Source organism: Diuraphis noxia, unplaced genomic scaffold (genome assembly GCF_037042655.1).
Source record: "Diuraphis noxia isolate RWA-SAM2 unplaced genomic scaffold, SU_Dnox_SAM2 contig0001, whole genome shotgun sequence".
NCBI classification, from domain to species: domain Eukaryota; kingdom Metazoa; phylum Arthropoda; class Insecta; order Hemiptera; family Aphididae; genus Diuraphis; species Diuraphis noxia.
In genome coordinates, this window is record NW_028301711.1 from 59,832,500 (window position 1) to 59,976,678 (window position 144,179).

At 26.7% G+C, this 144,179-nt stretch overlaps 10 protein-coding genes, 2 long non-coding RNA genes and 1 pseudogene across 20 annotated transcripts; 8 read left to right on the top strand and 5 right to left on the bottom strand.

Moving 5' to 3' along the window:
- The first annotated feature begins 7,205 nt into the window (after positions 1-7,205).
- Positions 7,206-31,860, top strand: Ptp99A (Protein tyrosine phosphatase 99A). Of its 2 annotated transcripts, none has more exons than XM_089220629.1 (14): positions 7,206-7,813; positions 9,317-9,502; positions 16,717-17,006; positions 17,085-17,347; positions 17,471-17,775; positions 21,072-21,286; positions 22,745-22,870; positions 22,932-23,098; positions 23,185-23,473; positions 23,545-23,716; positions 24,272-24,402; positions 24,466-24,737; positions 25,213-25,348; positions 25,411-31,860. In XM_089220629.1, the coding sequence occupies exons 1-14, from the start codon at positions 7,702-7,704 to the stop codon at positions 25,597-25,599; spliced, it is 2,853 nt and encodes a 950-aa protein (XP_089076755.1). In that variant the 5' UTR covers positions 7,206-7,701; the 3' UTR covers positions 25,600-31,860. The 2 variants fall into 2 exon arrangements, with proteins under 2 accessions (XP_089076755.1, XP_089076761.1); XM_089220635.1 differs by having other exon boundaries at positions 7,207-7,813; positions 17,489-17,775.
- A 124-nt stretch (positions 31,861-31,984) lies between these two features.
- LOC149061071 (uncharacterized) lies at positions 31,985-38,599 on the top strand. The gene is made up of 2 exons (XR_016190458.1): positions 31,985-33,772; positions 37,657-38,599. It is a non-coding gene; the product is annotated as an uncharacterized LOC149061071 (long non-coding RNA).
- A 1,210-nt stretch (positions 38,600-39,809) lies between these two features.
- On the bottom strand, positions 39,810-59,487 carry aru (arouser). Of its 3 annotated transcripts, none has more exons than XM_089215871.1 (15): positions 59,130-59,487; positions 58,432-58,694; positions 48,739-48,825; positions 48,604-48,671; positions 48,279-48,517; positions 48,051-48,191; positions 45,921-46,098; positions 45,605-45,770; positions 45,418-45,538; positions 45,097-45,332; positions 44,834-44,999; positions 44,568-44,752; positions 43,352-43,649; positions 41,849-42,031; positions 39,810-41,472 (listed from the first exon to the last, which is right to left on the bottom strand). In XM_089215871.1, exons 3-15 carry the CDS (start codon positions 48,789-48,791, stop codon positions 41,329-41,331), a joined length of 2,178 nt encoding a protein of 725 aa, XP_089071997.1. In that variant the 5' UTR covers positions 48,792-48,825; positions 58,432-58,694; positions 59,130-59,487; the 3' UTR covers positions 39,810-41,328. The 3 variants fall into 3 exon arrangements, with proteins under 3 accessions (XP_089071997.1, XP_015370152.2, XP_089071996.1); XM_015514666.2 differs by having other exon boundaries at positions 59,126-59,487; XM_089215870.1 differs by having other exon boundaries at positions 58,921-59,487.
- Positions 59,488-63,831: 4,344 nt separating this feature from the next.
- eIF2D (eukaryotic translation initiation factor 2D) lies at positions 63,832-69,942 on the bottom strand. The gene is made up of 7 exons (XM_015514653.2): positions 69,768-69,942; positions 69,496-69,682; positions 68,431-69,423; positions 68,264-68,353; positions 66,579-66,786; positions 66,331-66,502; positions 63,832-64,526 (listed from the first exon to the last, which is right to left on the bottom strand). The coding sequence occupies exons 2-7, from the start codon at positions 69,549-69,551 to the stop codon at positions 64,459-64,461; spliced, it is 1,587 nt and encodes a 528-aa protein (XP_015370139.1). The 5' UTR covers positions 69,552-69,682; positions 69,768-69,942; the 3' UTR covers positions 63,832-64,458.
- A 220-nt stretch (positions 69,943-70,162) lies between these two features.
- On the top strand, positions 70,163-86,729 carry LOC107166120 (uncharacterized). 2 transcript variants are annotated; one of them, XM_015514659.2, is made up of 15 exons: positions 70,163-70,521; positions 78,587-78,772; positions 78,861-79,073; positions 79,182-79,986; positions 80,056-80,172; positions 80,277-80,403; positions 80,544-80,914; positions 80,977-81,197; positions 81,260-81,382; positions 81,451-83,619; positions 83,837-84,079; positions 84,167-84,347; positions 84,717-84,901; positions 85,053-85,190; positions 86,389-86,729. In XM_015514659.2, exons 1-15 carry the CDS (start codon positions 70,507-70,509, stop codon positions 86,593-86,595), a joined length of 5,301 nt encoding a protein of 1,766 aa, XP_015370145.2. In that variant the 5' UTR covers positions 70,163-70,506; the 3' UTR covers positions 86,596-86,729. The 2 variants fall into 2 exon arrangements, with proteins under 2 accessions (XP_015370145.2, XP_015370146.2); XM_015514660.2 differs by having other exon boundaries at positions 70,164-70,521; positions 83,954-84,079.
- A 4,619-nt stretch (positions 86,730-91,348) lies between these two features.
- LOC107166113 (profilin-like) lies at positions 91,349-94,977 on the top strand. The gene is made up of 4 exons (XM_015514652.2): positions 91,349-91,747; positions 93,112-93,283; positions 94,136-94,239; positions 94,649-94,977. The coding sequence occupies exons 1-3, from the start codon at positions 91,634-91,636 to the stop codon at positions 94,231-94,233; spliced, it is 384 nt and encodes a 127-aa protein (XP_015370138.1). The 5' UTR covers positions 91,349-91,633; the 3' UTR covers positions 94,234-94,239; positions 94,649-94,977.
- Positions 94,978-98,125: 3,148 nt separating this feature from the next.
- LOC107166121 (uncharacterized) lies at positions 98,126-103,913 on the bottom strand. Of its 4 annotated transcripts, none has more exons than XM_015514663.2 (4): positions 103,538-103,913; positions 100,879-101,586; positions 100,710-100,822; positions 98,126-98,703 (listed from the first exon to the last, which is right to left on the bottom strand). In XM_015514663.2, the coding sequence occupies exons 2-4, from the start codon at positions 101,473-101,475 to the stop codon at positions 98,499-98,501; spliced, it is 915 nt and encodes a 304-aa protein (XP_015370149.1). In that variant the 5' UTR covers positions 101,476-101,586; positions 103,538-103,913; the 3' UTR covers positions 98,126-98,498. The 4 variants fall into 4 exon arrangements, with proteins under 4 accessions (XP_015370149.1, XP_015370147.1, XP_089074183.1 ...); XM_015514661.2 differs by lacking the exon at positions 103,538-103,913 and adding an exon at positions 103,291-103,511; XM_089218057.1 differs by lacking the exon at positions 103,538-103,913 and adding an exon at positions 102,966-103,511.
- A 2,679-nt stretch (positions 103,914-106,592) lies between these two features.
- Positions 106,593-109,123, top strand: LOC149061072 (uncharacterized). The gene is made up of 2 exons (XM_089216016.1): positions 106,593-106,867; positions 108,284-109,123. Exons 1-2 carry the CDS (start codon positions 106,741-106,743, stop codon positions 109,006-109,008), a joined length of 852 nt encoding a protein of 283 aa, XP_089072142.1. The 5' UTR covers positions 106,593-106,740; the 3' UTR covers positions 109,009-109,123.
- A 3,032-nt stretch (positions 109,124-112,155) lies between these two features.
- Positions 112,156-117,417, top strand: LOC107166122 (TIM double twin CX3C motif protein-like). Of its 2 annotated transcripts, none has more exons than XM_015514665.2 (5): positions 112,156-112,343; positions 114,292-114,385; positions 115,166-115,306; positions 116,271-116,354; positions 117,141-117,417. In XM_015514665.2, exons 2-5 carry the CDS (start codon positions 114,302-114,304, stop codon positions 117,261-117,263), a joined length of 432 nt encoding a protein of 143 aa, XP_015370151.1. In that variant the 5' UTR covers positions 112,156-112,343; positions 114,292-114,301; the 3' UTR covers positions 117,264-117,417. The 2 variants fall into 2 exon arrangements, with proteins under 2 accessions (XP_015370151.1, XP_015370150.1); XM_015514664.2 differs by having other exon boundaries at positions 112,157-112,343; positions 114,289-114,385.
- Positions 117,418-119,034: 1,617 nt separating this feature from the next.
- Positions 119,035-125,186, bottom strand: LOC107166115 (alpha1,4-N-acetylgalactosaminyltransferase 1-like). Its single transcript, XM_089218056.1, has 4 exons — positions 124,908-125,186; positions 121,810-122,557; positions 121,539-121,749; positions 119,035-119,478 (listed from the first exon to the last, which is right to left on the bottom strand). The coding sequence occupies exons 2-4, from the start codon at positions 122,385-122,387 to the stop codon at positions 119,209-119,211; spliced, it is 1,059 nt and encodes a 352-aa protein (XP_089074182.1). The 5' UTR covers positions 122,388-122,557; positions 124,908-125,186; the 3' UTR covers positions 119,035-119,208.
- On the top strand, positions 123,299-124,184 carry LOC149061073 (uncharacterized; annotated as a pseudogene).
- A 320-nt stretch (positions 125,187-125,506) lies between the features above and the next one.
- On the bottom strand, positions 125,507-129,846 carry LOC107166118 (uncharacterized). Its single transcript, XR_016189934.1, has 4 exons — positions 126,674-129,846; positions 126,326-126,509; positions 126,089-126,258; positions 125,507-126,015 (listed from the first exon to the last, which is right to left on the bottom strand). It is a non-coding gene; the product is annotated as an uncharacterized LOC107166118 (long non-coding RNA).
- An 8,285-nt stretch (positions 129,847-138,131) lies between these two features.
- Positions 138,132-143,530, top strand: l(2)37Cb (DEAH-box helicase 16 lethal (2) 37Cb). The gene is made up of 12 exons (XM_015514651.2): positions 138,132-138,359; positions 139,810-139,993; positions 140,065-140,383; positions 140,446-140,562; positions 140,629-140,808; positions 140,868-141,159; positions 141,229-141,515; positions 141,590-141,730; positions 141,790-142,008; positions 142,467-142,597; positions 142,746-143,070; positions 143,150-143,530. Exons 1-12 carry the CDS (start codon positions 138,251-138,253, stop codon positions 143,459-143,461), a joined length of 2,616 nt encoding a protein of 871 aa, XP_015370137.1. The 5' UTR covers positions 138,132-138,250; the 3' UTR covers positions 143,462-143,530.
- Positions 143,531-144,179: the final 649 nt, after the last annotated feature.

Genomic DNA, 144,179 nt, shown 5'->3' on the forward strand with positions numbered 1-144,179 from the left:
TCCTAATTAAGTTATAGTTTTCTACCATTGATTATAATTTACAAATTTTATAGTACCCATTTAAAATCAATGGCTGTACTGCCTGTACTGAAGAATTTTTAATGAATAATATAACATAAAATATATATGTTATGTTATACATACTTAAAGTAACAGTGCCGTTAACAGGAATTTAATATGGGGGGTATATTAATATAATAAATACATTAATATGCTTTCCTTGTACCTAGTAAGGGGGATTTGAATTCCCTACCTCTTTAGGTTCTTTATATCTACAGCCCTGTATAGTAATGTAGACTGCAGAAATCAGACAAGCTTTTCCCGCAGAGAATCGTTTTACGTCAATACATCATATATGCTTAGACTTATATCATTGACTATTGAGTGCAAATTTATCACATCCATTACAGTAACCTACAATACACAAAATACATTAATTGGCACCAGTAGGCCGGGTCGTCCCATATTAGCCATATTCACACATAAGTACCTACAAAAAAATATGATTTTATTATGGTTAATAAACTTATCGTATACTATTATGTTATTATATCAAATATTATACAATTTTTCAAGGTTAAAAATCCAAAATAGTCAACGAGAACATGATATAAATAATTATAACATAAAAATGTGCGTGCTGCCGAACACATAAAATAATATTATTCATGCCGTGGTTACCGAAATACTTTCAACGTTAGTTTATAGTAGGTAGTATAGTATTATAATACTTATACACCGACTGGATGATATTTAGATGTCTATGTATAGTGATATGTGTATGTGTAAGTAAATCAGCAGTGATCGGGATCGCCGGGCAATTATTGTTGTGATATATGTACCTAATATGGATATATTATGATAGTGAGTAGTGACATGTGAGCACGATTAATGATAGTATATTATCATCGATAGCCGTGCTAGTACGAATGTATATAATATATTGAAATAATTTTATTAGTGAGCAACATAAATAAATTAGAAAAAATAGTAACTACATATTATGTTTTTATATTACAAAATGAATAAATAAATAATAGGTAGGTATTTCGTAGATTTATAAATGATTAATTTAATACAGCTATTTGGCTATTACACATTATAATAAATTATTATAAACAAATCAATAATCGTATGGTGCTTGGTTTGTATCGTAGATTGGAAAAATACTCAGATGGTTCGCTAAAAAAAATAAACTCTATTAAACTTTAAATAAACACTGTAAAATAGTAAATTTACATCACAGTGATTCATGTATTATAGGAATAATATAAAGAAAGAAATAGTGAAAATTCACCCAACTTCAGTAATATCATTTTAAATGCAGCAATATTAGTGAATACGATATCATAAAAATACACTGTGACTTACGACTACAATGTAATAAAAAATAACACGGCCATATACCTAATAAAAATATCACCTATGATAATAAATAATAATAATACAAAAATAAAAATAAAAAAGAGTATAGGTACTCCTTGGGTGGACTTGAAATGGTACATACTAAATAGGTATATATACGGTTCACTCTGGTGAAACTCACCAGAGCTACCACTAGTTCTGCATAAGTTTAATAATTTTAGATTCTGAGCGGAGCGATGAATGTATTGATTTTACCATGATGTGTGTTTTAATTTTTTTGTGTCTGTCATCACGTTTTGGGGCAGTAAAAATGCTTCGATTTTTGACTCAGTACCTCGTTCGATCAGAAAGTGAATCTAGTTGGTACTTTGGGGGGTCAAAAGTAAAAAATTCTTAATACTTTTCTAAGTAATCGAGAAAAACAAACTAAAATTAAGGGAAAAACGGGAAATTTTACGCACACTCATTTTTCGACAAAATCGATTTTGGTTTTTGATGTAACTTTAAAATGAATGACCATACATGAAATTTTCACCGAATTTTTATGTAAGTATATTCTATCCACCATGCAATTTTCAAAAAATTTCGACTTAAGTTGAACTATTCATAGGTATTTGAAATTTTCGATCATTTATTTGTCAGCAGAAAAGCTTGAAAATTTAATACAAGGCTCTTAACATATTGTTACAATAGCAGTTGAAAAATAAAATAAATTCATAGTCACAATTTTTTTTTATAAGCATTCAAAGTTTGAATTTTGACAAAATACGTAAAAATCACGAAAATTCACAAATTATTTTAAGCTAGAAATTCATAAAAAATTTTCTTTTTAAATCTAAGATTTCAAAATTTAATACAAGATTCCTTACAAGTTTTTCAATCTTTATCACAAATAAAAATTCCAACGGAAATTCAAATTAAATTTTTATGAGCATTTGAAATTTAAATTTTTACAACATTGGATTTTCACTTTTAGCGATTTCCATATTTTGGTGTAACTCTAAAACAAATGACCGAAGATACTTAAAATTTTCACTGAATGTTTATATAGGCATTTTATATATTTGATAAAATTTTAAAAATATTTAGATTTGTTTTGAGCTGTTTACTGACATTTTAATTTTTCAATTTTTTTAGTTTTTTTTTCTATAAATATCGATAAAAATTTATTTGTTCGGTAGAAAAGCTTGAGAATTTAATACAAGGCTTATAACACATTGTTACAATAGCAGTAAAAAATATTAAAAATTCGTAGGCACGATTTTTTTTTATAAGCATTTAAAGTTCAAATTTTGACTAAATACGTAAAAATTACGGCAATGTTCAAATTATCTTAGATAGAAATTCATAAAAATTTTCCTTTTTAATTCTAAGATTTGGAAATTTAATACAAGGCTCCTTATATATTTTTACAATAGCAGTTGCAAAATAAAAGGAATACATAGTCACAATTTTTATTTATAAGCATTTAAAGTTCAAATTTTGACAACATATTATGTAAATATCACGAAAATTCGTAAATTATTGTATGCTAGAAATTCATAAAAAATTTTCCTTTTATATCTAAGATTTCAAAATTTAATACAAGGCTCATAATATATTTTTACAATAGCAATTGAAAAATAAAAGAAATTTATAGTCACCATTTTGTTTTATAAGCATTTAAAGTTCTAATTTTGACTAAATACGTAAAAATTACGGCAATGTTCAAATCATCTTAGATAGAAATTCATAAAAGTTTTTCTTTTTAATTCTAAGATTTGGAAATTTAATACAAGGCTCCTAACATATTTTTACAATAGCAGTTGCAAAATAAAAGAATTATATAGTCAGAATTTTTTTTTAAGCATTCAAAGTTTGAGTGTTGACAACATATTATGTAAAATTCACAAATTATTTTAAGCTAGAAATTCATAAAAAATTTTCTTTTTAAATCTAAGATTTGAAAATTTAAATCAAGATTCCTTACAAGTTTGACAATCTTTATCACAAATAAAAAGTCCACCGGAAATTCAAATTAAATTTTTATGAGCATTTGAAATTTTAATTTTTAAAACATTGGATTTTCGCTGGATTTCACATTTAGCGATTTTCTTATTTTGGTGTAACTCTAAAAGTCTAAAACAAATGATCGCAAATACTTGACATTTTTACTGAATGTTTATATAGGCATTTTCCATATTTGATAAAATTTTCAAAATATTTAGATTTGTTTTGAGCTGTTTACTGACATTTTAATTTTTCAACTTTTTTAGTTTTTTTTTCTATAAATATCGATAAAAATTTATTTGTTCGGTAGAAAAGCTTGAAAATTTAATACAAGGCTTCTAACACATTTTAACTAAGAAGTTGAAAAATAAAATAAATTCATAGTCACAATTTTTTTTTACAAGCATTCAAAGTTTGAATTTTGACAACATAAGTAAAAATCACGAAAATCACGAAAATTCGCAAATTATTTTAAACTAGAAATTCATAAAAAAAATTCTTTTTAAATCTAAGATTTGAAATTTTTTAATAATCTATAATATATCCTAGACAGATATATCGTCTTCGCTCAGAATCGTTTTTCGTATCAATGATATAATATCATTGGATTCAAATTTAACATCCACGACTTACCCGACTTTTTTTTGTATGATTCAAACTTTGAAGCCCAGAAGAGGACTTTCCCAATATAGCATAATATTATACATTATATTAAGGCTTAGGAAATCAGTTTTGATTTGTTGGTAAAAATTAAGCCTTTTAAGCCCTCCTTAAAACAAATATATAATAAAAATATTGTCCGGAAATTCCATGCAATAGTGTTATACGGTTATACCACTTTAATAAAAATTTATAATAGGTATTTTCTTAGCAATAATGATAAATATTTTCACCGAAAAAAATTCTTTTTCCTTGATGAGCTTTCAAAACAACAACTAATTTTTATTATTTTAATATATTTTATAAAAAAAATCGAAGAGCTTGCTTATGCTGCATAGTCGGCTGAGATTTAACTAATTCAACAAATCATTAAATATACAAAAAAAAAAAAAAACATTTCTAAGCAATAGGAGACATACAATTTGAATAATAAACGCTTACCAAATAAAAATGTAAACCTACATAATATATTTAAGATATTTTTAAATTGGTATAAGAACAACATAAATAATACCTAGTTACAACTTTAAAGTAGGTACATAGCGTAAATTAAAAATGCTTATAAAGTTAATACTTATAAATTATAAGTCACTTAAAAATATAATTATCGTAAATATCTTCATACAAACACAGATAATTTTCTTACCACCAAGTTTCATAATAGGTCGATTAACTCTAATTTTTTAATTAATGAGGTTAAACGTGATCTTCCGAGCGAAAATTTTTCATGTTACGCACTTGTAAGACAGAAACAAAAAGAAAAAAAACAAAATAGGTACATATTATACTAGCGTCATCCTCTTAAATAAATGCAATACACACGTCACACATACACAATAATCATTTCGATAAATTTGAAATGTGATAAAATTTGTGGTATACATATATTATAGAATATGGCACCAATAATGGTCTTCAAAATTTTTGACTTACGACTCTCTGTTTTTGTGAAAACTTTGTTGGTCATGGAAAAAGAAAAAAAATTTGAAAAAGTCTTTAGCTGCAAGTTTTCCGTAACTTTCTGCGCATTATTGTGTCCAAAACACTTCTAAAAAAGTTTCAATAAACGTTCATTTAAGTTTGGGATCACTAGTATATATTCAATGAATTGATTATTATTTAAAAAAATTAGACTTTTCGTGGCCCAAATTAGGGTCGTGATCCATTGATGAAAAAAGCTAACTACAGATAGTTAATATGACATGATTACTTTTAGAAAACACTTAACAGTAATAATAATATATAACAGAAAAGTTTAAACGAAAACATTTTGTTGTTATTTTTTACGTTTCCAGTTAAACTATTGAATATTTTGGTTATGTATACCTAGTACTTACCTATATGTATTATGTAATGTGCACAATTAAATGCACATTAAAAATGTAATAAACTCAAAAATGTTTAGTGGTAAGTTTTGAGACAATGTTGTTTGTAGCTGCTTCCAAAATGATCATAATTTTACATCAATTTGATGTTCTTTTTGAATTTTTACTTTTAGTAGTTTTCATTATTCTATTTAATCAAGTTTTTACTCGTTTTTGCTTTTTTTAAATTAAAAACAGATAATTTAATTAGTCTGAATTAAAAAAAATTATAAATTACTGGGACAGGTACGTATATAATATTGTTTTTATGCCATCACGTCTTTTACTAACGTTAAAAATTAATAAGCTGTAAAATCTATAACTTTAATATTATATTTGTGTATAAGTGTGGAAATAAAAATTATTTTTATTATTATAACGAAATAATACCATCATTATCAAAGGATATAAAAAAAACTATTCCCAAAAACTAATTTTCGAGAAATATATAGTGTTAACCCGAGAATCTCTCTGTACCTATAGGTACAGAGTAATTAGAACTCAGTAATTTCCTCTTATAAACATGCAATATAAAATTAAGTTGGTTATCAAAATGTATAGAAACAAAATATAATTTAACACGATAGCCTCAAATACTTTTTTGAACTCCCTTTTAAGAGTTGTTTGAGGGGTATATTTTAGAAAAACGAATGAGCGTGCTTACTTTTTAAGCATTAATCACGTCAAGATATTGTAATTTATGAATTTAAGTACTTTTTAATTTCAATTCAATCCCTTTATCCATAGTACATTGCACCCATATACAATATGGTATATTTGCCAATGTTCGCTATGTTATGCAATTGACAATAATATTGTCGGTGCTCAATCACGTATCCAGATAATATGGATAAATGCATTAACTCTATAATGTTCTAAATTATCAATGACTATGTTTATTCATATTTATCAAACTATTTAAGTTAAATATGAAAAAATGTTACTGGGTAACTTGATATCTCCATAAATAACCAGATAGGTACGCATAGCACACACATAGTGCCCACGCCATATACACTGGAATTTAGATCCCTAATTTTAATTACCAGTTTAAAAATGTATTATAAAATAGGTACATAATATTTTAGCATAATATGTAGATAATGAATTTCTAAGCACACAAGAATTATGTTCATTAGATATAATTCTTAATAAGCTTATAGTGATGTAGTGTAGTATTGTAGTAAGATTTCGAAGAGACTAAAATAACTTGATTAAAAAATAAAAATGTATTTCATGAATTATTTCTAAATTCAATCGTCAAGTAATGTAAAAATGAAAGATAATTCCACTATATTTTTACAAATTTGATATTATACAAAAAACCGATATTCTTCGTGAATGTTTGATTTATGGATAACATCTATTATACATGAATTACTATTCAAAGGCGAAGAGGAGAAACCCTTAAAACAATCGAAGCCTACCATAATAGTACTATATTATTATGTATACACTTCGACTTCGCGTGGTAACTAGTGAGCCTGTTCTGGTCACACTGTTGAACGCCCTTGTTCATAGGAATAAAAAGAAAGAAAATGTTGTCTGAACTCTGCCGAGTCTGAGCGTGCCCGCTATTGCAAATTATGCGTCTCGTCCTGTCTAGCGTGAGCTCAACCATGGCTGAAATTCGCTTAACTTTACATCGGCGAGCAGCATTATGTATAATATATATATATATATATTCTAATATATTATTTGCCATTTCTCGTGCGCATGCGTGCGATAGTGTAAAATCACCGTTGCCCCCGCCGCGCCGGCGCAGTACCCACGATCCGCGGCATCGTCGGCGATGGCGTTGATACTTGATAAACTGATAAGGTATCGTAAACACTGCGGCAGTGCAGTGGTGTACGACGGTGTCCATAACTATTATTAATAATAATTTATAAATCATAATATTACATGAACAGTGTTCAATAGTTTAAGATTAATTATTGTAATATTTGTCTATGATAATAAGGTTCTACGTTCGCCAGCGATTACGACTGTACGGCCGTCAATCGTAAACAGCGATAGGTAATAGTTATAAGCGCGCGTCGCCCGATTTCCTTGATGCATCATATTGCCGGTCCGTCGTTGTCGTCGTCGTCGTTTGCGCTGCGCGGACCGCGTCGTCGTGTGCCGTACGACTATTGCAATAGGAATTAGGAATAATGACGTGCTCGCCCGCGCCGCGCCGTCAGTCGGTCGCTAATCGGCGGATGCGATGAACGCGCCATCGTTATCGAAATCAGAAAGGCATTAGGCAGTGCAACAACGACGGTACGCCACGCTGCGTCGTGAACGCCCGCACATATCGTACAAACACACCGTCCGGGAGATGTGGATAGCAACATGGTGTCTGGGCTTCGTCTTGTTCTCGTGTCCCAATTGCCTGTACGTTTGCATCGGACGCGCAGCCGCCCAGAACAAAAGCAGCTGCGACTCTCAGAGTAAGTCCGCCACCTAGTGCAGTACAGAGGTGTCTGTCGTCATTACGCTCTCCTAAATTATGGTATTAGCGATCTTGGATCCCGGTCCTCGTCTTGCCCCCCCTTCCATAGTTAACATGGTACTTTGTTAGGCCTGCATCTAAAGGACGTGTATCTTTGCACACGGTTCATACGTTTGCAGATTATACACCGACACTGACTCGTTTTATTAAATTTGCCAGCCACACACTCATTTGTGTAGTTAGAATTGTAGAATTGTAGTAGAATTTTTAAAAATGTACTCTGATATATTGCATTAAATTAAAAGTGGATCCACGTAATTTACCAAAGTTTAACAAAACGACTAATTTATTTTCATACCTATTTTACTGGAATATTATATTGTGCTTTATTTTATCAATTATACTACTAAAAACCTCATAATTATAAGTTATTTACATTAAACTTTTTATCTAACTAAAACCATAGTAAAATATTTTGATATAGCTATCTTACTGGCAAAATACCTACCAATATCTTTTTAAATTATGTTTTTTGAATCTTTTTAAATCCTGTACCATCCTATCCTATTCTACTATTTCTTTTAGTTAACTTTAAGTGTGATTACAGGCTCTCTCTCATTAGTACAACCGTGTATCGTAATATTATATCTAAAATAAGGATAAATTTATTCAGTCATAAAAATATTTTCTTCTGTATTTAAAGATAGATTACAATTGCAAACTATTTTTGTATTTTCATGATTCAAACCAATTAAAAACTTTTATCTTGAAAACATTTGCATGAATTAGATACATGAGAAAAGTAAGCAGTTTATTATTAAAAAATAAAATATACTATAGATATTCATATTTAATAATAATCATAGGCGCAAATAAGGAGAACTGGGGTGGGGGGCTAAGCCTCTACACTTTGCATAGGCCCCCCCAAAAAATCTAAATGTAGACTTAATTTTCATTGGTAAGTCTTGTATCTGCCCGATTGCTCAGAGAACCATTACAAATATGAATGAGTAGGTAGTAGGTAACCAACTAGATATTCAATCATTTAAATTTTGATTAGTTTTGCATAGATGTATTTTCAATTATTTATCAAGTTTAATACCAATGATAGTTTTCAGATTCAAAAATTTGTATTTGATTATGAATTTATATCTAATTTTAGATATTGTTATCACATTGAGTCAAATTTATATCTATTACCTATAAAATACTTTGAATTTAAAAATAAATGTTTTTACTTAAAAATACAAAATTCTTATCATTATAATATGAATACTATTACATTTAATAATACTTTTTACCTTTTGTCCTTTCTTTTATAATTAGTATTAATTATCCCAATTATGATTTCATCAATTGAAATGTTTTTAATTTCATTTACAAGGCTTTTAAAATTGGGTACAAAAATGTTGTATTTGTAATTTTTAATTTAAAATTTAATAGGTATGTGAATATTAATGAAATAGTTTATCTTTAATTTTAATTGTATTTATTGTTACAGTAACCAAAAGCAAACCACAAAATTTAACTGTTGCTAATGTAACCAGTCGATCCATAACAATAACATGGCTCGCACCAAAAGATGGCGAGGATGGAATCACCAATTATACTCTTTATTATTCAGACGACAATAACACATACGCAAAATTATTGGCAAATACACACATATATACTATTATAGATCTCAGTAAGTATTTAACTATTTTTATAATATTTTAAACAGACTACTCTTTTTTTTATAATTGAAAATGTTCATTTTATATTTTACTAAAATATAATTAATTAGTTGAAATTACTCCTTGTAGAACAATGATTAATCCTCAGCATCTTATGTTATTCAATTCAAAGTCATCTTTCATTCATTTTTATACCCCAATTTTTTGTCCAATTGGGGTATAAAAATTACTTAAATCTTCTATTACCTATACTATAATATTGTATTTCTTAATTATTTAAAATTATAGTTGTATTATATTGTAATTAATCTAAATTAATAATCAAAAAAATTAAAACTAAAAAAATTTGAGATTTTAAATTTTTATTAAAATCAAATTTTTTTTTAAAAACAGGCAACTGTATAGTTACATCTTTTATCATAAAATAAATTCAAGCTGACAATGTATGAATTAATATTTCAAATAATTAATTTTATTTTGACGTATATTTTTTTTACTGTGCTAAGGTTTTAAAATATTTTATACAATATTTGGTATTTATCTGTTATCCCGACTTTGAGTTTCTATTACTTCGACTTCTATCCCAATGCAATGACAAACGCTGATTACTATTCCGTTATTATTTAGTGTTTACTGTTAGTTGAAATTATAATTGATCTTTAGAGATTACCAAAAAATGTGATAGAAATAAAAGTATAAGGGGGAAAGACACTATTTATTGGAGTCCTTTCTTGGCGGACTAACTTAGAAAAAATAATCCATTTGATAATTTGTTGAAAAATATTTCTAAAAATTAGTCACCAAAAATAGATTTTATTTATTTTTTGAACATTATTGATCATTATTACTTAACTTTCTTCTTTTAGGTTAATTATAATATTATAATATTTAGGTTAATTAACCTAACCTAACCGAGGTTGTTTGATATTAAAACCTGTATAATTTTTTAAATAGTTTGTTGATAATAATTTTATGTTTATGTTAACATGGTGGTAGTCAAGATAATGATACCCAATATTCCAATATTTCTAAATTATCTAATGTTAAATCTAAATTTGCATATCTTTCTTATTTCTAATTGTTTATAGTAATAAATTGAGAAGCAAATGTAAGAAATGACAAGGTTTTTAACTAATAAATCATGAAAATGTTTGGGTAATTTCATTAAAATTTATAAACGGTGTAACAAAATGTAATATAATAATATAAGCTCTAAATATTCTAATATATTTTTTTGAATGGATTGATTATAGAAAATGTACACTTTTTATACTTTACTTCACAATTTATACAATAGATTTCATTGTTATATATATATTATATAAGATTTTACAATATTATTTAAATTGTTATAGCATACAATTTAGCAGATATTAATTGTTTAATGATTTTAACTGGATAAATGATTCTTTTAAATTTAAATTAATATTCAAAAGAGTATTGCCATTTTTTACTGTGACATTGAATTTTATTGGTTAATATATGTATTGGTACATTTTATTTTATTTTTTAATTGTTTCTTTGACAAATCGAAATTCAAAAGAACAATCGCAATTCATAATAATTGTTTGCAGTTCAAATTGTTTTTAATGATTTTACTTAAAACAATTTTAGTTATTTAACAAATAATAGATAATTCAAGACACTACCTATATTAGAAATTTGAAACATTTCATTATTACTAGTATTATATAGGTATTTAATAATTAAAATTAAATGAAACTTAAAAATATTAATTCCAACTTTTAATGGTTTATAGGTAGTTAACATTTTCTAATTTGCTTAGTAACTTAATTATTTTAAAATTTATATTTGATTTTTGGTATAGTTTAATAATTTAATTCAAGGTTTCTCATTAATTTAAAAATATCTCATTTACGAGGGTAAAATATTCTTTTTATGTATTTTGATATTTGAATTTCTATCAAATTGAATATTAATATATCAAGAAATAACAGTGTTTGTTCTCAAATAGAAAATACATAAAAAATATAATTTTACAGAAATACATAACTCTACCTAGATCTGATTCATTAATTCACATATAACAGTACAGTAAACTACTTAATAACATACTACATTTGAAACCTACCATACAACAGAAGTAAAGTTCCTTACTTTTTAGGTCTCAAATCTGTTATTTTTTCGTGTTATATTATTAAAATTATGTCTATATTTTTTTTTGGTGATATTTCTAAAGATTGTTCGGGAAATTCAAATATGACACCTATAACCCTAGATTACACGTATAAAAAGTATTCACGAGGTTCCACACACACAGTGTTTTTGAGCGTGTATTGAAATATTTCAATTAAAAATCATTGTCCATTCTAATGAAAAAATAGTATAATGTAAAAAAACTATATTGAAAATATAGTGAGACTAAAACAAAAAATTGCCTGGTAAAAATAAAATGTAATAATACTTACATTTATCAATGTTTTATCCGTATGTGTAGTGTATTATACTCGTAGTTACACACAGTATGGCGAACCAATGTCAACTAGCAACAATCTTGCCAGTCACAATGAAAATAAATATTCATTTACGTTTTATGGATAGAAAATAATGTCTTATCGGTGATTAGAGAGTTTAAAAAAACCCCATATTTGAGTTTTCATAAAATTAAATTGTTTATTAATGTCACATCATAGCACGCACACGGTCTTTTAGATCGTATATTGATAGGTAGTGAACTTTGAACCCTTCTATAGTACAGGCATAAAATCGTAAACAATCAGGAGTTGTATCTAATCTTAGTTTATTATCTAATTTAAAGGTTAATATTTCGTATTTTTGAAACAATGAACAAAATTCTTAAAGTCTGGTCTTTTTGACCGTGAAGCGTGTGCTGTACGGTTAAAGTTCAACCTATCATTACTTTTTACATAGGTAAAGAAATGGCATATTATAACCTAACAGTTTTCGGATTGTTCAGATTATAAAAAAAAAAGTATGATAAAAAATAAATCCTTCTAAGTCATTAATGCAATCGTAAAACCAATGGAACCTTCATTTTGTTCATTATTAGTGTATATGAAAAATTTTGATGTGATCACAGTTTAAAATTTGAATGGTTCTTATCATATTAAGTAAACTTATGTTATATTAATCAGTAGAACTGATGACTTTTTTAGTGCAAGCTCTTAACATTTAAGATGTGTAGTAATTAAACTTTAATATTTATAGAATCATGAATTTGATATGATATGTATCAGATTTATTTTTATCAATTAAATTTCAAAATCTTTTAGCCTCTCACACATTCTGAAATTTTTGAATCCTTCAATCGTAGACATTTGTGCAACACTATTCCCAATTTATGATCTTGGCAGATTTGACAATCCTAGATATTTTTCAAAATTGCAATTCTCTTTAGATATTTTTTAAATACCTTTTTATTTCAGAAATTAACTAGTTTCGTTTTTATAATGTGATGAGTAGGGTTCGGAAGTTATAGGACCAAAAAAGGGCAAAAAATTATAAAAAATGTGAAATATGTATTTATTTATTGAAAGTGTATAATATACACGAAAATAAATTATAAAAATGTATATTTAAAAAATTGTATTATTTAAAACTCCAACTGGCGTTAAAAATGTATATTTAAAAAATTGTATTATTTAAAACTCCAACTGGCGTTTAAGATTCTATTGAACTGAAAAAATGTAACATTATTTAAAAGAAATTAGTTAAGAATGAAAAAAATAATTTTTATAGAAAATATTAAATGCGCATACAAATATGCAAAAATCAATGAAAATGACGAAATATGCACTTTTCTCTAAAATAATCGAAATATGCAAAATATGCATTTTAGATTCTGAACGAAGTGATAGTGACAGAAGAAATAATGCTTCGATTTCAAACTTTGGGGGTGGTTTCCGATGTAAAATTGAAGATCCTTGGTGCATTATAGAGGTGAAAAGTAAATATTTTCCAACAGTTTTCAAAAAAATCGAGAAAAACAAAAAAAAAATGACAGAAAAACTGGAATTTTTACGCAAAACCAGTTTTCGACCAAATTGATTTTTTTATATGGTTGTAATTCAAAAACTAATCACTGTAAATACTTAAAATTTTCACCAAATGTTTATGTTAGTGTTATATATATACAGTTTAATTTTCAAAAAGTGTTGACTTTTTTGAGTTATTTATAGACCACTGAAATTTTCAATTTTTTTGACAATTTTTTTTTTTGAAGTGTCGGTAAACAAATGTTGGACGACCAAAAAACTTGAAAATTTAATACAAGGTTGCTTATAAGTTGTTCTTATTGTAGCTAAAAAAAATTAAAAATCGTTAGCCACAATTTTTTTTTATACGCGTGTATAGTTCAAATTTTTACGAAATATGTCGAAAACGCGAAAATTTGTAAGTAATTTTGAAGTTTAAAAATCATAAAAATTTTTCTGTTTATAACTAAGGATTAAAAATATAACACTAAGTTTTCCATAAGTTTTCCTTCAAATAACTATAGAGAAAACTCGAAGCGTCGTTATAGGAAAAATTTTAAGTGCGTTTGAATTTTAAATTTTTTCGAAATAGCGTAACGATAACGATATATCCTCAAACGATTTTAAACATTTGTTATTATTCAAAAAGTATAAGTCGTAGATACTTGAACATTTTACCAGTTATTTAGATTGGCATTTTCTTTACATGATTTAATTTTCTTTTTTTTTTGAGGTATTTATAGACAACTGAAATTTTCATATTTTCTGAAAAAATTTTTTTGAAGTGTTGATAAAATATTTTGGCCGAATCAAAATACTTGAAAATTTAATACAAAGTTCCTCATAAGTTATTCATATAGTGATTAAAAAAATACAAAAATACATAGGCACGATTTTTTTTTATTAGGATTTGAATTTCAAATATTGACTTAATACGTAAAAATTACGGCAATTTTAATATTATCTTAGATCAAAATTCATAAAAGTTTTTCTTTTTAATTCTAAGATTTGAGAATTTAATACAAGGCTCATAATATATTTTTACAATAGCAGTTGAAAAATAAAAGAAATATATAGCCACAATTTTTTTTTACATGCATTCAAAGTTTAATTTTGACAACATACGTAAAAATCACGAAAATTCGTAAATTATTTTTCCTAGAAATTCATAAAAAATTTTCCTTTTATACCTAAGATTTGAAAATTTAATACAAGATTCCTTACAAATTTGTCAATCTTTATCACAAAAAAAATGTCAACCAGAAATTTTTATTAGCATTGGAATTTCAAATATCGACAAAAATTCGTTAAAACCATGAATATTTGCGAATTATTTTGTAGTTCAAAATTCATAATATTGTTTGTATTTTTATCTAAGGTTATAAAATTCAACACTAAATTTTCCATAAGTTTTGCTCCAAATAGCTATAGAGAAAATTTGAAGCGTCATTATAGGAAAAATGTTTTGAGCGTTTGAGTTTTAAATTTTTATGAAATCGCATAATGATAACAATTTATCCTCAAACCAGGTATATGTATATCTATGATAATATAAGGTATTATGAATTATGATAACTACACTAATTGATTAACCATGCCATATGCAAAATGCGTCTTAATTGAAAAATCAAATATTTGTTTCAAAATAGAATATATGACAATATTTAAATATAATATATCCTAGACTGACAAATCATCTCCGTTCAGAATCGTTTTTCATATACAATGATACCTATCATTGCATTCAAATTTAATCCCATCCATTACAGTAACCTACTGTACAGCAGAGCGACATCCACGACTTACCCGCTTTTTTAATTTTCAATTTTTAAACTCAACATTGTATAGCTCAGATTTCTAGCTGGATCTGCTATAATTCAACAGCATACCAAACAATATGCAACTCCTATAATTTCCGAACCCTAGTGTTGAGCTAAACAAGTAAAATTCAATATTTTTGCTACAAAGTTTGTATTGAATTACTATTTTCTAAGGAAATTTCATAATATTAAATATTTGTGTTACAATATTTTGAAAAAAAATTTGATCTATATATTATGTCATTGTTAAAATGATTCATAGGAATATTTACCATTACATAAAACAACTTTGATGAATGAAATGCTATACATTTTTATTATTTTCAATTTTTAAGAATACCTTTTTTTGTTTATTTCTTTAGAATTATTGCTATTTATGGAATTTCTTGTCATCTGATACTATGATGTTATATTTATATTTTACATCATAAAATTAATCCATTGGTTGAAAATTAATTTTAGATAAATTTAAAAAAAAAAAAATATTTTAACTGTCATATTTTTTTACTTTTGGTAAATTTAAATAACAGAATATTCAACAAAATAAGAACTTAACAATGGTTAAAAAATGTAAGCTATTATCTTCCATTTAAGAACACATTTTAATTTACAGGTACTTCGATAAACTTTCAATTTATTTGCCTTGAAAATACATTATTATAATATGTCCATCAATGATAAAAATGCATATTCATTTAGGTTCTGATGATTAGAGGTAGTTTTAAAGATAACATTAATATTTTTTGTCTTCTCAAGCTTTTATTGATTTTAACTGTAAAGATATATAAAAATATTATGATAAATTTATAGATAATAAAAAATAAAAGTTGAAATATTGTTTATTCATTAACTGGGAAATTAAATGAAAACATTTGTATCCAAGAATTATTTTTCTATCAATTCTTCTGCCCACCACAAAAAATAACATTTACGTATAAATTTGAACTATTTATTACAATAACCAATTTATTATGACAATAGTTTTTTAATTAGCACTTATTTGTTAATTATTAATAAACACATTTCTCAATCAAACTATTTGACATATTGTTAGTTTAATTGAATTATTTGTTTTTGTGGTTATTTTCTAGAATATATTTGATAATTTTCTGGAAGTATTTAATTTTTTTAAATTTAATTGTTTGTAGACTTTGATTATATAATAGGACCAATTATAGTAAAGTTGGTTTTTTATTTATTACAGATTTGATTCTCAAAATTAGATGCTATATTCCTAAATATTTGAACATACATTATCTATTATGTACCTATCTAACTAGGTTATTTTTAAAACAAAAATATTATTATAATTATTGCATTAAAACAAATTTTTGATGATACATTTTAGTATTGTAAATTGTTACTTATTTATGTTATTATTTATTATTAAAATAAAATGTTTAATCTCAATTTTCTGTTTTTAAACACTTTTTTTACTTAAATTTGCAGTACCTTTTACTAAGTACCAAGTACACGTTGTAGCCAAATGTGAACAATTTATAAAAAGTGAATCTTCAGATACAATAATTCAATATACTGATGTTGATGGTCCAGGTCCACCAATTATTACAAATGCTACATGTGTACCAGGAACTAATGGTACATCTATTTTTTTACAATGGACTACACCTCAACTGTTTTATAAATCAGTGGATGAATATATAATTTATGTTTCCGATACTTCAGATATTGTTAAGAATTTCAACATTTCATTACCGAAAGACAGTATCAATTCAAATGTATGTAAATTATGGGTTTTCAGATTTCATCTTAACATAATATTTGATTTAATTTATTATAAAATTATTATTTTTTAGCATAATCAGTATATTGTTCAAAACTTAACAAGCAATACCATTTATGAATTAAAAATAAATGGAGCAACAAATAGTTTCCTAGGTGATAATTTAATTGAAGGTCAAGCTTCAGAACCTCGTTCAGTCTACTTACATAAAGATTGTGATAATGATAATACTTCAAAAAATAATCATAATTTAATTGAAAACACAAAATCCCTTTTAATTGGCTTATGTTGCGTTTTGGGATTACTCTTCATAGTAGCTGTTGTTTTATTTTGGCAGTAAGTATTTGTTTGTTTATTAACATAAATATAATATTTTACACATTCATTTTTTTTCACCATAGCTAACAATATGTGTGATTCTTTACATGTAACACATAAAATAAATGTTTTGTACTATAGATGCCATCCTGTGTGTAGGGTATACTTTCATGCTGCTTATTATTATCTGGAGGATCCACCATTTGTGTCACATACTGTACCAACATTACCAAATTCTGATTGGTGGAAGCACAAACAAGAATCTCATGTTGTAACAGTGGATGGTTTTGCTAGGCATGTTGCTAATTTACATGTTGATGGGGATATTGGTTTTAGCAAAGAATATGAAATTATTCAAGAGGAGTCTATGAATTTTGATTTTTCAACTGAATCATCACAACTACCAGAAAATAAATCAAAAAACCGATACCTCAACATAGTTCCTTGTAAGCAAATAAATTAAAGTAAATTATGCTACTGTAATCTACTCATATATTTGGAATGAGAGTCTAAAACAATGTTCAAAGTGTATTTGATAACAGAGTGCTTAGTTTTGTCTAATTCCTAAGATGATTGCCTCTCTGATATAATACTCTGATATTATATATGTTACAGATAATGTTGACATAAGCCATAAACTTTAGCTAGAGTAGTTATGTATCCTTAGTTTAAATATAACCCAGCTAATATTAATACAGTGAAGATATTACATTTTTAGTTCCATATAATTCTGTTACCTCTTTATACTATAATGTAACCGTAATCTAATTGCATTAGTGCTTTTTTATTTAATTGAGAAGACAATAAACCCCTCTGAAAGAGTAAGATAAATCTTATTAATTTATCTTAGTGGTATACGGGTTAAATTTATGGATGGGCACTTTATAGATTTAATCTTAATTGAGTAGAATTTTTAACATTTTCAAGATTTTAATTATTAAACATTAAGCTACCAGCTTTGGTGCACTCATTAATTAATAAGTGAACCTTGTTTTATTTATAGCACTCGTAGCTTAAAATTAAGTACACCTTAATGTGTAGTTATAAAAATAAGGTTTTTTAGGTAAAAGTCAGTTGCATGCCTATGTATTTGTTGAAAGCTGACCATAAAATTTAATGTAGTCTTCTGTATTCCTTTCATGTGCTCCACTAGTTTACAATGAGAAATTCAGGTATCCACCATTGTAGATTAGAAATGGTATTCTAATATTATTGCTTCTTTTGTATTAAATATTCTTATATTGTTATGTATGAAATAATAATTAAATAGGCATCTCATTAAAATATGTACTTCAAAAGTTTAATTTAAAACACGTTTGTACGTTCAAAGAATATGGGTTACAGAGTAATTTTATTGTAAAAACTTATGATCAAAATTGTAGAGGAGATTCATCTCCTGTTCCGTAAGAAGCCCTATATAGTGAGTATAAGGCTAATAACGCTATCTCTTGAACATTGTTGTCTACACGTTTTCGTATATTTGAGACCTTAATTTGGATTGTTATATTTATAGAATATATTAATTGTTTTAGTCAGACATCTTTTTCCCCCGAGATCAGTTCATATCCAGTAATTTGAATTAACTTACGCTTTTAACAATACAAATTGTAAAAAATAATGTATTTATGGTATTATTATTATAGTTTTTACAAAATTATTTAGAATCCATTGGCTAATATTCAACAAAATGCATGGTAGTTTATCAAGGGTATGACATTCTATCTTCCTGTAATAAATAAATGAGTTACCTAATTACCTTGAGCCTCTGACCGGGTGTTGGCCATAATTTGATAAAAAATGTAATAATTATGAGGACGTCATAACGACATATTATATTGTTTCAGTCTTACACACATAGGGCATTGTAAATTTTCATTCACCAGTTTTAATAGAGTGCTATCAGTTTTTATAATTGAGTGTCTCATCAAACTTTTAGATAAAAACATGATTTGTGTTCTCTCGTTATTTTTACGCGATACTATTTTAATTTTAAGTGAATTATGAGAATACATAATATTAATATTTGAAAATACTTTTAATTCGTTTAAAAATGAAAACATCCAAAAAACTAACAAGAAAACACAGATAATGTTCTTATCTAAAAGTTTGATAATAGGTTAGTTCGCTCTAATTTTAAAATTAACCAGTACTCTATTGAAACTAATGAACGATGAACGTAAATTATTTACCTTGTTGACACAACATGCAGATATGATGCCCTCTTAATATTAAATTCTGAGTGAAGCAAATGAATGTATTGTATTTACAATGATATGCATTTTTTTCTGTCATAAATATTGGAGATAGTAAAAATATTACGATTTTTGTTTCAGTATCTTTTCAAATAATAAAGTGAATCTTTTTGGTAATTTTATATTATTAAAATTAAAATTCCTAGTGGTTTTCATAGTCAGGGAAAAAAACAAAAAAAAAAAATGGTTATTTTTACGCAAACCAAATTTTATTTTTAAAACTACCAAAATTCAACAAAGCATAGAGAAGAACTTTATTTGTTTAAATAATAGAAACGCACAAAACAGGAAAAAATTTCAGTATGCCTTGTCAAATTTTGGAAATTCTGTGATAAATTCAGAGGAAATAAAGTTGTTTCGCATAGAATAGTGTTTGCTATAATGTACGTTTTTAAGAAGACATTATACACGCATATGTTGTCCAAAATATTATTAACATAATATAGTTCATAGGCACAAATAGTGTTTGAAATCTGAGGGGGCTGAAGCTGTAGCTCAGATCAGGATACTGAATACTCTTATGATGCGTTTAAATTAAATAATGTGTATCATGTAGTTATTTTTGGGGGGCTATAGCAATTCTTAGGGAGGGCTAAGCCCCCCTGGCCCCCCTATTTGCGCCTATGCATAAGTTTGATACTATAGTTGTTATTTAATCAATTTGGGTTTTAGCTATAATTTTGCTAATTATTCTTTGATAAAAAGATGAATTAAAATGATTTTAAAGCAACAAACAAAATAAATAAATATCATTGTAAATACTACTATACAAATAGATTCTTAATAAAAAAATGCACAAACTCATATGCGGAGCCTCCATTGGTATGTTAGTAACTTTGTGGCCAGGTCTCCACTATTATATCATACTATAGAGCAGCAGTCTCCACTACACGGTCTGTACTAAAATAAAATTGTATATTCTAAAATTCGAAATAGATAGTTCAAGAAAAACGTTTGTGTTATACATGAACTTTTTCTACAATACCCTTTTCTTACAAAATATCTTGTCTCGTTTTATTATTATTATTATTATTTTTACTATTCTTCACTAAATTCAGTGAAAATGTAAGCATGAAGTACTATTATTGAACAGTTTTTCTAATCAATCCAACCAAGCTCCCTTATGCATTCTTTCATCTATTGTGCTTATTGTAAAAATATTTTATACAGATCATACAAATTAAAATAAATATGACATTAATAAAAATGCAAGTGGCCCCCAAGTGATTTTCAAAAATTATATTTGGCCTTTTCGAAAATCCTAGTGAGGACTGCTGCTCTTAGAGTGTGGTTTCTTATTTATTCTTTGCTAATAATGACATTTGGCTATCATTACATTATCCATAACCATAATGTATATAGAATGGATTGTAATTAAAAATCAATTAATACAAAATATATACTAATTTAATCAACTTTTGTTTATTTTTTATAGGTTTTATTTAAAATTGTGTAATCAATGATTCGTTTGATAATATTTTAATTTACAGACGATCATAGCAGAGTTAAACTCCACGTTAATAATATTCCAGGAAGTCATTCTGACTATATAAACGCTAACTATATTGATGGTTTTGAAAAAGCTAATGCATACATTGGTACACAAGGACCATTACCATCAACAATTATTGATTTTTGGCAAATGGTGTGGGAACAACATGTTCATGTTATTGTGATGATAACAAATTTAGTGGAACGTGGCCGGGTAATATATTTGAAGAATCAGTATAATTAAAATTGATCATAAAATAAATTTAAAAATTAAATTTTTTTAATTTTAAAACTGAATTTATTATCTTACAATTTATTCTGTATAATCTAATAGTGTTTCGTGTTAAAAGTTAATTTAAAATATTGTGGTAGAGATAAGTAGGAAACTGGAACCTCATATTTGATTCATACTTTTAAAGATATTATGTGATTATTTCACTTTACTTTAAATATCAGTTTTAAGTATAATAATATTTTTAGGTTAACAATTTAGTTTGTTAACCAATCATCTCACAATAATTTCAACTTCAAAGCATACTTAGAAATAAGCCCCCTTTTTAATAATTTGTAACCAAAGTCTTACCCACCATTAATGTTTTAATTTTTGGAGTTCAGCCTGTGACTGCTATTATTATTTATAATTTTATAATGATTTGATTCAAGGATAAAAATGTTATTTAGGTTGTAAATTGTCAATCAAATCAATAAATTAGTTGAATATTTTTATTATTTTTTCTTCTTCATAAAGAAGTTTAATAATAATTTCAGCTACTTGTAGCCTAATGACGGAGAATGCATTAACATCAAAATCTACTACTAAAACTACATAATAATTATAGCTTTACCTCTTTCTTCAGAAATTCTACTATATTTTGATCATTGTATAGAATATGTGCTAAAGATAATTTCTACATTGAGAAGTATATTCTGTATACAATCAAGGCCGCCCGCAGAAATTTTTCTCGGTGGGGAGGGGGGGGGGGTGTGGGGGGCAGCAAAAAATAATACACTTACCATAAATTCTGTTTTTTATATAAATTAGGTAATATCTTAATTAGCAGGGGTCGTTGCCCTCCCTCCCTGCTGGCGACCTTGTATACAATAAAGCTTGGTTCTCCACATCAGTGGTGTGGCGATCTTTATTAAGTTATGAAGCACACTTACCAAGCACACATGACCAAATATAATATTATTAGATCACGGTGCTATACTTAGTTAGACTAGTGGTTATGCAATTAAGTTTATATTTATCTTAACATCATATAGTATAAGTGTATTGTTTATAATAATTTATAGTCTACTATGTTCAATACTGTAATTATCTATTATAAACATTTTAAAAATAATGATTGTCAAAAAAGAAAAAACATTAATTAACCTTAAAATTTAATTTTATTTGGTGCCTTGAGTGTATTAATATTATATCCAAATACTTGTTGGTTTTGGAATTATCTGTGAAGATTTGTAGATTAGAAAGTGAAAAATTCAAATTGTCTCTAAATACATTTTTATGTTTAATTTTCATCATTTTTTTTTTTTTGTATAATCTGCTTGATTCTGTTGTATATAATGCAATTTTAAGTACAAAAAAATTATGAAACACAAAATTAATTATAGAAAATAGTGCAAAAATGTTTATTAGACTTACTGTTTATTTTTTTTTTTTTAATAGAGGAAGTGTGATTTATACTGGCCAAATGAAGGTATTGAAACATATGGTTTCATTCAGGTTAAACTATTAAAAGAAGAACTTATGGCTATGTATACTGTTCGTACATTTCAAGTGCATCATACACGAGTAATATTATTTTATTATATATTTTCGAAATAAAAGAAGTTTAAGAAAAATATTTTTTTAGGCTAAAAAGAAAAAAAACATGCCATTAGGTAGAACTATATATCAATATCATTATACTAATTGGCCTGATCATGGAACGCCCGATCATCCTTTGCCAATTTTAAGTTTTGTGAATAAATCAGCTGGTGCTAATCCTGCTGATGCTGGTCCTATTGTTGTTCATTGCAGGTATGTTAATAAATTTATGTGTTTATAATTTAGTTTAAAGTTTAAAAAAAAACTGATAAATCATGTTAATTAAATTTATTTTTTAGTGCTGGCGTCGGTAGAACTGGTACATATATTGTATTAGACACTATGCTAAAACAAATTAAAAGTGAAAAAGAAGTGAATATATTTGATTTCTTAAAGCACATTAGACAGCAAAGAAATTTTTTAGTTCAAACTGAAGAACAGTATATATTTATCCATGACGCTCTATTAGAAGCAATAAATTGTATGTATTCTAGCATTAATAAAAAAACCCTAAAAAGTTATCTTCAAACAGACATAGCCGATTGTAAAATTGCATCATTTGCCTCAGATTTTGAAAAACATTATAAGGTTTGAATAACTAGAAATATTTTAGAAAATAATTTTTTTTTATGATTATTTATATTTTATTTATCTTGCAGATGATAACATCATTTGTCCCACAAGAATATTTGTTACTTTCTGCAAATAAACCATTTAATCAAAGTAAAAATAGATCTCAAGAATTTATTCCCGTTGAAAATTCTCGAGTGCACTTAACACCAAAACCTGGAATTGAAGGAAGTGATTACATTAATGCATCTTGGATAATTGGTAACTAATTTATATTCCACTAAAATAATTATATATTAAATAAATTTGTTGACTTAGATCAGAATTGCCATGATAAATTCACATAAATATTAAGAATTTGAAATTATATTCATTTTTTACTTCGTGGGTACAAACCTTAAATTAAATTTAAATTTAAATCAATGAGTAAAACACACTCTTAGGGATAAATCATAACTAGAAGTTGGTAGAACTCATAATTTATTTAAGCCATTTTTTATGATTCACACTATAATATTAGAGTATATGTGAAATCTCTTTATGGATAAGCAATTGGATCTCTAGGAACTAAGTAGTCTAGGAAAAGATACCATCATTCTTCAAACCGGGCAAAGCAGAAACCTACAGATGCCCAAACAAAATTTTAAATTGACGACCTATTCATCAACCTGACTAGACCAATTGGGCTTACTATTGGTCAATAGTCAAAACTCCTCATATGGAAAAAACGATACTAGTTTCAACTTCAATTATGATCATGACAAATTTTTCTAGTATATAATTATACAACTTAAATATTATATTTTATATTTTCAGGGTTTAAACGACTAGGAGAATTCATTGTTACACAGCATCCTCTAGAAAATACAGTTTTAGATTTTTGGCAAATGCTCTGGGACCACAATGCACAGACTGTAGTAATATTAACTGATATGAGTGAAGACACGGTTTGTTGTATTTACTTTAATGGTTTAAAACTAATTAAAATATGAATTTTTATTATAATATAGGACTCACTTATTAAATTTTGGCCTATGGACTCTGACACAACATTAGATAGTGATAATTTTAAAGTTAAAAGTGTTCAAGAAGACAAAATAGGAGATGATTATGAAACAAGAGATCTTGTCATTCAATCTGTACAAGATGATTTTATGCTTCCAGTTAGATTAATTCACAGTAAATATTCTGTGAGAGAATTATCCTCATTGATTAAATTATTAGAAATTGTACAAATGTGGCATTTAGAATACCAAAATGGTCCAATTGTTGTAGTAGATAAGTGAGTATTTGTTCATATGATATATAAAATAATAGTAATGTAAATACAATAAAAATTGTAGATACATGATTATATTTTATTATTTAGTTGTTTGATAATTTATTAAATAGCATACATATTGATAAAAATATTAATAAAGGTAGCTTCATTTAATATTACTCTAAAACATAGTTTTATAATTTGTATGTAAATAAGGCTTACAATATAAAGTGTCATAAAAATTATCTATACTGCAGTCTATTATTCAATTAATTTATACCTAACTGATTGACTTACAATATACTTGAAATTAATAAGCTTTAAATAAAAATAAAACCATAATGTTAACCTTAAATGTTTAGAGATCCATTAATTGTTAAGTATACATTTTTACAGATAAAGATCAGCTTTAATTTTTTTAATTGTTTTAATTTTAAATATTTACTAAAAAACTATAAATATTAACTTGCTTATTTTAAATATCACTTTATTGTAGATATGGTGGAACAGAAGCAGCAATATTTTGTTGTTTAACAACTATAGGTAAGCAACTGCAACATGAAAATGTAGTTGATATTGCATTGTATGCTAAACTTTACCATAATCAAAGACCCGGCATTTGGAAGGATATAGTAAGTTAAACTATCAAAAAACATAATATGTATGTGTACTATTTATTATTTATTTTGAATAGGAAAATTACTTATTATTATATCGGGCTTTGGAACTCATGTCTGGAGGAAGCTGCTTTAATGTATTGCCATCAACATCAATTACTAGTATAAATAATGTGGCTAATGGTAGTCATAGTTCACTCACTTTACCAAATGGAAATGCTCTTTCGCCAAATAAACAAAATGGAGTATTAATTTCTCAATCATAGAAATTCATAAACTCGTATGTAGTTTAAAAGTAGCTGTTAAGTAGTTTGACTAATTACTCAATTACTGTTTTGGTACATTAAACAAGTCTATTAGTATCTTCAATTTTTTAGAAATTGTATGTTTAAATTACTTAGTAAATTTAAATCACTATAAATTAACCTTCTATTAATTTATCAGAATTTAAAATAGAAATATTGGTAATATAAAAAAAAAAATAACATATATTAACAATTATGATTAGTGATAGTAAAAATTAATTATCATCAACATTTTTCTAGTTTTACATTTTGGAAAATAACCAACTATTTTTAGTTTATAATTGCAATATATTTAAATAAGGTACTTAATTACTGATTTGCCGGTATAATATTTGCAATCTTTATTTATACTAGCTACGCTAAAAATATTAATATGAAAGACTAGTATAGTACTTAGAAAATTATAGAATTTAATGCAAGATACCTAAAAAACATTTCATAAATATCTTCTTCATTAAAAATGCTGATCACATCCCCATCATCGAAATTTTTTTTGTGTTGATTAAATTTATCTTGAGATGAGTAAGGTATTTTTCCATTTAAATCTTTTAAATAAAAAAAATACCTTTTTACTTCCATTATTATCACTGTTTTAAAATTATAAAGACAATTGGATTTGTATACAAGATTTCTATCAATTAAAGCAGTTTTATACATTTGATGGATAAAATCATTTTTTTTTTTTTATGTAGTTCTTTATTACAATATTAATATCATTCTAACTATTTACTCATTAATACATCATAATATTATTTTATTATTTTTCAACACTAATGAATAATGATCCAAAACCATTACTGTAACAAATTTACTACATTCAAATAAAAATCATCATGGGAAAAATATTTAAAAAAAATAGTTCTATTAATTAATTGTTAAGTTTGAATCATGTTTGTTCAATGCTAGGAGTATAAAATTACCAACCCAACAAACAAATCCCTTTTTTTTAGTATGGCAAAATTATACTATTAGCTCATGATCAAGTTTAATATAATGGTATAGTCTATTATATTATATTATTATTAGTATTAGTAATATGTGTGGATGTTTATAAATTATTTTTTTTTTATGTTTTTGTTTGGCTTAACCAGATTTGGCTGTACATCTGTACAGACTAATATAATATGTTCAAACAAATTTCATCTCAATTTACTGTATAGAAAAATACTTCTGTGGCGGCCTTTTACATAAATTGGTAAAAATTTTTTAGTTTACTAGGTATTCCATTTAACTTTAGAGACACTCATAATTCAAAACTAAATAGTTATTCAAAATATTTATTTTGCATCTTTATTGAAGAAAAATTACTATTTTTTATTGTTTAATAACAAAAATTTTTTTAAATTGTTTTACTTTTTTAAAGATAAGGTTCAATTTTAATTTCTTAGTCAAATTCTAGAGCATGATATTTGTTAGAGTATACCTGTAATTACCACAAGTGACTAATTATGTTTAATTAATCAATTTGATTAAATCATTTTTATATTTTATAAATTGGACTATTAATTCAATATTACAAGTGCAATTTCATAACCTTATACACAATGTTTTCTCTCAGTTTTACTAGTCATCATTCCATTGTCTTAATTAATTACATAATTTGAGTTTGCTTGATGTTTTTTTTTTAAGTATGTTATTATTAATTGGATTTTAATAATGTGTGTTTAAATAATATGTCTATTCTAAATATTTATTATTATTGTGTACCCCATGTCTGATGTCTATTAACAATTTAAATGTATTATTTTTCCGATGTAAATATTTCAAGTTATTTTATAACGTTATTTTAAACTAGACATATAAATATTCTTGGTATTAAAAGAAATATTGTTTAATAGAAATGAAAATTTTTTAAAACATTTACTAGGTAATTCAATTTTAACATTTTTTTTTTCCCGTTATAAAAGTCTGTTATTATTACTTAAATGTATAAATTTATAATAAAACATTATTTTATCATTTTATACAGTTATGTTAAGATTATTAGTTATATTGGATATTTTAACTAAGGTTTTATTTATTTGAAAGTTATGTAATTTAAGATAAAACTATTTTCAAATAATTTTTAATGTTATCCATCTTGGGTAATATTCAAATTTTTTCTAAATATTTTAAACTTTTTACAATTTAACCCCATCTAATAGTATAGTATTAAACATAATAATTTGAATAATAACCGATAAAGGCCGCCATAAATATTTATAATTTTTTACATTCAGCTATTGCATTTTAACTTTCTACCATATTCTAACTTTTTATAATATAGTTTTTATACCATAATTAATATTAACACAATACAAATTTTTTAAATAAGTATTTTTTATTCTCAATTTTATATTTTGATCCTACATAATCTTATTATCATAAGATACCAACACATTTTTCTTAGCTATTTTTAAATATTTGACATGAGATGATTTTATCCAATTACTTTTTTTAATATACATCTAATGTAACATAAAACAAACCTTGACCTAACCAATTTTTGTTGTTAATAATCGTATTTTTTATCAGTTAGTATATCAGTGTTATTGTACATAATGCATTGCAATAATGAAAACTAAAAGAATACTATCCAATTATTTATGCTTTTAAATCTAATTTATTGTTATATTATTTTGTAATTGGTAACAATGATATTTGTTCCGAATTGTTTTAGAAATGTTTTAGAATTATTGAATAGTTACCTTTTTTTCTTTTAGTTTGCCTAATAAATAATAGTTAATAAAATAGTCATAAACTTTAAACATAGTTTTTTTTTATCAGATACTTCAACAATTTCCCTTTATTAAATGATAGTCCTAATAAATTCGTTTTAAACAAAATATACTCTTAAATGTTTCAAAAAAGTGATAAAATCTATTAAAATAATTATTTCTGTGTGATGATACTTAATTTTTAACATCATTAATAAAAAAAATCACTCATTGTTTCAAATAATTTTTTTTTCTTTTTAATTTTCAGTTAAATTACACATTTTTTACCAATTAATTTAATAATCATTTGGTGAAATTTAAAATTTTCCAAAATGTTAGGATTAATAAGCTTATTTTAAATTGTTCCCCTTGCTGAAAAATGTATCCTTTAAACACTTTGCAGAAAATTTAAGTCTTATTTTCAAAATTTGAATTGATTTAAGTACATTTTTTGTCCAGTCAAAGAAATATAGTTACTTTTTAAGATATGTAACATTATTTTTTTTTACCATGTTAATTAACATATAAATTTATATTAATTAAATTAACAGTTAATTAATAATGATCATTAGTTTATGTAATTAAAAATAGTAAGTATTAAGTTATTCTGCTTGCTATATCAATCATGATTTTTTAAGTTAAAAAACATACTTCTTATGTCAATGATGATGTATTTATTGTAATTACAGTTTATTTATATTTTTAGTTTTATTATTACAGTTTAAAATTATAAATTTAGAATCCCTATATTATTCAAAATTTATGAAATTAAAATACAAATCTGAAATTGTAGTGCCATAATTAAAAGCGTTCGTATAATATACTTTTAGTCATGTCAATTTAAAATGCTAAAGATAAAACAATTATTTATTTAAATTATTTGTGATGAACGTAATCTAAACAATAATAAATAATGAAGTATCGAGATAAACACTATGGCAACATTTTAACACACTTAATTGATCCTTAAAGCTTTTGTAATATACTTTTAATTATTGCACAATCTAGATTTAGTTTTATGCTGCACTATATTTATACACCTATTTATGTCAAATGCTACTGATTTATTATATAACCTCTTAGAATTATGATGACATTATACATTAACGTGTATTTTAGTTTAATACTAGTCAATAATTAAAAAAATGTAGTTGACAATTGTATTAGATGTTTTATATGTTAATAAATATTTACTAAGACTGTTTTATACCATGTATTAAAACAATTCATTTAATTTGATATTGGTAGATAAAAATGCATGATCAACATACATTTGGTTTATGACACACACAGTAGAAATTAATTAATACATTTTCTAAGTAAGAGATAGAAGACTGGTGACACTGAGATTGGCCGCAAATATTAAAAATTTAAAAGTTTTTCTCAAGTAAATAGATCATTTAAAAAAAAAAATTTAAATCAATTAAACCTTATCAAATTAAAGTGAAATAAAATTATACCCAAGAATTAATTATAGGTTTATTATACAATTTAGATGTTTATGATAATGATCTTAATATATAGAATTTGTGAGGGAAATATATATATTCATTATTTATGTTATAGAAGTCTTAACGTAAATGATTCTATTTCTTTTTAGAATGTATCAATGTATGACATTCTTGCTTTAGATAAAAATATTTATGTATGTATAGATTTTTCCAGAATATTCGGTAACCTTTAATTTGTACAAACTTCCAAACTACACTTCACAAATTTATGTCAATCTGTATAACTTAATTTTAATGTCACTACCTATTTTTAATTGTCTCCTGACGGTCCATTGTATAAATTTACCATTATGTTTAATGTCTTTATTTACTAGTCTTATATGTATGGCCTAATTTATATTTATTATTATTATTTTCCTATTGAAGTGATTTGAAATATTCTTCAAGTTCCATAAATTTAATTTATACTTATTTTAGAGTAAGTAAATATATTTAAATATAACAGTGCCTTTCATTTTTATTATTTATTGATTTCTTGGCACTTACAATTCTAAACAATTTTGTCTCTAAATTGCTGCAGGTGTATATAACTAATATAATTACAACTACATGTTTTCACATTTTATAGAGTACTCTATGTTTTGGCTAAACATTTATTAAATGGTTGATTTTTAAGTTAACTGTTTAATAAAACTATTTATTGAACTGTATATTTATATTTGGAGTTTTGTAAGTTGAAATTTTTTAAATAATGATTGGCAAATCATTGAGTAAGCAACATTAAAATGTTAATTTTGCTCAATAAAATTTTGTATTTTTTTATATTTTCTATCCTCAACCTACACTTTTTCAGTAAATTGTGCCAAAATTTAATTATTATAAGACAGTATTTTCTGTCTTATAAAAAACAAATTTTGTTTTAATGTTTTGAAGTCTGATTAAATAGTATAGATGTAGTTATGTAGATGCTATTTATGAATGATATTATTTTTGGTAATTTTTTTGACTATTTCAATTGTAAAAAATTAATAAAGTATTACCGTCTTATTTATTGTAATTATTTTCCACTCCAAGTTCAAGGAAGATAACATAAATTTTTACAAAAACTATTTAAACTATTAAAATTCAATTCAATGTCCCTTGAAAAAAATATTATTTTCTACGGAGTAAAATGCTTAATATCTATTGTTTATTTATTAGTTACCTAATTATTGTACACACATTTTAGTTACTAAAATACTTGAATTTTGTTCATTCTAATTATTGACAAAAAAATTAGTATGTATAGAAAACTAGTCAAAATTTTAAAAGATTCATTGTTTTCTATTGGTTTTTAATTTATTTTTGTTGTAAACTTTGTTTAAATTACCGAACAGTAAAATATGATCTTAATTCTTTTAATTTTTGTATATATAGTTTTGATTAAATACATTGTATTATTATAATTATTAAAATTACGATCAAATATATTTATTAACTGTATAAACCAAATTATTATCATATAAAATGGCATCACTTACTGTTAATTTAGCAAGATATATAACATCAAAATGATAAAATTTTATAAAGAAATATTTGACCTGTTGATTTAAGTCTTTGATTCATTTTTTATAATTATTGGTGCACACACACACACACTCACACACATACATACATACATATGCAAATGTAAATATAATGGAATGAATGTTTGAAGAAATTTACATTGGTATGATTAATAATAATTACATGCCATAGTACTTATTAAAAATACATAAACCAATATTTTTACTGTAAAAATAATATACTTACTTGCATGACTTTTATACAAACATTTGATTTAATATTTATGTTATTTAACTGGATGCATATTTGAATAAAGTTATTATTATTATATGTACTTGTGAAGTTTTAATAACTATAGACAATATAATATAATAATTTAATACTTTAATATACTGTAGAATAGTTTAAATAAAATATGTAATTCATTTGTATACAATACATTTCTAAGTTACATTGTATATTGTAATAACAAATTTATTTTATTCACGCAATAACAAATGAAAAAATAAATTTTATATTTATACGCCTTATTTTTTGTTAATGAATTAATTTTGAATACACAATATTCTATGTATTGGCTCATATAGGGGGGACGGGCAGTATGGTTTTCGCTCTGTACAGTGTATGTAAACCAGTACTAATCACCAGCGGTGGATTTTAGAGGTAAGATTCAGAAAGGTCTGGGACTCATGTTTTATTTATATAGTTATGATGTAAAACTTATTAGAAAAGAAATTTAAAAAAAAATTAAAATATTTTATTAACAAATTGTTTAAATAAAAATAGGTTTCTGAAGCATATTTATTTTGATACATTATAAATAAATACTTTATACTTTTCATTTATAAGTCAATCAAATAGGTGTAACATCTTATCTTAAAATCAATTAAACTGACATGATATTACGTCAATAATAATATAAAATTTCTTTTATTAACCATTTTGAAAAGTGATTTTTTTAAATATGTGTTTAATACTATTTTTTAAATTGTTGGCTTAACAAAAAAATATCAAACACATTTATTAAGTGATTCAATTTTCAAATATTTTTTTCCAGTTATAAAAGTGTTATTATAACTGATATTTATGAATTTAAAACAAAACACTATTTTATCATTTTGTACACATCTGTTCCATAAGAGAATTACTTGATCTCTTTCTATATATCACATCCGAGGACAATTATTGTAAGAATTACAAACTTGTCCAACTCGTTGAATAATACTGGTGGGGGGGGGGGGGATTTGCAATTCATGATGAAACCAGTCAGTGGTCTATGGGGGAGCGTATATAAACCTGGAATTTATAAATCTGGACCATAAATATCTGCAAAATACAAACCTGGACCATACATAATATATATTAAATATCAGGAATGTAGAATTCTGGACTTATATAATACCACATATGTGGAATTGACAAACTTATTTTGGGGCTAAGCATTTTACTAAGTATTTCATATTTAGCATTTATATTATATGATATTACACGTATAGGTACTGTTTATACTAGTTATACTACAATAATCATTATAAGTATCATATTACGATCGGTGGGGACTGTTCATCGGTTATTACTTATTAGTGAGTAGAACTATAATGTACGTCATTACGATTTATAATTTTAACAATAAATGTCTATATAACACGTTTATGTTATAATTTGTATTAATAATACGTAACAAATTGGCGATGAAGAAAATAATAATCTAATCGTAATCACTATAGTGCATTAGAAGTTTCAAGTGTTGTATTCATACTAATAAAAAATGGCAACTCCTAAGACAGAATCCATAACGAACTTCAATCAAGTTATTGGGCCACCGGGAACCTTTAAAACAGGTATGGATATTACAATTTTAAAGTCAAAATTTACTAATTTTTTTGCAATAAATTGAAAACAATATTCAAAAAAGAGCAATACTCTCAATGAGAAAATTCACAAAATACTTTTTAGTTTATATGTTCTTAGCATGCCTAACGATCAACGATGTTGAGTATGGCACTTTAATGAAAAGTTTGAACAAATATTAATGAATCGGTGTGCCAATGGGGTGCTCGTGCTTCAAATCTTGCTTCAAAATTTGGGTTTTCGTCGGAACTAACAACAATCATTCGAGACATATCTGCTGTCGGTATGGGTTCAGGACCAATCCAAGATCGTCTGTTAGAAGAAGATGTCTCAAAAATTGGAGTTACATATTCAAATCTAATCGAAATCGTGACAGCCAAAGAAGCTGCAATAAATGACGAGTGGCTGGAAAAAGAAGAATACGCAGACTTGAAGTAGGTACCAAAAAAAAAAATAATGGACATAGTGCCAAGCAGGAATTCAACACATACAAGGAATCAAAAATCAAATGCGGGATTCGTGGCCGTTCTAATCACTTTCAAAAAGACTGCAGATACAAGGACTTCGAATGCAACAATTGCGGTGAAAAAGGTAATTTATCCACCGTATGTAAAGATTCCCCCTCAAAATATCCCACGTTAAAAATATCCCCGTCACAAATATCCTAGGTTAGCTAACCAGGGGCGGCCTTTAAAAAAAAAAGTTTACGAGAAGATGGACAGACGATTAAAAGAAGTGATTCCTAACATCCTAACTATTAACATGTTTCTATACTTATTGTTTAAAAGGTATTGTGTATAGTTTTTCATTAAAAAAAATCTTTATTATGTATGCCATCAATTGCCATGTGTATTATGTTATTTATTTATGTATAATTTTTTTATTTAAAAAATGTTAATTTTAATACAATACGATAATATACATATAAAAGTTTAAATTGCCAAAAAACGATAAAAATGTAATTAAAATTTATAAAAAAATATAAATATGAATTAAGGGATAACATTATTGGGGATATTTTGTATATAGGATATTTTTAACGTGGGACATTTTGAACGAGGGATATTTTGAGGGTGCACCTTATGTAAAACGGGTACGAAAGAAAAGAAGAATAACAAAATACAAAATCAATTTTTGTATGATAACAATGATGATGACGAAACAGTTAATTATGATATTTCCAATACTTTTTTTCCATAAATGATCAAAATTGAAAATTCTTAAAATAAAGCGGTGAAAACGTTTACAGTAAATTTAATCGTAAAAAACCATAATGTAAGCTTCAAAATTGATACCACTTCACAACACAGCGTAATTTCAAAAATATTATACCGTCAACTTTTAGGTAGTCATATCAAATTAAAATAAAATGAAATTTAGCTATCTGGTAACGTTGGCAACGATATTAAACCGATGGGGAAAATATTTATCGATTCGGTGTACCGAAATAAAAAATTTACAATGTGCCTTTATGTTATCATTGGGGGTCTTCCACTTATAGGTCAAAATGATATAAAAAATATAAAATGTTTACCTTGTTCATTATTGAAAATTACGGAAGTGTAAAGTGTCGAATAATAATATAAAAAAATATAACAATGTTTTTAAAAATGAAATAGGCACTTTTAATTAAATATCAAAGCTAATGCGGTACCTAAATTTTACAAGCATATGGTATAGGAATATACATTCCTTTACCATTTAAGGGAAAAGTTTAAACCGAAATTGAGCGCTTAATCAAAAGCAACATTCTACCTAGTTGATTACCACAGTGAATGGGCAACTCCATTAAAACCAATAGTAAAACCAGACGGCATGGTTAGAATTTATGGTGATTTTAAAATAACAATAAATCCGGTATTAGAAGGGACTGAATACCCTCTTCCAAAAATAGAACATTTATATGCAAATGTTAGTGGTTCAAAATATTTATATCAAAAATGGATTTAAAAGACGAATACCAACATATGGTTATTAAAGAATCTGATCGCAAATATACCACTATTAACACACATAAAGTTTTATTTTGCTCTACACGTAACCCTTTTGGAATAAAGTCGTCAGCAGGGGAGTTTCAAAAAGCTATGGAAACTTCCACAGCAGGTCTTGAAGGCATAGGTATATTCCAAGATGACATTATTGTTGCAGGTTCCACTATTACAGAGCACAATGCTCGTTTAGACAAATTACTAAATGTATTGTCAAATGCCGGTTTAAGAGTAAAAATGAATAAGTGCAAATTTATACAAAAGTCAATTGAATATTTGGGTCACAGTTTAGATGAAAATGGTTTACACAAACTAACAAAACACACAGATGATATAAACAATACCATTGTCCCAGAAAATAAAACATTGCTAAAATCATTTTTAGGTTTAGTTACGTATTATATATAAAATGTATTCAAATTTCTAAACGCTGCAAATATTTTAAAATCATTGTACACTCTTTTACGTAACGGCAGTGAATGGAATTGGTCACCAGAATGTGACCAAGCATTCAATAGAGTCAAACAAATTTTAATTTCGAAACCCGTATTGGGACACCATTATGATCATATAATATTCCGATTAAACTCGTTGAAGGCGCAGTTCTTTCCCACTTGTACCTAGATCGTACAGAAAAACCTATAACATATGCATCAAGAGTTCTATCTGAGTCAGAATGTAAATTTCCACAAATTGAAAAAGAAGCTTTGGCAATTATTTACGGTGTTACGAAATTTTATGACTATTTTAATGACTAAATTTATATGGTATGCATTTTCTATTAGAAACCGACCATAAACCGTTAATATAATATAATATGTTTGGTGATAAGAAAGGTATTCCAATTTACGCGACTATGGGCCAGTTGTACCGTCTCTGATTAAAGTTAACCGGTGTTTAATCGGCCGAATTTGCACGGTTAAATCCATAAGGTATATATATATATATATATATACTCTATGGTTAAATCACAGAATAAATACAATATGTTATCAGCTGATTAAGCGCACAGACTTCTATACTTACTAGATAAGTAACTCTTATAATATTTACATTGTTATCAGTGAAGCTCGCACGGGGATGACCGCCATCTTTTCGATTAGCAAAACATTGGTTGGCATAATATACAAAATGTATAAGGAATAAATGCAATTATAAATTTTTTTAAAGGTAATATATAACAATAATGACAAAATGATATATATTAAATAATTTTTTTTTGTTACAAACAACAAGTCTAGAAATACAATACAACATCAATTAATATTTACCATAAATACATATATAATATTGCATACTATTTGCCAACCGAGAAAATGGCGGAACCCGGCTTCAACTAATGCACGGAGTTACTTATCTAGTTATTATAGAAGTCTGTGATTAAGCGTAATCGAAGTTTAACCACAGAATAACCAGAAGAGACACTTTTTCAGTTTAACATGGGTTCTTATGGGGTACAGATGTGCAACACCTGGTGGAATATCAGTGCTGCCGGTAGCAGGATAATTCTCATTATTCTTTGTTTCTAGCGCGGCTGTTACTCCCCGAACAGAGGCAATTACCTTTAGCCTAATAAGTAATAAAGTCGTAAATTGCAATATACATGGATATACTGATATTCCACCAAATTGAATAGTATATTCCCAATTTTTGAGTGCTCAGCGAGTGTCCATTCTGGTTATTCTGTGGTTTAACCGTAGACGGTACAACTGGCCCTAATAGGTTACAACGATGGACCTATGGTTTATCATCATTCGATTTCGACGTAAAATATGTGAAATCCGAAGATAATACAGCCGAATTTTTATCACAAATAAAAGGTTCAAAATTAAAAATTGAAAATCATAATGAAGAATGTATTAGTCTTAATTTTATTCACAAACAATCATCTGTACATTAACAATACTTTGGGGTATAAGTGAATTTAACAATTTTGTAAATAAGTGTTTGACATTAATTTTAGGATTTCAGGAATTAATTTAGCTGTTGCAATTAGCAAGTGTTTGCTCTATGTGATTGAAGAGCAGTAATAATGTCTGAGTAACCTGTAGTAATATCTTGTAGTAATCTAAATGAATGTTACATTCAGTGATAATAGTCAATCGAACTAAACTCAAAAGTAAATGTTCTAGTTGGGTTTTCGTAGTATATTGTTATATCCATGACAAAATAGATTTTGCCATGGTTATATCTTAGACTGCGTATAGAATAGCCAAGAATTTGAATGTGGGAGTTTCAATTTTCTAATGAATTTAACTACAGAGTTGCGATAAAGTGCTATACAATTTGGATAACGCTAAATCTCGTTGTGAAACATCCTAGATCCAAGAAATTTATTAACTTCATGTCCGAATCTGTAACTTTTACTTTGCATAAAAATTTATAATAAAGTCCTGCGGGGTTGAAATTCTGCCGGTGCCAACTTGATGAACATTATTGAAACCATTCTATGAATGATACTAATGATTATCCATCGATATTTTACAGAAAATTGAAAATGAACAGTTCAACAATAATCATTAAGTACCTGCTTGGCATCTCGATTCTCAAAATTAACAAAAGTTAACGGAATGTCAGAAACTTCTACCCGGAGATGTAACCACAATTACACATTTCAACAACTGGGTTTCCGGAAAAACCAAAAAGCATCTAGCATAATCTAGCAATTCAATAGTAATATTTTGATATAACTATCGAGCTAATTGGACAATGTGCCGATGCTGAGTCATGTTGGCACCGGCATATTAGAATTTTGATTGACACTTAAACGAGATACTAGCATATTCTGAAAATTAGCTAGAAAAATCTAGCAAATTCCTAGTAATTTTTTGATATTATAATTACAGTCCTAGTGTATTGTCCCCGTGTCAACTTGATCGACATGTTTCAATTGGTTCTGATGAATTTTTTTCTTTATTATTACATTTTTACTGGTAGGATCAACTTCTAAAACTTCGAAAAGACCTAACCATTTTGGAGTTAGTTTATTAATTGAGGTTTTGTCTTGTAACAGAACTTTTTGATCTACTTTAAATATTCGATGATTAGCATTTTTATCTTATTGAGCTTTTGATTTATGTTTAGCTTCAATCAAATGCTTTTTAGCTATTGCATGTGATTCTTTCAATTATTTCATGATTTCAAACTGATAATCCTCATAATTATATCGAGGTTCTAGTTGTTTTGATAAAGATGAACGTATGGTAACTGGATTTGCGTATACCAATTCGTAAGGTTGGAATTTAGTAGCAGAATGGTGGCAGAACATTGCGTAGGTACGGAATTTTTGTACCCCAATTCAATGGATCTTTGTTAGTAAAATTGCGCAGATATTCACCTAAAGTACGATGACTTTTCTCTAGAGAATCGTTACTCTGAAGATGATATCTTTGAAGACTTTTATATTTTAACAAATTAGTCATTTATTATTATGTACAACAAACAATTTTATTTAAAAAATAAAGAACAAACACTTCACTGAATTAGGCCTGGTGATTTTTAATATTTTTTTTAACATGTAGTATGTAAGTATGTTACAATATAACCTATATATTTGTTATATATCTGTATAAAGCGGAGCATGTGCAATGTCACAGTGTTACCACAACAAAGACTTTACTAAAAAAATTAAATTACAAACCTCTGCGATAGAACATGCAAGCATACAAACTGCGTTACAAAATGGTGTACCACCGTATTAGCTTTCTGGTTTTCTATAAGGACTGCCCAATCGAATTTCGTTAGGTTATCTAATAGTATTAGGACAAATGAATTCTCTTTATGAGATCTTGGTAAATGTCCCACTACATCCAAAAATATCTTCTCGAAGGGTCGGCTAGAAGTAGTTGTGATCACTATGGGATCTTTCAATGGTTTATTCCCTATTTTATTTTTTTGACATATTATAAGAAACTTCTTAATAAAATCTTGGATTTGTTTCCTCGGTTTCTTCCAGTGACACTGATCGTATAATCTGTTAAAAGTTCTAGTCACTCGTTGTGATGATTTCCTAGGGGAGTGTCATGAAATTAATCGCAATTTCTCATTTTCGGTTAATTCTTCCTTAGAGTAAACACTTACATAGATAATAGTGCTTTTAAAAATGTAACGAAATATTTTGCGGATTTCCTCCCATTTAAGTCTATCCAGTCCACAACCTATTCTAGGGCAAGCAATTTTAGAATATTATTATAATATTATGAACTGGGTATTGATTCAATATTTTAAATTACAATAGATACTCGTACTTTAGAATACAAAAAAAATTAATCGATAAATAAAAAATATCACAATGATAAAAATATTAGTTGTTTTCCATTCAAAGCTATGTGTAAGAAGTTATAAAGGTATTAAACAATTTGTTTGTGTAAAGAGTAAAATTGCAAATATCAAAAAAATTGGTGTCATATATTTATAAAAAAATTCTGGTATATATGACTTTGTTTACATACTAAATTAGATCCTTAAAAAGTTGATTATATAAGAGACAAGAACATTGATTCATATAAGTTTTAGGTGTAAAGTAATACCTAAAATAAAATAGTATCCTATTTATTGTCTTACTAATATACATGTGAAGAATACCGAATAATAGACAAGTAATGTAGATTTGAAACAAGTTAAAGAAATCTAACAAATAATAAGAAGACCATGATATTTATTACTTCATTAGGCATACAAGTTATATTAATCTCTTTGGTATTTAAAAAAAAAACAATATTGAATTATTTTCATTAGTGATTGGTTCAATAAAATGTAAATTACAAAATAAATATACGAATATTATTTTCATGCAATATAAAAAATTATTAATTTTCTAATTTAACATTATTTTTGTTAAAATTATAACCTACAGATATAATAATATACCTATATAATATATAGTTATTGGAGTTAATATATTTAAAAACATAATATAATATTGAAGTTAAAAAATAATGTAATAAGTATTTATTATATATAATATATGAATGTATAACAAAAATAAAATATTTGAATTTGTTCTAATAACAATATAATGTTTATAATTCACTAATATAAAGTTAAGTAGGTACAATTGGATACTGAAATAATATTTGAGTTTATTTATTTATTTTGTACATTTTATTGGTTATTAAGTGAACAAATTTAATTCTTTGTAGGCATATTAATAATAAAATTATTTTGCTAACATATTAATGCCTACATTTAATATTTACCCTAATAAGTTATTAGTAATAACTATCATTATTTACTTAGTTATAATAATGTAATCTAATTAATTTACATTAACAACTTAATTGGATTTAAAATTGTACTTAAATGTATACTAAAGAAGTACTTAAAATACCCAAAACTAAATGACAAATATAAATGTAAAACATTTTTCACAAATAAATGAAGAAAAATTAATTTTATAGAATACAATAAATTTATTAAAATATAATTTTACTTTTAAATAATTTAATGTTTTTCAACCAACTTTTTTAATTGACTTTGAAATAAAATTATGAAAAACAAATTATTTAAATATATGGTTATGATAATTTTAATAATTGAATAGTAATATTTTTTCATAAATTATCTAAAAAATATACTTTATCGACTAAATTAAAAAAAAATGTGTTATTTACATAATATTTTTTTTGAAAATAATAATAAAAATATGTATATAATAATTTTTACAGTTTCAAAAATACAATATTATTTTCTAATTACAATATAATACAATTACTCAATATATTTAGCACATATTTTTTGAATATAGCCAAGATTAAAAAAACAACCTAACTCTAAAATACATTCTCATAGTTTAGAACATAAAACATTGGTAGATAGGTATATATAAACAAATGTTTCATTTCAACCAAAAATAACCGATGAGTTGAATAATAATTTTTCTTTGTTTTAAATACTCTTAATGAATATTTATTAATTATATTATATTCAAGAATAGTTGAATAGAATGAAACACAACAAAATTAATTAAAAACATAAACTCAACAATTTTAAAACCATCAAAATGTCTTACACAACTAGAACATGCATTATGAATTATTATAATGATATATTCACACAAAAAATTGATAATATATATATATATATAAAATGCTCTTTAAAAATAATGATAAAAATGATTGTCAATTAAGGTTTATCGGAGAGTATTTATTAATATTTTTACTAAAAATAACGGAATTCTCCTTTTTTACCAATTCGTTCTTTTCTTACCCAATCAGCGGGTGCTGGAATTGGTGCTGCTACAGAAGGATTTCTAGATGGATCAGAACTCAAGCTTTGATCAACAAACTCACTTTTTATAGACTCCTGTAAAGAAATAAGTATTAAATAGTTACAACAAACCACAAAGAATTATTTTAAATAGTAGAATTCCTAACTTAGGAAACTTTGAAGCTTAACATACAAATATTTCAAAAACTAATAAAATCAGGAAATTTTAATGTAGGTACTGAATTAATATAATGTTGGTGGTATGCAATCAAAACAAACTTATAAAAAGTTATTGATATACTAATTCAAAAACTAGGTATCCTGGTACCCATATCTATTATATGATGGGGTACCTCGGGAGTCTAAGCAAGTTTATATATTATATTAGTAATTTATCATAAACAGACATGTAACTTATACACATTACATACAATGTTAATCATAATATTAATGAGTAATTAATGTTACTCACTTGGGTGTAATTTTGTGATTGTGAAGTTGATCTTTTATCATACCCTTTAGCGTACACTGGATTCGTAAATATATCGCTTGAGTCCAGCATTGGATTAAATGGCGTAACAATGGTGTGAGGTACATGAGCCACCTGCGAACGGTTATTTCGAGCTTTCCACCATTTTCTACTATCATCCAAAATCTAAAGTCAATGATAGGATAATAATTATATAAATATTTAATACAGTGGATGAAATTAAATTGTTTTAAATAGAAAATGTATTTTTAACTAATACCTATTTAAAATCTTAAGACTTAAGGTTTGTACAAAATATTAAAATATACGCATTTAAAAAAAATCAGTCGGGCTACACTGAATACCTAATACCTACTCATAAAATAAACCAAATGTGTATAGGTAAAAATATAAAAAAACATTAATTTCTGTGTCATGGAACCAGCAGTTCTTAAACTGTGATACACGGAGCCCCAGGGCTCTGTGAGAATAATAGTGTGTCCTGTAGGAAAATCTTAATTAAATTAAAATGAATAATACTTGATTTATCACGTTTAGTTTAAAATAATACCCGTTAATAACTCACATATTTTGATTCGTAGTCAAAGACGATATTAGATGTGAGTTGGTTGAAGGTTATATAGCTTTTATCGTTTATGTATCATACGATTATATTATACAGAAACAAATTAATGGGAATATAATTTATGTACTATAATTCAAGAGTTATGCATATTTGATGAGCATTTCTATATTTTAGGGCTCCATAGAATTTGTTTAGCTACTTAAGGGATCCACGCACAAAAAAGTTTGAAGGACTACTGTCGTTCAATATAGTACTTTAAAATCCTGTTTTTCATACTTGTACGACTTTTTTTGAGTTAATGATATGAAACAAACTTTATGACACATGAATTATTGTCTTCTAAAACTAAAACGTTAATAAATTTATAAATTTGATTTCATAAAGGTCCATAAACATGGCTATTATAGCCTGGATACATTTTTGTGCAAAACCATTTTTCTACATAATTAATCAAAAATGTAATATTTGAAAATAATGTTATACATTTCATACAGATACGTGTTACTATAAAGACGAAAAAATTAGGAAATATGTTAAATTCTATAAAAATTCTATAAATATTATTATTATTATTATTATAATTCAAATACTTAAATAAATTAATTCACATATACCTACTTTATTATTCATCTAATTTTATGATATCCATAAAATATACAATGTATAATAAAAAATATGTAAAAAAATACTAGGTGCCGGGTGCCTAGATATTCATACTATAAAATGCTTTGTTTAAATTGTATGACTTTTTTTATTAAATGTTGAAAATAATTTATATTTTAGTTATTAGATAAACACAAAAACTTAAACCATTAGCATTTTAAATAGGTATCTATCTTTATTTCCACTGAAAAATATTGTCAAAATATACTCGACTCAATATTTAAATATTAATAATTTAATTATTATAGTTGACTTACTTCTAACAATTCACCACGTACAACAGATAGTTCTTTGTCATTATTTGCCGTTCTCGGATAGGTTACTTGAACTATTTTTACACCTCGAGCTCGCATGTCTTCCAACCATCTAGCTTGAGCTCTTTCAAATCTTTCACTTCCCGGTCCACTTGCATTATTACGCTCAATCGAATCAGCAGAAATGTCACTGCGTGCCGCCATATTATCTGCACGTTCTTTATCCATTCTTGGTGGACTATGAAGCGATAATGTGTTAAAATCAGGTTCTGATTCACCTTCCAAACTATGTGAATCATCTCTGAAAAAAAATGTTGATCTCAATAGTGATAAATTAAGAGCATTTATTCAGGCCTTTTTTTTTTTAATTTTTGAATCGATACTGGGGGTGGAACCGACGTTAGTCATTACACCCCCCAGTCACCATCATTTACTGAAGAAAATTACAATAACGTCAAGGGAAATTACACATTTTTTTTTTTTTTGGGGGGGGGGGGGGGGAATACAACAAAGGTGAGAGGCCCCTACTTCTCTCATTTATTCAGGCCTAAAAGCCATCATGTTATTAACCACTTATAAACAAATTTTCAAATTATTTTTAGGTGCTGATGAGGCACAATTATTTAAAAAAATTTTTTGGGGTACCCACCTACCATTTTTAAGTATTTCGATTTCTTATATTTTACATGTTAATTATTAAAAATATTATTTCTTTTAGGAAATGGAGGATGTAACATTCATATTTTTCTTTATTAATCTGAGTGATTATTTTATATACTCTCCTGCTTTCAACTCTAAGTTTGTACTTTATTTTAAAGTGATTTAAATATATTATATAACTGTAAATTAATATGTATATACGTAATAAAAATTATCTGCTTTACATCATATATTTCCAACATATCGAGTTTCTTAAAAAAATTGATAGCAATAATTATTGCATATTGAGAATAGCCAAATTTAAGAAACAGCCTTGCAGCATAAAGGAAACATTTTTTGTGATTTGTTATACATCCAACATGTAGTTTGGTTGGATGGGGATCTATAAAATATTTTGTGCCAAAGCTCATCCACCTAGCCTCTACCCAGTTGTGTTAATGCAACCCCAGAAAAACCTTTCTAATTTCCCAAATACTTCCCTACTACTTGACGCAAACTACTAATAATTAAAAATTATTTAACAACTCAAATTTCTCTTTAAATTGACAATCAAACTTACCTATCATCTGGTCCAAATTGTTCTTGATGATGGCCAGAATAGTTGCCACCAGTATTATATGTGTACTGTGGTCTAATTCCCATCATAGCTGACTGTTCGTGTTCATATTCAAAATAGTCACTGCTATCATCACCTACACCGTGTTCTCGATCACGATGGTGATACAAAGTGTCTCGCAACTCTCCCTAGAACAGATCATGAATTGGATAGAAATAATAAATTAATATATTTAAATACATTTTTTTAGAATTTTGTTAAATGTTTACCTCTGGATTTGAATTTTTAATTTCGTCTCTTGATTTCTTTGAATCAATTGCACCAGTAGTTGGAACATTAGTTAAATGATCATCAGAAACTGGAATCGGATACTCTGGTGACCACCCATCCATAAAAATTGGATGGTAAGGAGCTGCATAGCCTTTCCATTGCTCTCTATCAAAAGTTATTTTTATAATTACTTATAATATAGTAAAATATTTGAAAAATACCGCTATAAAATAGAATAAATAATTCAAAATATTAAGAATACCTTGGTATAAGCCAAGCATCGCCTAAAGAATGCCATAATTCTGTTTCTTTACTGGTTACACAGTTCATCAAGAGATTAATTGCGTCTCTTGTGAGTAAAGGTGATACAACTCTAGATGGAATGTTTGGTTTATATTGAGTGTCATGAGAAGCATCAACGATCAATGCCAATGGAGTAAATAAGAAATGTACAAGTTCTGGAGCATTTGGGTCATGGATGTGAGCTTTTAATTTAGCCTGAAAGGTAACAGTTATAATTGTAGATTTCTAAAAATATTAAGCACAAGATTTTTTTTTGTCTTTATTATAATCATGTATTTACCAAAAGATTGAATGACAGTTTGAATTTTTGAAAGATATCAATGAATTCAATTTCTGGAGGTGGTTTAGCTCGCATTGTAAGCATTCCGTCACCTATGTCCTTCTTTTTTGATTTGCGATTCCTTTATATAAATAGCACTATGATTACAAAATAACAAAATAGAGATAAATAATAATCATGAAATTACCTTCTCCGGCGTTCCAGTTCTCGGGATGCAGCAGCTGCATGTTGTAACCTTGCAATGAATTTTTCGATATCATCAAAGCAGTGATTCAGTACTATAACATCTCTCTCATATTTTTCACTAGATGTGGAACTTGTTTCATCATCAACTCTAGTGATATTATCTGAATCTAAAATATAAAATAAATATATCTCAAATTATTGTACCTAAATAATGTCATTAGTTGGTACTAGACATTGATTGAATATTTAACATTTAATAGTAATGTATAAAATACTATAATTGATAAAGTTGTATAAACATTAAGAAAAAAACTAACGATGAGCAACAGCATTAAAAACAGACACTTGTTCTCGCACACTGACTCCATTTGGTGGTGGATTTGGTGGTGGTGTTGGAGGAGGTGGTGGTACATGTCTTGATTTTCTATTAATCCCTTTTCCCGACCTCAGCAGCTTTAGGTCATCAACTAATTCTTGAGCTGGTACGCTTTGGCTCTAAAACATACCATGGTCAAAAAACTAAAAACTAGGTAACTTAATATTCTATAATATGATCAATCTATTATATACCCAAAAACATAGTAAAAGTATATTATACAGATTAAATATGAATAGTATTAAATCTGAATCAGTCATTATCTTAAGAATATTTTAAATTTTTATTTTTATCATTGCAATTTCTACTACTAGTATAGTATGTCTATTAATTTATTTTCAACCAAACATTCAAATATTTAATAATTGTCCAATCAAAACCATAGACATATTTGTAATGACTAATAAGAAATGACCTATTGGCCTATTTTAAGAATGCCAGCTTAAGTATATATATTCTGGTATTGTAGTGCTTGAAAATAATGATTTGTGAAAGTTCATATTTTTAATTTTTAACATTTTTGAGAAAATATATTTTTTAATAAAAAAAATATAGTATAACTGAAATGATGTCTCTTTTTGTCTTTAATTTTTTTTTTTATATAAAGGTGAAACATGATTCAAATGATTTTATAATTTATCTATTTTTATTTTAGCTTCAGAAACATTGTTGTGTATTTCGTAAAGATATTTATTGAACAATGTAATTGTTTCGGTGATAAAAATTTACAGTTATAATCTTTAATTTATACTGTTCTTACAGATGCTATCATAATTAACATTGAACTTTAATGTATTTATTTTAGGACCAATCTTTGCTTAGAAAAAAATATTTACTAAAAAATAAGCAATCTAATTTAAACCCATCTAGTATCTCTCTTTAAATCTTAAATTAAAAATAAACATGAAAAAAAAACTGTGTTATAACTTAAGTAAAACTATCCTAAATTACACGTCATATTTTCAAATTTGAATTATAAATGAACAATTTGGTAGAACCTAATAGACAATAGTTGCTGCAAGAATAAATACCATATATTTATATTGTTATTTTTGATATAGGTAAGGAAAATGGCTAATTACTATTGGTTATTTAAAATACAAATAATTGTAATTGAAGATTAACTAGTATTCTTTTTGTGGAATTGTAAAATAAATAAGTTTCATGAGGACAAAAAACTGTGTTTATATAGTTTTCAGATTTTTTTGTCACAGGATTAAATACTTGAGTGGAACCTAGTTTTAAATTTTCAATCCTTGTTATAAAAGTTAAAGGTCTTATACATTTTTAACGACAAAATAATTTATAAATTTTATCAAAATTCGAACTTTCAATGGTTATTAAAAAATATTGTAACTATTATGTATTTTTAATATTTTTTAACTACTATTATAACAATAAATTAAAGTCCTTGTATTACATTTTGAAGCTATTTTATCAAACGAATGAAATTTTATAGAAGAAAAAACAAAAAAAATTGAAAATTGAAAATGTCTATAAATACGAGTAACTTTAAAATATTTGAAAAATTTATCAAGCATGTAAAATGCCAATATCAAAATTCAGTAAAAAATGCATGTATTTACGGTAATACGTTTTAAAGTTGCACCAATATCTAAGATCAATTTTCTAAAAATTGGATTTTACATAAAATTCCCGTTTTCTGTAATTTTTTTTTTCCTAACGTTTTTGAAAACTACTGGAAATATGATCTCTCCCAATGCATTTACTGGATACAATTTCCAATCGGAAAACCTATTGAAGTTGAAAATTGAAGTATTACTTCGACAATTTATCGTATGAAAAGGCAAAAAATAAAAACACACATTGTAAAATCAATATATTCATCATTTCGCTCAGAATCTAAAAAAAAAAAAATGTTAGGTATATTATTCATGAAGTGCAATAGTTTATAAATTTATGTAGAAAAATAAGAATACAACATTTTGATTAGAAATTTAGAACATAAGTTATTTCATTTGTCAACTATTTATACTCTGTAATATTCTGTCCTATAGAATTGCTAAATAACATGTAAAATATATTAAACCCATAATTTCTTTTCTCTTACTTGAAATATATGCATCTCCGATCGTGAATCAACTTGACCAACTACAAATACTAGAATATTGTTATAAATTTCCATTGGATCGTTACTTGTAAAAGCAGTAGGTTCTTTTACTAATGAAATCGGAAATCGTTCCATAACAGCCTAAACCAAAAAAATAGTGTGATTTATTTAAAAACATAATTCGACATCGATGTGTTATAACTTAATAGTTATTAATTTATTACTTACACCCGTTTCAAAATCCATTATCAACACCCAAGATTGATCGAGACGCAGTTGCATTTTTTGTGACCAAATACCGTTTGATTTTTCTAAGTGCAATAGTCTCCTCATTCCATCTGCTGGGTATACTATACCCGTACTTTTTGAAACCGTAAATGTGGCCAAATGTTCAATCACATAAGTTGGGGCTGAATTATTTTCATCACCGTTCCGTTCTTCGACAGCAATACTTTGTTGACCTCCATCTTAGAAATTTAAACAAAAATAATAAATTTAAGTAATCTAAGTACTATATTTTTAAATAACTATAGGTAGTATGATCGTTTATTACCTGTTGAGTATCCATTTGAATTTACGCTGTTTCGATGATACGGCATTATTGGTTTTTCGTTTAGATCTCTGTAATTCAAAATATGTTCAATTTTGACATTTGTTAGAAATAAATAGTACCTATTATAAAATATACCTTTTGCTACTATTTCCTGGTTGTTGCATCGACATATCTTTCAATCCAGGCATTTCTTAAGGTGATAAATTGAGGCAACATCTAAGCCTAATACAAAAACATGCATATTAATTATGTATTTATATGATTGATTACGATACAACTAATACTTTTTAGATTAATATATTTAAATTAATCATAATAATATTCATACACCATGTTATGAAAATTAAATGTTAATTTTTATAGTTTTATAAACATGTCTAATGTCTATAGGTTAAAATATTTTTACAATTGATTTGATACATAAATACACTGGTAAAATATTATTATTCAGTAGTAAAATCTGTATAAATGAAAACTGAATTCAGTGGAAACCTGTCTTATGTGGGAAAATGTTACAATACCGGTAAGCCTAATATTATATATTTTTAAATATATAGACACCATAGATACATGGTGCCCTGAATAAAATGGATCATGGAACCAGCATTTTGTAATTCATGTATCAATTCAACTATTATAAAGGATCAAGTATAATATAACAAAATGTGGAAGTTAGTCTTTATTATCAGAAAATAATTCGTCTTTGGAATGGTTTAAAAGTATTAAAACAAAAATTTCACTACTTCTATACTATTGTTATATGGGCTAAAGCACGTTAAATCGATCGTGTCAGTCATACACCGAAAGATTAATGTTTAAAGATTCAAAAGGATGATCGAAGTTTTAAAAATTGATAAAAAAAAATTTTAATGAATGTATAATGAAAGATAAAATTAAAATCAACGATTGAAGGATATGAACCTAAAATGTTTTTAATGATTATGAAACGAGTTTATTTAATTTGTTTAAAAATGTCTCCTTTTCTTTTTCAATCTATAGAAATCTCCGAATCTACCCATATAAATTCATATATTATACCTATATAAATCAATCTAAACTTTGTTTTTTTTTTAAATTTCGGAAGTAGGTACATATTTGATTATAATCAATAATAAGTAATAACTGCAGATGACATATTAACATGTACGATATACCTATGGTGTAATCGTACACGAATATCGGAACGTATACATCTGTTTTATACCTACCTAATATATATTTTGTTATCACTATGCATTTATACTAAACAAAAACTAACAAAACCATTATTTATTTATTTTAGATTTTTTAAATTAGCTAAGTAATTAGATTAGTAATTCCAGAGTAGGAAATACTAAGTAATTGATATTATAATTATCTCCAGTATAATGCCGATTACTTTCAACAAATAGTTATACCAAAAATACAATCTTAAAGTTTTTAATTGTTTTCTTTAGTACCTATATTGAAAGATATTAAATCTATTTACCATACCATGCAGTAATATTTTTCTTATCAGCTATTCAGTAGAATTTATGTAAGTGAACAATGTTCAATAAACGAATAATCAATAATAAAATTATTATTTTACCGAAAAATATAAAGTATAAGACTGATATAGTTTAGTTAAAAAATAATCATTTAAATGTTCAACTATATGGAAGAAGAAAAATATCAGTTTAACGATATTATAATATTCAAGTATATTTTATATAAAATTATAAATAATAAAAAACAAACATACACCTAAATTCATTAGGTAGTACAGTGAATGGGTATAAATATGTATATATTTACGTAATAACGTTAAATTATATGAACAAACTAGTAACTATCGCTCTTTTGTACTCTTGTCATAGGTACGTTTCGAGTGTACCTCTTCATTGAATAGATTTCTATAATAGATGTACCTGTATATTTCAGTAACTGCAACTCCAATAATAATATCTACTATAGAAGGTATCTAATTCTTTCACTTTGTTTGACATTGTAGCACTCACAGGTTTAACTATTTAGGGGCAAACGTTTATAAATTTAATGTTTAAAAAATTTTAATCCACAGTATAGCCGTATCGGTCTTTCATTAATAAAATCGTTCATATTTTTTCTTCAAATGCATATATAGGTATTTACTATTTAGTATTCCAACGTTTTTATATTATACCTACCTATCGTAATCGTATTCGTATATCTAAGAGAATGTGTGTAATTGGCATGCCGTTTACTATCGCCACCCATCCGGAATGTAGCTATGCTTGACACGGTTCAATTCTAGACCTGGAATTACATATTATAATATCTGCAGTCTGCAGTAAGTATATAACCAGTTGGACGCTGTGCTATGCAGGTTATATGTCTGCATACCTATACATATACATCTAGTTTATGATAATATTTTGAAATGCTATTTTCTTTCAAAATCTCATTGACATAAAATATGTAATAATATCTTTTCTGTTAATATTTTACGATGTATGAAGCTTTTAAAAAAAATACAAATTACAATAATGAACCCCAAATATAATATAAATAATAAATTATGATTAATAATAATAATTATTAGGCATGTGATGATTGTGATGACATATTTTCAACTAGTGCAAATGCAATACCTGCCTAATTATATTATTTTATAATTAACAATTGAAAAAAAACTATAATAATACATAGGTATACATAGCTATATGATTTGATTCTATTATTATAAGTAAAATACTTCAATACAAATATCAAAATAATATATATCATAAATGCGGTGATTTAAATTATATTGGTTTAATCATAAATAAAACGACTAACGACATGTAACAATTATTATTAACAATTATTTGTATTCTAACGTCATTCTAGGCATGCAGTTGTTTCGAGTTGATGAAATTTACTGAATACGAAAAAAAAACAGATGCTAATAAATTTTCTTCACGGATTTTCTTGCATTCGTCACGTACAGATTTAAAACAGACATGCAACTGAATATTGATTGATAAAATATAAAATAACGGTAGTCGCAGTGTTCTGTTAAGTGGTAAAAACATGGTGTTATGCTTATGAATAAAAATGTTAAAGATATGCAACGAATGTTACTAAAGAATCGTAGTATTAGTACCTATATAGTAATATTATAGGTTCTCTATATATAGGTAAGTTCGTATAGGTTAGGTTAAGTACTTCAAGAGCCAAGAGGTGAGTCAACACTATATAAAAACAGGCTCGTGTATTTTAAACCAATATAAGTATGTACAATTACATCACGTTAAATATTATTTTTTTAAATACCATAATATATTATACTGTATATTAATGGGAATATAGGTATCGTACATGTACATCCATAATATAGGTATTAGTACATATATCGATATATTTATAACGCACTCGTAAAATAGAGATAACATAAGAAGAATATGAGGACAAATTCTTTATTCTATCTATCAAAACTGTTTTCTACGTAAAATCATAAAATTAAGTTACGTTTATGAAAACATTATAAATTATGTTTATTTTTTTCATTACACTACTACAACAGGCCTGTTGTTCTTTTTTCGCTAATGGCGTTTTTATTTTCAATAACCATCATTATACCTATAACCTATTATACATATAACATATAGCACTGTAGCAAGTTTTAAAATATTAACGTGATTCCAATGAAAATAATTAATGTGTAAAGTTTTCATCGGTACCGTACCCAATACATTATATTGCAAGTATGCAGTGTTGTAGCATTAAAATATTATTTTCTGAATAAGTTGCCAACGAATTCCTGAGCGATCGTATCAAATCAGAAATCATTATCATTTCATAACATTTAATCGACAATGTTCCTTATTACTACGACCAACTTCCTTTAGTTTAAAGTTACGGAAATTAATAAGATTCGAATACATACTGGAATATTTACTTGTGGAAGATAATCATATACCTAACTATTAATTGTAAGTACCTATGTTATAATGGGTCATTGTATTGATAGGTACAGACGGTACAGTCGTACAGAATATAGAATCTAACAGCGAGGTGTGACTTGTGAGTACTATTATATGACTATATTAAAATATGTAAGTTGGATCTTACAAATATTCGAATTTACTAACGTTTGTGGTTTTTACATGTGATTTGTATCCAGTTTTCTATATTTTAATATTTACGTATTATTTTTTAAATTTTAACAAGTGTAGTATAAATGTTTAATAACATAACTATCTAAATAGCTTATATCTAATGTTTTAGCCGTCAGTATTCGATTAATATGAAATTAATTGAAAGTTGTAAACGAACACTGAATGGACGACATTGACAAGGATGATGGAGGATTAGAGACTAGAGTGTCATAAAGAGAAATCGATATCGTAAAAGTGATTCTTATCGACATTTATTTAATTTATTTACGAGCTAACATTTTGGTTTTTAATTTTTTTGTAGAATAACATAAATTAACAATTAATAATAATATATTAAATACTGTTTTATACGTTTTGAAAAACTAACTTTCATTTTAAATTACATTTAATCGATTGGTGGTTGATGCCTAAATTTATTTTAATGTTGTAGATTATGATTGATATTATTAAAATAAGTAATTATAGTTATGATAGTTATAAGTAAAGACAGTATAGAGTATTTCAAAATATTGGAAAATATTAAGTTAGTATTAAGTACCTACTTTATAATTTGTATCTTTTATTATTTTAGATTTTCAATAAAAATTATTCATCATGTTGTAGTATTTCATAAATAAATGCAAATGTTTTGCGTTTATTTTCTTCTCGCAATAATCAATTATTATTACTATTATTATTATTTAGGTATTTTAAAAACATATATTGTTAAAAATTATTTTAAAATTATTCAATTGAAACATTAAACAACTCATTATTTTATATTTTATTATGTACCTATACCTAAATGGATATATTTTTAATTAAAATTAAATTATTTGTGTTTTCGCTTTTGATACATTTACATTTATTTATAAATTACAAATAAATTATGATTTCATTATTAGTAATTATCTGTCGTATATTCTAAAATCAAAATTACTTTTTTAAATAATATACAACAATAATTTCTAAAAATAATTTAATAAATCTTAAACTAGAAAAACTACGAATATAGGTAGGTACTATAGGTATACTTATGAGTTATGACTTGATTATTGATTAGTACGAAATATAGAGAGTGAGTTACGTATAAATGTGGTTACTTAAAACTTTTGGTCGATTTAGTTTTACTACCTGGTTTTACATCAATAGGTTTTATATTAGTTATTTCGGAATACGAGTAAAATACCAGTGTAAAGAGGACGCTACACTTATATTTGTTATCTCCGTCTTACAAATGTGTAACATGGCAAATTTACACTTGGCAGATCATGTTTAATTCTGTTAGTTTAAAAATTAGAGTAAATTTACTTATTATGAAACTTGATGGTAAGAACTTTATATATGTGGGTTTTTTACGATAACTTAGTTTTTAAGTGAGTTATGAGCATTTTTAATTTATCCTTTTTTATATACGCATAACTTACTATAAAATTGAACTATTGTGAAAAACCCACATACAAACAAGATAATGTTTCTTACATTATCAGCTTATCTCATATTTATAACATCAAATTTCATATTAGGTCGATTCACTCTAAATTTTAAATTAACGGAGCAAAACGTGATCTGTTGAGCACAAATTTGTTATGTTATGCACTTGTAAAATGGAGACAACAAATGTTTGTGTAGCGTCCTCTTAAAAATTTGTATATAGATATGGTTATCAAATTAAAAAAAGATTAAATTCAGCTAATACATTTTTATATTAATACGTTTTTTATCGTTATTTATTTATAGCCTATACTATAGGCCCTATAGGAATCACTTTTTAATCGGTATAATCAGTCCCATAGTCTTATGTGTATAATTATTGTGAATCAACTTATAAAGAATCATTGAAATTAAGGGAAATGGTAGCTTCACAAATAATATTATATTATATCACTAGCTTAAGTTTGTTTAAAAAATAATGTATACATAGTAAATAGAAATTATTTTCTCAAATATGAATATAAAATTGTTCACAATATATTAATAATGAATGTTAATGATACTATTCCCTACGTTGTTTTTAATAAAGATAAATAATTTTTTCTTTATCTATTTATTAAATATCTTACCTAATGATTCAATAATACTAAACTGTGTTATAGTTGGTACTTGGTTGTAGGAGCAACATGCGATTATAGTAATAATAGTACTTAACGGTAGTGAACGTGGGGAAGAGTAGGGTAAGCAAGTTTCTAGAAAATAAACTAAATTTAAAAACAAAAGAAATACAAATTAATATAAATAACAAAATAAAAATAAATTATAAATCAATAACAGGTATCAATCATGGGAATATTGGATAACTTTATATTAGCGAAAAAAATTTCTAATCTATTTTGAAACTTGGTTTTATTAGGTACCAATATAAAATTATAAACGTTGAACTAAAATTATTATTATAAGTATAATAACTTCTTTTTATTTTTCGCAATAATCGTGATGATAATTAGAGAGGGATAATTTGACCATTGAAGTATGGCTAAGCCCCTCCCTCCAAATTGCGAGTATGTTTTTGATTTAAATACGATTCCATAAATCATAATGAAATGCCGTAAGATACTGAATCCAATTTCATTATTTTCAATTCTCATCCTTTAATAAATAATCATACTATAATTCATATTATATAAATTAAATTTTTTGTCTTGATATTATCATTTGTAGCAATTATTACTTCCTAACACGAAATGTCTAAATGCCTTGCGTCTACTTTACATATTTTCGTAAACTATATAGAACTTGGCTTGACTCGCTACCGCGTGTCTAGATATAAATGCGAGGCCTGAGAATTTGCAGGAGTCGCATATTTCTCTATATTAATTAATTTTTAGCAGACTAATCTAGAAATCCAAGCTATACAATAAAGTGTTTAAAAATTAATAAAAAGTATTTTCCATGTTTAGTCAATTTTAGGGAAAGAGTGTATATTTCTTAATTTTTCTACCTATTCAATATATTCTAAAAATAAATTGGTATTTTTTTTTCTTGAGCTACGCATTTTAATAATACTATTGAATGTAAAACTCAATATTATTTATTGTGCATATTTTAATCTTTATTACGCTAATACTCCGAAGTACTGTCTTTTCGAATATATTTTATTGATTCAATAAAACATCAAAATGGCAAACAGTTTTCCGAGATATTTTAAATATTATAAATTTACTTCTCCTTATCCTACATTTTTTTTAGAGCAAATTCAATGTAATAATATAAAATTTATTTATTTTTTTGGGAATTTTGAATTTTGATGAAATTTTTTTAACATTTTTTAATTTGTACATCTATATTTTAAAAAATTGATGTGCTTATTTACTTGCATATTTTTCCTTTTTAACTAACATAGTAAAATAGTTTGATAATTTAATTATAAACAATTATAAAAAGTTAAAAATTAAAGTTATTGTCTTACCCACGTATAAATGTCACTGTTTTTTTGTTCATATAGTTAATTCAATCGACCCATTAATTCAACATACCAAGTCGAACCTTATTATAGCCCATAAAGTGCATGAACGAAATAAAAATCAATGACATCACATATAATATTATATGGCTGCTCTTCACGCTATTTACATATATATAATAGGTACGGCATGGTAAAGGTAAACATTTCAATTTTATCCTCGACATACTGCGATATAATAATATGATAATGAACACATACAGTATATAAACCCTTCAGCCGAGTAGATTTATTTATCTACATCCGAGGACTATTTGAACCGATTAGTAGGTATATATATATATATATATATATATATATATATAGTACTTATACATTTATATACGTATACTTAAATATATTATAATATGCAGATATGTAACATATTAAAAAATGGTATTTAAAATAATTGATATTTTGTGACCCAATGACACGATATATTATTGTATATGAATAATTCCTACAAAAATGGTCTTCATACAATCATACTATATAACTAATATAAATATTAATATTAAATAGTATATAGTGCCAAAAACAGATGAGATACCTATGAGAAAATGTTCATATAGGGCATAGATTATTCTACTTATGTATATTTAATATATTTTACTAATATTTTAGAATTTTTGGTATTTAAATAGTTTATATCAGTACCTTCTTACTAGAAGAATTTGTGAAAATAATAGTTATGATTGAAGCACCTCCTATATTGGCTATATACACACAGAGGGTAATATATATTTAAATTATTTTACATATATATATATATATATATATATATATATAGCTATACTATCGAACAATAAATATTTAATATAGTGACATATTAATAAAATTATTATTTATTAATATTAATATACTGCCGCATGGAATGAGTAAATAACAACATAATAATGGATACCGAAGGTCATCAAAATGCCACACCTATATGTGCGCGGACCGTTTTGACATTCCAGAACGTTTTTCACCACCACATAATGCATACCTATCTATATAATATGTAATATACATCGCAACCTGAATGCGTGAATACAATATTACATTGTACAACCAAATGGTATACAAAAAATGTAGCTATACATATATTTAGTATAGTATTAATTAGTGATAACAATTATATGTGTTTTAACTTATAGGTATACCTACGATTAGATATTTACTACGCAATCCGTGCAGCCATTAGGTCCTACGTCACGTTTTCGCATAAATAATCGCGTTGTGTACGTTTAATATATAATGTATAATGTATATATTATAATTGATTCTTTGTCTATATGTAAGTATATATTATTATATATACTATATTGCGTAATGCGTATACACACAAATCAATATTGATTATTCTAAACAGACAAAAACGGATTATTATTTATTAGCTTGCACATAGATCGGTCAAGTAACTATTATGACTTATTACTTTATTAGTAAATAATATAGGTGCATATTAAATCTGGGACACAATAATATATATAATGTTCAACCTTTTGAACCAGAATCAAATAAGCCAAATTGTTGGAATTTCGAAGCAACGTCGATCAGACACGCGTATATGAAATAATAATAATAACACCGTTGAAGTCTCCGAGCAAGTTTTCGCGATCAACAGCACGGAAAACGAACATGCATAGCATACTCGTATGGACATATTTATTATTGTAATAATATAAAATTAGTATGATGTTTTTGAATATTCTCGGCGTTGTGGGCAATATAAGTGACTGGCGATTTCGAATTGGCTTGAGGTGGTTTTCATCACGTAAATGTTACCAATAATATCTAAAGGTAATAATTTAATATAGGTACCTACTAGATAAATAATAATAGTTGGGGTTATACCAGTTGTGTCATAGGCACGTATAATCTCAGAAAATATTGATATAAAATACATGATCGTGTACTGACATACTCCAGTGAAAGGAACACTGGCCACTGCTGCTATAATATTGTAGATGCAGAAATAATCTATATAGTACAGCTGACGTAGTCTATTGAGACGGATTACTACCTAGCTATAGGTCTTTCCGACTGTCCATGCAATGATATACTTGTAAATGATTTTATCGATAGTAGATACATGGTGTAAGCTATAAATAAGATTTTCGTCAAAGAAATAACACAAACGTCAAATAAATTGTAATACGTTGGAATGCGTTTGCAGTTATTAAATTATAATGTTATACACACACATTTACTCGATTCGCGTACATTTGCCTACGACGTTTGACTTATATAAAAAATATAAAAACCCATACAACCATTATATCATATATTACTGATGATTTCGACGGAATAGCGAGTTTTACGTACCTCGATAGCAACAACCAGCAGCGGTGACGAGACGAACATATGTGATTAGATCGACTTATCTTTGAATTTGGATCAACAGATCGGCTGCGAAAAGACTAACGCACCTCGCAAACTGTTACGATTATGTATAATGTTTTTTTTTTTTTTTTTTGTCCACTGGTGTAGTACAGTGCCAATCTGTTGTCGTCGTTACGCCGTTGACGCCGATGATGATGTGCGATGATCCTCTTAGGTCTTTTCGGTCCAAGAAATTTCCACAACGACTGCGGAACACAATTTGCAACACTATTATTTAGTATACGATTTGTGGCGAGGAAATTCGAGATTTTATTATATATCATCTATCGTCTGTCCTCCTCGGGCAGACGGACGACACGGATGGGTGTGTGTGTGAGGGAGAGAGATGGACAATGATGGCGATAGAGAACGAGGGAGAGAGAGCGCGCGCGCTGACGTATTGTTTATAATAGGTAAGTAAATAATACCTACCTTGTTGACTACCTATACCATAATATAATAGGTACACGATCAATAATATAATATATTACACCGACAACATTCGTTCGTTGACGACGAATAATAATAACAATAATCGATAAATGTATACTACGCGCCGCGAGTCGGAATAATAATAATAGCACGGATCTCTCGTATTCGTGTGTGATACTGGTAGGTGTGTAAAAATTATTGTTACCTGCCTACAAATGATCGACGACGAAGACGATAGTAATAATATTATGGCCAATATGAACGTACTGCAGGTGGCGTAGGTACAACGCGAGAGATTCCGACGGATTCGGTGACTGTACTGACACGGGAAAAGAGAAACACGCACGGCGGCGGAGAAAACACAAAAACACAAAAACGCGAAACGCGAAACGTCGATGGTTGGCGGGTGCGTGCGCGTGTGTGCGTTGTTGCAGCGGTTGTGAAAGCCGCTCGCGACCGTCGTCGTTGGAGTGAGCTTGGTGTATAATATTATACGATAGACGTCCTGTACGACTCCTCCGAGTCGACGTCGACTACGACGATGATGACGACGACGACGACGACGATGATGATGATGATGAATAATAATAATACGTACCAACAGCAATGCGCGATACGCGACCGGCGAGAACAGGTGCCCGCGTCCGCCTTCTCTATTAGGTATATACCTGCAGCGTTGTTGTCGTAACACGCTCGACTCTGGTTACTGGTTAGCACCTATCTACCTGGCGGTGAGTGGCCGCGTTACGATACAATATATATGTTGCATTTTTGTGGTATTTGGTATATATATATGTATACGTATAAAGGTATCTCAACCAGGCACCTGCAGCAGCTGCAGCTGACTCTATAGTAATATCCGCAACCACACCAGCCGACCTACAGTACATATATTTTTTTATTATTGTTATTATTTATTAATTCCAAGTTTTGCTAGAGTGATAGCTAGTAGGTACAACCGCCGCAGTAAAAAAGCGACGTGTGTGACAGGTATACACAAAGCATATGGTACATAGTAATTAATAATTATTATTACCTACCGTAATAATACACAATTATATGGGAAAATCCGGCAAATGGACATATTTTGGACATTTGGATTTGGACTGCAGTCAATAAATATACAAAATATATAAGTTCTGCCATCTGCTATACGGTAGTCGAGTGTACCTAGTAATTTGAAGTATCTATACGGCTAATCGTTTTTAAGTTAACTACACGGCTACACTAAAAACATAAAATTGATATCGTCAAAAACTGGTTTTGCGTAAAATTTCCCGTTTTTTCTTAATTTTACTTTTTTGATTTTTTGTCAAAAAATGATGGTAATTAAAATGAAAAAATCTGAATTTGTGATGTATAGGAAAATACTAAAAATTAGTTGGTACTGGGTAGGTAGTATGACAGGATCCGGTGTAATGTGCCCTAACACTAAAATTATATTTTGATGTTCAAAATGTTTAGCCATGACTAGTGACTACCTATTCTATTTTTAGTTTGTCTCTTAAGAGAACATGTACCCGTATGCAGAGCTGGATTAATGAATTAATGGCGCTGGAATAATTTATTTTATTCAAAGTATTTTTTATAATAATATATTCCAGTTGATATTTATTAGTTAAATAAGAAAAATATATTTTCTCAGACACCAAATTTACATTGGGTACATAGTTAATTTATTAAAAATACAATTTAGTTAAATGTTAAAATATAAAATATATAGTAAATTAGCAATAATACAAAACTACAAACAAAAGTCAAAAATGATTATTTAAAATATAATTTTCTAGATTTACTTGATGCAAAATCATCTAAAACGTCATCAAATGAAAGTATTACATTTGGCATTTTCAATTGACATAATTGTTAATGCGTTAAACCTATCTTCAATCTGTGTAGATCTTAGTCGATTTTTAATTAGAGCTAACTTTGAGAATGAACGTTCTGCTTCACAATTTGTCAACGGTATTATCAGGTATAATCTGAGTGCAATACATACCTACATTTGGAAAAACATCAATAAATTGTCATTTACGTAGAAGTTTTGCTATAGCACCACAACTGTCAATATCTGAAAAAACTATTTTGACATAATGATTAAAATGTGATATATATCTAATTCAATAACATGTAGGTTATTGTCACAGACAATTATTTCAAATGATTAATATGATTGTATTTTTAAATAAATATTGTTAAAATCATATTTTTCTAAATACCTATATATCATCTATAAGTGTAGAAAAGCTGCAGGCACATATTATTTTTTTGGGGGTGCCTTCTTTTTGGGGGACCCTGGGCTATAGCTCGCTCTTAGTCCTCTCTCTATGTCAGAGTGTGTTGTCTCTGTCTTACAAGCGCTTAACATTGCAATTTTTACGTTCAGCAATTCACGTGTAGCTCCGTTAGTTTAAAATTCAGAGTTAATTGACCTCTAATAAAATTTAAAGGTAAAATTATTATCTAGACAATCGCGTAGGTTTTTTATTATATTTTAATTTTAAAGCGAGTTTTGGATATTCTTAGATGTAAAAACTATTTACAATTTTAAAATACCTACTCATAATTTATGATTCATAAACACTGCCTAAAACAAACATACAGGGAAAATGAAAATTTCAGTGAGTTTTGTAGAACACTGGATGGGTTGGAATTTTTCTCTTAGAAATAATGTCTCATTTTATGAGTATAATACCAAACCATATGCCATTGATTTAGTTAATACTTTGATAAAACTTATGTTTATGGGTCTTTTAGACAGATAGGTGTTCCAGAAGATACTAGATAGGGTTTTAGAAATTTTCTTACCACTATTTCCTCTTGATTAAACTAATGGAAGACTCTTGATTTGACTTCAACAGAGAGTTATCATAATCACTGAAGGTTGGAATAACCGTTTTTTGATACCGATCGACTAAATACATTCAAATATTTTTGTTTTGATGATCAAAATGAAGTTAGAAATTGCTACAGATGAAACTAAGTTAACACTGCAATAAAGTCTATATTTATTGAGAATTAAAAGAATATTGCCGCGCTTCGAAAAAAAAAATAAAATAAAGAAAAATCTCTGTTTGGAAATCAAAAAATAAAATAAAAACTTTCCAGAATTTTGAACTGCAATAGCACATACTATATTTTATTTATCTGTTTTTGATTTATTTATTTGATGATTACCTATCATTTTATTTTGCGTATTGTTACTTGACATTTGATTTTAACATTTTAATTTTATTGCAGTAGCACCAAATAAGACTTATTGATTTATTTTATTTATATGTTATTTATTTACATCAATATAATAATAAATTAATATACAAATACATTTATTACTATAGAATATTTTTGGTAAGTACCAGTGCGACAACTATAAACTCTTGGGCACTTAAGCAGTTAGGCCCGCGTCATAGGCGCAACTAGGGTCAATTGGGTCAAATATTTAGATGGGCTAAGCCCCCTAGCCACCCTAATTGGGCCTATGGCCCGCGTACAAGGATTTATTTTAAGACCACAAATTAATATTATTATTTTAAAAATATAATATGGAATAATAAGTTACTTTATTAGTTATTAATTTTCGTAACTAACCTGTCAGATCAATATCGACAGTAATTTTTGTGTATATGTAGAAAAGTGGGGGGGGACACTCCAACAGGACCAAAATTGGTTTTTGTGATCATACCTATTTATTTAATTTATTTAGTCATGACTCATGATTCACGAGTCTATGATAGACAGTAGACGGTAGGTACCATGATACTATGATAACAATAAACGAATAAATAAGTAAATAAAATCCCTAGTTCCTAACTTATACCTATATTGAATATATCATTATAATATTAGGTATATTGTGTTTTAATTATTTAATTATAGAATGTAACTAATTAATTTATAAACAAGGGTTTTTCTTCATTGTACATACATTACATAACTTTTTCAGTTTATTATAAGTATTTAAAATAAATTTGTTTTTAAATTATTAACTAAATACTAAACATAAATACTAAGGCACATTGTCTTCTCAAAAAAATAAATAGAAATGAAACATTAATTTTCACGTTGGGTTCGAGCACTGGTTGGCCTTCCTCCTCATATAATTCAAAGTTAAATATTGTACATAAATTATAAAATTTAGTTATTGTGCTATCAAACAATCAAACACAGATTGTAAATAAATAATTCTACAAATAAAAAATAAAACTTTAAGGTTTAAACATTTAGAGTTAAATCAGAAGCCTGCTTAGGAATTTTGAGGGGGGAGCAGGGTTCAAAGTTTCACCAGGGTAAATTATCTGTTTTAAAATTGAGAAATACAATAATTATATGTAAATACGTACATGAGGAAGGAGGTTAAACAGCTTACCACCTTGAGCTCGTCCCTGAGTTAAATATTGTAAGATCCGTTCATCGTCGTTCCCCATTATAATATTAATTGCTATTATCTGCTGTTTGGTGATACAAAATTAATGGTTTCTGATAATTTTAGATAATTCATATAAATTATATGATGTAATTACTAATTATGTTTAAATGTTAAAGGGATATAAGATTTTTTTTTTAATAAGTAATATTCTTAGTTTAGGTTGATTAAAATGTTTTTTTTTAAAGAATCAGTAATTGAATTTAACTCAGAAATTTTTTTTTAATTTTAACCTCTACCTATTCAATCCCATAAAGTACCAAATAGATACAATTTTCCATCAGCAGTCACCAAAAAATTGAAGGTAGAAATATTACTAGTTCTATAAAAGGTGGTGAGTGATGTTTAAGTATTGAATAAACTTATTAACTACATAATATTATGAATATAATGCACATTAATAGTATGGTTTACATATGTAAGACATAAGTAGTAAGTATACATTACTTACAAAAAGATCTAACAATTCTTGACAAATTTTACAACAATTTAATAAAATAACTTTATTACAACAAACCTAGAAATTAAATATTACAGTACGTAAGAAACACGTTTTTATGTGTTCATAAAGTTATCCTCATATTGATTTGGTTAGTTCCATTTTCTTAATGTGGTACATTAGTTTTTAGAGTGATTTTTAAAAAATAGATTAATTATAAATAATAGTCATATTAAGAAAAATAAACTAAAATCAGAAAAAAAATAAAGAACCTAATACTTCTAGAATTGTTTTTTTTCATTGGTTAAGTTTAGTGATAGGAGAAACAACAGTCATGATAGTTAATAATTTGTATGAAAAGTAATTTTTTATGTTTTACACTTAATATACAGTAACTGATGGTTTGTATAAATGTAATTAGAATTATAATAATACAATATGTAACTTATATTCTTAGTATATGTTATTGAGTAATAAGCATAAAAAAATTACTAAAAATGTTATGACTTCATAAAAATAAAACGAGATCATAATAAGAATAAAATCATTTAGTAAGAAAATAAATTAAATCTAGTGATTAATAAATTATTTCATAGTTTCAAAAGTAGAAACTAAATGAATATGAAAACAATTTTTTTGTATGGTTAATTTTTTATTTCTGTTTAAAAGAAAATAGTTATTTTTTCTGTTTCTTGATATAAGTTTCATGCCCTCTTATAAATTTAACAGGAATTTTATATTGATCTGAAACAAAAATATACACACTTAATTAAAAACAATAACTCCGTTTATCAAACAAAAAATAATAAAATAGCTATCAGATCAACCACATATGACAGTTAGGGATGTTTTACATTTGCATAACATGTAACTTACATATGTTATATATATATTTATTTATAGTAATAATAATGTAACACTTTCTATAAAATCAAAATTTGACACATATGGGGCAATATTTTTGTTTAAATTTTTCTAGAACTTTGCAAATATCAACTAAAAGACCTCAACAATTAAGTTCAAATTTTTAACATTTTAAGTGCAAAGAAAATATTATATACTATTTTTTTTATTTAAAGGAAACTTTGTTTACAAGTAGTTTCAACACTTATGAATTATTAGATTAGATTTGAGATTAGATGATTGACAACTGTAGTTAATAAAAGTAATAAAGGGTTAATTGTGGCTTAAAAGTCCTCGAGAAATTCGGAGATTAAACTTTCAGGTGTTGGAGATGAAGTGTTGGCACTTGGCAGTAACATTGGCGTATGAACGTTCTTGTTTCTGGTTGGAGCTGGAGATTGATTTGATTATAAACGGTATGGTGTGATTGATCAAAAGCGTCGTCCTCGGAGAGTGAAGCATAACGATTTGGCGTGATGAATACTTTACTTCGGTTACCGCTAGATTTTGTTGGTGGAGATGATGATTAAGATAAATTGCGTTTCTAGGTATTCCGAGACATGTTTTGAATAACAATAATAAGTTAAGCTCCATTAGTGTAATGTGCAACAGATAACGGACAAACGAAAACGATGTCTGTTCATGTTCGGTGATAGACGTGAACTGATATTTAATCTTTATAGTAAATTGCCATTACAGTATGCTATGAATGGCTCAAACTAAAACTATTTGAAATGATAAATCAGAAAAATATAACAACTGTGTACTAAACACTAGGTCTATAACTATTGAGAGGACATTTTTTTAAAAATATTTGTTCTATAAAAATAATAATGTTTGTTCTATACCTATTATCAATAATAATAAAAATGGAATTTTGAACAATTATTAAAATACAATTTTATTTTCTAGTAAAATAAATGTATTCTAGTACACAGAAATATAATATCTTATTCTGAACATAGTCAGAAGCACTCAATGGGTTTTTAGCTAGTTAGTATAGAGATGTAAAATTAATGGTTAACATTGGAACAGCAAGAAGAATGTTTATTTTATTATATAATATATTTCAATGTTTTGTAAACCGTAATATGTAATTAATAAAAAATAGGAGATTATCAGCTATTTAAGTGAAAAATTTAAATTATGTTTTATGTGTAAATGACTTATTTTAAATACTTATAATTAAAGAGCAGATTTTTAGGTTCTTAAAAGTTTTAAATATGATGCTAATATGTTCTAAAAAAACCTTAAGATATTCTCTAAATATTCTTCAAACTTGTAAATATGCATAGAATATGATTTTTTTTAAACAGTTAAATAAAACCAATAAATAACTGTTATGCATCATTCCTTTAGTAACAGGTAAATTATTTAAACATAAAAAATGTTGATAGTTGAAGATTATTTAAAATACGAGAGATGAACAAAATATATATTTTTTTATGAACAACAATAAAATATATTTTAAAATATGAAAAATAGGGTTAATATTCTCTTAAGTCCAAAATAAGCTTTAATTTGCAAAAAAAAATTTTTTTCAACAAACTCTGTGATGAATAAATCATCCTAGTAAAATTGCATAAAGCCAGTCAAAATATTCAAAAACCTTACGATCCGCTCTCTATTTATATTATATACTTGCCTGTTAATAATTTATAGACAAAAAGAATTTGAGAGCCTTGAATTTGGACTTGTCTATTTTGTGCATTTGGTATATCATTAATAGTTGTACTGGCAGCTACACCGTGTTGACATTCTTTACTAAATTTTAAAACATCGATACCATACAGCTCTAGATTATTAACTAGAGTTACCTGAAATGATATTGTAAGAAATAAAATTAATATTTTCATTGGATTACAGCTTTTTTTATTATGACTATAAACAAACCTTTTTGTTTCCACTTCGATTGTTTACAGTCATTTCAATATAATTAATTTTTTTCTTTAAGTTTTTTTTTGTTTCAGTATTCAGAACTGATATTTCAGTCCGATGCATTATTTTTGTCACTTCTTCAATTAAATCTTTAAAGGTTATTGAAGATTTATCTTTTCTTTGAGATAATATTTTTTTTAAAACATCATTTGTATTTACTACCCTAGAACAAAATAAATTATTTGTTGCTTAATCTAGACAAATCGATAGAAGATTTTTTCCAGATGAGACAGTAGCCACAAAAATACAAGGGCATTGAAAATAAAAAAGTGTTTTATTTAAATTATTACATATTAATTAATATATATACAGTGTGTTCACCAATTTAGGGAACACTGAATTTTTCGGCCAGATTTGTTTGGAATAAATCAATTTTTTTTACAAACTGGTGGTATATGAATACACGTTTTTCAATACATTTCAAACATTTTTAGAATTTGGTCTGCGCATGCGTAGAAAAAACTTTTTTTTTTATTAAATAGCAACACTTATTTTTAACACCATATTCGGATAGGCCTATTTTTTTAAAGTAATTTTAATGTATCAACTATGGCCCTAAGTTCAATATTGACTGAATAAGAGCCATGTCAATTTTATTAAATAATACATTTTTAAACATTTATAAATAATTCTTATTGGTTACTTTTTGAATATGTATACATATTTTTTTTAGAAATGTTATAAACAAGACTAACATAATATGGATACAACATTTTTTACTAAAAATCGACTAGGTACAACTGGTACAAGTGAACAATAGTTATTTTATAATTACACAATAAATTAAATAAATTGTTCACAAATTAATTATAAATTATTTAAAATAATTTAAAAGTGTATTATTTAATAAAATTGGCATGGCTCTTATTCAGTCAATATTGAACTTAGAGCCATAGTTGATACATGAAAATTACTTTAAAAAAATAGTCCTATCCAAATTCCGAATATGGTGTTAAAAATAGATGTTGCTATTTAAAAAAAAGTTTTTACTGCGCATGCGCAGACCAAATTCTCAAAAATGTTTAAAATGTATTGAAAAATGTGTATTCATATACCTCCAGTTTGTAAAATTGATTTATTCCAAACAAATCCGGCCGAGAAATTCAGTGTCCATATTATCTAAAAAGTGCATCAAAATATACTGTTTCTTCTAAAGGTGTGTACCCACTGTATGCAGCTTTCTTTGATGTTTACCGACAATCATCGGGAACCTGAAGCTTCAAATCCACACCAAAATTTGAAGCCGAGTAGCTAAGTTGCACACCAGTGGGGATGCACCTCAAGAATTTTGTGAGTAATGTGCAGTGGTCTAAATTAAACTACAATTATTGTATAAAAAAAACATCAATGAAATTTATAAATTGATATTGGAATTATTAATAACATTACTTGTTCATATTTTCTTTTCATTATTTTTTTAATTCCATAATTAAAAATAAAAATATTTATAAAACATACCTAATTATTAAACCAATTAAATTAAAAATATATTTAAAAATTTTATCTTTTAAATATTTATAGTAGTATGGCAATATCAAAATTTTAAAATAATCAATGAAGAACACTTAAAAAATAGGAAAACAATTAGTTAAATTATTATCAACTTTACTTAGGTAGTAAAAAATTAAAGAAATACATACGAAGGGTCAGTTTTATCTTGCAATTCATATTTCTTAACATATTCTGTGACATATCTTCGAATAGATGATAATGGTAATTCATCTCCTTTCCTGAAAAAAATTTTTTTTTAATATTAAAATTTAGTGGTCATATTACTAATTGATAGTTTAAAAGAATATTAACAAACCGACAAAGAAATTCTGAAAATATAGGATGCAACCCTGGTGTTACTATATAAATCTCTTTTACTGGAGGTGAATATTGATCATTTTCTTTCAACTCAGGATTTTCTTCTATATTTATTTCTTGAAATTTACTGTGACTATGAATTATCTGAGTTATTTCAGCAATACCATTACTACCAACATTAAACTTGATTATACCTTCTACATCCAATAACTGTAAGAACGTTGTTAACTTTTTGAAACTAGTTTTTTTAATATCAAGTTCTATTCCTTCTGGACAAAATGACATTACATATTTCTTATAAAATGTACTGGCTAAAATTGGCAGCATTTCTTTTTTAATACAATGTTTTAAGGCTTTTAATGAACACGTCATTAGCAATTCATCCATTTTTTCAATAATAGTTCTGGTATCTTCTAACTGATTTGGTAAATCATCATTTAATTCAGGAGCATTTTTAAAAGAACGTTCCATCATTAAAATTATATCAGGTATAATGTTTGATATGTTAGATTTAAATAGTTCATCTTTATGATAATGTAACACTTTTAAACAGATATCTTTGTTCTTTTCATGGTTTATTATAATATTTCCATCAAGTATTAAATATCCAATAGCAATAATTTTTTCACACGAGTTGGTACATACACTCACACACTGATCAGCAAGCAATGGATTTAGTAGATGATCATTATTTACAAAAGTTAAATCTTTTATAGTTAGTTCTAATGAAGAATTGAGTTTAGATTTAAAATTCTCATGCAATATTAATCTGGGGACTATGTGAGGAAACGACCAAACCATAAACAATGTTGGATAATATTTGCCTTTAAAATCAAAAACTAAAGCAACTTCTTGAGCACAATAAATCTTTACTATGTCATTGGTGCCAGTTATAACCTTTAACAGTGACAATTGTTTATGATCTAAAAACTCATCCAGAATTTCATTGGTTAAGTTAAAACATTTGCAAATTGTTGACTTGAATTTCTTTCTAAATCACAAAACGAAAAATAATTAATATAATACCAAATTCTTTTTTTATTATTATTAAATGAGCATTTACTGATCGGCGCCTTTAAGAGTTGCATTCGATTTTATGCGGAATTCGTTTTTAAACATAATTGATGTGACCAATTATAATCGATTGTGAATAAACAATTTTTCGAACAGACAGGTTTTGACGTCCAAATAAATCTTTTAGCTTAATAGTACTATTTTAAAACCATCAACTAGTGGCGATAGTTCCTAAGCTGAAAATGAATGTAGTTTAAAAAAATCAGGTAGATCGTAGATAGAATATGATATAATGTTGTTTCAAACACCCCGTGAGCTTACCAGTATAGTTTTGTGCTCTTCTCAGCTTTTGCGATTTATGATAAATACTGAATAATCGCAATCGTTGAGGAATTTGAGCTTTAAAGTTCGTAAAATTCAAATCATAAATTTATTATTATTTAGATTTATTTATCGTGAATTCGAGTGTTAAGACTTAAGAGTTAAGAGTATTTGATGTGATAAGGGCGCACAGTATCGTCGGGGTATCAATTATTACGTTATCACGGAACAAGAACTAAACCACAACAAGTGCCACTAGACAGCGTTGCATTGCACTGCAAGTGACTGTCGACTGACCATAACTTCGCAAAGTTTGTTGGCGACACTGCGGCCACCTATCGGTCTTTTTGTTGGATCGGTGAACTTACCGCACGGTCATCAGTCATTGGAATTGGATAATGATCCTGTGTTAACACTGTTAACTGCTCTCGACGACAACAACAATAACGCAGCCGCGTTATTTTAACGGTTTTTTCTGTTCAGCAGTTCAGCTCGGCCCTCGTATGGATTTTTTCGTTTACCCGTTCTAACTTCTAATCGTGTTACTAATTATCGGTTCAGTATTTGACAGATTAACGGCATATCGTTGCGACGTTTTGTGTTGATAAATATAATTGTATATCAATATTATTAGTTCTGTGACTATGTATTTCGAACGACCTCTTATCCAGTCATAAGACAACTCACCATCAATAATATTTCTGAACTTTGATTCAATTTTAATCTACTGGCTTTCAAAATGTCTCAATTTGTTGTAAGTATTATGATTTATTCTCAGTAACTTTTAAACCTTTGTATTCGAACTGCTTACCGGTGCAGTCTAAAAACTATCCAATTTAATACAATTATAATTAACCACTAGTTTAATAAATATAATTGTATAATATAAGTTACATTTAAGTTGATGCCTGATTACTAATGTGAAAAGACAATATTTTCATTTTAAGATGATTTAAGTATTCAAGAAGACTTTGGAGTAAGAGTTTATATTTTATTTTCTTCTAACATTTTACTCAACTTGAGTTATGTTTGTTAGGTATCATACCTTATTTTATACATTTATTATTCTAAATATCTGAGATGTAATATCTAAACCAACTATTCCGACTTTAATAAGTCTGATGAGAAATTGACTAAACGTTCTTTTTAATCTCAAAATGTACTTACGGATTAGTGCTTAATGAAAAAAGTTTATAAACATTTAACCAATTTACATCCATTGTTATACAGTTTTAAGGATAATGGATTTTCTGTTTTTTGTTATGGTATACTTCAAAATAATTTTAATTTATGTTATACTTATCTAGTTTAAATTTGATTCTGATATTAATAAAACATAAAAAATAAGTAAGTATCTGTGATGTTATTTTATTTAGCATATTATAACAAAATAACCAATTAGAAGCTTAATTATCACATAACATTTAAACACCTAAATGTCACAATTTCAATACCTTTAACATTCCAAAGAATTTGTAAAACGCTCTTGTTTCACCATTTTCTTGGTTGGCAAATTGGTATGAATTTAGGATACCTATTCAAATAATAAAAATTTCACTATATTACCTCAATAGTTAGCAGTTTTATTGTCAATGTAAATATTTTCAGTCAATGTTAAGCATATTGTACAAAGTATTTTTAAACTATAAAAAATAAAATTTACATATAAATCTGAAAACACAAAAAAAAAATATTATTACAAATATTTTACTAAGAAAGCTAGGTTTTATAATAAAAAAGCGGGTAAGTCGTGGATGTCGCTCTGCTGTACAGTAGGTTACTGTAATGGATGTGATTAAATTTGAATGCAATGATTAGGTATCATTGTATACTAAAAACGATTCTGAACGGAGATAATTTGTCAGTCTAGGATATATTATATTTAAATATTGTCATATATTCTAAAAAAGAAAAGAATATTTCTAAAAGAAATAAATATTTTATTTTTCAATTAAGTCGTATTTTGCATAAGGCATGGTTCATCAATTAGTGTAGTTATCATGTAGTTATCATAATTCATAATACCTTATATTATCATAGATATACGAATACCTGGTTTGAGGATAAATCGTTATCATTACGCGATTTCATAAAAATTTAAAACTCAAACGCTCAAAACATTTTTCCTATAATGACGCTTCAAATTTTCTCTATAGCTATTTGAAGCAAAACTTATGGAAAACTTGGTGTTAAATTTAATAACCTTAGATAAAAATACAAACAATATTATGAATTTTGAACTACAAAATAATTCGCAAATATTCATGGTTTTAACGAATTTTTGTCGATATTTGAAATTCCAATGCTAATAAAAATTTCTGGTTGACATTTTTTTTGTGATAAAGATTGACAAATTTGTAAGGAATCTTGTATTAAATTTTCAAATCTTAGGTATAAAAGGAAAATTTTTTATGAATTTCTAGAATAAAATAATTTACGAATTTTCATGATTTTTACGTATGTTGTCAAAATTAAAATTTGAATGCATGTAAAAACAAAATGTTGTTACATATTTCTTTTATTTTTCAACTGCTATTGCAAAACTATATTATGAGCCTTGTATTAAACTCTCAAATCTTAGAATTAAAAAGAAAAACTTTTATGAATTTCGATCTAAGATAATTTGAAAATTTCCGTAATTTTTACGTATTAAGTCAATATTTGAACTTCAAATGCTAATAAAAAAAAATCGTGCCTATGTATTTTTATAATTTTTTAATCACTATAAGAATAACTTATGAGGAACTTTGTATTAAATTTTCAAGTATTTTGATAGGGCCATAAAAATTTTATCAACACTTCAAAAAAAAATTTTCAGAAAAATTGTCTATAAATACCTCAAAAAAAGTCAAAATATTATGAAAATTAAATCATGTTAAGAAAATGCCAATCTAAATAACTGATAAAATTTTCAAGTATCTACGACTTATACTTTTTGAATAATAACAAATATTTTAAATCGTTATCGTTACGCTATTTCGTAAAAATTTAAAATTAAACGCACTTAAAATTTTTCCTATAATGATGCTTCGAGTTTTCTCTATAGCTACTTGAAGGAAAACATATGGAAAACTTAGTGTTGTATTTTTAATCCTTAGTTATAAATGCAAAAAATTTTATGATTTTTCAACTTCAAAATTTTCGCGTTTTCGACAGATTTCGTATAATTTTGAACTGTAAACGCTTATTAAAAAAAATTGTGACTTACGATTTTTAATTTTTTTTAGCTACAATAAGAACAACTCATAAGGAACTGTGTATTAAATGTCCAAGTTTTTTTGGTCGTCCAACATTTTTTTACCGACACTTCAAAAAAAATTCTCAATAAAATTGAAAATTTCAGTGGTTTATAAATAACTCAAAAAAAGTCAAACATTTTTGAAAATTAAACTGTATATATATAACACTAACATAAACATTTGGTGAAAATTTCAAGTAATTACAGTGATTAGTTTTTGAATTACAACCATATAAAAATATCGATTTGGTCGAAAACTGATTTTGCGTAAAAATTCCCGTTTTTCTGTCATTTTTTTTTTGTTTTTCTCGATTTTTTTGAAAACTGTTGGAAAATGTTTTCTTTTGTCCTCTATAATGCACCAAGGATATTCACTTTTACATCGGAAACGACCACCAAAGTTTGAAATCGAAGCATTATTTCGACTTGTTATGCTGTACATAGACACAAAAAAAAAACAACACACATCATTGTAAAATCAATACATTCATCACTTCGTTCAGAATCTAAAATAAGAATATGTATTTTTGAAATATTTATAAAATTAAAAACTAATGATCCATAAACTATTTGTAAGGTAAATTAACTACTTTTAAATTGCATATCTTGTCAAAACACTATGTTGGAAAACTAAAAATTTAAAAGATATAAAAGAAGTATTATCTATAATAATATACAATAATACAGTTGCGTATCAGAGTGGTATAGGGGATTATAACCCCCCACCCCCCAAAAATATTGCAATGTTTAATTTTTGATTATTGATTTAATAACAACACACAATATTCAAAACAATTTAATATTATATTTTTTTAGCACACCCTACCCACCAAAAAAAAATCTTGATATGCCACTGCTTTAATATGCTATAAATAATGTAAGAAATGTTTAAGTTTAACTAGCATTTGTGATTCACTTATAATTGGAGGGTAACAATCTTAATAATTTTAAATTGTTAGTTATATTTCATTTCATTCTTATATTATTATACACAAACTATAGGTAATTTGTACTCTATTTTATTATGTTTTCTATAACTTAGTTTTTCAATGTCTGTTAGAAATAATTAATGTTAATTTAAAAATATAATCTATTTACTAAATTTTAGTATTTTTGATCAATTTTGAGTAGTAAGAATATAATCAAGTCTTAAAGTTAATGTATGTTAATAATACGATTAGTATTTAAAATTCTATTGTTACTTTTTTTTTATTTTAATTCTAACATACCTAAAAATATGTATATATTTTACAATGATGTGTTTTTTTCTGTCTGTTATCAACATTGGGGATAGGGAAAGTGCTCCGATTTTTTACTTCAGCATAATTTCTGATAGGAAAGTAAATCTAGTTAGTGCATTAGAGAGGATAAAAAAAACTAAGAAAAATTGGTGATTTTAATAAAACTATTGACAAAATCAAATTTGTTATTTTGTTAAAAATTTTAAACTTCAAACAAACACTGTAGAAGTATGATATTTTCACCAAATGTTTTTATTAAAATTGTCTATAATAATGGTATGATTATTTATAAAAGTATGCTAGGCTGACTCCTGTCAACTTTCAGAATTGATTTTTCTATACAATAATCATTGAATTCATTACAAGTCATTACTCATTACAATTACTTGTCCATCTTTTTAACAATAATAATAATAGTGTTACATTATACTAAAAGAGAGTAAATAAAATATAAAATAGTAATTATACAACAACATGAAAATTAAGCTTATGTAGTTGTTCTGGTAGTTGTTTAATTCAGTGCCGGCTTGGACTTTATTTTCCCTCGATTCACTTTTAATATTTTTACACCACCCACCCTAAAATATAGTTATTACTTATTACTGTAGGTACATTATCTGCTGAGTACACATTACGGCTATATATTATTTATTATTTATAATTTAATATTTAAATATTAAATTATATATAATGCTTAATTTTCATGTTGTTGTATAATTACTATTTTATATTTTATTTACTCTCTTTTAGTATAATGTAACACTATTATTATTATTGTTAAAAAGATGGACAAGTAATTGTAATGAGTAATGACTTGTAATGAATTCAATGATTATTGTATAGAAAAATCAATTCTGAAAGTTGACAGGAGTCAAGGTTGATAACCTGCAAAAATGGCCCAGTCTACTTTTCCCAACCATAAGACCCACCCACCCACCCATTAATATTTGTGTGAATCACATGATTCAAATATACTCCCTTCGAGCCGCCACTGTTGTGTATAATATGAATTTCATAAATACATAATAATAGGTTAATTAGAACTTGTGTTAGAATTAGAGTTCTAGTGTGTGGATAAAATTTACGGGGTGATTAGTCTCACAGACCCCATACAAAAACCTATAACCATTATTACTGTGATTGCCCCACCAACTTTTATTTACCTTCTATAATATTAAAATAGAGTCTGCAACCGACTCATTTGTTTTGATGACCTTAGCATCCATTGTTATTTCTAATTCCATAAATAGCTCTGAACGTATGTGCATTAATTCATATGTTTTTCACACACCACTGGCCCCAGGTTAAAATAAATCTTATAAAAAGAATGTTGGAATAAAACAGAAGCCATCTATTTTTAAAAAATCTTAAAACTATTAAAATAATTGTTATGACAGAATTGAATGAATTTATATTTAGAGCTTTGTTGCCTAAAAAACTATACTTATTCATTTTAGTTACGATAACACTAATGTTACCTAACTCTAACCTTGTAGATGCATTGAAATTATGACATAAAATATCAATGCATATTTTTATATAAAATTAATAATCAGCAAATTGTTTTTGTAAACAATAATCTCTCTATTCAAATTCAAAAGTCATTATAACTTTCCTAAAATTACATACCTACCTTATACATCATAATATACCTGTTGTTAATACATTTATCTAATTTAATGAGTTAATGAGTTTTTTAATTTTTAAGCTTCTTTTTTTTCATTAAATCTACAAAAATAAAATAGGGTTGGTAAGTGAATGTCACTCTGATGTACAAGTGGGTTACTATAATGGTTTGTTTTAAATTGGAATTCAATGATTTCGATGTATTAGAAAAATGATTCTGAGCGGAGACGATTTGTCAATTTAGGACAGGAATGGTGGACCTTTTTGTACCAGTGTGTCAAATAAAAATGTTGGTTGGATTTTGTTTTCCCTGCATATCAACTAGTTTGATAACCGTTTTTTAATACTTAAAAATTCCTACATCCATGGTTTGAATGATAAAAATCAAGTAAAATATTACATTATCGAACAATTTAAGTATATTAGATACTAAAAATATAAGTAACACATAAATATGTTAAAAAAATTTATTTTATTAAAAATAAAAAATATTGAAATTTTAAAATATAAAATTGTTATACATGCATTTTTAATTAGAAATTAGTTGTTGCATTTTATTGGCTAATGAATCAATTCTTGGACTGTAATTGTTTAATTTTAGTTGAACACATGCTCCACTTAAATCTGTACTAAGACAATTCCTTATAGTTGACTTAATAAAATTCATTAATGAAAAAAGCTGCTCATACAGTCATACCCATTAAATAGATCCAAACATTGTCAATAAAGAAAAAGCTAGTTATTTTATTGATGCAAATGAATATGGAAAACTTTTCCACTCATTAAGAATCAAATTCTCGGATTTAACATTCCTACCAATTTCAATATGATTATTTTCCAGCTTGTTATTCTAATTAATAAATTTATTTCTTCAAATATGTATTCTCCATCGGAAACTGGCTTACCATGCTGTGCAATACAGTGGAATACAGAAAAGCAGCTGTTAAATTATTATTTGGTTTAAACGCAGCTTTGAAATTATTTGAATGATTTTTAAAACATTTCAATTTTTGCAAAATTAATTCCTATTTTTCTTCAGTTGATAAAGAAAATAAATTCCTTTGAATTGTCTAAAAATGTCTATTTACATTAAAACTGCAGCTGACTACTGTTTCATTACATTAACAACTTAACACTTTATTATTTTTTTGAACTACCCCATAATCTATAGTCCATTGTTCATGAAATGATCTCCCACTATTACTTTTTGATTTCATGAATTCTACAAAAATATAATATTTTATTAAAAAATGTAACCTTTGAATTATTATAAAAATAACACTCACCAATATTGAAAACTGCCAAAACGATGCATTCAGACAAATCAAAGGCAACGATAAAATTTAACACATAAAACACATTCGATTCGACAAATGAGTAATGACTAACGCTTACCATGGACCAGTTTTACATATTATATCCGCTATATAAATATATACCTAATAAAGTTCTTATTGAAAAGTAATAAAATTAATAGTTGTTGAGCCGTTTAGATATTCAATTCAATATGTTTAGGTATAATACCATAAACTTAATATTTTATTTTTGTAATCTCAATTAATATTAGTCTACGTCCTATGACCAGTGATTTTTGGTGACAAACTTTTACACAGTTGTTGTGTGTGTTACTTAAATAGTGTGCGCGTGTCACAGAGTGACTTACGTGCCATAGGTTTGCCATCTCTTGTCTAGAAATTTTAAGTTCCCGTAAATAACATTTTTAAATTACAATAAACATAAAAATTGTTATTCTTGGTTATCTAGTATATAATTTCATCAAAAGAAAAATATTCAAATTTCAAATGTCTATAAATAACTTAAAAATTGATGAAATATTTTGGAAATTTTATCTAGTATAGGAATTGATAAAATAAACCCATTGTATAAATTTTAAAAATATCGACCCTACTTATCACTATTAAGTAAAGCAATAAAAGGCTATGTAACATTAAAGGTTATTATCTAATCTTAGTCACTTAAATCACCAAAAGAAATCTTTAATTTAACAAGCTTGCCCAATTATTTTTATGATTTTACTATAAAAATTTAAAATGAATAATGATGGGTCGACCTCTGATTTTTTAAATTGAACTGAACTTTTTTGAATCCAAACCAAACCTAGAATCAGTTTCAGTTGAACTCAAACTCAACATATTATTAATTTTCAAAAAGTATATAAAATATTATCACTAATTAATTATTTCTAAATAATCACTATCAATTTTTGTTTTTTTTAAATAACTTTTGAATTGTACAAATATATGGTCTTTAAATTATTGTGGGTATTAAGTCTAGTTCAACAAATATTTCAAGTTTGATTTTCGTATGGTAAAAGTTGTGTGATAGTTAGGTTTGAGTTTCAAATAGTTTGAACGATAAAGCAATAACATATTACAAAAGATTCTATAACAGACTTCCATATCATCCTAATCCCCTTATATCCAATATTATGCTATTATATCTTATTATAGCTTCCATATCTTCTTGCACAATTCCAGGCAATCCCACACGACAACTGAAAAGAAAATGGTGTCGAGATTTACTAAATGAATAAATTAAAATTATATAAAATAAAAAATTATTAATAAACAAATAGGTAGTGCTTTCACTGAATGGCTTCTTCCCTCACATTTTCATGTTAAAAAAAAAAATTAAACAAGTCATACTTGAAATTGAATAGGATAAAATTGTCTTAATTGTTTAATTGCTTTTAGACTGAATTTTCACCTCCTGTGAAATTTAAATCAAAGCAAGAAGATGAGGAAAATACTGTACTTGAGTATTATTTGGTATTAGCACCATTTCAAAAGCAGACTCAAGTAGAATTTTCAAATATAAGAATTAAAGAAACGGCCATTAGATTTCTGACAGTTGTTAATTTGCTTAACAAACCTAGACAGGTAATAATACATAATACTCCTATTTTTAAAATGTATGTAATAAAATAAAATTCTTATTGGTTATATTATTCAAATAAATTTTTTACAGTTTGTTTTACCTTCTGCAAATGATGGTATACATTTTGATGTTTATGAATTCACTTTACAACCAAATTCACAACGTAAGCTATCAATTACTTGGCAACCATGTGTGTATGGAAACATGCGCAAATTGATTAAAATAGAAGAAGTAGATAACAACAGAAAATATGATTTTGTTATTTTTGGAAATTGTATCGACCCTTTACGCAAGAAATTAAAAGTAAGCTACCAGTGATTTTTCTGTACCTATAGCTTTATCCTCATTGTTTTTTTTTTATTTCAATAACTCAATATTTTATAATTTTGATTTGTATTCAATATTTTTTAGGGTTCTTCTATAACATTAACTAAGTCCAAAAATTCAAATTCAGCAAAAAATAAATTTAATGGTGGGCAGAACAAAATAATTTTGAATAAAACTAAATTTGTTAAAAGTGCATCAGAAAGAGTTGTTTTAGTTGATAATTCCACAAAAATATCTGAACCTCTTCGTGCAGAAATTTTAGAATCGCCCATGAGGCGGCAAACCTTTTTAGTTGGAGAAAAAGAAAATATTCGGAATTCGGAAAATAACATGATTGACTATGACACAACCTTCAATAGTTTTGAACACTGTTTTAAACATTCAGATGGAAAGTATCAATATACCACATTCAATAATCACATTAATACCAAAAATACTAATTGTGACTTAATGACAGATGATTCACTAGATGAATCACCCAAAAAATTAATTAGCACTAATTCTCCATTTAATGACTTTTTTTTGACTCCATTGAAAAGTACTGAAAACTTGATTTCTCCATTCAGTATCACGAAAAAATGTATAACTTATGATATAGCTGATGAAAACATGGCTTTTACTTCATTTAACACATCCCCATTTAAGCCAATAGATGCTTCAACTGCAGCTAAGATTTACACTCCTGATAATAGAAAACCGACAAGAGTATCTGTAAACCTTTGTGAGAAATTTGAAGAAATACCAAAAAATGAATCAAATATAGATGGTGCAACTTTTATTAAAAATATCAGCTCAAAACAATTTGAATTGCCTCTAAAACTTGAAGAATCCTTTAACATGTCGCAAAATCATGAATGGACTACTACTCGTAAACCTACACATCATACAAGTAATTAAGATTGACTAACAAAATTACTCAATACCTTTAAGTTAGAATTAATTATTTTTCATGTTTTAGGGGTTATTTCAAGCAGTACTAAGCCAAAGAGACCGTCATTTGTTTTAAAAAATTCTCCTTATTACAAATGTAGCCCAAAATCTTCATTAATTTCTAAGAATAGATTGAAGCAATATAGTAAGTTATTATTTTTTTATATTAAATATATTCTTGTTTACTTATTAAATGATATGAATATTGTGTTATTACAAAAATGTATCTACTAACAATTCTATTCTTAGGCATTCTTAGTCCACGGACTAAACATTTGAAAACTCCAAAATTGGATAAATGTGATCAATACCTCAAATGCTTAGCAAATCCAGAACTTGTGTATCACAATAATGCTGAAGATCCGTTTTTAAAAATGTATGTTGAAGTACAATCTAATTTACATAACTTATTTTTATAATTAATAAATCATAATTTGATTGTTTGTTTGTGTTTGAATGTATAACTTAATTGATTGTGGGCATAAATACAGTACATACTATTATATGTATTTTTAGGTCTCAATATTATGAAGCTGAATGGTTGGATCGTCAAGAATCTGATATGATTCGATGGTTAAATGCACTGCTTATGCCTACTGATAAATTGGCAGATGAAGAACAAGATGACTTGGAGCAAGCAGCAATGGCTTGGGAAGAGGCATCCAAGACAAACCGTAGAAATAAGCCTATGCAATTTGCTACCCAGAAAGATCTGTTTGTATCACAAATATACAAGCAGTGTCCCCAACAATGGAGTGCATTACGGAAAGCAACATCAAATCTTATTACATCTACAAATGTCGCAACTGTTTTATCAAAGTTGGCTGTATCAATAGAAAAAGATTTCATTACAGTTCGAGATGATCGTCAAATACATTTGGATTTAAGTGAGATTTTGTATAAGGTTAAAATTGTTTTTATTGTTAATAGTTATAATGTATTTTGTTAGATTTAAAGAAAAAAATTACGGATTTGTTAAAATGCTTTAATCCTCTGTGGTTACGAATTGGTTTGGAAGCAGTGTATGGTCAATTAATTCACATAAATCCTGGATCTCATGACTTAGATGGAGTTGGATGGTTTATACGCAAAAATTTGTTTAATAATGATTTCATTAAACAAAAATTCACCAAAGCTACTGTTCTTCAAGTGAACCTTCCCTCTTACAATGTAATGAAAAATATTTGAAATTTATTTATTTATTATTGAAAAAAAAATGTTTCATATTGCAGATCGCCATGAAAAAATTTATTTTGAAAAAAATATTTATGCTTGTATATTTTTTGGACCGCGCCAAAGAACAGCAACTTATCAGACATAATCCTTGTCTTTTCAAAATAGACTCTCCTTTTAAAGTGAGTGAATTAATCTTGTTTGATATGATATAGTTTATCACAAAGCAATTTTTTTTTTTTATTTACAGAGTAGCCAAGACTTCTTGATGGGATTTTGTGCTGACATGGTAACAGCAAATGGAGACATAAATCGTCGATTACGTAGTATCGGCTATATTTTGACCCATAAACAAACCCATCTGGACGAAGTAAATTATGCAGTCAAATCATTAAATGATCTTAGAGATGGTACCAGAATCACTAAAGTCGTAGAAATCTTGTTCAAAGGAGAACCACTGTCGCACAAACTAAGACTTCCCGCTATATCGAAACTGCAGAAAATTCACAATGTAAATTTAGCATTAACAAGGATATCTGAACATATTAGTATCGAAGGAAATATTAGTACTCGTGACATTGTGAATGGTCACAGAGAAAAAATGTTATCATTATTCTGGCAATTAATTTATAAGTATTTAACTCCTCGATACAATAAAGCAGCAAAAACAATTCAACATTGGTGGCGAAACAATACCCTAAAATTTGCTATCATTAAAAGGATTAGAGCTAAGCAGACATTTAAACGTCACTTGGCTGCTACTAAAATACAAGCTTGTGTTCGTGGTTATTTGACTAGAAAACATTGGCCACATGAACAAGCAGAATTGATAAAAAACCGTGAAAAGTTACATCTAGCGTCAACTAAAATCAAACAATACCTACAAAATAAACTTAAACTTTTAACAGAAGATCGAAAACATTTTATAATTTTAAGAAGAACTACAGTGTTTGTTCAAAGAAAATTTAGATCCAAAATTGCAATGAAAAGAGATCGACAACAATATATAAAAGCTAAACAGTCAGCTTTACTTATTCAAAAAATGTATCGTGGTTATACAACAAGAAAAAACTGGTCGCAAATAAAAAATTCCCTTATAATAGAAAAGATGAACAGAACTAATTCCATTAACGTAATTAAACGCTTTCTCAGAAAGAACTTACCACCTACTGAAGACTTACTGTATTATAGAAAATTATTGCATTATACATTGGCTGTTCAAAGAAAATTCAGGGCAAATAATTTGATGAAAGCACAGATGAAAGCATTTATTATGTTTAAAAAAAGTGCAATAGTTATACAACAAAGATTTAGAGCAAAACAAGCAATGGTTAAACAAAAAAATCACTATTTAAAACTTAAAATGTGTGCAGTTAAATTACAAGCTGTAACTAGAGGTTACATTATGAGGAAACAATGGTCTGCATTACACGCTGAGTTAAAAGCTAATAGATTGCGTTTAATAATTTGTAGTAACATTATTAAGAGAGCTCTTAGAAGTAATCTTCCATTGACAGAAGACCGTGTTCAATTTCTTGATTTAAAAAGGTCTGTTATTGTTGTACAAACACGATTCCGTGCTTTGAAGGAAATGAAGCAACAAAGACAAAATTATCTGGAAATAAAAACATTAACTGTTAAACTGCAGAGTGTGGCTAGAGGATATATATTAAGAAATCAATGGCCAGCCCTACGAAGTGAGTTAATACTAAAACGTCAACGTTTGATCAATTGTAGTAATATAATTAAAAGACTTCTGAGAAAAAATCTTCCAGCTAATAATGACCGTTTAAAATTTCTTGAGCTAAGGAAAGCCACTACTCTTATCCAAAGTAGATTTAGAGCCAATAAACAAATGAAAGAATATCAGATACTGCGTAACAATGTTATTGTAATTCAAAGAAGATTCAGGGCCAATGTGGCTATGAAACAACAAAAACTTGTTTATAAAAACACCAGAGCAAAAATTATTCGACTACAAGCATTCTTTAGAAGATATTTGGTTCTCAAAAAATGGCCAGAAATCAAATATAAGTTAGAAGCTAATAAGAAACAATTGATTGCTGCTAGTAATACTATAAAAAAGTTCCTGCGCCATTGTTTATCACCTACTCCTGATCGTTTAAGATATATCAAACTGAGACAGGCTGTTGTGTACATCCAGGCGAGATATCGGGCTGTTGTTACTATGAAATCAGCCGAACGAGAATATTTATTATTAAAAGATAGTGTGATCATAATACAAAGACATTACAGAGCACATAAGGCCATGTTGTTACAAAAAGAGCGATATAAGCTTTTGAAGAAATCTGCAATTGTATTGCAGACTCATATTAGAGGATACTTGGCGCGTAGACGTTGGCCTCAGTTGAAAGATAGTATGGAAGCTAAACGTAGACTAGCGTTTGACACTTTTGAGGTAAGTTATTAATATTTTCTTTTTTGACAATTTTCCTTTCTGTGTGCAGCCTGGTGTAAATTAACATGGCAGCTCGCATTATAACTATTGCTCTAAGTAATTGAGTGTTATGTTCTCTTCTGCTTGTCTTGCATATCGCATTTTATCTTGAAAAAAGTCTTCTATTCTTTTCAAAATTGTGCGAAAGTTTTGTTCTATAAGATTTAAATATACACAGTGCAAAAGGTTGTTAGCTGGCCATGCATTCTTATTTGAGTTGAAAATGGAAATGCGAGCTGCCATACAGTTACAAATTTGGACCAGAAATGTCATGTCAAATCGTAAACATTTACAGAAAGAGAATGTTGCTGCGTCTATAATACAAGCTTTTGTCAGAGGATTTTTGGTAAGAAAGAAATTACCAAAGATTAAGGAAGAATTACATAATCATAAACTTGTACGAGCTGCAACTTTGATACAGGTAAATTAAAAATATTAATTATTCATTCAATATTACAACCAAGTATAGATGAATGTGTGATTAAAGATGAATTAAATTATTTAACAGGCCATATGGAGAGGTTATACTGTAAGAAAGAGATATCAATGTAGACGAGAAACAATTAGAATTCCTTCAAAAAGTGCCCTCACGTTGGGAAAACGACACAATGACGTGGTTGATGTATTGAACAAGCAAAGAAGGAATGAGTATTCCTATCGAGAACTCGCTACAGTTTTCTGGAACTTAGGTAGTATATACTGCAGACAAACAAAATTATAGCTAAAACTGAAATTGATTAAAAACAACTATACTATAAAACTTATACTAATAATTTTGTAATAAGAAGACGCCACATCTGCATATTAAGTTGTCCCTGTCCCAACGTAGCATAAACTATTTTTCGCGGGACAACTTTACTCCCTCATTAATTATAGTAGAATTACTGACATTCAACGACACAAGAGAAAAACTTTATCTGTGCTACAGTGTCTTTATTTTTTTGATAGCACTTACCAGTAATTTTAATTAATTAAATGAAAAAACAAAATATTCAATAATTTGATCTTTGCTATATATCATATTCATGGATTTTGTTAATACAATGTTTTAATTTTAGATACATGTACAACTTTATCCAAAGAGCTATGCTTGAAGACATCAGAAGGTATAATTGTGGACAGCATATTTCACTTTTTGCATTATTCCAATCAGTCACAACCAAGTATTGATGCAAGAGAGCCAGCAATCCGTGTGCTGACAAATTTACTTAAGTATCATGAAACCTCTTGGCACATCTGGGTGGTGAGTTCTTAAAGAGTTATCCATATTTTGGTTATTGTAAATCATTGTAATAGAGTTTTTTATAATCAGAAAGGCTCTGTCTTTGTGTACTATTTATTTTGATTAACATTCACCTCAACATCCTTCTATAAGTTATATTATATTGTTGTAGAGAACTGTGAATGCTGATATGGTAAAAGACCTAATCAAAATGATGAAGACATGTTGTGGAAAAATCAGCTCAAAAAAATTGTATTGTTCAATTGCTACTTGGCTTTGGATAGCCCTACAAGACCCGGAAAAAAAACTTGTTAGTATTTCTAATCTTATATAATTTAAGAGGATACTATACATGCGTGCATTGTCTTCGTTTTATAAAAGCATGGCATCAATAATAGTATATAATGAATTATTAATTTAACATTGTTTTGTTTTATACTAAAGTAGATTAATTTATTATCAAATTTAAATGTATGAATATTTTTTTGTGAATCTCTTAGTTTTTTTTTTTTTAATTTGAAGTGAGTATTTTATAAAACATCAATTCAGCTCAAATATTAAGAGTATGTAATAGCTCTCTCTGTCCCATAGGTAAAATAATTTATGTTCAGTAGATTCAAAATTGTCTTGTTAGCTTTAGTAAATTGACCTATTATCTAACTTACAGTCAAGAAAACTATGTCTTGATGTTATAAAATAAATATTTTAATAAATCCAACATAAGAACACACCCAATTTCATTACTTTAGGTTTGACAATAAATTGACTCTAATATTAAATGTCTAAATCTATCAGTATAAAGCTGGTTCGGCGAAACACAACTTCTCTTTGTTGCAAGTGGGACAGAGAGAGAACATAAAAAATTTGCTGAAATCCTTTTTAATATAACAGAGTTAATTGGATTATTCAAAATGTTGAATTGCAATGTCGTGGGTTTGTAATATAGAACAAGTGTAGCATCCTTATATTATTATGTCTTTCCAAATGGGCTGAATTAGCCTTCAACTAAATGCAGAGATTTCTTAAAGTTATCATATTCATACAAAACTATTACTGACTCTCATACTAATGTTAATTATTATATTTGATTAAAAAATACACAAATTAACATTAATTGTGTATCCGAATAATACTGTATCATTAATTTTAAATACATAAAAATTATCCTTCATTATAAAACAGCTTTTGTGTATTTTAAGCCTTTTTGTTTATATCATACACTATAATGTTAGAAAATACTTTTATAACAGAAGTTTCATAATGATGAATTGCTATATAACTAAATCAACTATTTAACTATTTGATTAGCGCTTGATTAATATATTAGTTATTGAAATACCAATTTTTTTGGAGATATAAATGTAAATGAACATAAACAAATCAGCTTTTAATTTCATAAACAGCCCATCCCTTAAATTATGCTTACCTTATACTAAAATTCAGAGAAATGTCGGTATGGAAAAAATGTCCTAAATTTTAGTTTAAAATAGTTGGTTAATTTGTTGCAGTACATCAAAAAAATTCCATCCGCTATGGTAGACTTGAAATTCATGATGGATACTTTGAAAAAGAAGTACATATCATCTAAAGTGGACAAAAAGACAATGGTGTTACCCTCGACACGGCCTACATGGAGTATTGGCTCTAAATGTCAAAAGTGTTTTGACTCTGACTTCTACGCAACAGTTCAAATTTGCAAATTGTTAGACATTTAAAATAATTATTACATTTTTCTTACTTTTTTTTTTTTGCTTTTTGTCATAACATTTTATTATTAACCATTGTTATTTTTCTTTGTATATATAATAATTTTTACCATATTTTAGGAATTAAAATACATTATTTTATATCTTCTCGTTTATTGATTGATTGATTTAGTTATTAAAATTTTATAAAGAAAATATAATGATTTTTAATAACTGTAAACAATTTTTGACATTAAAACTGTTAAAAATCATTGGTTCTATATGCAATTTAATTTGTATACAATATTTTTGTGATTTTTTAAACCAAAGGCATTAACTCATGTTTCACTCAAATATTAATTAAATTTTTCGATTATTTAGAAAATCAATACTTATTTGGTTTAATCATAATTATATTTAATAATACTTGTTGAAATATGTTGTACTCATATAAAATTCATGTATATTAAAAACTTTTAGATATTAGACATTAAAGATATGTTATTATTTTTACTTTAAGTACTGTCATAAATCAAATTTATAACATGTGAATCTTTTTTTTTTAAATTGCAATTATAATAGATGTTAAATCATTTAAATTAAGGATTCCAAGGTTGTTTGAGTAGTATTAAGAACTAGAAAACTATAACTATTTTATTTTTATACATTTACAAGTTTTAAATTTTTTTCAGTCACCTTAAACTACACAATCACTGACTTCATTGTTTTTATATAAAAAAAAAATATTTAAAATGAATAACTTTTCATAAATTACCCGATACACAAATCAACTTTGTTTATGTAACATAATACATTATGCTTAATTATTTTAAGAAACGTCAATAACTACATAATATACAGCAAATTAATATTATGTGGGGTGGTTGTACAATCAACTGCAGTAGCGCCCTGACTATATGTACTGACTGTTACTAGCACCCAGGTGGGTGACATCTTAGGTTTTTATCCTTGCCAAATATGTTTTATGTGTACCAAACCAACCATCCCCTTACAAACAGCTAATGGTGATAATTGCCGGGCTTATGATCAATATAAATTTAATAACATAACTTAAAATTAAAGAAATTTAAAACAATACAATTTTGTTCATTGAAAAATTTAACGTCATTAATGTATAATAAAAACCATTTGAAAATCAAAATTCCAAAATAAATAATCAAATAATCAATTCATAAGAAATATTTCATTTATTTATTATATAATTTGTTGCTTGACAAAAATGTCTGCTACTATTATTTATATTTTATGATCATCCACTCAATCAAATTTTAACAACATATTCTTATACACCTCTATGATTGATTATATTCTGAAACTAATTAAATCAATTTCTTGTCTCTTGTAAAATTTCTTTATCAGTAATGTAAATATTTTATGATTCTAAATTAAATTAAATTATACTTGTTTTTAATCAAATATTTTTTGTTTTATGCTAATATAATTTGATTTGATTATTGCAAGTTTTATTATAATGATATAAATTATTATATATACAGAAATAACTGATATATACGTATGTATAACAGAAAAGTATAATTTTATTTATTAACAATTTAATTTTATCCTATACTAGTGATATAAATTTAAAGAATAAAAAGTTTTTTTAAATATTTTTTTTTTTTATTGGTCTTGATCTATCAATTATGCCCATTAAGTATTTTAGGGATTATGGTAGGGTTTCCAATTTAGTACGGTTGACGACATATGTATATGTGATAAGGTTTTTTCCACTAAAACACTGAGTGTTTTTCGTCGAGGAAGTTGGCAGTGAATTAGTGAGTACTCTCTCATAGAAAACATGGCACACCAAACCACTTAAAATAAATTAGAAATTTTAAAATGAAAGATTAATCATAACTATATTTTTATATTTTCTGTATCAGTTGACTTATTATTTTTTAACTGTCAATATACAACAATAGGTGCATCAAAATAATCAATTGCAACTTGTTTATTTGATAATTTGACAATTTTATTTGTTTTAAAATGTATTTTGTATAACAAAATAATTTGATTATTTTATATTCTGTTATGTTATAAAATAAAATTGTTCAAGATTAATTTTAATATAGATAGTTGTATAATTGTATTAATGATCTGACTAGCCACTATATTATTTCATAAATTACACTTTTTCATTTTTATCACTTAAATAATTTTTTTTTTAATAATTCTGTTGATCAGTGGTCTTTAAACTATAGGACCCAAAATTGGGTTCTATAAGCTTTAAGATTGGGTCATAATACAACTGTTTAAAATTTTAAAAAACTATGTTTATATATATGTATGACGAAAAAAAAAATTATTTCATATGAGATCGGATAAAATAATTTTCGAGTAAAGTGTACTTTTAATATTGGTAGAAAATAAGAATGGTAATTAAGGCCCCAACGTTGTCACGCATTGAGATAATACAAGTGTGCGCCGAATTTTAATTGATTAAAGATCATGTAACTAATCTATAAATTGTGTAAATTATTTTTATAAATTACTGCTGTTGTCATTGTTCAAAAAATGTTCAATGAAAATTCTTTAGAATATTTTTGGGTATCTTTATGCAGAGGAAGTTTTGCAAAATTAGCCTCTGAGGCCATTTAAATCACACTAATATTTCCAACAGGCAATCACATATATTTATGTGAAAAGAAGGTATTTTCAATTATTACGAATTTGAGAAAAAAAGAAATAGACTTCAAATAGAATAGGAGTAGGTCGATTCACTGTCATTTTTAAACTAAAGGAGCTCGAGTGTTCTGCTGAGCATAAATTTGCTATATTACGCACTGGTAAGACGGAGACAATAACAAATACCACTGTTGTAGTGTTGTCTGTTACGTACTCTTAAATAGTTTAATTTTATGAGTTTTTTTGAAATTAAATTAAGAAATGTAGCCTTAATGTTGGTAACAACTATATAATATGAGAAAGCATTTTTTGTGGTAACTGGTAGTCCACAATAACCATTGACTATTGATAACTTGAAAATTGAAATCGATTATTATACCTAATCGATAAACCTAATATTAATATTTTCATATTATGCGCCAATAATCTATGCGTAGAACTAAATACATAATAAATAATAGAAGTATTGCTGTATAAGTGTATAAAACAAGAAGGTAGGTAAACAATAAAAATATTGTTCAATTAATTCATATCTCAAAGAACAGTAAAAATCATTGTTTAGTCTCTAATCTCTATATTATATACAAGTATAAATTAAGAATACGTAGGTACACACCATGCACAATATTCAGTACTGCACTGCACCAGTGCACCATAAATCATAATATTATACATTAATACCATAGTATTTAACAGTAGGAAAGTATTAAGTACCGTGAAATGGGATGATTATTAGGGTAAATTTCAAGGAATTAATTACTAATTAATTATTATAATGATGTCCGATTTGTTGTTGATGAACACTAATTCAATTTGCCGTATTTAGTACTTTAGTAGTGACTATAGTGACTACCGTCAGCTAGGCGTCAAGGAGAGAAGTTACTTCTGTTCGTCTATGTGTCGTCCGTGGTCCATCGTCGTGTAATAGGTTATAAAAAGAACGTTTTGAAAAAAAAGATATTATCATTGATATCAAACATGTTTATAATAGTCAATATTAATACTATATTAATATAGTATAATATTACTAATATAGTATTAATATTGACTATTATGAACAATTGAAAAATTGAAAAATTTTAAAAATCAATAAAATAATATCAAATCTGCGTTTAAACCAAATAATAATTTAACAGCTGCTAGTTTTTCTGTATCCCAGTAATGCATAAGTTTAATATCAATTATACTAAGTTTGGTATTAATATGGAGAAATAATCCTATAGACATATACCACCTATAAGGGTACTTATTATTAAGAGGACCTGAGGACGTGACTGCTGACTAATGATTATGATTCTACTCAGTCTTTCAACCTACCTACAGCATACCAACTTTGCGTTCAACAGTTAAAATATTGAATTGATCCCCTATAAAAGAAATTATCTGTTTTGTCGTATGTTTTTATGATATTTTAATTTTAAAACAAGTTATGAGAAGGCACCTATGTAATTATGTAAAATAGGTATTACAATAATATAATAAGAACTCTCATTTATAATTTGCTCGACTATGGAAATATCGTAAAACACTCACGAGAAAACATAGATTCGAATACCATGATATACTACTAGACTTAACTGAAAATAGATCAGTTGACTCTAATATTAAATCTTATTACTCAGTGGCGTCATTTCAATAGGTAATCAACATTTCCCAAGGTAGTAGGGTATAATTACTAGGTACACAAAATTGGAATTATTGAATACATATTTGTGTTTTATTTGACATCTTAATAGAAAAATTATTATTATTATTATTATATTCGTTAATAATAAGCAGTCGGCCGACGAACGTTTGATTTTGGCGCCACGACGATGTGGAGGTAGAAACGATGAACGGTGACGTCGGTGCGGTGCGCGCGTCGGTACGCACCGGTGCGCACCGATGACGCGATGTGACAGGACTCTACATAGGACGTACGTCGTTGTATTTTTTCCGCCCGTCATCCAATAGTAATCTCTTATAGCTCGACAATATTATATAATGCATACGCCGGGTGTCGCCCGCACGCGCATGCACACGACAAAGCGATAGCCGACGCACGCGCAGACGGACAAATTAGTAACCTACTCGAGTACACGCACACACGCGCACACATACACACGCGCGCGTACGCAGTCACACGGGCAAACACACACGTACGTCGTACACACACATACGCTTGCAACCAAACGCGCACACACACACCGACACACTAACACGGACGCATCACCACACTGCCAATTGCCATCACCGTCCGGTGCGAGACGATTACTACCCATTTCTCTTTTCTGTCCTATTTTTTTCTCCTTTCCCGACCGTCTTCTTTTTTCCGCACACTTTTCGCATCACCGGTTACCACGCGCTTCCCGGCCGCCGCCCCCGCCAATTCGCGCACACATCAGTAACCGACGCACAAACAACCGCCCTTAATTTCTTCAACATGTCATCCTGGCAAGATTACGTCGACAAACATTTGCTGGCATCCAGGTGCGTCACCAAAGCCGCGATCGCCGGCCATGATGGCAACGTGTGGGCCAAGTCCGACGGATTTGACGTGAGTATAAACGGTTTGTTCTAGGTTAACCGTGTGCCCGTGGCGGCGATATAATCATCACACATTTTTCGAGACACAGTATTTTCATTGACACCTACCCCGTGACCATACCGAGAGCAAGATTGAATACTAATATGTACTTTCATTAGTTATTAATAATGAACATTTCACTTCCGACTTTCCTATGTACAGTTATACATACTCATCAGCCTATACTAAGCCTTGAGTCCCATGCTTCAAGAAGTTACTGTCATGTCACTGCTTTCCGACCGAAAACCTGCACACATTATGATGGTTGCGACAGTGGTAAAACCATTAACATAGCAGTGCGTGTAGATCTCGATGTGGTTAGAATTGGTGTCATGTATCCAACTCGTTGGTATGTTCAACACTCTAGTTTTCCCCTGAGCTAGTAACTTTGCAAAAGTTTAATAGCCCTCATCTAATTTTTTCATACTAGGTACTGAGGTGTCGACTAAGTATAGGTAGTGTTATATATTTTTAATTTCCATTCATTAAACTTATTTCATATTATATCCATAATATAGCTTAGATATATTTGAGAAATATAGACATATATTCAATATTGGGTCAAGGGGTTAACTGTTAAAAAATGTTACAATTTAATATATTAATCATGCCTTTTATCTTATGTTCATAGTTAGCATAATATTTTAACATAATTTAATTTTCCTTCATTATGAATTAATGCAGTCATTTTGTCAATCTTTAGGCATTTTAAATAATTTAAAAACTAAAAAGAGATTTTTATCGAATGTAATATTGTTATGTCCTCGATAATATCTAATAGGACAAAAAAAACAAAATAAAACATATATTCAACTTTTTCCAACACAGTTAGGACAATTGAAATTTTTTTTAAAGCAGAAACAAAACAAAAACAGCAGAATATATGGATTATTATTTCTGTACTGAAAAGGTTAAAAAAAAAATTTAAAACCTTTTATTCCTTTTTTAACTATTTTGTGAAATGGGTCGCATTACCATTACTTCCACCTAACCACCCAAAAGTTAATCTGGTTTTAGGTTGGGTGCACTGTTATAACAACTAATAAACTTAGTTTCAAAGTTTGATCTGATCCAACCATAATTTTATAAATTTAGGCGCCTATGATAATATTAAAACTAATTTTTAGGTATACTATAAATAGATATACTTAGGTAATACAATTCTAGCATTTAAAATTTAAACTTTAATATGAAAAAAATATATTTAGCATAATATGAAACTAAAAAATTTATCTTTTTTTTTTTGTAAATTTCAAGATTAAATTGTATAAAATTTGTATAAATACCAACAGACGTTTTGATTAGAACTTATTGATCTTTGTCTGTTTTTATAGGTATCAAAAGAGGAACTAAGCAAAATAGCTCTGGGTTTTGAAAATCAAGATACATTAACATCTTCCGGTATTACATTGGCAAGTGTACGCTATATCTATTTATCAGGTACTGACAAAGTTATAAGAGCCAAACAAGGAAAAGTGGGAGCTCATTGTGTGAAGACTCAACAAAGTAAGTTATCAATTAAATTATTGTATTCAGAATATTTTAAATTAAAAATGTTATATATATATATATATATATATTGTTTTTGTTTTATTGTGTCAGCATTGACAACATGGGTACACATTAATTTCTCTGCCACAAAATAATGTTAACTGTCAAAATTATTTTATCCATACTTTTTTTTTTTTTGTACTAACATAAACTTCCTTCTTTATGATAACTTTCATTAGCTATTTTATTCCTTCTTATTGTGGCCGTTACATTATTTTGTTTTCATATTTTATACCTACTCAAATTATCCAGATGTCCATTTAAGTGAGCATTTATCTCTTAAGTTTTCATGGTCAATTATAGTATTATTTTAGAAGTCAGGATTTATAAATATTATATAATATGGAAAAATATTGAAATAATAATTTTCAAATAATGTAAAGAAGTTTTTAATTTTAAGTCTTCATAAAATGTATTACTTTAAAAGTTTAAAAATTAGATTTAAATGAGAATTAAATTAATTGTATTGAAATTTTTGCCAAGTATCTTTTTATCTGTATCAGAAGTCAGCAACTCCCAGGCTATATGCGGCCCTCATTTAAATTTTATAATTTGTATAAAAATTACAAACTTATTAGTATAGATTGAAAACTGTGAACTAAAATGTTGTTTGTTCATAGAGACCTTATTAAATTAATAAAACTAACATTTATGAACTTCAAACTGAATTTATGTGACTACATTTTTGTTAGATATAAAACAAGATATATTCAAAATATTGGCCCTTATCATTAAAAAGGATATCGACTCTTAATTTATATAATATGTTAGTTTTTAAATCTTAATTTTTTTTTTTTTAATTTACAGCGATTGTTGTATCGTTGTATGAAGACCCGGTTCAACCGCAACAAGCTGCATTGGTAGTTGAAAAACTTGGAGATCATTTAGTTGCCCATGGTTATTAAAAGGATGTAAGTGGAACCACACTTTCAATTATGATAATAAAAGACAGATGTGATACTACTTAAATCAACTTCTTTTAATTTATTATATTTATGTTGCATTTACATTTACATAAACTTATTCAGATATGGATTTAAACTAACTAGTTTAGAATACTGTTTGCTTTGATAATTTTTCTATTCATACCTATCTTATTTCTAATATTCTCAAGTACAACATCATATCTATTGATAAATTAATTTTTAATAGATATTATTTATAAAACTTACTAAAAATAAAATAAAACTGAGTAGGTAGATTTGTGGAATAGATTATTCTCATATCTTTTACTCATAAAATGTTGTTTTCAATTTTTAATTTTTATTATTTAAAAATAATTGCTCATTTTAATTATTACATCAAAGTAATTATTTACAGTGCAACGAAAAATATAACAAGAAGTTCACCAAGAACAAGACTACCATGCAATGTTTATTAAATTATGATAAATGGATTCTATTAAATAATTCTACTTTGATTTATACTATTCAAATCAATAGGTTTAAATAATACACAAATATTGTACTGTACTGAAGCCATGTTAAAATTTTAAGTCTTGTTCTTGTAAGAAAAAAAAGAAAATTATATCCCCAGTAATAAGCATTTTTAAAATTTGTATTTAATTTAGTAATTACTATATTTTTAACTATCATTTTAAATAATAAGTCATGAAATTATAATTCTAAATAAACAATATTTTATTTTGAGTATGTTTTTTAAATTAGTAAGTAATATAAATAAATATGCATATTATATTATCATTTTGATTAAGGAGTATTGAATATTTATCAGTTAATTTTTAAGATCAAAATTATTTTACTCTAAATTATTATGGTTATTTAAAAAAAAAAATCAAATGATATTAATATGTGTATAAACTATAATAAACTGTAATGTTATTCTTAAGCTTTGTATGTTAATAATAATATTTCAAGTCAACCAGTTTTGATTTTCATCTTTATTGTGTTTATAATAAATAGATACAATTGATCATTGAAAATTATTGTATGTAAGAATATAAAAGCAACATTTTTTCTCTTTGGCTTTCCATAATATACTATACATTTTTATATTTTTAATAAAGAAACTAAATAATATTAACTACATTTTTTCCATACATTTTCGATCTGCTCATTTAATTAAACATTTTTAATTGTTAAATTTTCTAGTCCTGGGGATCTTATTTTAACTATTAGAGCTCTAATTGTACAAATAAAGTAATAAAATATCATAATTGTAATTTTTATAAAATCATTCGTTTGCATAAAATAACAACAATAATCTAAAAATTAAACTTTTGTGTAGTTAAAAATATATTAATATTTTACATATAAATGAATGCGTAATAAACTACAATATCTAATTTATAATGATTTAGTAATTTATTTATTTACTGTTTAGTTTATCCTTCAGTCATCCTGTGTATTGCTCTATTAATTAAACCATAATCCAGTAAGTTAATCTTTTGTGTAGTAATCAAAAATATAATTTATATCCTTTATAATAATTATTTGTGTGTCTTTCTGTTCCTATTTTTATAAGCTTGTCTTAATATCTACCTGAAAATATTCTAAAATTTTTTTATTGGAATTGTATTTTATTAAAATAGCTTATTGAAGTGAAAAATTATTTTCTTCACCATTTTAGAAGAAGAAAATAATTGTGTTAAGGAAAATACCTCTCTTACTTTTAGATACCATATATTTATAAAAATAAAAAAACATATTTTTTAAATAAAAGAGTACCTAACTGTTTTATATTAAGTGATATAATTATGAATGTTTAATAGCTTAAATAATATGTTATTGATGTTTTTTTTAAATTAATGATTACATATTTAATATCTTATGAGTTTAAATAATGAAAATAAAAATAGAACTATTTTTTAAATATATGATCAATTCAAACTATAATAATGATATGATCTTCAGCTTAATAATATGCCTTTAAAAAATTGTGGGTCATATTTTACGTAGTAAGGAAAAATTTTACTAGTTAATTGTTATGTATAAGTGGTATGTATAATATGCTTGTAAACATGGTATTTAACTAGCGATTATGATTCTGTTACATTTAATAGTAACAGAAATTTCACCAAATAGGTAAGTGTATAAATTATTTATACTTAATAATTATTTTTACCAATTATTCGTTCATTAGTTCAAATAGCCTACAAATAAATGCTATAATTGGACATTTTTTTGGCTTATGCTCAGGATTTTAGTCTCTATATTCTATTCAAAATTGTACCTCGGCAATGACCAGCTTTTATTCACTACGGTCAGAGCTTACTCCACAGAGTTGACCAGTGGTACATTTTAACTGAAATATACCACGCCAATGCGCATTAGTTAGTTGTCGAAGCATGATTGTCATATTGAACAAAATGTCTACCATCTTTATGTTAACCTTAGATGTGAACAAAATTAAAGCATTTAAAGTGAAAGAAAATAAATAAAGCTTAACTGTGAACTATAGACAGCTGTAGTTAATTTTAAATATGTATGTATACTACAATTCATAAGTCAAATTTACAGCAGAAACAGATTAATGATAATGTAATGAGACTTGCAAAGAAATAATATAATATGATTTATTGATTGTTATAACAAACAATGGTTAGTTATACCAGTGGCGTGCAGAACATTTTTCAGGCCTGAGGCAAACTATACAATTTGACAACCATCAATTTTTTCACTTGATAAAAAATTGTATACATTTATATATTTAAAATGTACGATCAAACTAGTGCCCAGTTGGCACACTTAGTAACCCATCCACCCACCCACCAATATTTTCCCTGAGGCAGTTGCCTCAAAAACTAGCTGTTCAGCACGCCATTCAGTTACAAGGGCGCCCACAGGAGTGAGCCCAAGGGCTATTGCCCCTACTGGCTACTGGGAATATTTTAAAACTATTGTTAATTTTTAATGTCACGCATATCAAAAGCATTGTTTAAACAGGCAAAAACAAAAAATTATTGAAGACGTTATACAATCATTTTGTATGTAACCAAGACGCATTCAACTTTTATCTGATAATTAATATAAATATTATTAATTTATAACATCTACATTAACATATTGTATTAAAAAAATATTAATATTGTATTGTAAACCTACACATGTAAGGGACTTACGTGATGACATAATGTTGTTTTTTTTATATTCATGTTATGCTATTTTAGAATGAAGAGACTAGCAATATATTAAAATTTAAAATAATCTTTTTGAATTGGTTTTAGAATTTTAATCTTGTCCCGGGTGGGATTTTATCCTGCGGGCGTGCTTGCTGAGTTAAACACTACACAAGTCGCTAATAGATTAACAAATCTTAATAATAGTTTGTGTGATAATTACCGACATGATTTTTATGATGTAACTAAGATTAGACAGTATCATTTGTAAAGGGTTTCTAGTAATTTCATTTATCAACGATTGTACATATAATATTTTATCTTGCATAAAAATGCATATTTTTAAACAAAATAAAATATATTTGTTGAAGGTAGATTAACTAAATTTTTAACAATTTAATCATAGTATAAATAATATTTTTTTATGTAAAATTTTATATTTTAAGTCAAAGAATATTAATAGAATATCTCTTTATGTCTATTGCATAATAAAATATCTTATTTATAGATTAATTATTGAAACATAATTATCTGGTCTCTAATGATTAATATTATCAAAAGTATCCCAACTAGCATGAAGTTTTCCTTTGTTGTTAGAATACAAAAGGTTTAGGTAATTTTATGATTTAAAAAATAGGTGATTTGGTATTTGTATACATTGTACATTGTTAAATATTACAGTTGACCTTTTGATGAGTTAAAAAAAAAAACATAAGGTGTTAAATAATTTAACTAATGTTATTTATTTACAGACAATGGCCATCATTATTTTACAGATTAATACTCAATATTTATTTAACATATTATATACAACATTTTAAATATTCAAAATCCTAACCTCCATAAGATACACTTATGTTAATGAAAATATAATTTGTAACTTGGAATCTATACATAATTTATTATATTCAAAATAGCTATTTACAATGACAGTTATGATTTTGTTAATCACAATACACAGCCATACTTAATTTGCATGTAGTTGGATAAAAACGAGTAGTACAATTTAAAATACTAAATAAAAACAAATACAAATGTAACCATATAATATTTTTTTAGTTATTATGAATTTAAACTTAGGCTTCAATTATACTAATGGTTATCAGAACTATATAAGGACAATTCGTCACGAACTGTTTTCATTGCCCGAAGTATGGACCGCAATGACTCACTATAGTTTTGATATTTTTCATATGCTTGCAATAATATTTCTACTTGTTGATTACGTTTTTCAATTTCTGATTCACAATGTCTCATGAGAATGCATATTTGTTGCATACAATTATTCACTTTTGATCTGAAAAACAGTTTATTTAAACAATTTTATTGTTATCCGATATAATACAAAATATTGCTAAATATTCAGTATTGTAAAATTGGTGCAGTCCTTGAGCCTATTAATATGTATATGATTTACTTATTTAATATATTAAAATAATATGGTACAATGGCAATGATCTGAAATATTATTAGATGTAGCGTGTATCATTGTTTTCAATTTGCCTTATAATACATTTTAAGTATATTAATCATTGAAACTAATAAAAAGTGGCAAACTGTATACTTATGGTCAGCTAGCTAAAGAGTATTTGTATCATTAAATAGCCATTATACTATTTAATTTTATCGTCGTTAAAATATATATTTGTATAAATAATGCATGTGTGGCAAACTAACAATTAAATAAGTAAATAAAAAAATAACTAACTTGATTAGGAAGGTTAGGAACCCTATTCCAGGGTCGGCTTGGACAAATTTGGCCAACCGAGTTTTTTATGCTTTATCTGCTTACTTACAAAAATTAAAATTAACAACACCTACAACTATACACTATGGTCTGCGCAAGTCCAATATTGAGATTTATTTTTCAACTTTAAACTCAACATATATTTCCAGTCAGTAGCCTCATGACTTATTTGGCCCAATTTGTCGTGGCTTGTTGAATCTTAATTGGTAACTCGGCAGACCAATCCGGCCCTGCCCTAGTCACTACTGTTTTATGATATTAATTTGTATTCAAACATATTCATTATAATATAAATTAATTTTAGCAAACAATGCTATTTCACATTGACTGAATTAAAACAGAACTAGAATCAATAAAACTAACTTTTATAAACAAAATACCTATGTCAAGTTGTATTCCTTCATTTTGTCTAAAATGTTTTCATAAACAACCCCTTTTACCTTTAATTTTCATTGCAAATTTTGTATATCTTAATATGCATTTTCTTACATAAAAACTGTAATTATTCTTGTTTAATTACATTGAACTATAATTGTTGTTCGTTATTAAATATTAATTTTTTTATTTTAACAGAAGGGATAAATATTAAATCTTTAGTATGTGGCACTTCAAAATCGTAGATTCTTCAAGAAAACATATAATAATGGTTTATCATTACAATTGTATTTACAATCTCAAAAAATAACAAGAATATAAATATTTTGGTTAATTGCTTTAAAGTAATAAAACAAATAATACTAACTTTGAAACAATAAATAATTTGTTGTAAAACAATAATAATAAACACCCTAAAAATCGGTAAAAATAACCTATTGTTGTACCAGGAACTATTTAAGACCATTACATTTGCCATTCTATAAACAACTAAATATTTTTGATAATATCAACTTTTATCATAAACTGTCAAATTGTTATGATTATGGTCAATATGAATATTGTGCTATTGCTAAATAAAACAACACATTTTTTAAACATTTAAACTAAAACCAATGACAAAAAAAAAATTTGAATCATTAAACAAAGGGTGCATGCGTAGTGAATAAATATAAAATTAAATGTTATAAAACTGGCATTATTTTCTTAGAATAACTAAAATATGTGTATATCATTAATCATTATCAAAGGTATTGTATATTTCTAAAATAAAGCAAATCCAAAACAATTTCAATTGAAGTTAATCAAACAATAAAAAATAAAATAATATTAAATGCTTTCAAAAATACAAATAATAAGATTGGTCAACTATTTTCTACCTCATAAATAAAACAAACGCTAGATGAACAAAATAATTCTTATTCTAGATTACTAAGATTCAGATATAAAAATAATAAAAATAAAAAAGGAAGCATTTACTTAATGAAAATTTTAAGCTTTAATAATACATTTACATGATAACTATGTTAAAATGGTAGCTTAAATCAATAAACTTGTAGCAATGTCATTTATCTTCAACTAGCAATAACATAGTTTAACACTTTAAGATGAAAATTGTGTAACAGAGTTAATAATATAAACATTATTATAACTATATTTAGAGTAAAATTTACAATTCATACTTATTGTCTTCTAATGATTTAGCATCAATAGCCTCAACATGGTTATCTACAACATCTACTGGAACTGATGATTTTAATGCATCTTTGTTGATATTTTTCTTCTGCGTTAATACCTTAAAAATATTTAGAAAAATTAATATATTCTTAGCATAATTAATATTTAACGTACCTTCTCATTTGTAACATTTGTTACATCACATTCATTTGATGAATCATCACTTTCTGATGAACTAAATGTTATGTGTAATACCATGGTTTCATTAAACTTTTCTGAATCCAAATTTGAAAGCTGAATACTACCGTTTCTTATAACTTTTTTTACGTCATCTTTATTGATAACTTCAGGCTTACTTTGGGATTCAATAGATTCAAGTTTATGCTTACTTGTATATTCTTGTTGAGGATCATATTTCGAAAGTCTTGTGGTATTTCCTATACTAGTATTGCTAGTGAAATCGGTAACCAAATTATTATTTTTCTTATCAGTCAGTTTAATACTTTTTTTACTAGCTAATGGAGACACATGGCTACTTCTACTTCTTTTTTTTTCATTTATTAAGTTATTTTTTACAGAATTTTCGTCTTTATTACTGATAGAACTTTTATTATTAATTGTCTTTAACGCAGCTGCTCTTAGTAACATTATATCCTGATCATCAATATCAGTGTTAGGATTATTTTTTTTCTTGCTGGACCTTCTCACCATTGATTTTAATGCTAAGAATCTAAGTTGTTCAGCTTCATCAATTTCTTCAACAGTAGCCATGATGTGGTCAAAAAAAATTTCAAGTATAAAATATTTTTAATTCAAATTTATTTACATAATACTATAAACGTCGGGTTTCAGAAATAATATAGGTGTCCAGTTTTAACTCTTCTGAAACATAATATTACAAAATATTTTATTATTTTAGTTGGGAATTAAAAATATACAGTAATCTTTTAATTATCCGCAGAATAAGCTGTTAAGTAACCACAAATAAGCAAATTTTATGGTTAATCCAGAAAACACAAATTGAAAAAAAAACTATTATTATAATATTAAAAAAAATATATCTATTTTTTGTTGCTGTAAATAGTTCTCCAGAAAACCACGAATAATCGAGAGCTTACTGTACATAATTTATAAATAGTATGAATATAATACCTTTTCTAAAAATACCTATCAAAATAGTCCAAATTATCAAGCAATATAAAAGAACTAAGTATTTGAGTTAGTTAATGTTCATTATTTGTTTTGCAGTTTCTGATATTAGAGAAACTTTTTTAAAATACATACAAATTACTCGGAGTATAGTTGCATACACCTAATTGACTATGGTAGTAAAATAGTTAAAACAAAGGTTAAAAACAAAAGATAAATAACATATAAAAAAACACATGCATATAAACACTTATAAAATTAATAAAATGGATAAAATATTATAAATTTATAACAGCTAAATGTTAAATAAGTATAGCATTTAGATGTGTACATATTATACAACATTAAATGTAAATGAGCAGCTTTAGATATAAGTTTAATTAACACAAAAAAAAAGGATTATCTTTCTACATTAATATAAAATACCACTAAAAATTTTACTTCAAAAATATACAGTAGAATTCACTTATTACGATTCTCAGCCATGTACTTGATTGATTATATCCCACAAAGCCACATGCAAATGTTTTTGTCATTCAGTTATAACATTCACATTCTTTAAGTCCCTTGAAGTTTGTTATAAGTGGATTCTACTGTAGTTAGTTAAATTAAAGACAATAAGACAATATATCGAATAATAATGAATAATAATAGTGTTTTTAATATGTTACTTACAATAAATGTTTAATATTTGTTTTTTGTAACTACTACAGCTTAAGCCAAATAAATACAAACATTAAGCATGGTTAATTAAAAATAGTATAAAACTAAATAAATATTATATATTTACCTAATATTTATAAAGACAAAACTATGTAGAGGGAACTAACGGAAACGAAATAATTGTTTACTAAGTATTATTATAAATCCTTATATATTGTTTTAGTTCTATATGTTACCATTAATATTATGTTGAAAACTGTTTCTAAACAAAAATAATATAAATATTATTGCTATTATTGATGTTATTACTTGACAAGATTCAACCGATTCATTCGAAATTGTTATCCTACTTAGCAATCATTATAAGGAAATTAAACTAATATAATAATTTATAATTATGGTTACTTCTTAAAAAATTTTAGAGTTAAACTATACTTTGTTTCACACACATTGGCTCATTTTATTCCAAATCGACATTACTCTTGATGCATGTATACAGAAGTAGGTAAATAGAGTTAAACTAAATTTTTTGTTTACAATCAATGTAATTGTAAGAAAAAACGTATCTATGAAGATAAATTAATGGAACATTTTTAAATATCTTGTGATATATTATTTCTGAAAGTTGCTTATAATTAATAATTTTGAGAAACTAAAAATTTAAGATGAGCTCTAACAGCGCTTAAAACCTATTTGATATTTATTTTATGTTGATTCAAAAAGAAAAGAAGAAGGTATGAGATAAAAAAATAGCCTTTTCCAAATTGACCTTACCTGGTTAAATTCATCAACCAAAAAAAACTATAACTGTACATTCATTATAAAAGTTAATAAATATACTATTCTATTTCAGTAATTAAATCGCTGTTAAGGCAATTCAGTTAACAGTACAAAATAAAAATAAAGAGTAAACATCAGACACAAACAGCAGAAATATTGAATTCTATAATGATAAATGATAATTGATAATACAGTATAATTAACGAGAAGGGAAAATAAGAACAGAATTTCTAATATTTACTGCGTCGAATAGATAACATGGTTCCTTCTCTCATTGTTATCAACAATCCAAAGGTCGAAAATCTATGAGGCAGCAGATGCAGCAGCTGCTACAGTCTTTCTGAAGTCAAAACGAGTAAACCGAAAAATCACGATGTGATGATAACACTCCTATTTTGTGACAACACACGAACATTGAATGCATGCGATCGTTTTTATTACAACCTAACCTAACCGTAAAATAACTCCATGACGGAGGTATTTGAAATTTTAAACTTATCTACATCCCGCGGCGGCGGCTCCTCTGTGTTTTCACAATATTCTTACTGCTCCCAAATTTTCGTGAAAACATTCTGACGCGATACGGTTACAACGAATCGCGAACGTTTCGTCACCGTAAAAAAAAAAAAAAGAAACTAGTCCACGCACGTTCGGTCCCCGTCTATCAATAAGATAGGACATTTGGCCCACAGGAGTGCCAGTGCTTCATCAGGCCCTATTCTTATGTGCACCGCGAATGTGCATTGTGCACGACGATTTGAACGTGTGTGCACTACGGTCCACTGACAAAAATTACGTAACATGCTAGCTACTAGAAATTAATATATTAATATGAGTATTTCTTGAATTTTGTTGTTTTATTTGATTGCATTATTAAATTAATATACTTACATTGATATATGTATAATACGTTGCTTTTTCTAGGATAGTAGTGCGTACAATTTTTCGTTTAAAGCAGTAAAATTAAGCGTTCAGTACGAATTTTTATAAATAATAGAGAGTCTCTATATTAGAGAGACTGCAGTGTTTTATACACTTATTTACCTACCAATAAAACGTTTAGCTTCTGGTATTTTAAATCATTAAATTGTATTCGAAAAATAAAATAAAATTATAAATAGGTATAAGGTATGCCAAAAACGAATCATTACGAAGATAAAATATAACAAAATTGTAACGAATTTAAATGCAATAAAAATAATGATATTTTTTATTTTTTTAAAAGAATAAGTGATCTTAGTGATCTAATATAAATAATTTTTATATCATAGACATTAGACTAATATGTAATGATAGCGACTGACTAAAATATCAAATGCAAATAATTGTGTAAATCAGTCATTATTATTTTGTCTGTAACCGTTCGCCGAATGTGGCGTGTACGGCTTTTAGTGCTTTTACAATACACATATATCATATTATAGTTACTGCGGATTTAAATGTGTTTGCTTTTCTATACTTCTAAATATGTGGTCATCCTTACACTCCACATATCAATAAAAATTATATTGAAATTTGCAATTTTGCGTTTTAAAAAGAATTGAAATTGTAAGTTAAGAAAGAAGCGATTTTTAACTATGATTTGAACATTATCTATGTTCTATGTTCATTGTTCATATTATGTTGGGTTTGTACGATAGTTTAGTTTGTATAAGTGTTTTATGATAATATATGCTTTATTATATACGCAAAATTTGTTAAAAAATTGAATTATCGTAAAAAGCCCAATGTATAAAACTATAAACACAGATAATGTTCTTATCTTTAAATTTAATTAGACGTCCACATGACCTTCTACGCTAATTATTTGTCTATTGTTTTGATTATTCTATCATTTATTAATTCTTAATAAATCTTAATTGTACATACCTATTCTGTATATAATAATATAATTAGTTCTAAGTTTATCAAACGTTGTTTGATTTCTATATTATCAATTATTACTATTCTGTAAATATTTTACGTTAACCTTTTTCAAAACGTCAAAATATTATATTCTTTTAGCCTTTAGTTTAGATGACCAATTGTCAGGAAAACTTTATAAATAAAAAAAAAAAATAAAAAAAATTTAATAAGAGGTCAATTCACTTTAAATTTTAAACTAACTGTGCTAAACGTGTTGTGCTAAATTTGCTGTTAGCTGTTACGTACTTGTAATACGGAGACAACAGTGCCTTCACCACCATAGGCGTAAATTTGGCTTGCTAGAAGGGGAGGCTAACGCTAAGATTATAATTTATAACATTAGAAATTTATAACAAGCCTACTATGTTAGCTTTGTCCTCCCCTCACCATCTACATCTAAATTTTACAATTTAAAAACATGTATATAAATACTTCAAAATTATTTATTAAATAAAACCATACATAATTTAATTCAAATATTAATTAGTAATAACAATTAACATCATCTTAATATTACTTTAACATAATATATTTATGTTTCTCTGCGAATTGCTTAAGAATGATGTCTTTATTAATATTTTTGGTATCGGTTTTTTCTATATACAATCTTGTAACATAGACGTTCGTAACCATGTTTTTATTCGGCGCATGGCCGAATTCACTGTTTAGTGTTTACCGTCGTAGCATACAAAATAATGATTTCTGCAGTTATCGTAAACTCGTAATCGTAGCAGCTTGTGATTTGTATTGGGTTTTTACATAAATATAAACGATTGTGATATGATAAGCGTTATTAATAGACACTAAGGCCTAAGAATCTAAGATACTTCCAACTTCGCGTAAACATATTATTACATAACCTGTTATTGTTGTCGTTATAAATTATAAAATAATAAATATTGATCTAACTCAATCATTTCTAATTTTATTACAATACAAAATCTATTACTTATTACTTTAACGTTCATAAATCATAATATAATCTTATACCTATCGGTGCTTTCCAGCTTAGGAATTACGTAATAAATTGAATTATTTTTTCTAACAAAAAACTGAAATTTGAAGATTTAAAATGAGGGGGCTATACTATTTTTAAGGGGGCTAAGCCACCAAGCCCCCCCCCAATTTACGCCTATGTTCACCACATGCGGGTATGGCGTTCTCACAATAATTTTAACCAATGGTAGTTTTTATCGGATCATGGAAATTGTTACGCTGTGTCCTACGTAAATACGATAATGCGATAATCGCAATACGATGCGACCGATACGATTTCTAAAAATAAACAAATCTTCGGAAACGAACGGGAGTGTCCGACGTGACCAATGCGACACGACCGATACGATCGGTTTTATCGGATGCGTTTAGTCGTGTGCGTTGAAAAACAAAATAGTTTGTTTTTGATCGCATATTCGTATGCGATTTTCACGCTGGGTGTTTACTTATTAGTTATTACGTATATTATAATGTAATATTATTGTATTATTACATTATTTTTTTATTACCTTATTTTACTTACCTATATTATTTTATTTAATTATGGAATTATTAATATCGGAAATACAAAAGAGAAATGTGTTGTGGAATAAGTGGAACAAAAAGTATAGGGATAGATTAATTTCCGACAGAGAATGGGACGAAGTTGCAAAAAATACAAAAATGGATAGTAAGTAGTTTATAATATAATAATAATAGGTTTAATAATCAGTATCCATTTTACACTGTATTTTTAATTTTATACCAAATAATTAAAATGAGATTAAACTAAACAATAGTACTGAATACCAGTTTCAAAATTTTACGTTAGAAACATAAAGAAATGAAACTGATTTTAGTTACCTCTACCTATTTAAGTATACATTATTATAATATACGTAGGTATATAGTAAAAACTTACTTAAAATTACTACAATATTAATTAGGTACATAATATATTTTACTTACATATTTGTTTCAGTAATATTATTAGTTTTAAAACACTCTACAAATATATTTCTAATATCAATAGCAGTTCGGGAAGCACGATTGTTAGATCTGTTGGCACGGAGTCTCATTATTTTATTACTTTCTTGTACATTTGCAATGTTAAAATTTTCCGATATGATGCTACATTGACGCGAAGATTCGTTCTCTCTATCAATTATTACATTGTGTAATATACATATAGCTTTCACAATATGATCTGCATTCTCAACTTTAGTTTCAATTGATTTTTGAAGTATTCTAAATTTAGAAGACGCAATGCCAAAAGCGCACTCAATAGTCATTCTTGTCCTAGAAAGACGATAGTTATAATGTTTTTTATCATTAGCTGATGCTAATTGTTGTCTAGGGAAGGGTCTCATTATATAATTGCGTAACGGGAAAGCTTCGTCACCAACAAATACATACGGTGCTTTAAGATTTGAATTAGGCAAGTTACTCAGTTTTGGCAGTTTTAATGTACCATTTTCCAGACGTTGATAAAACTGTGTATTACACAGGACGCTGCCGTCGCTATCTTTACCATACGAACCAACATCTATCATAACAAATCTATAGTTGGCATCAGCTACTGCCATTAAAACAATAGAGTAGTATTGTTTATAGTTGAAAAACATGCTCCCGGAGTTTTTCGGACATTTCATACGGATATGTTTTCCGTCTAAACTTCCAACACAATTTGGAAAATTCCATTTCTTATAAAATTCGTTTGCAATATTTTTAAAATCATCTACTGTAGGAGTAGACATATGCTTGTTTTTTAATGAATTCCATAAAGCTATACACACCTCGATCACTATATTAGACACTGCAGTCTTAGATATTCTAAATGCCATTGCTAGTTGTCTAAATGCTAGTCCAGTCGCCAAGTACCTACAAATAATAAACAATTTTAATAAAAAAAATAGACAATTTGATATTTGAAATTTGTTTTTGATTTTCTTCACACAAAATCGAAAATATTTTATTTCGTTAAAAATACACGAACATGTAGTAAATTAGGTTCCCAATTAATTGTTCTTTGAGCAATTTTTTGTTATACATATATAACATTTGAAGTTAGAGCTATTGTTATATTTTAGTTAATTTATTTTTATAGAGGAAGAGGCAAAAAAAAAGTGGAGAAATTTACGAGACACTTTCTTAAGAGAGAAAAAAAAAGTTAAGAAATGCCGCTCAGGAGATCCACAAGAAGGAGCTGAAATATATACTGGGAAATGGTCTTATTATAATTTGTTGCTTTTTTTAAAAGATACCACAACTCCAAGGGTTTCTGATGGAAATATTACGGATGAGGAAGATACAGAAAACGCAGAAAATTATGAAGATAATCATATTATTGATCAGATAAATAATGATGACTCTTATATTACAGATACGGGAGTATCAAATCCTTATACGATAGATATTGTAAATAATTATGTATCAACACCAGAAATTGAAACAGAGATTAGTCAAAGTACTCAATTTATACACACACATGAAACAAGTACACCATCAACACCAGTAACAAACCAGTCTAGTGATTCAGAGCATTTACTATCTCGAAAAAGAAAGAAACCAAAAGTAGACGATGATAAGTATTTGGAAAATTTATTAAAAATTGAAAGTCAAAAAGTCGCATTGTTGCAACAGTCTACCAATGTAACTGCTCCAGAAATTGATGAAGATATGCTTTTTTTCCAATCTCTTTTACCATATTTCAAAAAAATGGATTCCATCCAAAAGCTTCGAGTGAGAAATCAATTCCAAAATATTTTAATAAATGAGTTGTCGCAAAATCAAGAATCATCATTAAATGTCGCATTATCTTACTTGCCCTAAGTTTATTAAACAACTTACTGTATACAAGTAGGTGCAAAATACACTTTAAAGATTTAAAAATGTACTTACATTTAAAATATTGTTTTAAATTAGTTATTTAAAAGAAAGGTTTTTTATTTTGTTGTTGAAAAATATTTATTCATTTTTTTTACTACTTATTTTGCAGTAAGTTAAGGGTGTCTGCTTTAAAAAAAAATGTATTTAACAATATTGTAATACAAGTAGAAACATAATACATTTTAAAGATTTAAAAACTTATTTACATTAAAAAATAATGTTTTTAATTAGTTATTTAAAAGAAAGGTTTTTTATTTTGTTGAAAGATGTTTGTTTATTAGGTACATAAATATATATTTGTGTTTATGTGTGTTTGTATAAATTACTACCAATATAATAAATTAATTTCATTGATTAAAAATGCTTACCTAATTGTTACAACCAATCTTTCTTCAACTGGTATGGGATCTTGAAAATTTGTTGACTTTAGATCAAATTCTGGTCGTATTATTTCAACTATATAGTCAAATGTTGCAACTGACATCCTTGTATACGATCGAAATAAGGCGTCATCACAACGTACTTGGTTATATAAATGGTAAAACTCACCAAAAATCATTCGGTCTTTTAAAATGATAGCTCTGGTAAGATACGATTTTTTAATTTTTTTGTACCTACATATTTATAAATTCACTTATAATTATTAATAATTTACCATTATTTAATTAAATTTATAACTTACCTTTTATATAATAAATACTTAAGTACCGAATTTTCAGTCAGAAGCATTTTGTTTTGTAGTGTGGTTAAAGGCATGATTAATGTTTTTAAACGAATATTAGCATGTACAATGTTCCTTCTACCTACAAAACCGTCGCACGACTATTGTCCGTTAATGCGATCTCACGTTTGCCACGTGTCCGATCGCCGCAATATCGAATGACGAAATCGTATCGGATCGGTCGCATCGTATTGCGATTATCGGATTTGCCGTATTTACGTAGGACACGGCGTTATTGAGCCATATTTTGTGTTTCACAAACATTTTATTAAAAATTTAGGTACCTATATTGGTTTTAAACGTGATTGAAACGCCATAGAGTCATGTGTTGGAGTAATGGAGTGTCAATCATACCGTAGATATGTCCTATGGGCATATATATGTCTTTTGGTCTAATACCAAACAGTTCAATTCAACACATTTTTAATTATATTTATATTGGTACTTGGTAGTCGGCAGGTAGGTATTTATAGCAGGTACTTTCGGAGGCTGGTACAAAGTAATCAAATATAGGTATTTAATCTTAATAGTCATTGTTTTCCGTAGTTTTTGTAATTAGTTCTTCGAAAGTTCGAACCTTTTATCAATATTATGTACCTATTCGGTTTTTTGTTCTCACAACATTGGAGAACGATTAAAATTTAGGTACATATTTTATTAAACTAGCGTTCAGTATTTTAAAAACAATAATGAATGTGCTCTCACGATTTGAAATAAATTGATATAATATTAAAATAAACTATTTAAATTTATGAGCTTGATTAGCAATGACTATAGCATACAAATGCAATATAAATGAATATAAATATTATATTATAATAATGTGCATAGACACAAATAGTGTTTGAAATCTGGGGGGGGGGGGCTGAAGCTGTAGCTCAGATCAGGATACTCTTATGATGCTTTTAAATTAAATAATGTGTATCATATAGTAAAATCATTTGTTTTTGAGGGGCTATAGCAATTCTTAGGGGAGCTAAGCCCCTATCCCCCCTATTTGCGCCTATGATAATGTGTTACAAATTAATATGAAATATAATTACAAGCTTAAAATGAATTTAAATATAATAATATGTCTCAAATGAATATTGTTACGTAGGTACCTATACAATATGTACGAGATATCACTCAATTGTGATATAAAATAAGTATTAATTATGACTAAAACTAATAAGCCACTAATATCAAAAGGAGGTCAACAATAGGAACGTTTTGAATAAGGTGTACAATTGATTAAATTACAAAAGTGTTTTTACACGTCTCTTCTCAGAAATGACTGTAGACCCGCGTGAAAGGATACGAAACGGTCAGCATATTAAGTTGAATCACAAAACCAAATGTTAACATGTAACTGGAAAGTCACCAGTTCACCGCTACTCCTAAAAGGACCAAATCATATGTGGACGACAAGACGGGTTTTTTTAAATGTGAGCCAAACAGCTCTTACATGTGAGCTAGACGGTTAGGGATATTCAAGACGCTCAGAGGTCGTAACACCACTCATTGTCTTTTAATTCAGAGTCAGGTCGTAACACCGCTCACCAACACCTTATAGCTTACTATGTACATTCAACATTGTACTTTTGTATCAAGTTTAAACGTAAAATAAAGTATTTGTACACTTATACATCAGTATTTTCATTCCTACGTTGATGTATGAATCGACATCAATGGTTGTCTTGGGGGTGATGTGGGGGGGGACTGAGTACCTAAAATAATTTTTTGGATACGCTAGCGTACCCCTACTTCTTTTTTAAAGGGGAACGCATGGGACGGATTGTTATGTAAACTTTTAACTTGCCTATTAATTAAAATTAAATACAAAATTGTATTTGAAAATGTGAATTGTAATTTTATTGTATTAATATTTGATATCTAATTCTAATATGAAGTGAACAAAAGTTATAAATTTAAATTAAATATATTTATATAATTAAATTAATTAATTTAAAGTTACACAGTTACACCTAATAAATTATGATTTATATGTTATGATTCATTGATACGTGCTCCTTAATAATTTATTATGCTTCTTAAAAGGGACCATAAAGGGCGGTGTGGGGCGACCCCCCACCGCCATAGTTATGTAAGTTTTATTAAAATAAGGTACGTTACATTTTAAAAGTAGCTAGAGTAGCTAGCAGAGACCTAGAGTACCTCTACTAATTTATTTCCAAGTCAACCGCTGATCGACATCAGTCGGGAGGTAACATTTGTAAGGAAAAATTTAAGTACATCAAAAAGGGTACAAATGTTCAATCGGTGGAAATTACAATTACCCATTTCAAAATTCAGAGAAATGTGGGAAAAATTAACTGGCGATAAAATGATAACGGTCGAATGATAGTGGCAAGTGAAACGACGTGTTGAAGCCGACACAATTATTGATATTTGATATAAGGTCCGTGGAACCCTATCGGCTGTCACGTTTTTTACCGGCTGATGTGAACATTGAACCGTGCTTAATATAATTTATGTTTGTTCTTCTTGACTAGATTTTCTTTTCGATACCTGTGCTGTGGAGGGCTTTCCGTGATTGTTTTATTTAACCATCCACGTAAGTTACAACCGTTCATTTTGTACCTATTCGATTTATGGTGTTTATGGTGTAGCTGTTTAGGAACCTCAAAATTATATTGTTTCAACTAACTACATAACAATCTACTATAGTACACTCTGTTTTTTTGAATAAACAATCAAATATTTCAATTGTTCATTTAGATTTTAGAGCTTTAAGTGCTGTATTTTGTATGATTATATTTATAAAATTTTATTTATAAAAAATAACTGAAATGCCAATCGATCAGAGGTGGCTTGACTATTGTGTATGCCCTACACTGCTGTATTGGATTGCTACTGCCAACTGTGGTACCTATTGATAAGACTGTTTAAGTCTTAATAATTAAGGTCTTTACTGAAATTGAGCATTTATCACCAATCAGGAGCAAAAACTCCCTATAAGAAACCTTAAAAATATGTTTGAACACAGCAGAACAGAGAAAGTTCATTATGCTGTATAGTAAATTCTTATAAAATCTGATTACCGTGATAATCTTGAATTTTACTCACGTTTTTTTTAAAATTAAATTCACTCTAACCAGGTTAGATAATGTGCTATTACATTGTATTGTAATTCCACATACAAGCAGTTATTTTATTTAGTATGCAGCATTTATCAATGTTATGTTATTTAGCAGTAGTTTTTTTTCACAGTAGGCACCTATTGCATATACATTAAATACCCCTCATTTCAAAATTGAAATATTTATTTTTACTTAATTTGCTATAAATAGGCAACCACCTATCACTTGATATTGGAAAATGGATCAAGTCCCAATACATCACATTACATAGAATCCACTTCTCAGGTTTCCTGAGAAATTTATATCTACCTATATGAATATTCAAAATATTATGATGATATACATGATATACATGATAAAATTTCTATAATTATCCAAATTTTAAAATAACTACTGTAACAAGAATTTCAAATTTATATGTATATTATAAAATGTGCAATTTAAAGTCTATCATTATGTATAATACTTACTTAACTGATTACCTGGTTAACATGACCGTATGGTTAGGTTTGGCTTTGGGCGAGACGGTCCTGTTTTCGAGATAAGTGTCCCGCTGTCCCCAAAGAACCTAAAAATGTTCCGCTTTCAGAAAAGTCGACTTGTGTTGTATATTTATTGATCACATATTACAATCATACATTTATACTGTACCTATACAGTTTACAGTATATGTATACCTACAAATTTTGCATATACTGTAAAACACTAAAACTAATAGTCCATATATTGTTGGGAGTCTATTATGATTAATATATTATCTGCGCTTTTCTGTTGTCATTTATTATAGAAACAATTATTAATGTTTTTACTTTCAATAAAAAAATTTGTCATTTTACGCAAAATGTATATGGTTTTCTTATTAAAATGTACAGGTGTCCCGCTTTGAAGAAAAAAAATATGGTCATGTGATACTTGATATAAATGTGTTTAACTAATTATGAATAGCCAATATTATGATTTGAATACTATATAATTTAATAATTTATTATTATTTTTGTATTTCAATAATACCAATATACAGAATCCACTTAAGACACCACCTTAAAAGTTTGATTGGAGCATGGCACTGATATTTCACATAATCAACCAAACTGCCTCTGACGCTCATACCATGGCTTAAATTATAAAATAAAATAACATAATATTTAGATAAATGTATATATTATATAAGAATAATGCTGTGGTGCTGTGGAAATTAACAAATTATTAGGAAATATTGTTACTTATTATTACCTTGAAAAAAATATACAATTTTAAGACATTTGTATAAACTAATTAAAATAAAAAACAATAGGTGAGGTTTTATTTATAGTTTTAAAACATAAATTGTTCCTAATTAAATAAATTATAATTTAAGGTTTATGTTTAAAATATGAAAAATATATATACAAGTCATTGGTAATATTGTTCATTTTTCAGAAGTATTTCTACTATGGAAGAAGAACAACGCCGGATGCAGAGTGCAGTATATGATGTTTTAAATGACATTGATAGAAAATGTTTAAGGACTTTGCAAGTAAATAATTTAAAATATTTATTTTTTCCACATTTAATATCATTATGATATTTTCTTAAGAGTTTATATTTTAAATACTATTTACTGAAATAAGTTGGTATGTATCTTTTGTCCTAGAATAATACCATAATTCCAACTACATTTTTTTTTAGAGCTCTTCACAATCACAATGCTTGTAGCATTAGCTTAATATCCTTATTATTACCGCATTATATGTGATTTTTAAAGCACATAACTTAATTATATTGAGTTAATTTAGAGTGAGAAAATGCTCTTTCATTTGTTTCAAGCATAGTATGTTTAAATATAGTATGTGAAATTTTTTCTCTGCTTACTATTGGTAAATACTACTATATAATTTACTAAAAGTACTAGTTTTCAATGATTATACATAATCTACCATCATATTTTACTACAAATTGATTTAGCATTGGCAGCCAACAAGCCGATCCATTATGTTTATTTTACACATGTTTTACTAAACATTTAGCATGAATATTTTCAGATTTAATTTATAGGTTACTAAAACGATAATTCTTCCATAGAAACATATTATATTATATTACTCAGTTGTTTGATTGTTTCATACTATAATTTTCTTCTATTATACTATCATTTGTACTAATATTATAATTGTATTGTAATTGTATTAGTATCATATAATATTTTAATTTACGTTACATATTTTAATATTAAAAACCAAAATTGTATGCTTTATACAATATATACATTGTATCCATTTACACATACAATAATTATTATTACAATTTATTTCCACAGATTCAGATGCATCAATGTGCTATTGATTGTTGTAGGGACCCTTCAAAAAACATTGAATCATTGGAAGTGTGTAATGAAAATTGTTCAAAGGAAGTCACAGCTGCTCGAAACTATGTTCAAAATGAATTTAATAAGTGGCAGGTATTGTTCTTTCTTTTTAATTTGAACACAATCATTAATTTATTTTAAATTTTATTCAACCAATATTATTTTAGTATACTGTATTGAAACTATTATTTAAAAATGCTGCGATTATATATCATACTGTATGTTCAATTTTAAAGGTAACAGGAAATATCTTGAACTCATTACCAAGAGTTTAATTCAAGGTTTTTTTACTGCCTAAAGAACATCTGTTTTAGATAAATTCTTATTTTTAATTATTTTTGTTGGTACATGCACAGTAAAATAAAAATGTCTTAACATATTGACTGCCTTGTAGCTGCCAGCGGCCTCAAGAATATTTATCATGGGTACGCCAAAGACATTTTTTCAGTTTCATTATAAATTTGTACTTGTATATATACTATTTAAGAAATTTTTATTTTACTCTACATGCACCAAAAAATATAGTTAAAAGTTAGAATTAATCAAAAATAGATATATTTATATGTCCTGTAGACAGTAAAAGAAACCTTAATCAAACTCCAAGTTATGTGTCTGAAATATTTCCTGTTACCTTTAAAATTAAGCACAAGGTATACCGGATGATTCATTTAATGTAGAACACAAATTATTCAAAATGTATTAATGTTTTTGAAAATATTTTTTTACATGGTTTCAAGGCATTACAAAACAATTTTATTAATTGAAAAATTATATTTTTTTCTTTTTAGAATTATACAGATTTTATTTCATTTTTGAATTCAGAATATTCTTCTGAGTAATTCAATACAAAAATAAATTGAATTTAATATAAATAGTTTTACCTATAAATATTTTAAGTTTAGATGAGTGTAGTAGTGGACCAACATTTTGCGGGGTAACCGCTTATCAAAACATAAGAAAAATATTCTGCATTGAAATAAAACTGTATGCTGTCATTCAAAAAATTAAATACTTGTAGGTTTTAAGATAATGTATATTATGTTTATTTTGATTTCAGCATAGAATACAACGTTGTGTTCAAGATTGCGGTGATGCTGTTATGGATAAAATGCCCAGCGAGAGAAATCGGAATGAAAATGAGGTATGCAATTTAAATATTGTTTCAATCATTAAATAAATTTATGTTTATTTTTCAAAATGTTTAATTTAAATGTTTTTTTTTTTATATATTAACCAACCATCTAGCAAAAATCTAATCTATTTGCTTAGATATTTATGTCCATAATGTTATTTTGTTTCATGTTACTTCAGCCCCGAAAAATGATTTTATTTTTTATGTAAATAAGGAAAAATACAATATGTTTCAAGTCATACTCTATAAAAGTATATTTTAAAATGTTTAGATTGAGTTTGTATATATCTCCTATTAATTAGAATTTGGAAACATTTTCCACATTTTCATCAAACAAAAAATAATTTACTGTCTATAAACAATACAAATTATTTACAGTTTTGATATATTTATAGTTTAAATTTCCAAATTAATTTGTATTTATTATCAATATCATAATAATTAATAATTGTCTCTAGAATAGAATGATTAAGTAATAATTTATTCACTTATTCCATTCATTTATCAAGCATAATCTAATATCTGCTGTACCAAAAATTAATTTCATTATTAGTAAATAGAATAAATGCATTTAAATCCTTTTATTTTAGAGTTAAATTAGACATTTTTCTACAATGTTAGATTACTCTACTCATGAGAAAATTTAAATTAAATTATATTTTATTATTATTAATTATTTTAGGTTTAATTTATTTTGAACTTTCATTAAAAATATTAAACTTTTATACCTAATCAATTAAATGTACTTATTAAGTGTTAATCTTTTTATATTTAATAGGCTATTTGTTGTTTTAGGTGAATAAATATATAAAAGAAGCTGAAGGATGTACGTCACAATGTTTTGCAAAATACATTAAGTTATTACCACAATTGAGCAATAAGATTGTTGATAATTTGTCCAATAAAAAATTACAATAAATCTAATAGCATTTATATAAAGTTACAAAAATCATATATTTGTTTAATATAAGATCAAATTATGCCCACATTTCAACATATTGTGCTCATGTAGTTATTTTTAACATATTAAAGTTAATATAGTGAAATAAATGGATTATAAATGACCAAAGAATATTTAATGATCAAGTAATTCTCTTTGTTTCCAACATGAAATATTTGAATATTGGTAAAAAGTTGAAAATAACATTATTTATGGTAATTTAAGATGTTTGTTTACAAAAAAAGGAATCTATCATTAATTTCTAATGAATTAAGTATCACAGAAAATGACAAACGTCAATAGTAACCACAAACAAGGTGTACTTCTTTTACTTGATGTTATAAGAAAAACTTAACGGTTTTTCATTTGTGAATTGCACACAAAATTAAAATTTTTATAGTCAAATTCAAGAAAATCCAATTGAATACATTAAAATACATTTGAACACTAAAAAGTTAATACACTATGCAGATATCGCTCAGCTGAACAGTAGATTACAAGTGGGTTATTGTAATGGATTGTATTAAATTTGAATTCAATAATATAGCTAGTATACAAAAAACTATTCTGAGCGGAGACAGTTTGTCACTTTATCACACTAGGATATTTGTAATATAGTCAAAGTTTGAACTTTAAACAGTAATAAAATAAAAACATGCCTTTGTACTTCTAATATTTTCCAATTGCTATTACATAAACGTATGGAGAACTTTGTATTAAAATTTCAAGCTTTTTTACTTGAGGAATAAAATATTATTGACATTCATAGAATAAAAAACTAAGAAAACAGAAAATTTCAAATGTCTATAAGTAACTTAAAAACGTTTAAATATTTTGAAAATATTATCAAGTACAAGAATTGATAAAATGGTGTAAATCGCAAGTTTCTACTGTTATTCGTTTTTGAATAACAACAAAATGAGAATATCAGTACCAGAGAATTCGAGTGAAGACAATGGTGTAAAAATTTGAAATTCAAATGCTAATAAAAATGTAATTTAACTTTCTGGTAGACATTCTTTATTTGATAAAAATAGACAAACTTATGAAGAATCTTGTCCTGAATTTTCAAATCTTAGATTTCAATAGAATTTTTATCCATTTCTAACTCAAAATAATTTGCAAATTTTAGCGAGATTTACATACTTTGTCAAAATTCAAACTTAAAATGATTTTAAAAAAAAAAACTTGTGACTGTTTGTTTAATATTTTTGATAATAAAAAAATTTAAAAAATTAATTTAAAAAACAACTAAAAAACTTGAAAACTTAAAGTGTCTATAAATAGTTTAAAATAATTCAAGAATATAGCAAATGCTAATATAAACATTGAATACAAAATGCATGTATCTATATTCTATGGTGATTTGTTTTGGAGTTACTTCAAAATAGGAAATTGATTTTATCAAAAACCTTGTTTGCATAAAAATGCCCGTTTTTCCTGGAACTTTTAAAAATTACTGAGAATTTTAAATTTGACGTCCTCAATGCACCAACTAGATTCATTCTCTAACCAGAAAACCTTCGGAAGTTGAAAATTGAAGCATTATTTCGGCAACTTCTTGTGTACACATACACAAAAAAAAAAGTAAAAAACACATTTTATAAAGCTATTCCAGAACACCCAGTTTTAAGGATCTTGGAAAAAATCATAGAGATATATAATAGTTAAAATACCAAACTACAATCTTCTAGAAAGTTATGGAAAAATATATGTTGCAATTTAAGTGGTTGAAGGTAAAACAGAACATAAAATATATTTTTTTTATTTGCTGAATCAAGAGATTACATTCAATTTATATTAATAGCTTTAACAGCATTACAATAAGCAACAAAGTTATTATGTTGATGGGAACTTTAATTCTTTAAGTCTTAATTAAAATACAAATATTCAGGATTCGTTTTTGTTTACTTATAAAATTAATTAAAATACAGACTTTGCCGTAGAAAAAATAGTTGGACAATATTTTTCTGCAACTAAACCATATGGCTGTTTTGAACCTTTGTTAATAGGTGTGTGCTTACTATGTAAATTCCATACATGAATACCAATGCTGTCTTTAAGTTTAACCATTACTTCATGACTAGTGTTTGTATTAAAATACATCTTCCAATCAGTCCAACTTATGGGACAAAATGCTTCTGTTCCAAACACCATGAATCCTTTACACTTTTGTTTGTTCATATCAGTTATCTAAAAAAAAAAGAATAGTATTAAATTTAAATTTTATTTTTAATTCAATATTATTGGATGTAAATTGATTTAGTTGAAATTTCAAATTAATAAAGATTTTTTTAGTATTCGTGTTGAAATTAAAATAAATAAAATCCATTTACTTGTATTTGATTTGTTTCAAATTGTTAATATTTTTTAATAAGATGTCAGCTCACTATTTGTTTTCTCTCTCTGGCCCAGGTTCTCATGATAGATAAACACATTTATGCAAAATAATATAAAAAATGTTTTTAATTGTTTTTAAATAATCATAGGATAAAATTCATTGCAAAAAAAAAAAAAAAATAGAGAATAATATTTTTGAGGGAACGACATTGCAATTTGTCTAAATTTTATCTTAAAACAATTTAAACATAGTTTAAATTTACAAATGTTATTGTTTATTTTGAAAGTCGAATACAAAATCAAATAACAATAAAATATAATATCAAAATGTCACTCCCTCAAAAATATTCTTTATCTTTTTGGAATGGGTGATCTTACTCTAAAATTATTTAAAAACACAAAAACATTGATTCTGAATAAATTTGTTTTGTCTATGTTGCACGTAGGCCAGAAAGAAAACAAATAGTGCTCTGACATCCTCTTAAAGTGAATCACAATTTTATTTATTTCGAATAATTTTTCAACATTGTAATAAATATAAATGTTATTGTTATAATAAGGAATTGAGATAACCGGTTTCTACAAAATGTTAAGTAAAATAGAATTAAAAATAGACAATTAGACCATCATCGATAAATACTAAACCTCATATATTTTCCTAAGTTGCATAAATAATTGCACATACAGTGTAATCAGTTGAAATTTTTATTTACTGTTAAACATTTTATAAAAAAAAAGGAGTAAGAATATTTAAATTAGTTATTAGTTAATAAAATCATTTTTCATGTAAACAATATGTTTACATTGGAAAATTTGCCTATTTACCGAAAAAATGTTACCAGTAAAATACACATCTCTAGTCACATATTAAGCTCATAACATAATGTATTGACACTCAACACTATAAAATAATTTATATGCTAAGTACAGTGGAACTTTGATAACTCGAATCAGTTGGGTGCGAAAAAAAATTCTAGTTATCAAAAATTTGACTTATAGAGGTTCCACTGTATGTTTATTTTATTTTTTTTTAAATATATCATGGATATTGATTGTCAAAAAAATGCTTCATATGTGCAAATTTTAACATGCACAAAAATATAAAATTAACATCATGATTTTAAGAGGACGTAACACCTGCATGACGTGTTGTCTACGTCTTACAAACATACAACATAGCAAAAACTGTTTTGAGTGGGACAATTTTAATCCCTCTGTTTACTTATTTCTACAATTTTCTACACAAGACAAGGGAAAAACATTATCTATGTCGTACTGTTTTTATTATTTGGATAAAATATTTAATATCAGTTTAAGAAAATTAGATTTTATTTTTAAATTAATTATTTAAAATTATTGGTTAGTGGTATCAAAAAAATAAAAATGCTGTGACACGGATTAAGTTCTTCCTTATGCGTTGAAGAATTTTGGTAATTCTGCAATAAATACAGATGGAGTAATCCACACAAAACAGTTTTTAATACATTGTACATTTCTAAGACGGAGACAACACATGTGGGTGTAGTGTCCTCTTAACGAAAAATAAAAATTCTATAACATAAAATAATATATTTTATTATAACATTTATAATTTTATATATTATAAATCCAAATAATATTCCTACAGCAATTATCAGTTGCTATGTATGTTATATATATATAAACTATACATTAGTAATGTATACATATATATTTATTTTTATGTTGTCATTTAAATTGGTGGTTATTTTCTTTTGTTTCCAATTGAGTAAACTTTTATAGTTTCTAAGAACCTTCTTAGAAACTTGCTAAGTGTAGCAACCCCCTTCCCCTTCCAAGCTTAATTCACTATTATTGCTATATAGATAATAATATCAAATAAAGATAGATATCTTAGTTAATGAATATATTGATTTTTTTTTTTATTTACTCACTCGATTTGTTTCACAGATTTTTTTAAGTGTTCTGGTTATAACACCAGGGCCATTATACCCCCAGTCATTTGCACGATAATTAGAAGAAAAATCTTTGATCGAAGTATTTGAAACTGTTCTTCCAATTGTATCAACATCAAAATTCAATACAAGTGAAGCAATAGTTGAGCTTGATTCAATACTTACAAAATTTGTTAGGCCTGAGAAAGATCTAAATAATAAATAAATAATTAAATCATTTATAAAACTTACAATAAAATAAGATATTCACTTCATTAGAACTACATCTAGATCCAAATAAGTCCCTCCAAATTTCCATAGTGTTAAAAATCTCAATAAATCACTTGCATGAGAAACTGGCCATTGACTTGTAGATATGGTGTTTGAGGTCACAAAGTCTTGTAATGGAGTATTATGTGAATATTTTACAAAATTTATATATCTAAACTTAATATTTGAAAACATTTTAAGTCTATTAACAACATCAGATTCATCACTTATGAAACTAGGAGCAACAAATAAAACAAATATATTTAAATTAGGATTTAAACTTGCTGTAGATTCTATAGCACAGCCTTGTCTTAAATTTAAATTAATTCCGTTTTTATGGTTACACGATGTTTCAATAAAAAATATACTATTTTTTGGTACTTCTGCAGGATTTAATTCAAGTAAAGAATTATTTTGTTTTTCTTCAAAGTAACAAGAAATTAAATGTTTTTGTGATAAATTTAAGAATTGGTCAACATCACCATGAAAATTCAAATTGTACATAATTACTAAAGAAATAAGTAGTAAAAATATAATACGAAAAATTATATTTCTTTTGAAATATGGCCTGCAAATCATTTTAAATTATTTATATATATTTTTTAATTGTTATAAAACTAATTCTTATTTTAAATTATTTTAACAGAGAAAATAAAATACAAATTAGACATCTATTTAGTATAAAATAATCAAAGAAATATTAGAGATTCAGTTTTCTTCATTTTAAATCGCAATTTGAAAATCCAAACCTAAAACAAAAGTTAATATTGTATTATTACAGGTAGAAATATTTTTTTTATTACTTTTTTAGAGTTTAAACAGGTATTTTTTTATTATCAATTGTATAGACAGTTTTCAATTATTAACAGTTAAATCAGTTTAAAATTATAATCTCCACTTGATGACTATCGTAATATTATATTTACACATTTATGTGTAGATTAATTAAAATATACGGTACTTGTTCAATATGCTATCTACCGTAAATATTTTATCTACTGTAATTTTACTATAGTTTAATATGATATCTATCGTATGCCCATATGCTGTATATTAATATATTATACATACTTTATCATTTTGCAATTACGATTTAAGATTAATCTTTAATTAAAACCCAAAATCATATTATATTTATATTTTATACCTTAGTAAGTTAGGTAGGTTAGTAGGTAATAAGTATACCTTTATATTATACCAATTTAGTGTGTTTTTGTGAGTCGCATCGATTATATACGTGGTTTTACTGTGATTTATTTATTATTATTATTATTTTTTTTATTATTTATTTAATAATTATTATTATGAGTTTGTCAACTATGAGTTATTTATATCGACACATAATTCAAAATGAAGAGATGTGCGAAATTTTTTTAAGTATACGCGGTTTATTACCAATCGACCAAACTTGTACAAAAATTAAAAACCAAGCAATTTGTGGTGGTGAGTTAATAAAAGTTCTGAAAAATAGTCGAAAACATGATTCGGAATGTAATATTTTGAAAACAATTTATAATTGATGTACAAAAAAAGGATGCCAAACATTTTATTCCATACGCAAGAACAACAAATTTTTTACGTATATGGATAAAAATGGGAAGTGTAACAGTGGTTTAAGTTTGTGCGATATCGTAAAACTTGTTTGGTATTGGGTATTTCAAATAAAGGTAACACAAGCAAAGGCGTTTACGAAAAGATTAAGACCAACCATAGTTGACTGGTATAATTTATGTTGAGACGTAGCAGTAGCTGAATTTCCAAAATGTAAAAAAATGGGAGGTCCTGGCCTAGTTGTGCAAATAGATGAATCCTTGTTCCAAGGTAAAAGGAAATATAATCGTGGAAGATTACGTCTTGGAGATCGCAAACCCGAGGAAATGTCTGATGAAAATGAAGAGAGTTCAGATGAAGACGAAGTAATAAATAATCGAAATTACGGACAACGAATTCAAGGGTCGTGGATTTTTGGTTTGGGTTGTAAGCATGATACCATTTTAGAAAGGCATTTTTTTAAAGTTGAAAAGCGTGATCGAAATACCTTACTACCAATTATATTAAATGAAGTTGAACAAGGTACTACTATATATTACTATATATTCCGATAAATGGCGTGCGTATTCTACTTTAAATGAACATGGGTTTATCCACAAAACGGTTAATCATTCAGAAAATTTCATTGATCTAATAACTGGTGCTGAGACCCAAACTAAAGGAACTCTTTGGAGACACGTCAAAAATAAATGTAACATTAAAACCCTGGGAGCGACTAACATATTACCATCACAACTTCAAGAAGAGTGGTGGCGCTCGTTACAAAAACCAAATGAAGACCTCTTTGAATTATTCCTCGAAACGATCAGAAATACGTATACATAACTAAACAGTATACAAAAATGACAAAGAAGAAATTCTGCATTATAAAGGTAAGACAATTTATATTTAAATACGTGTTGATATCATACTTCACCAACATAAAATGACAGAAGATAAAAATATAAAATATTAACGGTAGATAGCATACTAAACCATCAAATGTGCGGTAGATAGCATATTGAACGAGTACCAAAATGTACATAATATAGTTCTTATAAAATAAATTATTTAATCAAAACACACATTAAAGGCTTAATGATAGATGTCACTAATAGGTATCGAGTGGAACTTTGCTACCCCCCAAAAATAGTAAGCGGGATTCAAATAAATATATTTAAATTACAAATAATACAGGAGATGTAATTGTTAACTTTATTTTTAATAAGAGTGCAATAAGTATGACAAAACATTAGAAACCAGTGCTACTTCTATACAAAATGTACAGATTTAATTTAAATGTTTTAAATTTTGTTTTAAAATATTAAAAATATTGTAACAGTACATGTAATTAGCTGTATTTGAATGGCAAGTATTAGGATCACAGATTTCAGTGAGAGAAGCAAATAAACAGAATGCAGATTTTATATAAATCGTTAGATAGTTTTTGCTACCACAGAATCTGATCTCTATTAACGCCCGTAGATTTAATAACTATATAATGAGATATAACAAAACATACATTATATCAAAACAACAAAGTGAGTTGAACATTTATTTTATACTTACAAGGTTTTTGTAAAAATGGCAAATGCGTTGTAGTGATAATATTTCATGCGACATCAATTATTTCAGTTAATAAAATATATCGTTAACTCAACATCAACAACAGTACAGCTCGTATCTCATTTTTGGTAAAATGAGATTTACTTAGATCATATACAATGGATATAGCCATTAGCCATTCGGTATATACTTGAGTATTAGATTTGAAATTTTGAACTTTGAAGCCAAAATGAAGAAGTGAAGAACTGAAGACGCTAGAGCCTTGGTTATTACTGCGCATGCGTAAATGACTGATAATAGTATATGATAATTGATAATAGTGTGGAATGATAGTATGAATCGCGGTCTTAGAATAATATAGAGGACTGGACTCGATATGGTAGGAAGGTGTGCGGGGTGTTTCCTTCAAAATATGTAGAATGGCGGAGTTACCGTCTTACCGATGGTTTATCCACCTTTTAGCTTCACAGTTCACTAGCGCTCCTTCAACGACCAAAGGGCAGAGGCCAATAACATAATAATTTTTTTTTTAGTTTTCTATTGATAACCATGATAAATGATAATACTGCAAGGTAATAAATAATAATATTATAATACATTAATATTTAAATTTAATACTGTACAGTTGTTTCAACTTTCAATTAATGAACTAACTCAATATATTTAAAATTTTTAATAATAGTTAATACTACAAATTTAATATTTTTACTGATGGATAATAATTAAAATGTTTAAATAATACTACATCATTGAACATTGTTCTATGGTTAGGTTGACACCAACTTTGACAGCTTTTTATTTTTTAAAACTTTTTTGTTTTACTTCTTTGTTTTGTATTAATGTAGATTGTTTCATTCTCATTGTAATATAATATTGGAATATATTATTTCTGTCTTATGTATGTTATAAGGAAATGTGAGTAAGTTATTATGCACAATAATAACATAATCGATGGTTTTGTTAAAAACTTCGGGGTCTTGAGCAAATTTTACAAATCCTTCTTCGATTGCCGTGATTAGTCTGAAAAAATGTTTGTTAGGTTATTAAAGATAACCTTTTGATTTTAAATTTGTAAGTGCTGCTTCAGGTAGTTGAACATCCTCATCTGTACCTAGATTTTGACAAGTTATAAATACATTAATAATTTGATATATTATAATTTATATTATACAAAAATAAAATACCTTTAAAAGTAGAGAGACAAACATTACATTCAACATTGTATGTTTTTGAATTTGTTTGCTGACATAGCCACATATATAATACAAAACACATTCTTTGGCTGCTACTTTAAGGATGGACATGTAGGCTGATCATTTGGACCAATCGATTGGCGTATTGTACCGAAAAATTGCTACAATTAAAAGTATTTACATAAATATTATCAATTTATAATAATTATGCAATATTTATTATTTCACCTCCAAACGATCTTGGTTCATCTTGCTTGTTAACACATATTTAAAACCACAAGTTTCCAATAAATAATTTGATAAATCAATTGGGGATTTCATAGGGCTCCATCAGAAACTACACCATACATTTGGGTACCAGCAGCTTCAAGAAGAGATATTGCTTTCAGTACAAGTTGGGCTAAAACAATACCTTTGAAAATAATTTAAAAACAGTAATTTCGTGTTTAATAATAATAATTTCTTAATAATTTAAAAGAAGTTATTATTATTTTTATATTTATCCTATTCACAGAAAACTAAATAATAAATAATTTAATTGATAAAACAAGCTAAATTTATTATAGTAAATAATACCATGGAAGTTTCTCAGTTTCATCTAAGCTTACAGCACATTTAATTTAATTGACAATAAATCAAATTTAAGTCCACTACCTCAAAGTACATACAATACATAATACATAAATTAAATACATAGATAATACACATTACACATTTATTAATAAATACATATAATGAACTTAACTATTGGTAACTGATTGAAAATAACAATACATTTATATTAAAAATATTAAATCAGCAGTATTAAATAATGTTAATTTTTTCATTGAAATTACACATAGAATATTAAATTACTTGTAATGAAGAAGGAATAATAATTTATATTAACACACATAAAATATAAAATTGTGTTCATAAATAAAACTTAATATAATACATAAAACATACAACCATTTTAATAATATATTTGATTGATCAATAAAAAAAAGTGACATTTTAAATAATAATTAACATCATTTAATAATTATACTCCATTATAAACAGTGTTGTTTGGTGGGAGTGGGTATATCCGATATTGTGTATGACATAAACATATATCTTAACACCAGATTTTTTTTCAGTCCCATATATGGGCTTATCGCTTATAGCAAACAGAATGCAATCATGTAACAAAAATAAATTAAACTTTTGTTGATGCATATATCATAGAAAAAATTATGAAAACATCACTGATTATATTGCAAAACACCAGCACATTTAACCTATATTCTACAACAACTTATTTCAAATTAAATTTGTACCTTTACCTGAACCTTTAGACAAAAACGCACCTATTGGCTGAAAAACTTAGAGATGCAAAAACTAATCCATAGTTTGTTTTTGTGTTTGTATCATTGTTAGGTGGCAATTCATTGTCAAAATTTTCCAAACCCATATAGGATAATGTAGTTGAATTTACGCATACACTTTCACGTAACATAATTTCATCAAACACTAGCATACCGTGTTTTTGGATCTTACTTAAAAATGATATATTTTTTTTAAATAATCTGAAAAAATCTTCATCAAGCCCACAAGGTGATTTCACGAGTGATAGATATCTTCGAATTGTACGAGGACATGGTATTATGGTAAAGGTAATATTTTCTGTTGCATTAAAAACTTATAAGCAGCTGGTGATCTAAAATTTAGTTTCTGTCCATATTTTTACTTTGAACAAATAACAAATAATATTTTAATTCGTTTGACTCGTTTGAGGATAAATCGTTATCATTACGCGATTTCATAAAAATTTAAAACTCAAACGCTCAAAACATTTTTCCTATAATTACGCTTCAAATTTTCTCTATAGCTATTTGAAGCAAAACTTATGGAAAATTTTATAACCTTAGATATAAATACAAACAATATTATGAATTTTGAACTACAAAATAATTTGCAAATATTCATGGTTTTGACGAATTTCTGTCAATATTTGAAATTCAAATGCTAATAAAATTTAATTTGAATTTCCGGTTGACATTTTTTTTGTGATAAAGATTGACAAATTTGTAAGGAATCTTGTATTAAATTTTCAAATCTTAGATTTAAAAAGAAAATTTTTTATGAATTTCTAGCTTATAATAATTTGCGAATTTTCGTGATTTTTACGTATGTTGTCAAAGTTAAAATGTAAATCGCGTAATCGACCACTCATTTTAATATTATTGTATTAGAATATTAGATACAATCAATGTCAACAGCAAACGCACACACGAAAAAGTAAAAACTACTACTAATAAAATCGGTCTATCTACTATTTGTTCAATAAATAATATTTATTACTATCCATGTTTTCCAACGGTAACAATCAGTGGCGTATTTACGGGGAGGGGGGATCAAGGGGACCAATCCCCCCCATAGAGTGTATACACACAAGTAATTCGGTGATATTCGTTTGCGCACAGTACACAATTTTTTAACTGTAAACTGACAACTCGTTTGCGTACATTGAAAAATGTGAAAACCCGGTTAATATTAATTTTGACCTGAAAAATGACGACTCGTTTGCGTACAGCTGTTAAATTAGACTTATATTGTTACGTGTGAGCAAATTTCGATAAGATACACATAATTGATTAACTAGTGTGCGGTTCTAAAGAAACATTACATTAAATTTAATAAAATAGTAAACACAAACATAACATTGAAAAAACATGACAAATTTAATTTAAATTAAATCAACAAAAAAAAGACATATTTAATCACGCTAGTTATAAACAGACAGTTCTAAGCCTGTAAAAGTGAGAAGGAAAATTTTTGAAAACAATCTTAAACATTATTTTTGTTAAGGGTTTTAGTAGACTTTTGCTATACTTTATGTACGCAAACGAGTCCTACGTTTTGGGTCATTTATCACAGGTATTAAAAATTCGTGTGCACAATCGAGTTATACATTTGTACGCAAACGAGTCGCAGAAAAGATAAATGTGCGCAAACGGGTATCTCCCAATTAATTATAGTCGTTACTGGTTATAATTTGACGGTTATTATTTAAAATATTATGACTAATATTTTTTTTTTTTATCAATAATTGATTAAATTTGCATGAATAAAACCGCCGAGTGCTGCTAGTCAGACGGGCTAGATTTGTATTATTTCCAATAGAAAAGAACGTTTTATGCTTGCAGACTGCAGTTCAGTCTTGGGAAATTGTTAAGTATTCGAATAAATGTAATAATATGATATGTATTCGCTAATACTTTTTTTAGATTCTGAGTGGAGCGATTAATGTATTGATTTTACAATGATGTGTGTTTTTTTATTTTTTTGTGTCTGTCATCACGTTTTAGGATAGTAAAAATGCTTAGATTTCCTTCAATAGTATCTTTTCTGATAGGAAAATGAACCTATATGGTACTTTGGGGGGTCAAAAGTAAAAATTTCACAATAGTTTTTAAAAGCACCGTGAAAAACAAATGAAAAATTAAGGAAAAACGGGAACTTTTACGCAAACCCAATTTTGGTCAAAATCGATTTCGGTTTTTGGTATAATTCTAAAAAAAATGTTTGTAGATACATGAAATTTTCACTGGTTGTTTATATTAACACTTTCTATATTTGATACAATTTTCAAAATATTTTGACTTGTTTTGAGCTGTTAACAAGTACTTACTTAGTTTCCTACTTTTTTAGGTTTTTTTTTTTTGAATGTCAATAAAACTTTATTTGTTGGGTAAAAAAGTTTGAAAGTTGAATACGATGCTTCTTATATATTTTTAAAATAGTGGTTGAAAAATATTTAAAATCTTTATTCACAGTTTTTTGTTATAACCATTTAAGGTTCAAATCTTGACAAAATACGGAAAAACACGAAAATTAGCAAATTATCTTGAGTTAGAAATTCATAAAAATTGTTCTTATTGAATCTAAGATTTGAAAATTTAGTATAAGATTCTTCATAAGTATGCCTAATTTTATCAACAAAAAAAAACTCTACCGGAAACTCAAATTAAATTTTTATGAGCATTTGAATTTCATATTTTGTTTCTTGTATTGTAATGATTAACATGATTTTGGTTTAATAAAACATTTAATCTCGCAAGTAATGTGTTGTGTGTTATAATTTTGGCAAACGTAGAAAGTGTATTTAATATTAATAAGCTTTTATAATTCATGGAAACTTGGAGGGGGGAGGGGGCGTAGCCCCCCTCAAGTTAGTAATTATCATAAAAAGTCATATCCCCGCCATGACAAAAACCTAAATACGCCACTGGTGACAATTGACGAGCGACGGTGACGTTTTAAATCTATTATTAGGTATCTATTACTAATAAGTAATAAAAATTTGACGAATAAGACGGTTGGTGGCTGCTGCTTGCTACCCGCATCACCACAGCAATGTGTTGCAATTACGATAATATTGTATTATTGATATTTCAATTTTAGATTCTGAACGAAGTGATGAATGAATTGATTTTACAATGATGTGTGTTTTTTTTTTGTGTCTGTGTACAGCATAACTAGTCGAAATAATGCTTCGATTTCAAACTTTGGGGGTGGTTTCCGATGTAAAATTGAAGATCCTTGGTGCATTATAGAGGTCAAAAGTAAACATTTTCCAACAGTTTTCAAAAAAATCGATTTTTTTATATGGTTGTAATTCAAAAACTCATCACTGTAAATACTTAAAATTTTCACCAAATGTTTATGTTAGTGTTATATACATACAGTTTAATTTTCAAAAAGTTTTGATTTTTTTTGAGTTATTTATAGACCACTGAAATTTTCAATTTTTTTGAGAATTTTTTTTTTGAAGTGTCGGTAAAAAAATGTTGGACGACCAAAATTATTATTATATTTTTCTAAATAATCGGGATAAACAAACTAAAAATTAACGGAAAAACATGAAATTTTACGTACAATCAGTTTTCGACAAAATCGATTTTGATTTTTTATGTAACTTTACAATGAATGACCATTGTTACATGCAATTTTCACCGAATGTTTATATAAGTACCTATGTTCTATCCACCATGAATTTTTTTTAAAAATTTGACTTAAGTTGAACTATTCATAGGTATATGCAATTTTCAATCATTATTAGTTTTTTTTTTAATTAAAATCGATAAAAATTTATTTTTTAGGTAGAAAATCTTGAAAATTTAATAAAAGACTCTTAACATATTATTACAATAGCAGTTGAAAAATAAAAGAAATTCAGTTACAATTTTTTTTATAAGCATTCAAAGTTTGAATTTTGACAAAATACGTAAAAATTCACAAATTATTTTAAGCTAGAAATTAATAAAAATTTTTCTTTTTTAAACTATGATTTAAAAATTTAATGTAAGATTCCTTACAAGTTTTTCAATCTTGATCACAAAAAAAATGTCCACCGGAAATGCAAATTAAATTTTTATAAGCATTTGAATTTCAAATATTGACAAAAATTCGTCAAAACCATGAATATTTGCGAATTATTTTGTAGTTCAAAATTCATAATATTGTTTGTATTTTTATCTAAGGTCATAAAATTCAACACTAAGTTTCCCATAAGTTTTGCTTCAAATAGCTATAGAGAAAATTTGAAGCGTCATTATAGGAAAAATGTTTTGAGCGTTTGAGTTTTAAATTTTTATGAAATCGCGTAATGATAACGATTTATCCTCAAACCAGATAAGTATGTGTATATATATGATAATATACGGTATTATGAATTATGATAACTATATGCGGTATTTTTGGAAAAATTGATTAACCATGCCTTATGCAAAATGCGTTCTAACTGAAAAATAAAATATTCGTTTCAAAATAGAATATATAATATGACAATATTTAAATATAATATATCCTAGACTGACAAATCATCTCCGTTCAGAATCGTTTTTTGTATAAAATGATACCTATCATTGCATTCAAATTTAATCCCATCCATTACAGTAACCTACTGTACAGCAGAGCGACATCCACGACTTACCCGCTTTTTTTTACATTGAATCAACTTTGTTATTTTTATATAATTTTTGATATTTACTAATAAAATAAAATACACAATATACTATGAAAATAAAATTTCTACTTTTTTCAAACGCGAGGCCCAGGGGCTGGGCCCTCCTCGCCCCATCCTAAGTACGGCCCTGCCTTGGGTGGACTAATACGATATATGGCATATATGGCTTAACAAGTGCTGAATGTTAGAAATAATATTTCACAAGACGAAATGTGAAATTGAATAATTTTATTCACAAAAAAAAAAAAAAATACATAAGTAATTATAATATGAAAAAAATGTACAATGTTTGAGTGAGATTAAGCAAGTGACTGAGTGCTGTTTTATGTGTATTTTATAGATGATGGAATGAAATGCCGCTTTTCATCGAAATAGAACCATAAATTTACTAATCCATATGTGTGTGAGACATTATTATAAAAATAATTGGAATATTAAATACTTGATAATTTGTATTTGTACAGGTGTAATGATAATTACAGTGGCGGTTATTATAATGAGTTTTAAGGGGGTGGGGGAATTATAAAAATCATAGGACAATAATGAGTCGTTGGAGAGCCCATAATTTTTCCCCAATATTTTGAAATAATGCAAATACTTCAAATAGAACAAACATTTTTTATTATACATGGTATATTATTAAATTATCCAAAATAGGTTCACCTTGTACATACAATTAAATAAATAAAAGTATAGTCACAGTCTCACAGATGCACAGTTTATCAACCATTTTTAATAATAAAAATCTATACAATAAAAGCATAATATTATGTCTTTTTTTTGTTTAGCAAAACGTGTAATAATACTTATAACGCTACACCCGCATGTGTTGTCTCCGTCTTACAAGTGCGTAACATTGCAAAAACTGTGACGCGCGGGAAAGAACCGAGAAAGCTACAGACTGTAGCCTACAGTTATAACTAAGAAACGAGATTTTCACCACATAAAAAGGAGAATTTTGTCTGTGCAATATAGTTTTTATTTTTAAAAAACACAAAATTAAAGTATTATAAAACAATAAAAAAATTTTTTTGTATAAGTGATATCGAAAAAATAAAAACGATATTGCACAGACAAAATTCTCTTTTTTATGTGGTGAACATCAGTGCCGTAACTAGCTTTATGTGCGCCCTTGGCAACCAATGTTATAAATGTATAATTTTTAGTATTTTTTTAGTTATTTTTAATTTTTAGTATTTAAATGGTATAAAAATTGCGCCCCTAGTGCGATCATTTTAAACTGCGCCCTTGGCCACCTTGCCAATGCCTAGATACGGCACTGGTGAACATTTCGTTTCTTAGTCATAACTGTATCTTTCTCGGTTCTTTACCACGCGAAACAGTTTTTGCAATGTTTAATGTTACGCACTTGTAAGACGGAGACAACACATACGGGTGTAGCCGTGTAGCATCCTCTTAAAATTATCGTAATATCAGAATGGGAAATCCATTAAATTATTGAGATTATTCCTAGCAGGCAGCAGCCATATATATATATACATATATGATATATAAGCAATGACACGCGACGTTCCAAATAACATATTACGTAATACCATTGATTATAAATAGTATTTATAATCAATGATAGTACGTACATATACTATAATAACAAAAATTAATAAAATGTACCTACTACAATTATTTAAAAATATATCATATTATATTGCGCAAGACAACTTTACAAATTGCTGATACTATTTCTATAAATTAGAAACACAAAAAAATAGTATCATGATTAATACTTCTTTAATAATTTATTATAAAATTTCAATAATAATTTATCCCAACAAAAACACTTTGTCGACTCCGTGTAAAAAATTGCTAAGTAAAAAAAAACTAGTCATCTATAAGACTTCAGCATTATAAATATGTGATATCATAAATAAATGCTGTTAACTTAAATTTAAAAAAAAAAACTAGTAATTTATAATACTTAAACATTATAAAGCTGTGATATCAAGAATAAATGCTAAGTAAATTAAATTTTAAATTAATTGATTCTATCTCAATCATTTATTTACTTGGCTAGAATTTATTTTCTTTATAAATTAATAACTAAGACTTTTTAATAAAACAAATTTAGTGCCATTTGTCATGGAAATTTTTTAAATAGTCCAGTTATGAATAGACATGTTTATTTGTCGAAATATATCAATTCTAGCCAAGTAGGTAAATAAATGATAAATACCATGAAAAAAAAAAATGTTTCCGGTTAACCTAATTAATTCTATTATTTTACTAATAGTTACATTAATTAATTTAATAGCAATAATACCATTAACTATTAGTATTATTTTCTTTGGTATAAGCGGATGTGATCAGTCAACATTTTTAATATTACTGAAAAATTACGTGTTATATAATATGCGAAAATAATTAAAAATATTTGAAATATTATATTATGTCAATACTTGTGTAAAATATGCAAAGGAATGTTTTTACGGTAAACACAAATAATGTTGTGAATTTATAAAAAAATATAGATTAATAAATTTTAATTTACATAATTTCAGTCAAGGGACATATAACTTTTCTTTCAATAAAAAAAAAAAAATGTATTTAAATACTATCTAATAACACGTAATAATCGTAATATCATTCAATAACACACAAGCTAGCATATTATTAATCGCAAACTGTTATTTAACTTTAAAATACAATAGGTACCCAACTAATTTTTAATTTAATTTTTATTTTATTAATATTATGCGTATATTATAATTGTCTATAAAAATAATTATCAAAAAATATTTATATGTATTACAATAGGACTTGATGTACCTATATTTGTGTCTTTATCATTTTTACACTATCGCTCTGCTAAATATGAGTATCATGTATTCATGTCGTATACGCACCTTTCTGGAGGTGGTATACCTCTATCGACCCTTGAGTAACCAAAATACCATAAAATAACCGGTCACAGTTTGGCTCTCAAGAAGTCGATATTGCTCCTTACTGCTTAGACTTTCAATCTTCAACGACCACAAATTAACCATTTGGCATTTACTGATCGGATTCAAGGAGTATGGCAGAATTGGGTGACTACTCAAACAAAAGATACCTATATACCTATATATTTTTTAAAGGTAGGAAACAATTTTTTAATAATTAGAAACAATACAAAAATTAAATACGCTTATGATATTTAGCCCATATTTTGACCGTCACATGCACAATCGTTGGTCGGAATGCTCACGCTGAAAACACTCATGTGTGAATCGACCCATTGCCTGCGTGTGCGGGGTAAACACTAAACACATTAATTATAATTAGGGTTCGGATGTTGTTGCATTTGCAATTTTTTTTCTATTGTTCGGATTCGTTGCTAAGTAAGTTATGAATTTATTTCAAACGAGTACCAATTAAAATATAAAAATTTTAAATGCAACTTTTTGCAATTTTTGACCTTTTTTCAATTTTATTGCAATTTTGTTGATTGTCGTCATTTTCAATACAATTGTATATACTTTTTTATATTTTCACCAGTGGCGTACTTAGAGGGGGTGCAGGAGGTGCATTGCACCAGGGCCCTTTAGCTGTGTTTTATAAATAGAGCCCTTGAGCCCCTAATCGGCCTAATCAACAAGTAGCAACTGAAACTTTATAAGGGGCCCGAAAAATTAGGTGCACCTCTATGCTTAAATACATAGATACGCCACTGGTTTTCACTTTTTTTTGTTAGATTATACAGTGTAATAATTTTTAAGGTAAGGTAAGGTTTTTTTTAAAAAAACAAATCAAACATAGTTTAAATAAAAAGTTATAAATTTTGATAAAATTATTTGTAGATTTCTGAAAAAAAGAAGAAGACCGCACAATTTACCAGATTTTTAATGACAACTGACGAGAATTTGAATTTGAATCTTTTTTATCATCTACTCATTTAAAACCTATTTAATAAAACTTTAAAATATTACTTAATAAAATGACTTAATCCATTTCATAAAATAATTTGTTAATATATATTTTTTTGTTTTTTTTTGTACAAAATATTTTTTTATTGCAATTTTTAAGTGCAATTTTGGGTTTTTTTCACAGCAATAATGCAATCAATTGTATAACATTTTTAGTGCAGCAACATCCGAGCCCTAATTATAATATATTATATGGTTTTGATGAGTTGCCCCCCCCCCCCCACTGCTGTTATCGTGGTTTTAAAAATGTATCAGTTTCCCTCACATGTTAGTTTATAGGTACGCGATTACAATACATATCCCGTAAATATACAAATAATTAATATAATATACAAATATTTATAAAAATAAAGTAAAATAGTTTAAAATGATAAAAAAAAAATTAATATGCTTGGAATTATAATATATATTATTGTATTCTATGTATAGTAAATTAAGTTATGTAGAAAACTATAAAAATATTAACTAGTTATACGTCTACAAAATAATTGGTAACGCATCTGTATTTTTTTGAGAAATCATTCAAATTTTCAGTTAACGACTCTAACACAGCCGTTCTCTTATGATAAAAAATAAAATGTTTGTTGTGATTACGGATCATTGGCAACTTTCACTAACGCTAATAATATAATAATATAATATATAATACAATAATATATAATATAATAATATAATATACAGGGGCGTAGCTAGGATTTCTTTTGGGGTAGGCCCACTATAAAACTTTTACTCACCGACGGTAATGGGGACTTTTCCTGATTATAGCCTACTATAATTTCAGTTATCAAGTTATCTAAGTTTTCAATGATTATTCTTATAAATAAATGAATAATTAATTACTTAAAAATTAAAACAAATTGAACCAAAAAATAAGCATATAGTTTCAAAAGATGACATTTTTATTTAAGTACCTAAATACTAATATTTTTACAAAATACAATTATAAATATTAATTTATATACTCGTAAAGTTGTAATTTATAATATACTTATTATTTTCAAAGTAAAAATTCTAAATTTCCAACAAAACTTTATCTCGATAATTTTGAAAGTAACGATTTTATCGATTACCTATTTTTCAATATTATTTTTACGTATCGTCTATCGACTAGTGCGATAGTCCTAATGGCATTTTAATGATGTCGCCGTCTTGATACAGACAATGAGACAAATTATTATAGTGTTATATTAATATTATACTGTTGTAAAAACGTGTATACGTGTCTGAATATATTATTTTTAATATTATTGGTTTTTTTCTAGAGAAAATCTGGGTAGGCCCGGGCCTACCAGGCCTGCCTACTGGCTACGCTCCTGATAATATATTTATCATTGGTTATGTGCTTTTGATATTTGGTTTTTATACGTCTTGTAGAACTCATTTTAAGTGAAGCTTCAAAAACTTGATACTTCAGGTGAAACATTTATTCACATACAGAATACCCGCAACGAAAAAATATCGAAAACTAATTTCGAATTAATTGAGGTCCTTACTTAATAATTGGGCAAATAAAATAAAACTAAAATATTATAAAATTGTAAGTTAGTAGCTAGAAATTTTCAACTTTTCAAGGACAAAATAAAATAATTTACTGGTCAATACTTATATTTATGTTTTAAAATTAAATTTTGGCCATACAATATACTTTTCTCCATTTTACTATTGATATACCCGTAATATTTAAGTTCAGTTAAGGAGGGCGGGTACCCTCTTGCCTGGTCCTCGTGTGATTGTAAAATATTAACTCGAAATCTATACTATACAACAATAGGACGAGGGACGAGTTGTCTGGTTATTACAATTATAATTTATACTTACAGCGAAAGTCAGATGTAGTCAAATTTTATTTTAAATATCATAAAAAAGCATGACTGAAGTAGTTATTTCACGATCAAATTTCAAAATGAATAATAATGAGTGAATACTAAATAATAATAGTTAATAGTGGCTGCAGGACTGGTGTCTGGCTAAACATCACAGCTTTGAATACTGTAAACGCGTGCCCGCCATCATCGTTATCACTGTAGGCGTTTAACCCATGAACTAAAATTTATATTTTTCGTTTCTTGGCTTAACCTGAAAAAAACGGATAACGATTTTGGCCGCCCAAGTTATCAGTTTAAAGTTTAAACCGTGAACAATTAACATTTAATATTACGATATCTTACGTTTTAAATTTAAATTTTTCACAAAACAATTTGCTTAGCATTTATTTATTTTTGTTAAGTATTTAGACTTACGATGGCTTCTAGTGACAGTGATGAGGATCGCAGAGAACGCGATAAATTTGCGGAAAGGCTCAAAAGAAAAGACAAAGAAAGAACTCGTAATATTGCTATTCCTCGATCTGGTAAGTGTTGTATATGATATTAATATTGCATACAAATTTAAAAGTCATTGATTACACAAATGAAACTATTTAACAAAATATGAAGTTCATTTCGTCACTTATACATCAAAAGTATATCTATCCAATATTTAATAAATGTTACTTGTGCTCATTGTGCATTTCAATAGCATAGTGTGTGACAAGCCAGGAATTGAACTATTTTGTTTACAACGTAAGGTGATGAATGAAGATGATGGCTACAATACGTCTAATTCTGAAATTTCCCTTCTGTCTGAACCGCACATACTATTTTTTGTCATGCACTCACGCCTCTGTCACCTCTGAAAAGTAAAAATGCTTCTATCCATATTATGGTAACACGTAGTAAACTGTTATTTATGTTCTAATCATCTCTAAACTGTTTCTTAAAGAACAACATGGGAGTAACCCACCTATCAGCTATAAAAATAGTGTTTTATATTTTAGACTGAACTTATGGATATAATAATTTTGTTTGTATATATTAATGTGATTCTGTCTGCTGTATAGCAGTATTTCTACCATATTGCCCTTAGGTAATAAAATAAAAACTTACCAAATAGGTAAGTTACCAAGCATCACTCTTATTTACCATTATTAATTTACTATAGTGGATACCTGAAGGCACATTAAATTGATAATTTTTTTTATATAATTTTGAATACTCTATACAGAACATAAAAAAAAAAATGTTATTTTAGAACATTAACTTTATTTTAAAATGAAATCTTGCATTTTTATTTATTCAAATAGTGACCTAGTAAAAAAAAATAAATATTTACTAGATATCCAAATTGGAAAATTAACCTTATAAGTTTTTTACGTATAAAATACTTGTCGCCTTGCTAGGCCCAATCTGGTTGCATAATTAATCAAATTTTTTTGATTTACCTATTCTACAAAAATGATATATGTATGTATTTAAATTATAAAATTTAAAATTTAACTTTTGAAGTATCAATTTGTATAAATGCACTATAATACGTTAAAAATAGTATTATTTTAAATACCTTTTAAAAGATTTACAATATTTAGTAATTAAATTTTAAATAAATTTTTAAATCCTCAATTAAATATAATATTTTAAGAATTAAATTTGTATCATAATTTAAATTACAAAATCATTTATGAATGATATTGAAAATCTATGTATATTTAATTTGAATGGTTACCTTTTTTATATTTTAAAATAAGTCTTAGGGATAGTAATAAAAATATACACTTAATGTTTGATAAACTATTTTAATATATTATAATACATTTGATAAAAGTTTAAAATAATAGTAGGTATTCTGTAATTAGAAAATATTTTCGATTTAACCCAACGTGTAATTCAGATAAAATAATTTAATAACTTATTTTCTAGATAAATATTATTGTTTTTATGGTTTATGAAAAAAATTATAATTTATAAATTTATTGTTGTGATTAGATAAGAAAGCTTATGAAGAGGCAGCAAAAAGATTAAAATTAGAAAATGACCGTGAGAAAGAAATGGTTATTCCACGACTTCGGATTGAGTCTCGTCGTAAATATCTCGAAAAAAGAAAAGATGATAAGGTTACTGAACTTGAAGCTGATATTATTGACGATGAATATTTATTTGATGCTGAAGAGTAAGTTTTTACTGTAATTTAACACGGTATAGACTCTAAAATATGCTATTAAATTACTTTATTTCATTTAGTTTATCGCAACGTGAAATATTTGATCGCGAACACAAAAAGAAGTTGTTGAGTCTCGCCAAAGAACATGAAAAAGCTAGAGAACTCGAAAACATTCAACGTTATCGGATGCCTCAAGATATTAAAGATGATCAGATGGAGTATGAGAAGGAAGTGGATAAAGCACCAATTACTGAACAACAAAAATGGGAAGAAGAACAGATGTCTTCTGCTGTTTACAAATTTGGTGCTAAAAGAGAAGAAAAAGAGCAATATGAGATATTGATTGATAATCAAATAGATTTTATTCAAACTACAAATTTACCCGGCACACAAGAAGATGTATGATAATATCTTTTGACCAAATAATTTATATTAAATGATTTTTAATTTTTGCTTTTCAGGAAAAACCGGAAATTACTGAAAAACAAAGTAAAAAACTTAGCATAGAAGAGACAAAAAAGAGTTTGCCTATATACAAATTCAAAAAAGATTTAATTAGAGCTATTAAAGACCACCAAGTAATAATTTTATTTGAATTAACTCTTAAATTAAGTCTTAAATATAAGTTATTTTATCTTACCTAGATACTTATCATAGAAGGTGAAACTGGTTCTGGTAAAACAACACAAATTCCTCAATATTTGTATGAAGCTGGTTTCACAGAAAATAACAAAATAATTGGATGTACCCAACCTAGAAGAGTTGCTGCTATGTCAGTTGCAGCTCGTGTAGCCGAGGAGATGTCTGTTAAACTTGGAAATGAAGTAAACAATCTAATTATTTAAAAAAAAATATACATATTAATAAATGACATTTGATACAGGTTGGTTATAGTATACGTTTTGAAGATTGCACTTCAGAGCGTACTATAATCAAATACATGACTGATGGGACATTACATAGAGAATTTTTGTCTGAGCCAGATTTACAGTCTTATAGTGTGATGATTGTAGATGAAGCTCATGAACGTACCCTTCACACTGATATTTTATTTGGTTTAGTTAAAGATGTTATACGATTCAGACCTGATTTAAAATTATTAATATCAAGTGCCACTTTAGATGCTCAGAAGTTTTCTGAATTTTTTGATGATGCACCTATATTCAGAATACCTGGTAAACATTGTTTAAATTGTACGATTTCTTCCTATAAATACTAAATTTGCTTTTGTTTATCTGTTTTAGGAAGACGTTTTCCTGTAGATATATACTATACAAAAGCGCCTGAGGCGGATTATATTGATGCCTGTGTTGTATCTATATTACAAATACATGTAACACAACCCCTTGGTGATATACTAGTATTTTTAACTGGCCAGGAAGAAATTGAGACTTGTAATGAACTACTACAGGAGCGTGTTCGTAGACTTGGTTCTCAAATCAAAGAACTGATTGTATTACCAGTTTATAGTAATTTACCAACTGAGATGCAAGCCAAAATTTTTGAACCTACACCTCCCAACGCTAGAAAAGTAATTTTTAATATTAAATATATATTAAAAGTAAATTTTATCATCCAATAATAATAAAATAATTTATATTTTAGGTTGTTTTAGCCACAAATATAGCAGAAACTTCTTTAACAATCGACAATATTATTTATGTTATTGATCCAGGTTTCTGTAAACAAAATAATTTCAATTCACGTACTGGCATGGAATCTTTAATAGTTGTACCAATATCAAAGGTAATTTTGTAAAGATGGATTTACATTTGTATATATTTTTATTGGTGTTAATACTTTAGGCAAGTGCTAATCAAAGAGCTGGTCGAGCTGGTCGAGTAGCTGCTGGTAAATGTTTTCGCTTATACACTTCATGGGCATATAAAAGTGAACTTGAAGACAATACAGTTCCTGAAATTCAAAGAATTAATTTGGGAAATGCTGTACTGATGTTAAAGGCTCTTGGTATTCACGACTTGATTCATTTTGATTTTTTAGATCCTCCTCCACACGAAACATTAGTAAGTTAAAGTTAATTTATAATCAGTCCTTATTAAATTTGTTTCAAATTGATTGTTTATCAGTTAGAAGAAAAAAAATAGATTTAAAAGGTTTTTTTTAAACTTGTAAATGGTTACACTGATTGTCCAGAACTATTAAGTTTCCTCAATTTTAATGTTCTTCAGCGTAGAACTAGGTCTACTAATATTTTTTATATAAGTTCTCAAAGAACAAATTATTCATTATCTTCACCTATAAACAGAATTAAGTCATTAGCGAACGATACCAACATCGATTTATTTAATTTTACTTCCTTGGAATCTTTCAATAATTATGTAAACAGATTTTTATGTTTTTAATGTATTTTGTAGGTATTATTAATATTATTTTCAATGTACTATTATATATATTGTACTTGGATCTTATGATACGTTAGAATTTAAATAAATAAAGTTTACATTATAAATTACTTTTAAAGGTACTCGCATTGGAACAACTTTATGCATTAGGTGCATTGAATCACAAGGGTGAATTAACCAAATTAGGACGTCGTATGGCTGAATTTCCATTAGACCCAATGATGGCAAAAATGCTCTTAGCTTCCGAGAAGTTAGTATTTTAAATTTAATTTAAAAATATTTAGGTGTAATTAATATGAAACAATCATAGTTAAATATAATTATTATTCTTAAACATTCAAGTCTTATTGTATTTGTATACTTTTAAAAATCATCATCTAACTAATTTTTAATTTCAGGTATAAATGTTCAGAAGAAATTGCATCCATAGCAGCAATGTTAAATGTAAACAGTGCTATATTTTACAGACCCAAAGATAAATTAATTTTAGCTGATACAGCTCGTAAAAATTTTTTTACACAAGGTGGTGATCATTTAGCTTTATTAAACATTTATAATCAATGGGCCAATACAGATTTTAGTACAAATTGGTGTTATGAAAATTATATTCAACATAGATCAATGCGCAGAGCTAGAGATGTCAGAGATCAATTAGTTGGTTTAATGCAACGTGTTGAAATGGAATTAGTATCAAATCCAACTGAAACTGTTAATATTCGAAAAGTATGAAATTGTTATTTTTACAAATTCCATGAAATATTTTAATTTTTAATTTCACATAAATTTAATTTATTTGTTTAAGGCTATAACTGCTGGTTATTTTTATCACATTGCAAGATTGTCAAAAGGCCATTATCGCACTGTTAAACATAATCAAACCGTTATTATTCATCCGAATAGCAGTCTATTTGAAGAACTTCCACGATGGGTTCTATACCATGAGTTAGTATTAACAACTAAAGAATATATGAGACAAGTCACTGAAATTGAGAGTAAATGGCTACGTGAAGTAGCTCCTCATTATTATCAAGACAGAGAACTTGAAGACTCTACTAATAAAAAATTACCCAAGACTTTAGGAAAAACAAGTTCTGAACTAAAAAAGAATAATTGAATTAAATGTAATTTGTTAAATTTTGTTAAATTAAATATAAATAAATGAAAGCTAGCTTTAAACTGTAAAGTGCGTTGCATATATTTTAATTAATACAATAAGTACATCTTTTCTCTAATGACACCATTTGTAATGATATATTGGGTAAAATTACATTAATTGATATGACCAAATCCATAATTTTGAATGTGTAAATAAAATGACTGATTATAAGTTTATAACAATAATATTTGATATTACAACATAAAAGTCGGTGAATATAATACATTTAATAAATAATAATAATACAAATGAACAACTATAAATATTAAATAGTATTAAATATAGGTAATATATATATATGAATTGTATTTAATGACCGTATAGTTATCAGATGTATTACTGCTGTTACTTACATATAAATTTAAAATAGTATCATAATCTTAGATCATAACATACAATTGATGGTTAGGTAGTAAAATGGCACCTATTCATATATATTTGAAAGTTTTCATTTATATCAGTTTTTAAATGTATTTCAAATTTAATTTAGTCAAATATCTTTCATATGTATTAAAGTTGCATTCATCAAACCTCTTAAAACAGGTGTGTTAATTGATAAGTTCCTAACAATGTACTAAGTACTGTATTTAAGTGTGATATAAATTAGAGGTTATTTTCAAATATTTTGTTTTGAATTTTTGATACTTAACTCTAAATAAAATATTATTAAAACTGA

Excerpts from the sequence above, each read along its gene's own strand:
- LOC107166122 (XM_015514665.2), top strand. The coding sequence starts at position 114,302 with ATGGAAGAAGAACAACGCCGGATGCAGAGTGCAGTATATGATGTTTTA. Across the intron at positions 114,386-115,165 it reads AATGTTTAAGGACTTTGCAA|ATTCAGATGCATCAATGTGC; the intron begins GTAAATAATTTA and ends TTATTTCCACAG. Across the intron at positions 116,355-117,140 it reads GAAATCGGAATGAAAATGAG|GTGAATAAATATATAAAAGA; the intron begins GTATGCAATTTA and ends TTGTTGTTTTAG.
- Ptp99A (XM_089220629.1), top strand. The coding sequence starts at position 7,702 with ATGTGGATAGCAACATGGTGTCTGGGCTTCGTCTTGTTCTCGTGTCCC. Across the intron at positions 9,503-16,716 it reads ATATACTATTATAGATCTCA|TACCTTTTACTAAGTACCAA; the intron begins GTAAGTATTTAA and ends TTAAATTTGCAG. Across the intron at positions 24,403-24,465 it reads CTGATATGAGTGAAGACACG|GACTCACTTATTAAATTTTG; the intron begins GTTTGTTGTATT and ends ATTATAATATAG.
- LOC107166115 (XM_089218056.1), bottom strand. The coding sequence starts at position 122,387 with ATGATTTGCAGGCCATATTTCAAAAGAAATATAATTTTTCGTATTATA. Across the intron at positions 121,750-121,809 it reads CTAGATGTAGTTCTAATGAA|ATCTTTCTCAGGCCTAACAA; the intron begins GTGAATATCTTA and ends TTTATTATTTAG. Across the intron at positions 119,479-121,538 it reads AAATCTGTGAAACAAATCGA|ATAACTGATATGAACAAACA; the intron begins GTGAGTAAATAA and ends TTTTTTTTTTAG.
- LOC107166121 (XM_015514663.2), bottom strand. The coding sequence starts at position 101,475 with ATGGCTACTGTTGAAGAAATTGATGAAGCTGAACAACTTAGATTCTTA. Across the intron at positions 100,823-100,878 it reads CAAATGTTACAAATGAGAAG|GTATTAACGCAGAAGAAAAA; the intron begins GTACGTTAAATA and ends AATATTTTTAAG. Across the intron at positions 98,704-100,709 it reads AAATCATTAGAAGACAATAA|ATCAAAAGTGAATAATTGTA; the intron begins GTATGAATTGTA and ends ACTGTTTTTCAG.
- LOC107166120 (XM_015514659.2), top strand. Across the intron at positions 80,404-80,543 it reads GAAGATCCGTTTTTAAAAAT|GTCTCAATATTATGAAGCTG; the intron begins GTATGTTGAAGT and ends ATGTATTTTTAG. Across the intron at positions 81,198-81,259 it reads TGAACCTTCCCTCTTACAAT|ATCGCCATGAAAAAATTTAT; the intron begins GTAATGAAAAAT and ends TTCATATTGCAG.
- LOC149061072 (XM_089216016.1), top strand. The coding sequence starts at position 106,741 with ATGGAATTATTAATATCGGAAATACAAAAGAGAAATGTGTTGTGGAAT. Across the intron at positions 106,868-108,283 it reads AAAAAATACAAAAATGGATA|AGGAAGAGGCAAAAAAAAAG; the intron begins GTAAGTAGTTTA and ends TTATTTTTATAG.
- LOC107166113 (XM_015514652.2), top strand. The coding sequence starts at position 91,634 with ATGTCATCCTGGCAAGATTACGTCGACAAACATTTGCTGGCATCCAGG. Across the intron at positions 91,748-93,111 it reads CCAAGTCCGACGGATTTGAC|GTATCAAAAGAGGAACTAAG; the intron begins GTGAGTATAAAC and ends CTGTTTTTATAG. Across the intron at positions 93,284-94,135 it reads TTGTGTGAAGACTCAACAAA|CGATTGTTGTATCGTTGTAT; the intron begins GTAAGTTATCAA and ends TTTAATTTACAG.
- aru (XM_089215871.1), bottom strand. The coding sequence starts at position 48,791 with ATGCCTGGATTGAAAGATATGTCGATGCAACAACCAGGAAATAGTAGC. Across the intron at positions 48,672-48,738 it reads CCAGGAAATAGTAGCAAAAG|AGATCTAAACGAAAAACCAA; the intron begins GTATATTTTATA and ends TTTGAATTACAG. Across the intron at positions 45,333-45,417 it reads AACTGTCATTCAATCTTTTG|GCTAAATTAAAAGCTCACAT; the intron begins GTAAATACATGA and ends GTTACCTTTCAG.
- eIF2D (XM_015514653.2), bottom strand. The coding sequence starts at position 69,551 with ATGTTTAAAAACGAATTCCGCATAAAATCGAATGCAACTCTTAAAGGC. Across the intron at positions 66,787-68,263 it reads CAAGATAAAACTGACCCTTC|GGTAGTAAATACAAATGATG; the intron begins GTATGTATTTCT and ends ATTTTGTTCTAG. Across the intron at positions 64,527-66,330 it reads TGTCTATAAATTATTAACAG|ATCAATATAAAATTCCTGTT; the intron begins GCAAGTATATAA and ends TTTTTGTTTCAG.